General features: G+C 41.9%; 2 protein-coding genes across 16 annotated transcripts; one reads left to right on the top strand and one right to left on the bottom strand.

The window, feature by feature from the left end:
- Positions 1-2,279: 2,279 nt before the first annotated feature.
- On the top strand, positions 2,280-21,865 carry lrp12 (low density lipoprotein receptor-related protein 12). Its single transcript, XM_061742076.1, has 11 exons — positions 2,280-2,943; positions 5,706-5,762; positions 5,856-5,991; positions 8,454-8,656; positions 8,953-9,200; positions 10,674-10,823; positions 10,932-11,153; positions 11,910-12,176; positions 15,325-15,527; positions 16,272-16,404; positions 18,552-21,865. The coding sequence occupies exons 1-11, from the start codon at positions 2,889-2,891 to the stop codon at positions 19,491-19,493; spliced, it is 2,616 nt and encodes an 871-aa protein (XP_061598060.1). The 5' UTR covers positions 2,280-2,888; the 3' UTR covers positions 19,494-21,865.
- Positions 21,866-35,748: 13,883 nt separating this feature from the next.
- Positions 35,749-112,457, bottom strand: LOC133461237 (regulating synaptic membrane exocytosis protein 2-like). 15 transcript variants are annotated; one of them, XM_061742058.1, is made up of 41 exons: positions 112,213-112,457; positions 111,703-111,871; positions 106,549-106,581; positions 106,294-106,395; positions 105,556-105,766; positions 103,803-103,978; positions 99,953-100,133; positions 98,588-98,822; positions 98,213-98,494; positions 91,705-91,769; positions 90,695-90,814; positions 90,497-90,596; positions 79,880-80,003; positions 79,712-79,758; positions 78,678-78,766; positions 78,565-78,600; positions 74,089-74,219; positions 73,766-73,937; positions 72,800-72,959; positions 72,611-72,634; positions 69,653-69,721; positions 65,953-66,088; positions 64,940-65,047; positions 63,354-63,404; positions 63,167-63,232; positions 63,027-63,086; positions 60,964-61,073; positions 54,736-54,765; positions 53,589-54,236; positions 53,378-53,419; positions 52,568-52,606; positions 50,913-50,939; positions 50,542-50,564; positions 50,354-50,451; positions 49,442-49,576; positions 46,891-47,075; positions 42,615-42,750; positions 42,135-42,247; positions 40,960-41,061; positions 39,455-39,594; positions 35,749-37,009 (listed from the first exon to the last, which is right to left on the bottom strand). In XM_061742058.1, exons 2-41 carry the CDS (start codon positions 111,855-111,857, stop codon positions 36,824-36,826), a joined length of 4,947 nt encoding a protein of 1,648 aa, XP_061598042.1. In that variant the 5' UTR covers positions 111,858-111,871; positions 112,213-112,457; the 3' UTR covers positions 35,749-36,823. The 15 variants fall into 15 exon arrangements, with proteins under 15 accessions (XP_061598042.1, XP_061598051.1, XP_061598044.1 ...); XM_061742067.1 differs by lacking the exon at positions 49,442-49,576; XM_061742060.1 differs by lacking the exon at positions 50,913-50,939.
- Between the last annotated feature and the right edge of the window lie 6,816 nt (positions 112,458-119,273).

Here is a 119,273-nt window from a genome sequence, read left to right as displayed (position 1 = left end):
ATTTCATTTTTTTATAGAGACAAAAAAACGTTTGAAATCATTTAAAAAACATTGGAAAGAGGGCTTCATTTTTCTCCACCTACAACTGTGTATGATATTTAGTCAGTAAAAGAATGACATTAACCAAGAGAGACACTGATTCGTCAATTGTATCTATGTAAACAATAATAATATTTGAGATTTCTAATATTGGGACGTAGTTCATTTTTAAAGATAGCCAATCTCTAATTTCACGCCAAAAGATTTGTGAGACAGGACACAGAAACATGATCAAGTGATTCTTCCGATTCATTACAAAAAGCACAGGGGTCAACTCCAGATTTAAATCTTTGTCTCAAAATTTCAGCGGTTGGATACATTTTAATGATCAATTTAAAATGAGTTTCCTTGACTTTGGGGGGAATGAGCCATTTGATAAAATTGGAGTGGGCTTTTTCTAGTGATAAACTTAAAGACTGTGAAGTGTCAGAATATAACGCTCTGTGATAGTCATTATATTCATAATATTCAGTATATTCATATTCATCATTGATAGTCATGAAATGGTCTCGACTTAAAGACAGCACTTACAGTATAAACTTATTACATTTCTTATCCAATAACCCAAAATCTTCAATAACTAACACAGGAAGTGCTGTCTCAGTATCTCCCTACATTAGAGAACTGTTTAAAAATGTATTTATTTTTTAATTTACATTAGAAAACAAACAAGACAAACAGTTAAACAAAACAGTACACAGAACAGAATAGAAATGACAGAACAGAACAACCAAGGTCAGGTGTGTGCGTGTATGAGTGTGCTTATGTATGTGCACGTGTGTGCTGTGTATGGGTGTGATGGTTTTCTACAGTGATGTTTTTTTAAGGAGAGGATATAAATAAGTAAATAAATAAGTATCTAAAGCTAAATAAATAAATAAATAGGGTTTACAAGGGGAAGTCATTAATGCAGGAGGAAATGAGAGTCAAAGGGACATTACATTAGATTAGATTATCCTTTATTTCTCCCTCAATAGGGAAATTCACTTTGTGCAGCAGCAGTACTTAACACACACATGCAGGGAAGGGTAAAAAAGTAAAAAATATATAATTACGAAATATAAACAATATATACATTCAAAGGAAAAATAAAATGTCTACATGACAATTTAAACCATATTTGTTCAAAAAGGATGCAAAATCAAATACATTCCCAGTATCAAGTGAACTGATGTGAGTTTTGGAGGGAGGTAGGACTGGAAATTCAGAAAATACTGGATATCTCCATCGTACCAGAACCCCAACTCTTCCTGCTGGGACTCTATCAGGATGGTCACACGTAGGCTACAGGCGAAGGGAGCGTTGGTTTATTGATATTAGTTTACTATTAGCCAAGAGGGTTATTGCTATGTCTTGGAAGAGTCCACACAAACCAAGCATCAAGAATTAGTTCCAGGAGATGTCACTGTGCTTAAAAGGATAACATACATCATCAAGGACAAACAGGACATCTTTGAGGAAGTTTGAGGTTGTTTTATTGACTACATGGAAAATGAGAACCTAAATCATCTAATGGAAGAGCCTGGAGGAGAGTAGTGCCTCTGTCTGCTGTGCTGTGTATGATGTTTTTTCTTTCTTTATTTATTTTAATCCCACCCATGATAAAATAAACTGGAAATCTCACTCAGAACATGTACAAAACAAACTATCAAGAAGCATCTCAGTAATCAATAAGGCAAAACATATTCTGGACCACAAATCACTCCACATTCTCTATTGTTCACTGGTTTTACCATATTTAAATGACTGTGTGGAGGTTTGGGCAATACTTATAAATGTACACTACAATCATTATCAATGTCAGCATGAGACGGTTCAAACAGCCGTACAAAAATATGGTTTTACAGGAAACAGGGAGGATGAAGAGCTTTAACAATCACCAGCTGTTTCCACACATCATTTAGTCACTTGTTCACTCACAATATTTATTTTCTTTGTTGTAAATGTGTACATATGTAATATAAATATGTAATATGATACTGAAATCATGGTAACATGGTAACATTGTTTTGTTTTATTTATCTATTATTTTTTGTTGTTTTGACTATTTTGACTTATGTGTTATTTTATGTTTTCCCAGCTTTCATTCATTCATTCATTAATGTCACTGTTCTCGTGTAGCATTGATTTGTATTCGTTGTGTTATGTTAAAAAAAGAAAAACAATAAAAAATTAACTGATGTATCAACAGTGTTTTAGATGTGATTGATGACGTCAGTCCGCTGTGGGCGGAGCTCTGACGTCCCTCTCTCCTCTGTTGTTGGTCGGAGCTAAAGCTAACGGCTAGCGGCTAGCAGCGTGAAGATGCGGCACCGACACCGACACGCAGAACCGGGCCCGGGGTTCTCTGCTCTGCCCTTCTGCTCCTAGTGACTCCTACTGGACCGGTTCTTAGCCCTGCCCCGGCCCCCTGGTCCCCGGTGGTCGTGTGTGGAGGACGGGCAGCTGAGTTTAGCTCCGTTAGCATGTGGAGTTCCCAGCTGGTGATTTCTCCTCCGAGCCGACACCAGCACCAGCACCGGGATCAGTTCCCCGGGGTTCAGCACACTAACACCCAGCTGTCCAGGCGGTCCTGCTGGTGAAGCTCGTTACTGAGCGGGGGTTTCTGCTCTGGTAGCGGTTAGCGGAGCTAGCGGGGCTAGCGGGGCTCAGGGCTTTGTTCAGCAGGACTGGTCGGGACGGGAACGGGGGGAACTAATCTACCCGATGCTTTTAGTGACAGTCCCAGCAGAACCTCGGACCCGTCTGTTTCAGCACCAGCGGATATGAGTGTGTCGGTCCAGTGACCTTGGATTCCTTGGATCATCATCGATCAGATTCATCAATAATCAGCCCTGGTGTGGGTCACTATGGCCCTGAGTTCGGGCTGCAGGCGGAGCGCTGTCTGCCTGCTCGTCCTGGCAGGTGAGTCGCTGCTGCAGCTGGAAAACACCTGGACAGATGTTCTAGTTCCCCCTGAAATACAGGACTGACTCAGAAAATTTGAATATTGTCGTAAAGTTCTTTATTTTCTCTAATGCAATTTAAAAAAAAAACAAAAATGTCATACATTCTGGATTCATTACAAATCAACTGAAATATTGCAAGCCTTTTATTATTTTAATATTGCTGATTATGGCTTACAGTTTAAGATTACGATTCCCAGAATATTCAATTTTTTTGAGATAGGATATTTGAGTTTTCTTAAGCTGTAAGCCATGATCAGCAATATTAAAATAATAAAAGGCTTGCAATATTTCAGTTGATTTGTAATGAATCCAGAATGTATGACATTTTTGTTTTTGTAATTGCATTACAGAAAATCACAATATTCTAATTTTCTGAGACAGTCCTGTATATTCAAATTGATTAAATGAAGTGATGCTCAAGCCTGTGTAATCCTCAGATGGGTTTTATTTATTTGGCTTTATGGATTTTAGCACAAACATGTTGTTGAAATAACTGTTTGTTTTTTTTATTCAATTTTATTTATATAACCCAATTTTGGTTAAATTTGGTTAAATTACAGACACTCACAATCATGTAACAGCTAAATGTAAAGCATTACCAGAAAACTTACAATACATGTTTACTCTCAGTTCAAATAATGAAGATAGTTGTAGAAAATTTCATTTTAAACATCTATTTGCCCGAACAACTTTAAAGCAGATGAGTGTTTCTGCTGTTGGAATTAAGTTATGGAATTCATTACATTATGATTTAAAGGGCTGTATAAACATTTCTGTTTAAAAAGAAATTTAAAGAGAAAAAAATAGCATGTATGGATGAAATAGTTAAGATTTATAATATATGCGTATGGAGACAGACAATATATCTTAGATTTTTTTGTTTTTCTTTCTTTGTGATGTTAACTAAGTAATTGTGCAGACCATCTGTTATTATTGTTCAGTTTAGTTTTGAGGGAGGGGCAGGTAGAATAAGAGTTTCTTCTTCCTGCTCCTTTCTGGTTATGGAATATGCTTTTGATTGTGTTGTCATTTTACTTGTTTGTTTTTTGTTTTTTTTTGTTTGCATATTTCCATGATCGGAATAAATAAAAAATGAAATGAAATATAGCGTCTATTACAACAGAAGTTGTCTCTAGGATCTTTCCAGAGACTCAGAACATAAACCCCGAGGAATTATTACATAAACAATGGCAGGTAAAAACTCCCCTAGTGGGAGAAAAACAGTGGTAAGGTAAAATTCCCAGTTAGGAGAGAAGAAACCTGGACCAGGACCTGGATCATAAGGGAAACCTCCTGCCAAAGGCCAGACTGGGCAGAGCAGGAAAAGAGAGAACAGACAGAGAGAATGAAGAACAGAGAAAGGAGAGATACAGACACAATGGCAGACTGGTTCACAACTATATAAACAGATGTAGACAGCAGACACAGAGGTGTTCAATTAATAAAAGTAGCACCTCATTTGTATGATGCCTGATTTTAATGTAATTTATTTCTGGTTTTTATTCTGCTAAAAGTTAATGTGAGCGTTAAACAACAGAGGTTATTCAGTGTCAGTGCAAGTCTCCTGACATAATCCCATCACATCGGAGCCACAGAGCCAAAGGTCTGATGGCTTTTAAAAATAGATAATCACTGATCAGCCAACTGCCTGGTTGCACAGCCTGTATTTTCAGGCTTGAATTTAAAAATTGTGTCACTCAGAAAAGTTGCTATCCCCCAAAGATGATGCATTAATAAACAGCGTACTAAATATCAACCAGAATTACCATTTTATTTTTTTCGGCTCATTTATGATACTTTTTTATGTTTTATTTTTGCTTGTGTGGATCAAAATGTTTCATTGTTGACCAGTTTTCAGATACTAGCTTACTTAACATATTTTACTTGTATATTATTATATTGTTAGTATTAGTATTTGGTTATGTATGGTAACTGTTAAATTATATAAGCAATCAGGGATATTTGTAAATGTTGGGTTTAGATAAAACATTGTCAATACCTTGTCTTACTTGTTTTAATATGAATAAGTTCTACATATAATTTTAATTGATCTGAATAGAAATGCAACCTAAATCATCTGAAAAAATGTTTTTGATTAGTTCCCTTTTTTTATTTATGTAAATTATTTTTAAACTGTAATAAAACTAGAAATTATATAGTTGTGTCACACAATCTCAAGATAAAAAGGAGTGAATCTTGTTGTTTTTTCAGTTAGTAATGCACTTAATCATCAGTTTGTGCCTATCTAAAAAAAGTTTAATTGGAATTCATTGCATTGGGTTTAAAAATAACTGTGTGTTCAGTTTGGCATGGCTTTATTTGAAAAAGACAATCTCTTTATTTTATTTTGGCAGTTGATGCCACTGATTTCACATAATTTGACTTTCATCAGCTGCCAGGTAATGGTTGAAAAGTCTTTTGGTACTCGTGGGCAAACAGTTCTGAAGACCTGAGAGTTTGGGGTACTGGGGAACGTCCCTATGGAAAAATTAGAGACAGCACCTTAATGTTGGCTTTTGTTTTGCGTTGCTATCACATTGCAAGTTCAGCTTCTAGTTCAGTGCAAAGGGGATGGAGAGGGAATCGGTTTCCTGTGGATTACTGTGAATCAAATTTGAGCTGATCAGACTTGAGATAAATTAGATAACTGTTACATTTAGCTTTTTTGTTACGGCATTCTTGTTGTTTTTAATGGGTTCTGCCCTGTGTGTGTTCCAGGATGCATCGCTGCTTCTCAGAGGAATGACAACGTTTATGTGTCTGGGTTTTCTAACGGTGAGATCACAATCACACCCATGACATCACAGCTGCCACGACAAATGTCTGCAGTTCAATTCCAACAACCTGTCCCTCTCCCACCCCCCCTAGCCTGTGGTGATGTGGCGGAGCTCTTGCGGGCGTCCAGCGGCGTCATCACCAGTCCTGGCTGGCCTTTCCAGTACCCAACCAGACTAAACTGCAGCTGGAACATCCGAGCCAGACCTGGAGACTCCATCACAATCAGGTAAGACACACACTGTTTCCACTATTTTAACATTTTAATCATTTCAATTAGTTGGGTTTTGTGTGTTCACTAATCAAGAGGTAGACATTGTTGATACTTTACTTTTGAAAACAAGTTTAAGTTTTTTTTTAAAATGTATCCTCTTTCATTTATAAGGTTTTATTAATCAAGGGATACGTAAAAAAAAAGAAAAAAAAATGTTTCTCACCAGGTCTTAAAACTAGGTAAACCGATAAATAACAATTATCATTATTCTTAAAAAAATATTCTTTTTTTTTTTATAGTCAAAATCTTGAAGCATTGTGTCGAAAAAACCCTATAAATACCTGCAGTTATTTGAAGTGATCAGTTCTGTATAACATCCATCTCACGTTCTAGTGGTTGGGTTTTGGACCCGTGTTGCTTCAGGTCATTGTACCGTACTGTCTCAACATTTCAACGGTGTTGAGCTTACTGTTTTGGCCGGGCTATTGCGACACCTTGCTATTTATATTTTTCATTTTTCCTTAAAGCGATTTTACTTGCTATTTGCTTGTCTGCTTGGGATCATGGCCAAGCTTTAGTCGTCGGACAGATGGCCTCACATTTAATCCTAGAATATTTTGGCATACGGAAGAGCTCATGGTTGACTCAATGATGCTCAGGTTCTGTATCTGCAAAACAAGCTAAAATCATCATTCCTCCATGACAACACTGGGTGTGAGGGGGTTTTATTGATGAGCTGTGTGTGTTTTGTTTTTTTCCCCCTACTTTGACATTGTCCCAACATCTTCACTTTTGTCTAAAATACATTTTTCCCAAAGTCTTATGGTTTGTTCAGATTTAATTTGGCAAACTTGAGTCGTTCTATCGTTTTCTTTCTTGTCTAAGGGAGAGAAGAGGCCTTTCCCTGGTATCCCTTTCTAACAAGTCATTCTTAAGCAGTCTGTTTCTACTTGTTCTGTCCTGACATGCTGACTGAAACCTGCAGACTTGCATCATGCAGCTTCTGTTTTTTGTCTTTGTTTTTTTTTTTCTAAAAGCATTGCATGTGGATAGTCTAGGTCCTTGATTATTCTGCAGTTTTTGTGCAGCCAAGTAGTTCCATTTCAGCAAAACAATGGCAGACTAAGATGCTGTGACCACCAACAGCACGTTCTGTATTGTTGATATTGGATGCTTTATGTTCAGCCATAATTAAACCTCTGGTAGTTGTGGCCGTATAATTTATTTTCTCATCTGAATACAAGCAATGTCTTCAAAGATTTATTTTCAGTGTTGTCTCTTGCAAATGTTAGTTACATTTGTCAGCAGGGGCTGCTTTGTTGGTTGGGAACACAGTCCAAAGTAGTGTAAAATAAGCCTGACTGTAAACGCACTGCCGCTCTCACGGCTTCCACTTTATGTGCTTTGTTACGGCTTGTTTCTGACTTCCCTGCAGCGGTTGGAACTGATTGTCTTGGTAAATGGTTTACACTTGTATAACGTCCCTGTAGTTGTTTAAAAATGGTTCAGAGAGACATTCCTGACTTGTCTAAATCTTTGATACATGTCTGCACTGAGCTTCTTTGACTTTCCTGGGTGTTTTTAACCAAACCCTTTTTTTTATTTTGGCTCAGATTAGCTACCAGCTGCAATCAGTCAAGATTGCTTTAAGGAGGTTAAGAAATCTTCACGAGTTAAGACATGCTGGAACTTAGGAATACAGAGTTACTCATCTAAGTTAATGCATGTGTACTTTGACCTTATTTTTAATTTCAGAAAAATAAATAAACACAAGGACTACGTTTACATGCAGTCAAAATTGGTTATTGCTAATATTCCGGTTACTGAAACATTCAGAATATTCCGTTTACATGGTAATTAATCATTGGGGATATCTGGATCAAACCAGCGACGCACGGAGAACGTGATGACGCAATTCCCGTCATTTCTGCTTCTTCTTCCTGTATCCAAATTCAAAACAAATGCTGCTTCGCGCAACTTTTCGCTCATCTTCTTTTAATTCTGGCTATCCCGGTACTTTCTACCGTCTACAAATGCAGAAATGTTCAAATGATTAGTCTCCTCCTCATTCCAAAAGTGTGGCGTGGTCTTGCGTTTCTCCGTGTTTATAAGAACTTCCTGGACTCAAAAGACCAGGATTCCTTGTGAACAGAGCATGTGCAGAAAACAGATTCCTGTTCCGTTTGATGGGGATATTCCGTTTGGTGTTTACATGACCCAATATTCAGGTTTTAAAAGGAGTAACCCAGGGCTCATATTGGGGTTTTTAAAAACCCCAATATGAGTAAATTCTGGTTATTCAAAGGGGTTATTGGTGTTTACATGGCCGTGCAAATTCGGGTTATTGCCAATATTGGGGTTTTAAAAGGGTTATTGATGCATGGAAACACAGTGAATCATATTTTTCCCACAAGAAATGTTATAAAAATTCTAAGTTCAAGCCATGACCATAAGTGAATATTTTGTTCCTCTTGTAGTTTCCAGGACTTTGACCTCCAGGGTTCCCATCGCTGCACGTCAGACTGGATGTCCATCAGCAGCTACCGGAGCCTGGACGGGCTCCGGGTCTGTGGGTCGTCCCTGCCGCCGCCCTACGTCTCAGCCCAGGACCACGTCTGGATTCACTTCCACTCCGATGACAGTCTGACGGGGAAGGGCTTCCGCCTGTCCTACATCACTGGTATGATGGCGTGTTCAGTCTGTAAAGCTGTGCTGCGTAAGCCATTTGACACATTTCTCCGCGCAGCAGTAATTTAAAGCAGCATTTTCATTCTGACCTCCCTTTGATCAGCAGCTCTGGTGTCTCTTACGGTTGTTGCATAACACTTGTTTACTGAACAGACCACGGTGATGTAATTCAGGATTAGAGGTTGATGTAAATCTCCTGAACAGGGATGGAAAAAGAACACACCAGAGAGCACTCTGCAGTGTTAAGCTACTGCCATGTCACTGAAAATAAAAACCCTGTGATTTTAGGTAAACCCGAGGCCTCTAGCTGCGACGTGGACCAGTTCCACTGCTCTAATGGGAAGTGCATCCCAGACTGGTGGCGCTGTAACTCCATGGACGAGTGCGGGGACAATTCAGATGAGGAGCTGTGTGTGGACTCGCCATTTTCCTTCCAGCCCTGCAGCTTAAACCAGTTCCCCTGCCTGTCCCGCTACACCCGCATCTACACCTGCCTGCCACAGAGCCTGCGCTGCGACGGCAGCATTGACTGCCAGGTAACGGACAAGTTTACTTATTGGCCTGTCATAAAGACATTAAAATGCGTGGATTCAATCCTATTCGTTGTGTCCTATCTTGTCCCTTTTGGTTGTTCAAATTATGAATCACTTAATCCAGCAGAGTCACAGGGCTACAGTTCCCACAACTGCTCTTTCCAGTTTTGCTCATTTACTTCCAGAAGTCTTAGTACAGAGAATGTCTGACTTAGAGCAATAAAGTGGATCTTCAGTCAGTTTGTTCTAGGGGTGTAACGATACACTAATCTCACGATACGGTACTATCCACGATATTGAGGTCACGATAACGATACAATATTATAGCAGTATTTTTTTAACAACCTTGAATGAGGAACATATGACTGGAAAAAATTGTCTTTTATTTGAAAGATACAAAATACAAAACAATGCTGTGTGCCCTATTGTTTACAGTTTGTAATGCTTTATAACTGTTTTAAGTTTTAAAGAAAAAGCCAGGCCAACCATTTTCCACAAACTGAACTAAAAGTAAATGTCAGGTTTGCATTATGATCTTCAGTTTCATACAAGTACAAATATTTAGCCACAAACTGAATAGTTTCTCTCATGTATGATTTGACTTTTTTCTTTTCCACAAATTTAACAACTAAAATTAAATAAATAAAAGTAAATCAATACATACAATTTTACATCATAAAAAAGATTGATTCATGCTCACCTTATAAGTGTAAGAGGAGATTTATTTTTGTTAAGGTTATTTTGGTAATTCAGGGTTGATTTATTTTATAAATATATTCTTTATATTGTGATGTAAATCAGGGACTATAATGACACTAGTCAGTTTATCTGTAGTGATTAGTCTGTTTTAGATTGGGCGGAGTGATACGCCACAGTACGGCACTAGGTGCTGTGTTGATGTTCTAAAATCCTACGCTGTTGAGGGACATTAAAGTACACTGGAACTCAGCAGAAGTTTCCCCGTGTTTATCCTACTCACCACCCCAAAAAGGTTTAATTTAATAAGGTAAGGCTTAACTCTACACCAGCCTTACATCAGTAAAAGTTCAGAGCTCAAAATCCCCAAGAGTCCCGTGATCGGGACCAAAACGGTACTAGTTTCTTCTGAGCGGAGGAAGATTTGGTCCGCGGGTCGAGGCGCAATAGATTAATATTAATAACCCAATATCGCGATACAGTTTGTCACCTCCACGACACGTATTGTGACGTTTTTGTATCGCGAAATTTCGTGGCACAATATATTGTTACACCCCTAGTTTGTTCACAGGAACAGCCAACCCACTAGTGCTTACAATACTCATCTCTCCCACAGTTCAACCACAGGTCAACAAGGGACAGTTATTGTCCGTTACATCCAAATCCATTCGCCTGAAATTCACTTGTCTCACTTGGTCCTTCTTTCTGCTCAACAGTCGGGATTAAATTCACCTTGAATGTCAAATTCATCTCTGACACTGTTTTTTATTTTTATTCCAGGATCTTGGTGATGAGATCGACTGTGATGTTCCCACATGTGGAGAGTGGTTAAGGAACTTTTATGGTTCGTTCAGCTCTCCCAACTACCCTGATTTTTATCCTCCGGGGAGTAACTGTACCTGGCTGATAGACACTGGAGACCACCGTAAGGTAAATATGAGATGGCAGACGGTTGAAGAAAATCTCTTTTGAGCTTCTATGTGACCGTTAAAAAACAAAAAAAACCTTAATTGACCGCTCCTTCTCCCCTTCTTGCAGGTCATCTTGCGGTTCACCGACTTTAAACTGGACGGCACTGGTTATGGTGATTATGTGAAGGTGTACGACGGTCTGGAGGAGAACCCACGCCGTCTCCTCAGGGTGCTGACGGCCTTCGACTCCAGAGCACCAGTCGCAGTGGTTTCTTCATCCGGACAGCTGAGGATTCACTTCTACGCTGATAAGATCAACGCTGCCAGAGGCTTCAACGTCACCTATCAGGTGCATTGCTGTCGTCTGAATCTAGACGGGCTCTGTGAATCTGTTGTTATGGTTCTGTGTGAAGTTCCACTTTTAGTAGTTTTGACTCATCACTGTGAATAATGGTATTTAAGATTTGTTTAAGATCATTTTCTTTTTTTTTTACTTGGATGGGTGCTATTTCATACGACGGAGTATTAGGGCCAAACTAAGACCAAAAAAAATGGAAATTACGAGAATAAAGTTATAATATTACGAGAATAAAGTCGTAACATTTTGAGAATAAAGTCGTAATATTAAATGTATTATAAATATATTAATATAACTTTACAAGATGCTCAATATTCCTCATTTTAACACATGGAGAAGATGCTCTTCCTGTTAAGAGTTCTCATAAATTATATTCTCATAATGACTTTATTCTCGTAATATTAGTACTTTATTCTCATAATGTTACGACTTTATTCTCGTAATGTTACGACTTTATTCTCGTAATGTTACGACTTTATTCTCGTAATGTTACGACTTTATTCTCATAATGTTACGACTTTATTCTCGGAATGTTACGACTTTATTCTCACAACGTTATGACTTTATTCTCGTAATTTTATAACTTTATTCTCGTAATTTCCTTTTTTTTTATCTTAGTTTGTAATTTCGCATGTGCTAAGAGATTATATATCTTTAAGAGATCTTTAAGAGTCATACTTTTTCATTTCTTTTGCATCCGTGGGTTTTCTCTGACCTGTTTCCGTGGCTGTCTCTGTTATTGTGCAGGTGGACGGGTTCTGCCTGCCCTGGGAGGTTCCCTGTGGAGGGAACTGGGGCTGTTACACGGAGCAGCAGCGCTGTGACGGGTACTGGCACTGCCCCAACGGGCGGGATGAGCTGAACTGTTCATCTTGCCAGGAGGACGAGTTCCCCTGCTCCAGAAACGGAGCCTGTTATCCTCGATCAGACCGCTGCAACTACCAGAACCGCTGCCCCAACGGCTCGGACGAAAAGAACTGCTTCTTCTGCCAGCCTGGAAACTTTCACTGCAAGGTGTGACGGCGCGTATGCAAACACTAGATTGGGTTGGAAGTTATTAGTATGTTGCTTTTTTTTTCTTCTTACAATTCATTTGTTCCCCTCCTCCATTCAAAAGAGCTCTACTACACAGAGATGGTTCTTCCTCAGGGAATAGTAGCCACATTTAGACTGTCATGCAAAAAATTTGCAAATGAGTGCAATCCAGCACCACACGCATCTCTGCTTTTTCAGCTGGGTTTAAGCAGGACTTGATTAGGGCTCCCTTAGGACTAAAGACATGGACTTTTAGTCGAGAATTTACCCATAAGCCGGACAGACCGAAGTCAAAAAGTGATTAGGTGCTTCACAACATTTACTGCCTTTAGTAAACACGATGCGCAGCACGTACTAGTCGTCTAAGGGAACTATGGCCTCACTAAGTACCTGAGCAGATAATGATGTCCAAACCAAGATCAATAGCACAGGACTCTCTCAAAAAATTAGAATATTGTGATTTTCTGTAATGCAATTACAAAAACAAAAATGTCATACATTCTGGATTCATTACAAATCAACTGAAATATTGCAAGCCTTTCATTATTTTAATATTGCTGATCATGGTTTACAGCTTAACAAAACTCAAATATCCTATCTCAAAACATTTGAATATTCTGGGAATCTTAATCTTAAACTGTAAACCATAATCAGCAATATTAAAATAATAAAAGGCTTGTAATATTTCAGTTGATTTGTAATGAATCCAGAATGTATGACATTTTTGTTTTTTTAATTGCATTACAGAAAATAAAGAACTTTATCACAATATTCTAAATTTCTGAGACAGTCCTGTATCTGCTTTAATAATGCATAGGCATTATTGGGCAGATTTGGTTTGAGATGTAACATACGACTGATTCCCAGCACATCATCATTCATCCACCCAGTTCTCATTCAGTCTATGAAGTTTTGCCGTTAAACAATAGATTTTTCTTTTTTCTAGCTGAACAGTAAATTGATTCACCAGCAGTAGCGACGCTGGCGCGGGTTTCCGGGTTATAAAAACCCAATGTCAACAACATTTCAAAGTAGAGGGCCCCCCCCTCTGCCCTAAGGGGCGGCCGCCTCGCGTGGCATCGGACGCGCTCTCTCCACACTGAACGCGTTATCGGCCCCACGTTCTACCACGTTCTTTTGATTGACAGCGGAGACTCGCCTTTTAAAATGCTGATTTATGGTTCCGCGTTACACCAACGCAGACCTTACGACATAGGGTACGCGGCGCACTGACCGAATGGGGCGCGTCACCGCGTACCCTACGCCGTAGGCTACGCCGTCAATTTTACGCGGAACCATAAATCTGCCTTTATTCACCCGCCCGAGACTCTCCTTTTATTCGCCCCACCAACCGCCCGTGCGCTCCCTTTGCAGCTCCCTGTCCATCTCCCTCCAGCAGCTGCCACTTTATTGAGGTTTTTGTAGTGAAATGAGGAGGAATCATAGAGATAACTTCTCATTTCAACTAACTGGATCAGCCGTTCCTCATCATGACTGTTTCCTACAGCGCTTTCAACCGACATTTAACGCAGGCGGCAGGAAGAAAATAGAAGCAGGTCTAACGTCCGACCAAAGTGGGAAAAAAAACTAACAAAATAACGGCGTGTGGTGACGCAATCAAACAGGAACAGCTGGAGTGAGCGGCGTGTTCGTGGTGTTAAAGCAGCAAACATGTCAGCATGTCAGATCATTACTGGGATGTGGGGAAAAAGCAGAGGACACGAGAAATGATCAAATAGGTACCAGATCTTGTTGGATCCGGCACAAATTAAGCCCTAATAAGATTAAGATAAGATTCTTATTATATCTTATTATTTTATCAGAACCTTCCAGCTCCTTGGCGATCTCCCTCCAGCAGCTGCCACTTTATTGAGGTTCTTGTATTGAAATGAATGTTTCCTACAGCGCTTTCAACTTTTTTTTCAACTTTCAACCGGCTTTCAAAGCGAGCGAGAGGAAGAAAATAGAAGGGCATGCGACAAAAGTCCAGCTCAAAACGGCGAGCCGCATCACGCCGCGTCGCTCGCAACCAGTGTATTTGTTTGTTTTGTTTGTATTTGTTTATGTAGTTGTTTGAATAATGTTTTAGAAGAAATTGCATAGGAACAGACCAGTTTCATGACAGTACAGATTCACTGGTACAAAGTCAATTAAAAAGCTTTACTCTATGCATTACACTTGGTTACATTTTGTTTACATTGAGGAGGGAAAGGCTTTTGCAGAAAATAGCAGCTTGAAAAGCTCTGTGATGTATTGTAAGCTTGTCAAGCTGCTAGCTATAGTTATTAATTATTGTGAACTTGTAGATAAGCTATTTTCTTCTTGAAATGAGGAGGATAATAATTATAATTGTTGTCATGACACTTTCTTTGGCTTTATCGTTTCTCATTCAGTTTTTACTCCTTATATTATCTAAAATTGAATAGGGGAATACACAGAGCTTTGCCCTGTTGCACTATTCACCACCCTGCAGTTATTATTATCCTGTGCTATGCATTCATCTGCTGATCTGGAATGGTCTTTTTTGTTATAATCATTGAAGCTGCTTGTGGCTGTCAATCTGTTTCTAAACGACTTAAAGTCATGCAAAGTTAACCGATCCGACCCGTAAGATCCCAAAAATTTTGCGCGTGCGCGCGCAAAGCACGCACACGCAGTTTAGGCCTCCGCTACGCGGGGGCCCCTTTGGGCTCAGAACCCATAAGGGATTACACCTGGCGACGCCCCTGTTCACCAGATTGTATTTTGGAGCTTTAGCTTAGTTGCTTGATGGTCATGAAATATTTCCCCTGAATGATGCAGCTGCTTGTGTTGTGTTTGTATAAATTCATTACTATTTTAAAATCTCTGATGTGACCAGTTCCTGGTTGGACACCAGTAAATGGTTGATCCGTTTCTTTGACCTCAAATCAATTTTATATCTCAGATTGGACTATATATCAACAGGAATTTAGTATCTACATCTGGAAAGTCTCTGCAACTCGTAACTTATAAATTAAGATGTTGAAACAAATCAGCTCCCCAATATGGAACAATGTAATAGTTACACATAAGCTTGTGTTTCTTCACTCAAAACCACCAATATCCCTGAAAGAAAAGCTGAATTCTTTGCTTTTTATCTCTGCAGAATAACCGCTGCGTGTTTGAGTCCTGGGTTTGTGACGCGCAGGACGACTGCGGAGACGGCAGCGACGAGGAAAGCTGCCCCGTCATCGTTCCCACCAGAGTAATTACAGCTGCAGTCATCGGCAGCCTGATCTGTGGGCTCCTATTGGTCATCGCCCTCGGCTGCACCTGCAAACTCTACTCACTGCGCATGTTTGAACGCAGGTAACAACATCTGGGAGCATTCGTTACATGTTCCAGACGGTGCTTCTGATTGGTTAGACCCTCTCAGTGACTACGTTTACATACAGTCAAAATTGGGGTTATTGCTAATATTCAGGTTACTGAAACATTCAGAATATTCCGTTTATATGGTAATTAATCATTTGGGATATCTGGATCAAACCAGTGACGCACGGAGAACGTCATGACGCAATTAACATCATTTCTGCTTATTCTTCCTGTATCCAAATTCAAAACAAATGCTGCTTCGTGCAACTTTTCTCTCTCCTTCTTGTAAATCTTCTATCCCGGTACTTTCTACCGTCTACAAATGCAGAAATGTTCATATCCTTCATTCCATTTATGAAGTGATTAGTCTCCTCCTGGTCTTGTGTTTCTCCGTGTTTAGAAGAACTTCCTGGACTCAAAAGACCAGGATTCCTTGTGAACAGAGCATGTGCAGAAAACAAATTCCTGTTCCGTTTGATGGGGATATTCCGTTTGGTGTTTACATGACCCAATATTCAGGTTTTAAAAGGAGTAACCCAGGGCTCATATTGGGGTTTTAAAAAACCCCAATATGAGCAAATTGTGGTTATTCAAAGGGGTTATTGGTGTTTACATGGCCGTGCAAATTCGGGTTATTGCCAATATTGGGGTTTTAAAAGGGTTATTGATGCATGGAAACGCAGTCATTGTGATTCCAGTTGTGGTACGTTGAGATTCAAATGTTATTCCTGCTTGCAGGTCGTTTGAGACCCAGCTGTCCCGAGTGGAGGCAGAGCTGCTCAGGAGGGAGGCCCCTCCTTCTTACGGCCAGCTGATTGCTCAGGGACTGATCCCACCAGTGGAGGATTTCCCAGTTTGCTCCGGGAACCAGGTACAAATTCAGCCGTCTGTCCATAGATGGATAATAATGGTCTATGAGAAGTGGATTTGACTTGACGCTGCCAGATCACGTTGTTTAAAACCTACAAAGGCACTTGGACAGCCCATTCCTTGTAAAGGCAACCTTTAACCCCAAAAAGTCCGATACATTCCTCTTCCTCCCATGCTCCACGTCTCCACCAGGTTTAATGACATTCTGACATATTGTGTTTGGATTGCATTTTTGATAGACATAGCTAAAAAAATCTCTCTTAAAACTTAAGACGAGCAGAGGAATGAGCAGTAGTGTCACCATGACATCCATCTATAGGACTGTCTCAGAAAATTAGAATATTGTGATAAAGTTCTTTATTTTCTGAAATGCAATTTAAAAAAACAAAAATGTCATACATTCTGGATTCATTACAAATCAACTGAAATATTGCAAGCCTTTTATTATTTTAATATTGCTGATTATGGCTTACTTAAGATTAAGATTCCCAGAATATTCTAATTTTTTGAGATAGGATATTTGAGTTTTCTTAAGCTGTAAACCATGATCAGCAATATTAAAATAATAAAAGGCTTGCAATATTTCAGTTGATTTGTAATGAATCCAGAATGTATGACATTTTTGTTTTTGTAATTGCATTACAGAAAATCACAATATTCTAATTTTCTGAGACAGTCCTGTATAGTATTTCACCTTCTCTGAAGAATCAGCAACTCCTCTTCAAAATTACAATGATGGAGTTGTCATAGCGACCAGAGGCCTCAGTAGAATTTAAAATGAATACCGTCTTACATCAGTGGAATAAGCTGAAGCTGCTGTCATTTTAGGAAAATCTAATTTTATCAGACGTGTATGAAGGTCTAAATGTTTATTTATTTGTGTGAACACTTTCTCTGAGAACAAAAGATTGCTTTTTGCACTGCTTCCCTCTCCAATGTGTAGAGCCGTTCTCTAATCTATGCAAAATCTCTTAAACCAGTGACGGAGCAGATAAAGGCTTCTTTTAGTCTGATCAAACTCTACCGATCTTCTGGGACAGTGAATCACTGAGTCAACAGAGTCTAGTTTATGAAAATAAATGGATGTGGCAGTGAGTGAAAACAGACGTGTGAGGATCTGTGTTAGGGCTGGGCGATAAGGACCAAAAGTCATATCTCCATATTTTCTAGCTGAATGGCGATACTCGATATATATCCATATTTTTTCTGTGCCATAATTGGGGTTTCCCCCAAAGCATTATAGCATAGCATCTCTGTTAGCTTCATTTTTTCTGAGGCAAAACCTTAAAAAAACAGTCAGTTTTAATACAAAGCCTGGTGCCAAATGTCACACAGACATTTATTATCAGAGGTCTGCACAATATCAAAATGTATAAAACAAATGAAATAAAAATAAACTGCCTGCATATATAGAATAAAAATGCTTCTTGAATAAAATAAAACAAATATCCCTTTCCTGCATAACAATTAAATTAAAATACACTGTACAATTAATACAATGTAGACAGTAACAGGCAGACTTTTCCACTGAGGTTGACAGTTGTGCAAATAACAAAACATTTGTGAAAATCTCAAATAAAACATTCAAGTCAATTTGTCACAAAATAAGCTATATCATAATTTTTTATTTTTTTTTAAATTCAATTCAATTCAATTTTATTTATATAGCGTCTAATACAACAGATGTTATCTCTAGACGCTTTCCAGAGATCCAGAACATAAACATAAACATAAACCCCCGAGCAGTTATTACATAAACAATGGCAGGTAAAAACTCCCCTAGTGGGAGAAAAGCCTTAAGCCAAACAGTGGCAAGAAAAACTCCCCTTTAGGAGGGAAGAAACCTGGACCAGGACCTGGATCATAAGGGGGGTAGAAACCTGGACCAGGACCTGGATCATAAGGGGGGTAGAAACCTGGACCAGGACCTGGATCATAAGGGGGGACCCTCCTGCCGAGGGCCAGACTGGGGGAGTCAGGGACTCCCCCAGTCCCCCAGTTTCAAATCGATATAAACGATATTGTCTCGTACCATATCTCGTTTGAAAATATATCCATATATATTAAAATCTGGATATATCGCCCAGCCCTAATCTGTGTGACGCAACCTGGTTCTGATGGGTTTTATTTGACTGTTTCTCTTCTCAGGCATCAGTCCTGGAAAACCTCCGTCTGGCCGTGCGGTCTCAGCTCGGCTTCACCTCCCTCAGACTCCCTTCCTCTGGTCGCCATGGCAACCTGTGGCGCAGACTCTTCACCTTCTCTCGCTCCCGCCGGTCCGGCTCGTTGGCTCTGGTCTCCGCCGATCTGGACGACAGCGCCGGCACCGGCAGCACCGGCAGCTCTGGCTCGGACCTGATGTCTCCGGATTCTGACGACACGGACACGGAGAGCGAGCGGGGGCGGGAGCGCGGTGTGGGGGCCGTGGGGGGGCCCGTGGCCCCTCTGCCCCAGAAAGCCCCGCCCCCCTCGGCCGTAGAGGCCGTGGTTTCTCTGGCAGCGTCTGCACCCACCGCCACCCCGACGCCGACCCGAGACCACGGCCGTGACGACGGGAGAGAAGCTCCGCCCCCCCCCAGCCCCGTCACCGTGGTAACCTCCAACCCAGACCCGGAGTGTCACAGAGACTCCTCAGAGCTCCCGCCACCGTCCACCTCCACCCTGCAACGCCTGGCCCAGAACCTCCACCGCCTGGCCCGGAACCTGACCAGAACCAGTCAGAGCCAGCAGAACCAGACCTGGACCAATCACAGCCCACTCCGCCAGCTGGAGACGGGACGAGGCGGCGACGAGAGCGCGGAGCGCCGAGGCAGCCGGGAGGACGAGGAGGACGTGGAGCTGCTGATCCCCGTCTCTGACTCTGACTCCACCTCTTCCCTGGTCAGCGACGTGCGGCAGCCCCTGCTGGAGCCACGCCCCTCCAGCTCCGGACACGCCCCCCGCCACCACCGTGGACACGGCGGCCGGGGGGGGCGGGACGGCACCTGTGAACACTGTGGGATGGTCCACACGGCCCAGATCCCCGATGCCTGCCTGGAGGCCACAGGGAAGACGGAGAGCAGCGACGACGAGCTGCTCCTGCTCTGCTAGCAGACTCCCCGGCCAGCCAGCAGGCTAACGCTCACGCTAACGGTTAGACTCTTCTGAGACGCTGAACTACGAGCCGCCACGACAACCGTCCACACCAACTCACGTCTGACCGGCTGGTTCAACCGTTTCCTCGTACACTAACAGTGATAACTTTCTGACTGACACACTAACAGTCCTCATACTACGGTGGCCGAGACCCGCCATTGTTGAAAATAAAAGTAACGCTGCAAACAGAAACAAACGCCGCTGCAAATAAAATAAACGCTTAGCAAATAAAATAAACGCTGCAAACAAAAAGAAACGCAGCTGCAAATAAAATAAACGCTGCAAATATAAAGAAACCCCGCTGCACATAAAATAAAAAAACAACGCAAATAAAAAAGCCACAACGGAAGTGAATTACCAGGGACTATTTTTGCCGATGCACCGGTGTTGCACGTTAAAAATTACACGTAGCAACGTTGAACAATAACCTTTTCACTTATTTTCTCAATCGTTGTTCTTCTTATTCCTCGCTCTTCTTATTTCTTCCTTTTCACTTACGTCCTCTTCGTCTTCTTCTTCTCCTCTCATGTAAAAAACACCGGTGCATCAGCAAAAATAGTCCCCGGTAATTAGATAAGATAAGATAAGATAAGATAATCCTTTAATAGTCCCACAGAGGGGAAATTTGCAGTGTACAGCAGCAAAGGGGATAGTGCAAAAAACAAGAGGCATCAATAGAAATAGTAATAACACAATAATAATAACACTATAAACAGTAAACTGGTATATACAATAATAATAATAAGAAGAAAAATAAATAATAAATACTAGTATATAAAAAAATAACAGAGGGATATTTATATAATTGCACGTTGCAGTGAATGAAAGATATTGCACATTATTTCCCTTTATGTACATTTATTGTCAGGTTGTATGTGGTCTACTGTTCACTTCCGTTGTGGCTTTTTTATATTTTGCATCGTTACTTATTTGCAGCGGCGTTTCTTTTATTTGCAGCGGCGTTTCTTTTTATTTGCAGTGTTTCTTTAATTTTCACCAATGGCGGGCACCGTATCATACGGTTCCCTAACACGCTTCACTAGTAACAGACACACTAACGGTACAAATGAGAGCCTGGTTCTCTTATCTCAAATCAACGCTTAAAACACATCCCATTGATCTATATTTACAGTCTAACACCTGTTAGCGATTGTTAGCCTGCTGGCTGGATTAAAGGTTAGCTATCAATGATGTCGGAGCTAAACAAACCAATCAGAGACTTGGGGGGTTATGATGTCACTGATTGGATTCTTATTGGTACGACCATTTAAAACAAAAAAAAGTAGTTTTTTCTCCCCCTGGTACGTCCGTCAGCTCCCTGCTCCCTGTGTCCTGCTCCACGGTACGACTGGAAGAGACTGGAGTCCCCGGGGAGCAGATGGTTTAAGAGAATATAAAGTTTTTATAAGTAACCTTTCTGATTGGTTGATGTGCGAGGACTCGTGGTCAGGTGCAACTCTTCATTTTCAAGCTGCTGGTGGAGGATGAGGGTCGTGTAACCAGGAGGAATCTGTCCCTGACGGCGCTGCACTGACCGCAGCCGGGAGATCGGTGTCATTAGTTATGATTATTATACAATTTAATGTTACACCCTACTGCCTGGGATCATAGTTAATTTCCGGTTCTAAAGTGGTTCAAGCAGAGGTTTGTATTTATATCTACAGTAAAATGTGTCCAGTTAACAGAGAAAGTGGTCAAACTGTTGATCAGAGAAAAATTCTTTTCATTTTTTGTCACCTAATTTTCTGTTAACAGAGTCGCACTTTTCATCACACCTCAGCAACGAAATATGAAGCACAAATACCACAAATATCTGTTTCTATTACTAAGTTTCAGACAGTTGTTCCTTTCATTCCATCAGCTGATGCTCGGTTACAGCCTGAGGTCACATGGCCCCCGTCACGGTGTCGTGACGGCGTCTTTCATGCTGCATGTCGGTGTCTCTGCCTGTCGAGCTGAACCAGAACCAAGACCAGATCTGTTGGACGACATTTACAGAATTCTGATGGAGAGACGGCAGCTTCAGATACAACTGGTTTATACACATTGTCCTTCTTATTTTGTGACTCATCCTCTCCTTTCCCAGACTAAAGCCATTCAGATGTCTTTATTTCTGATCTTTGTTACTGTTTTTGGTACTCAACTGACCCCGTGTGAGTGTGACCGTGTATATTTATTATTATTGAGTATGGGTATTGTGTTATTTTTGATGTTGTGTAGCTGTTTTTCTGACCTGCATGATTCAACTCGTTTGGTGTTTTTATTTGAGTCTGTACAAATAAAACCTGGTAAACTGCACTCAGAATTAAAGATTCACATTAAGTAAAGTGACATGACTTCAGATTTTCTTGTTTTCGTCTTTGCTTTTATTATGAACGAGCACCGGTCATGAAGTAATGAAGCTCTGTTGCTCTGTGATGGGGAGACTTCTGAAAGTGAGGCTCAGACGGTTTGGCACTGAGAGACTGTTGGCTGAATGTCCCTAAATCCATTTTTTTTTTTTTTTAAACCTGGCCAAAACAGTCTTTTAGTATGTTGCCATTTTAAGTGTATCAAAATAAAATCTAAATGTTTCTTGTTAGGGTCAGGAGAGGCTTATTGCAAATGAACACGTCTTTACCTGGCTGTCTGTCCATCAGAGGACAGACTTTAACCCTTGTGCTGTCTTCGGGTCAAGGAAGGAGGAAGAGAAGAAGGGAGGAAAGAAGGAAGGAAGGAAGAATGAAAAGAAGGAAGGGAGAAAATAAGGAAGGGATGATGGGAGAAAAGAAGGATGGAAGGAAGGGAGGATGGGAGAAAAGAAGGATGGAATGAAGGGAGAAAATAAGGATGGGAGAAAGGAAGGAAGGAAGGGGAGAGCAGGAGGAAAGAAGGATAGGAGAATTAGGTCATTTTGACCCAAAGACGGTACAAGGGTTAAAGTTCTGATCTGGTCTAGCTCTGAAAGGTCCAGGACCAAAAACACATCAGTGACCTTTTCATTTTTTATCAGTTCCCAGAGTCAGAACCAGACATGGAGAAGCTGCAGCTTCTATGCTCCACATGTCTGGAACAAACTCCTCGAGAGCCTCAGATGAGCTGAAACACTCACCAGTTTTCAGGTGCATTTGAATAAAGCTCTATATCTGCACTGGTACTTTTTTGTTTAAATCTTAAATCATTTTTATTTATGTTTTAATGTATTTGTTATTCATTTGTGCTATAGAAATAAACTTGCCTTGTCCATTAAAGGGAAGTAAACAAATTCTCACCTATAGTCAAGTTTCAATTGTAAATTGATCCAGATTTTTCCAGCTTTCCTTCTTCTTAATTGAACACCAGATGATGGGCAGGAAGAGGGAAGATGAGGCCCATCTTGTGAGGTGATGTGGCCGACTGGCCTTGGCTTTGGTCAGCCTATTCAAGCTGTCAGTGGTCGGAAAAAAGGGGGGCCGGCACAAGAAACTACAGGAACGATGGACAAAATGATAGCTATGAGATATTTATAATAAATAAAAATGGTAATAGAGAAGAGAGGCAGGGAAAAGGAGAGGAGAAGAAGGGTGAGAGGCACCGGCAAGTGGATCATGTCGGTGCCCCCCTGCAGCATAAGCCTATAGCAACATATCTACCGCGAAGCTATATTTGAGACTAACTATTATAGTTTTGTTCTATAGCTGCAACTATGACTACTGACTCTAACACACTAGAGTTTACACTACCTAGAGATTTACCAACACCAGCTAGAGGTTTACTAAACACTAACTATAGGCTTTACTAAACAGAAAAGTTTTAAGTTTAGTTTTAAAGGTGGAGGTGGTGTCAATTCAATTCAATTCAATTTTATTTATATAGCGTCTAATACAACAGAGTTGTCTCTAGACGCTTTCCAGAGACCCATACCCAGAACATGACCCCCAAGCAGTTATTACATAAACAATGGCAGGTAAAAACTCCCCTAGTGGGAGAAAAACCTTAAGCCAAACAGTGGCAAGGAAAAACTCCCCTTTAGGAGGGAAGAAACCTTGAGCAGGACCAGGCTCATAAGGGGGGACCCTCCTGCCGAGGGCCAGACTGGTGGGTCAGGGACGGCAACAGCAGCAGCCTCCTTAACCCAGATTGGAAGTTGGTTCCAAAGTAATGGTGCCTGATAGCAGAACGCCCGCCCTCCAAATCTACATTTAGATACTCTAGGAACTACGAGTAAACCTGCACCCTGGGAGCGGAGACCTCTGCCAGGAACATAAGGCACTATCAGATCTTGTAAATACTGTGGAGCTAAGCCGTTTTGGGCTTTATATGCAAGTAATACAATTTTAAAGATCAGCTGGAGCCTATTCAGCCACTTACTTGGACATCCTGCTAACAACACATTACAGTAATCAATTCAATTCAATTGTATTTATATAGCGTCTAATACAACATCCAGTCTAGAAGATACAAACGCATGAACTAGTTTTTCTGCATCACTCTGCGAGAGGATTTTCCTAATTTTTGCAATATTACGGAGATGGAAAAACGCTATTTTACAAACCTGATTAACATATGGTTTAAACGACAAATCCTGATCGAAAACAACACCAAGGCTTCTCACAGTTGCACTGGAAGCCATCGCAATACCATCTAGTCCCTTCCCAAGATGCTCTGGACTAAGAATGATAAACAGAGTGGGTAAAGAGAGGGGGAAAGAGGGGGTTTGCATGGTATCATTGAGAAAAAATAATTAACTTTGGGTAAAACCATCATTTTAATGGTGGCTATTCTACCCATGAGTGAAATGGGGAGAGAGCTCCATCTGGATAGATCATCTTCTATTTTCTTTATAAGCTGAACATTATTTTATTTTATTAACTCTGACAGCCTAGGGGAGATGTTTATGCCTAAATATCTGATGTTCTCTGATTGTAATTCAAATCAAATCAAATCAAACTTTATTTGTAAAGCACTTTTCATACAAAAAATGTAACACAAAGTGCTTTTCATAAAACATAAACATAAAATGTATTAATATAATAATATAATAATATTTTCATTTTGTCTAATAGCTGCTGCTAAAGGTTCAATAAATATTGCAAATAATGAGGGAGAGAGAGGGCAACCCTGTCTAGTGCCTCTTTGCAAGGTAAAACTAAAAAGTTGCCAATAAAAACTTACAATTTACCTTATCAAATGCTTTTTCCGCGTCTAAGGATATAATAGTAGTTTCCTGTTTATTGATACTCGAATAGTCTATAATATTTAATAGTCTGCGAATATTAGTAGAGGAATGTCTACCTTTAATGAAGCCTGTTTGATCCGGATGTATAATAGAAGGGGTGACTCTTTTCAGACGTTCAGTAAGGGCCTTGCTAATTATTTTAAGGTCTACATTTATCAATGAAATTGGGCGGTAGCTCGATGGGAGCAAGGGATCTTTGTCCGGTTTTAATAAAAGACTAATATTAGCAGAGTTCATATTTAAGGGTAAGCTTTTATTCTCCCTAATATTTAGAATCATTTTATAAAATGTTGGTGCTAATATGCTCCAGAATTCCTTATAAAATTCAGCTGGGAAACCATCTGGGCCCGGAGCTTTATTATTGGGCATATGTTGGAGAGCTTCATGGAGTTCTCCTATTGAGAGCTGTGAGTCTAAATTCGTAACCTGTTCCTGATGTAACTTCGGCAGATTCATTTCTCCAAGAAACTCATTAATGGATTGATCAGATGGTTTAATTTGTGACGGGTATAATTTATAGTAAAAGTCTCTTTTTTTTTTTTTTTTTTTTTTTTTTTTTTTTTTTTTTTTTTAACCTTGTCTGCACACATATTATTGATTGATACCATGACGGTAGAAACCAAAAGTGTATATATGTGCATTATTACTATATGTAATATATACATATATATACGCACACATATGCGTACACATACATAAATATACACATACAAACCCAGTGTTTTTTTTTTTTTTTTTTTTCATTTTTTTTTTTGCGGGGGGGAGGGGGTGGGGGGGGGTGGTGACGACATCCACTGCCAATCCAGGAAGCAGGAACACACGGAGACACACGTCAAGCACTGGAAATCTGCAACAAAAAAACCACAAACAAAGCACGAAACCGGCACGGAGCCAACCAAAACAATAACAGCAATCGACCTAAATCTTGAGATCTGATCGCAGTCTGAGCTAAGCTATCGCTACCGCTACCTAAACCCAAAAACTAGAGAGCCAGCATGCAGGTGAACAAGCCAGTGTGTATGTCTATGTGTGTGTGTGTGTATGTATATGATCATGCATGTGTGTGTGTGTGTGTGTGTGTGTGTGTGTGTGTGTGTGTGTGTGTGTGTGTATGCATGTGACTAAATGACTATATGTGTGTGTGTGTGTGTGTGTGTGTGTGTGTGTGTGTGTGTGTGTGTGTGTGTGTGTGTGTGTGTGTGTAATAAACCAAACAAAGCTCCACCTGAAGTGTATCTATAGTGGGGGAGGGGGGGGAGCAACCCCGCCACCCGTGAGACCAGAGGCCGACAAGGAAGAGCCCGGAACCCAGGCCACCGGCAACCCCACAGAGGGGAGAAGTAGGAGGGAGGCAACCCACCGCCTGCGAGGCCCCCCCCCCCACCCGGCGGCGGCCGAGGGGGCCCGCGGGCGGGGCCCCCACGGCGCGGAAAGAAGCAGCCAGGGATCCCGCGGCGGCGGACCGCGACCCAGGCAATCCCCGGCCACCCGGTCCGGGCCGGACACGCGGCCAGGAGGCCCTCACCCTTCAGGCTAACGACCCCCACCCGGCAGGGGGCCAGCCTGCCCGGAGAGACAGAGCCGCCCCGGCCGCCGACGTGGGCAGGCGCACCCGTCCCCCACGAAAGTGGCCCTCCAAGACCAGAGGGGCGCCCCGCCGTAGAGGCAGCGGGGGGGACCGGAGACGGGCCCGGAGAGAGGGAACCCCCCAACAAGGCGACACCCGCGCAGGCCCGACAACGGAGGGCCCCAGACCCAGGCATCCCATTCATTCATCCATTCACCTATCCGATACCTATACTAATAATAATATAATATACTATACATAATAATAATAATAATACTAATAATAATACTAATAATAATAATAATAATAACCATCTTTGTATAATATAATATTGATAAATTATTAAGTTTTTGATGTCCTGCCAATGGAGGCTCAAATCCTCCATGGCAGGACCCTTCCATACCGCATTCTCACCGACACAGACATACAATCACGCACCGTTTCCCCCTCCCCGGGGGGATCCAGCACCGCCAGAAGGCACCCCAGGCTGCACGGCGGGCCCCGCCAGGCCCGGGTAACCCGACCCACCCGTCCCAGGCCCAGGCCGGTGAGGGAACGCGGGTGATGTGGGACCCCCTCCCGCCCCTTGTGTTGAGTGCATGTGATTAATGCCATAAAAACAGGGAGGAGGGAGGGCCAAGTATCGATTGACACAGACCCCCCCCCCCTCCCGAACTACGTGTCCTTGTCAAATGTATTTATTAAGTGTTGAATGTGCAGTGTCTATTTTGCTGTTAAAACCGTGAGGCGGGGAGTGCCAGGCCCCGCGGGACAATGCCCCCCACGACCCGGACCCCCCGCCTTTCGCCTATGTGCGTATGAATCGTGTAGGGGGGGCAAGAGGGGGAGCGGAGGCCGAAGCCAGGAAGCAGGACCAGCAAAGCCGGCCCTGATAAGACACCCGCGTCCCCCCACCGGCCGTCCAGTAGACGGGGGCCGGCCCCCCGAGCCGGGCAAGGGCCCCACCGTACCTCCAAGGGCGCCCCCGGCGCCGCCGGAGCCCCCAGACGGAGGGGGAAATGTTCCAACATCCTCCCATTCATACTGACAACATAAGACATAGATACCTGGGAATGGTGCCACCCCGCCGTCGCGCCCGCCCGTGCACCCCCCGGTCAGGGGAGGCCCGCTCCCCGGACCCGGCCCCAACCCCCCCCGAGGCCACCCCGGCGGACACCCCAAGGGTCCCGGAGTCCCCACATCCGCAGGGGCACTTGGCCCCCGCCCAGCGACGGAGGACCAAGGCAGCAATGCCCCCCCAGCGCAGACAGCCACCCCCCACCCAGGCAGGGCCGGGCCCTCCGGGTGGGACCCCCACGTCCACGGCCCCGCCCCCCCCGGGAGGCCCGGAGACGCCCCAGCCACAGCCCCCCGCCCGAGCCCTCCCCAGCCACCCCCCCCCACCCCATAGTAAAAGTCTCTAAAGACTGAATTTATTAAACAGGGATCATGTGTAACTTCCCCTGACTGGTCCTTAATAGATGTTATGGTTGTTTTTTCTTTGTTTATTTTTAATTGATTGGCTAAGTATTTTCCCGATCTGTTAGCATGTGCAAAGTTTTTCAGGCAAAGCCTTTGTACTAGAAACTGTTTTTGCGTCAATTATTTTATTTAATTCTATTTTAGTTTTCCTTATTCTGTTATGGATACGTTCGTCTGCAGAGGTCTGGAAGGCCTCCTCTAGCGTCTTTATTTCACATTCTAATTCTTTTGTTTTTAAGTTGTCTTTTCTTTTCTTATTTGAGGAAAAGGAAATTATTTTGCCTCGCATTACTGCTTTTCCTGCTACCCATAGAACGCTCGCTGATATTTCCGGCTGGTCGTTATTTTGTAAAACTATATCCCATTCTTTCTTAAAAAAATTAGTAAAGTCGGGGTCTTTGAGCAATGATGTATTAAATCTCCAAATTTTGGAGGATGATACGCTCCCCCTCTTCCCCAGAGTGAAAGAAACAGGTGCGTGATCGCTAATAATGATTGGGTGAATTTGTGATTCTGAGATATCTCTCATCAGAGAGCTACTGACTAAAAAATAATGTAACCTAGAGTATGAGTGATGAACAGCTGAGAAAAAAGTGTAGTTCCTAAGGGTTGGGTGTAAAGAGCGCCATGTATCGCAAAGACCCAGATCATTCATGTATTGCTTAACAATACTTGCTGACTGCCAACTCCTGTGTCCGCCTGCATTACTGAGCCTGTCCACTCCAGGGTCCAGAACCATGTTGAGGTCTCCTCCGATGATGACTGTGTTGTCTAGGTGAGCAGAAAGTGAGGTGAAAAAAGAGTGAAAAAACGAGGAGTCATCAACATTTGGACCATATACATTAGAAATACATAAATTCAAGCTTTGAATTTGCAAGACTAAAATTAAATATCTACCCTCTGAGTCAATGTGTGTGTCCTTTACAGTGAAATGTATTCTTTTATGAATAAGAATGGCTACCCCTCTTTGTCTGGAGTTGTAACAAGCTGAGAAAACATGCGGAAATTGTGCCGTGGCCAATGCATCTGCTGAAGCTTTAACTAAGTGTGTTTCTTGCAGTAGGACAATGTCTGCCTGCAGAGTTTGTATCTGGTTAAGAAGTTTTAATCTCTTTAAACTGTTCCCGGCTCCGTTTACATTCCAGGTGACAAACTTTAATTTATCCATAATCCAATCATTGAAAGTAACATTATATGTAATTGGTAATGTTGCATGAGAAGTTGTTGTATGTGTGTGTGCCATGTTATTCTAAATGTGTGATATGTGTGTTTGTACCAGTTTACCAAACCGAAACAGAAAGTGCAGCAGGGTGGGACATAGAGGGAAAAAAGAAAAAAAAAGGGGAAAGGGAGTGAGGTGGGGGGGGGGGGGAGATAATTCTAAACATAATAGAAAAGAAATAGAGAAAAGAAAAAAAAAGAGAGAGAAAGGCAATCACCAGTGTGAGCCTATAACTTACCGAGACTAGCAGAGCAAAAATTATTAATAGGCAAGGCAAGGCAAGGCAAATTTATTTATATAGCACAATTCAACACAAGGTAATTCAAAGTGCTTTACATTGACATTAAAAGCGGCAAGGCATAATTAGACAGTAAATAATTCGACATAATTAGACAGTAAATAACAAATATGATTGAATAAGATGATAAGAAAAGAAGTAAAATAATAAAAAGCACAAGCTGTTAAAAATAAGGGCAGTAGAATACAGCAGGTAAGTTTAATTTAGGGGTACGCTTGAGTAAACAGTAATGTTTTTAACCCTGATTTAAAGGAGCTGACAGTTGGAGCAGACCTCAGGTCTACAGGAAGTTTGTTCCACCGGTGAGGAGCAGAATAACTGAACGCTGCCTCACCTTGCTTGGTTCTGGTTCTTGGGATACATTAATATATACATTAATATGTACCGAGAATGTTTTATGTAACTATATCTAATCTAATCACCAAGTGTTTATGTAACTATATCTAACCTAATCACCAGTTAGTGAGAAAGAAAGAGAGGAGAAGAAAGTTTTGTACTCATCCTTTTTAGAAGAGCCAGGGGGTGATGTTGGGGTCGCGGTACAATTGTCCGTTCACGAACAGCTTGTCCACGGTGATGACAGCACGAGCTCCCTCCGTCATTAGCCTCCTCCGGACCGGGAAGAGGACTCGGCGACGGTCCAGGATCTCCCGGGGGAACTGGTCGTTCACGGAAAACGGCAATCCGCGTAGCTGTGGCCCCCGTCTTCTCACCTCGGATAAATTATTTGGATAAACTGAGCCCAGGTTGGGGATCCGAATTCTGATACAGCCTGTGTGTCCTCTTCTAATATAATACATCCATGGTCGTCTTATCCTTCGCCGTTTGTTTACTTTCGTCACTTCCATTTCTCTTCTCGTGCACTGATTCGCTACCTGAACAGCCAATCACAGAGTGAGCTGTTTGACCGACGGCCGACGCCGATTCAACATGTGAATCGGCTGAAAAGGTCAGACGGTCGCCCGACCTGTGGCGACGTGCAGGACACACCGGGTAAACTAGCCCGACCGACGCGGCCCGACGCTCACCGACGGCCCGACGGCCGATTTTTGGCTTGGTGTGTCAGCACCTTTAGGGAGCGTCCAGCCACCCTGCGGAGGAAACTCATCTCTAAGGGAGCGTCCAGCCGCCCTGCGGAGGAAACTCATCTCTAAGGGAGCGTCCAGCCACCCTGCGGAGGAAACTCATCTCGGCCGCTTGTATCCGCGATCTTGTCCTTTCGGTCACTACCCAAAGTTCATGACTGTGAGGTTAATCAACCTTTTTGAATTAGTTTTGTCCTTATGAAAACCATTAGAATCAGAATCAAGTCAGCTTGGAGAGCTGACTGTGTTTTTTTTTTTTACAATTGCTTATCACATGTTAACAGTCACAACAGCCACTCCCTAATCTACTCAGGGTTTTGGGCTGTTCCACAACTGTCTCATGGTCAGTTGGATCATCTGTTCAAAACCCCCAACAGAAAAGATGTCTGTTGGCTCTGCATACCATAGATTAGTTGCTGTTCAACTGAAATGTCCTGTTTATCTGTTTGTTTCCTCCCATTGTCCATCCACTGTCTACCATTGGTTGTCTTAAAATGGTCATGTTCCTGTCAGTTTTACCAATAAAAGCTGATGCAAAGAAGGAGCCAGCAAGCATTTGTCGAGAGCATCCGAGAGGGCCATGTTGCTCTGCAAGCTCCGACTTTGCTTCCCTTCTGCAGAAGGCCTGAAAAATCATTTCTAACAGTCTCTGTGTCTTTCCCAAGTTATTAATTTATGTATGTTACTTAGGGACCCAACATTTGGTGCCGAAACCCGGGATCTTGATCGGTGACCTTGGAATGGCGTAGGTTCAACAGGCCATCTAAGCTGTTGACAGCCGTTCCGACTTCAGGGACGGGGTCCAGATTTGGGCCTGCGCTGTTCCGGGAGTCCGGGTGACGAGATCCCCGAGCCGGGAAGACGCCGAGACTGGTGAGAGACCTCTTCTTACTTAATACTTAGGGTATTGGTATTTTTGTGTAAAATACGAGTGAAATTCTGTGTATACTAACCGGGGGTTAGCGAAAAAAGTGTTTGGCAGCGGGTCGAGGACCCAATTTTTGAAGTCGGAGACTTTTAAAAATACTAGCCTGGGGCAGTGCGTAAGGCCGACGCTCACTCGGTCGGGGACTGGCTTTAAGGTCAGGGATTTTAAAGTACAGGATAGCGAGAAGAGGTTTCTTAGGAATGTTTTTTAATGGGTTGTGTTTCATGTTTGTCTACTGTTTGTCTTGTCTGATGTTTATGACAGGAAACTGTCTGTTCAATGTTGGGGGGTTTCCAAAATTGTGAGGCAAAATTTTAATTGCTCACTAAAAGATCAGGCTAAAACCAAACTGTACAAAAGGAAACTTGTGTCCTGAAAGAAACTTAAGAAAGGAAAATAACTGGCTAAAAATAGTAGAGGCGTGGTTAAGCTGAAACTTATGCCTAAATAATCTCTAAAAGATGCTTAGCTGGTATAGGGAGACGTCCCTCAAACTTTAGATGAAGAAAAATGGAGACAAAATCTTGCGAAATAATACACAGAACTTAAAAAGAAGTAAATGGACTAATTTAAGACTAGAAGAAAAAAGAAGAACGTTGCGAACGTGTAAAAATGGGTGAGAGAGGTGGTTTGATGAGAGACTGGGAGGGGAGAAGGCTGCAGCAGGCCAAAGGTCATGGTCTGTGTGTGTGTGTGTGTGTGTGTGTGTGTGTGTGTGTGTGTGTGTGTGTGTGTGTGTGTGTGTGTGTGTGTGTGTGTGTGTGTGTGTGTGTGTGTAAGCATGCTCCAGCATTGGGTGCAGCGTTTTACGAGTGGCTGCAGGCTGTGCACGCTGCAGGGAGAACTTTTTTGTTTGCTGGAAAAGGGGGGGTTTTCAGTGGTGAAGTGAAGTGAGGTGAAGCTCTCCTCTTGGAAAAAACATAGAAATGGAGAAATATAGTTTTTCCTATCATTCTAAGCCCTGAATGAAGGCATATAATCATATAATTTTAAAATTGGGTTAATTCACCATTCAAATTGCAGATTACTTTTGTAATGCTGTATTTGACCTGGATATGTCAATCCTTTTTCCATATTTTCTTTGTTGTAAAATCACTACTGATGATTGACAGCGTCATCAGGTTGGGTTTCATATACAACCCACATATAGATGATCTGAAGTTTGTGTTTAATGTTAGTGGGTTTTTGTCTATGTGTAGATAAGGCATCGGAATTTATCCCACAATTTTCTTAAGACTTCTATAAATACATTCTGATTACTTTGAATGAGAAAGGGGAGTTAAACAGGAAGATGAAAAAGAAGGCTAAAATAAAAAATAAATAAATAGGTGAAATGGGGAAAGCTGCTAATGGTCTTGCAGATCCATTTTGGGATACAGACCAGTTTGCAGTTGGCTGGGTAGATTAGGAGTTAAAATTAAATAATCAAATTGTTGTGTCTTCATAGAAGAGCATGCACTTGCATTTCAGCATGCAAACAGAAGATTAAGAATCTCCTGGAAACTATATGATTAATCTGGAGACAATTTTCGTTCAATTTTCTGGCATTCCTTTTGAACGTGCTACAATAGAGCTCAACAGCAAGTTGAGAAGGCATTATTTGATGGAATGCTCCTTTCAGTCCGATGTTTTGTGACTGTGAATTATTGTTTATATATATATAAGTTCACTAGGAGACTGTTGTTTTACGTTGCAGGAGAGTTGCTGCATGGACAGTTCTGTGTGGGAGGCAACCGAGCATGAACGGCCAGGACCGTTATGTGACAATCCGTTTTTTTTACTGGACTGTTATGTTGTTAACTTGTGTGGTGTTACTTTCATGAAACCATAAACCACTTGGGTTGAAATAAAAAAAATTTGAAATAAGAAATTCTGTAGTCTAATCTAAGGTGGGAGACAGGTTTTTGCCCCATCTAATCTGGTGATGGGAGGGGAGATCTGGGGGATCTGAGGGACATAGAGACCCCCTATCCCTAGAGGGTCAAACCTCCAACCTGCTAGGATGCAAAGGTCAAGAAGTGGGAGGACCACTTACTTATCTGGGGTCAGGACTCTGACAGCCCTGACCCTTCCAGGGAAAGGTCAACAAGGGACGGGATCTGATGACAACGAGACCCCTACCCTGTTGAGATGCAAAACAATGCTCTGCAAAGAGAGACAGACATTTGGCTAAATGAAGGTGCTACTGTAACTTCAGAAGGCCTCTGTGTGGTGCGAAGCAAACCAGTGCTTCCAAGGAATCTGTTCCCCCTGGTGGCTAAGTTGAGCCATAGGGAGTTTCCATGGCTCAAACAGGAGGGAGTAAGGGTATGGTACATCACGAGGATTAAATACTAAATACCCTTTAACATTTTTTTGTAGGAGCAAGCCTAGTGAAAGGAACTAATGGCACTGTTAAAGCTAAGGCTCAGCTCAGCTAAAGCTAAGCCGAAGAGATCCACTCTCGATGAGGATGAGCAAATTGTTTGCTGGGAAAATGTTCAAAGTTCTTGTGAGCTGCTGTTTCTTCCTCTCCCTCTCCTAAGCAGGAACTGCTGAAATGGGTGACCAGATCCTGAGTCAAGTGGTGAAAGGTCATCACCCGTCAGGACGGATCCTTTTGCTGTCCAGATCAGGACACCGACAGCACCGGCAGCAGGGAAACGTTGCCGAACGATCTACTGTGTTCACCAGTTGCAGTGAAAGCTAGCGGGGAAATGTTCCAGGCCTTGAGTAGGCGGGAAGTTGGACGGTATCGAAACCTTTGTCCGCTGAAGAACTCACCTGATGCCTATCTCACCAGCCACAGGCCTGAAGATGACTAGCCCAAACTGACTGGCTACAACGAGCTGCAGAGAAGCCTGAGAGATGGAATTAACTTTTTCACTACTGAGTCATGCTGACATATTGACTGAATTTATGAATCCGTTCATCACTGTTCTTGTACTGTTCTGTGTTTTCACTGCCTGTATCATTCTGTGTCTAAGTACAAAGGTCCATTGCAGATTTCCTTAGCCCAGTATTCTGAGGTCTATTTACCGACAACTCCAACGAACTCTAATTGATGAGAAGGGAATTTTTACGATGACACTGGTGTGTTTCATTTTGCTTACTGTGAAGTTTCATAAGAACAAACAGGAAGGAAATGTGAGGTTAATCAACCTTTTTGAATTAGTTTTGTCCTTATGAAAACCATTAGAATCAGAATCAAGTCAGCTTGGACAGCTGACTGTGTTTTTTTTTTACAATTGCTTATCACATGTTAACAGTCACAACAGCCACTCCCTAATCTACTCAGGGTTTTGGGCTGTTCCACAACTGTCTCATGGTCAGTTGGATCATCTGTATAAAAAAAAAAACCCAACATAAAGATGTCTGATACTTGAACTCCTCCACCTGAGGCAGGACTTCTCCCCACCCGGAGAAGGCATGCCACCCTTTCCCGTTGGAGAACCATGGCCTCGGTTTTGGAGGTGCTGATTCTCATCCCTGCCGCGTCGCACTCGGCCTCAAACCGCCCCAGCACATGCTGAAGGTCCCGGTCCGATGAAGCCAACAGGACAACATCATCCGCAAAAAGCAGAGACGAAATCCTGAGGTTCCCAAACCGGATCCCCTCCGGCCCCTGGCTGCGCCTAGAAATCCTGTCCATAAAAATTATGAACAGGACCGGTGACAAAGGGCAGCCCTGCCGGAGTCCAACATGCACCTGGAACAAGTCTGACTTACTGCCGGCAATGCGAACCAGACTCCTGCTCCGATCATACAGAGACCGGACAGCCCTTAGTAGAGGGCCCCGGACTCCATACTCACCGAGCCCCCACAGAATGACACGAGGGACACGGTCAAATGCCTTCTCCAGATCCACAAAGCACATGTAGACTGGTTGGGCAAATTCCCATGAACAAGAAGTAAAGATTGTGTTGGCAAAACCCTTTTTAAGTGATTATCCAAGAAAGACATTGCTTCTTTGAGCAAGATAATGCTCTTAATAATTTTCAAACATGATGCCATCATTGCAAATTATTTTTGTGCCAAATTGTCCTGCTTGCAGTCTAAATCCATCACCCACTGACAGCATTTTCTTATAATGAAAAAAGGCAAAACCAAACTGCTGAGCAATTGAAATAAAAAATGATATCACTTCAAATCAACTTTCGATATAAAGTGTTATTTTCAATCAAATATATGATTTAAATTATTTGCTAATCATCACAATTTATATGTACGGTATATAGATTCCCATAGCTTTCCAACTTTCATTTTTTTTATAAGATTGTATCAAACAAACCAGCAGGGTGAAGCTTTATCGATTGTTATCGATAAAGCTTCACCTCAGTAATAACTCCAAAACCTTGCATGTCTAGTACCGTCGTCATCATGGCAGAAACAAACTTTTGTCAGTAACACCGTTCAAACCAGAGGTGGTAAAATAGAAAAACTGAGAATCTTTGAGAATCTTTTATTTTCCAGTTTTCAGGCGACATTCTCATGTTCTTGTGTTCTCATGTCCTCATGTTCTTTTTACAGCTGATGTTTCAGATCTTAAAATTCGATTCTTCTCATCGTTCCATGCAAACACATAAAGAAACAGACCTCCGTCTTCCTGCGTCTTCTTGGAACCTGACAGGTTGAAGGTGCGGTCGAACGGCGTTTTTGCTTCAGAAGGTTCCAAACTTGTTTTCAGCTTGAATGAAATGACAAATGTACTTAAAAGCCAAGGAAAATAACCTTCAGTGGTTCCTTTAGCAACTGATTTAGCATAAGAAACACTGGACCATCCTTTATGAAAGGAAATGAGATAATTCTGTCCCACTCGTCCTTGCAACCACAACATTCAAAAACAGTTTTTGATTATGTTAACAGCTGTAGAAACTGTGATTCATAAAAATGAATATGAGAACAGGAGGATGAGTGTGAGCAGCATAGGCGAGCAGCTTGTGACAACGCCTTTCACATTTTTTCTTTATTTAGTTTAACTACCAACCTCATAAGTAAGGTAAGTAATGTTCTATTTTACATCTTATACGCCTTTTCCTAAGTCTTTCAGAACGTCTGCTACCTTCATGAAGCTTTCCAATGAGGTCAAAGAGACTTAGGAAGAGACTATAGGAGGTAAGTTTCTGTTGTTTTGTTTAGTTTTTTTCACAATTCGACAGGACCCACAGTCTCCGTCCTGGACGCGCCGTTAACAGTCATTTAACTCCTGGGGAGCGGCTGTGATTGGCTGGGAGCTTTAGGTCAACCGGCCTCTCCCTTCTTTTCAAAGCATCCTTTGCTGCGTGGTCCCGTCCTCACTGGTCAAAGGATGGAGCCACCGTCCTCCTGGTGACATCATCATGGCACTGGTACGTCATCAACGTGACATCATCATGCAGCATGCAGCAGCACAGGAGGATCACTGGATCATTTTCTTCTTCTTCTTCTTCTTCTTCTTTTTTTTTTAAGCCACCCAGCAACGTAACGTCCCCTCCTGCTCGCTCCTGGCCCGTAACCGAGACACTGTAGTCAGTCACATGTTCTGATGCTACGATTTCCCCTCCGTCTCCTTGTTGGTGAGCGGGGCCAAGGCAGGGTCCACCAGCGAGGTGGCAGGAAACAGTTTAAACCAGCCAATCACCATGTTGGACAGGTCCAGGTCGTCCAGTAGGATCTGAGCGGCGCCCATGAAGGATTTATGGTCCATCCGTCCGTAGTCGCCCCAGACGATGATCTGTTGGGAGAAACAGGACACAAATCTGTAAGGATGACTTTCAAGCTCAGCTGATCAACTGTTCAGTACCACTCAAAACATGATTCATGTTTTAACCTGTTTCTCCAAGAAAAACATCAGTTTGGCCGATTCTGATGCACTTCCTTAACCCTGGTACTGTCTTTGGATAGAAATTACCTCATTCTCCTGTCCTTCTTACCTGCTCTCTCCTTCCTTCCTTCCTTCCTTCCTTCCTTCCTTCCTTCCTTCCTTCCTTCCTTCCTTCCTTCCTTCCTTCCTTCCTTCCTTCCTTCCTTCCTTCCTTCCTTCCTTCCTTCCTTCCTTCCTTCCTTCCTTCCTTCCTTCCTTCCTTCCTTCCTTCCTTCCTTCCTTCCTTCCTTCCTTCCTTCCTTCCTTCCTTCCTTCCTTCCTTCCTTCCTTCCTTCCTTCCTTCCTTCCTTCCTTCCTTCCTTCCTTCCTTCCTTCCTTCCTTCCTTCCTTCCTTCCTTCCTTCCTTCCTTCCTTCCTTCCTTCCTTCCTTCCTTCCTTCCTTCCTTCCTTCCTTCCTTCCTTCCTTCCTTCTTTTCTCCCCTTCCTTCCTTCTTTCCTCCCTTCTTTCATTCCTTCCTACTTTTCTCCATTCCTTCCTCCTTTTTCCCTTCCTTCCTTCCTTCTTTCCTCCCTTCTTTCATTCCTTGCTTCTTTTCTCCCTTTCTTCCTTCTTTCCTCCCTTCTTCCCTTCCTCCTTCCTTGACCCGAACACAGCACAAGGGTTAACTTGATCAGCACTGACAGATAGCAGAGGCTGCAGGTGTGTACTGTATCCTGTACTGATACTGTACTGATACTGTACTGTGTACTGTACTGATACTGTACTGATACTGTACTGTATCCTGTACTGATACTGTACTGATACTGTACTGTGTACTGTACTGATACTGTACTGATACTGTACTGTATCCTGTACTGTGTACTGTACTGATACTGTACTGATACTGTACTGTGTACTGTACTGTGTACTGATACTGTACTGTATCCTGTACTATGTACTGTACTGATACTGTACTGATACTGTACTGTGTACTGATACTGTACTGTATCCTGTACTGTGTACTGTACTGATACTGTACTGATACTGTACTGTATCCTGTACTGTGTACTGTACTGATACTGTACTGATACTGTACTGTGTACTGTACTGATACTGTACTGTATCCTGTACTGTGTACTGTACTGATACTGTACTGATACTGTACTGTGTACTGTACTGTGTACTGTACTGATACTGTACTGTATCCTGTACTGTGTACTGTACTGATACTGTACTGATACTGTACTGTGTACTGTACTGATACTGTACTGTGTACTGTACTGATACTGTACTGTATCCTGTACTGTATCCTGTACTGTGTACTGTACTGTATCCTGTACTGTGTACTGTACTGTGTACTGTACTGATACTGTACTGATACTGTACTGATACTGTACTGTGTACTGTACTGATACTGTACATCACCTGGTCCTGTGTTAGCTGCTGTTTTCAGAGCTGGGCTACACATTCATACCTTTTTTATTTGGAAATGTAAGACTTTTGTTAACCTTCCACCGGGCATTCATACTCTTGTGAATTCAACTTATCAAAAACTTATATGCAGACCCCGTTTCAGTTTGTTAACCCAAATGTTGTGGTTTAATATTGATGAACAAAAATGCTAACATTTGTAACAATGATAAGATCATGATTTGTAGCTGTCCCTGAGGCTGTATTAGGATAAACTCCCATATAACAATGAAGCATGTGCAAATGCTCAGTTGGGCATGGATTGTGTGAAATATCTTTTGTTTTTTTGTATAGAAATTACATTAATTTTGATTATAAGGAAAAAGAGTTTAGGGGGTAGGATTTAATATGTTTTTACTTCTTCCTACTCCTTTTCGAGCATGTTAATTATGATGGATGCATGTTTTTATTTATATTTTATCTTTGTTTTCTTATTTACATTTATTTATTATTATTGTTTGGTTTTGTTTTCACTACTGTTTCATTTTCAAACTAAAATTTCAATTCAATTCAAATGCGTTTATGGTGGTGGATGGAAATATTGTCTGACACACAGCGGAAATGCTAAAACAGCCAAAACGTTTGGAACAAAACATAGACAAGTATGTTTAAGCTGTCGTTCTTTTTTGTTTTTACCTTAAAAGGTTGTCTTTTTTTTTGTATTTCCTATTCTAAACTCAAAATGATAGACACTTTTGGTGCTGATACTGAGAGTGATTTGGATAAGAACTGGACACGGATCAGCAGCGGCGATGGAGAGATGGAGTTCTAGTTTGCTGTTTATGATCCGATTGGTTCCATGTCCACTTCTTATATATGTTTGGACTTTTATTATCCAACGTGTGACATCGTATGTTTGTCAGCTCTGTGTGTGTGTGTGTGTTTGAGCAAATACACGTCTGTACCTGCAGGACTTTTCCTTCGGGATTTTCTTCAAACTGCAGCTGTTGTTGATAAAGAGGGTCCAGGGTTTTTCTTGCTAGACGGGTTCTTCTCTTGAGCACACACTTCCCGTTATCCATGAGATACACCTTCACATATGGAGCTGCAACAAACCCGCACGCACACCTTAGATACAGCGATTATAACTGTCGTCAATAACTGGATTCTTTTAACACATGCTGAATTTATACATACAGGACTGTCTCAAAAAATTACAATATTGTGATTTTCTGTAATGCAATTACAAAAACAAAAATGTCATACATTCTGGATTCATTACAAATCAACTGAAATATTGCAAGCCTTTTATTATTTTAATATTGCTGATCATGGCTTACAGCTTAAGAAAACTCAAATATCCTATCTCAAAAAAATAGAATATTCTGGGAATCTTAATCTTAAACTGTAAGCCATAATCAGCAATATTAAAATAATAAAAGGCTTGCAATATTTCAGTTGATTTGTAATGAATCCAGAATGTATGACATTTTTGTTTTTTTAATTGCATTACAGAAAATAAAGAACTTTATCACAATATTCTAATTTTCTGAGACAGTCCTGTATATGACATATGACATCATGGTCCGTATCAATGATGTTGTTACTTACAGTCCACACTGAGAACACCTATAAAACACTGATTGCTGTCATTTAAATTTACATTAAAATGTAATTTGCTTAATAAATTAATTTAATTTGACAATTGTTATTTTTGAAGTTGCATATCATCCTCATCCTCATCATCATCATCATCCTCATCCTCATCCTCATCATCATCATCCTCATCATCTGTAGTACTTTTTATTCACGTCAAGTTTACTTCTGCAGCATATTTAAAAGTTAAGAGATGCAGATGAAAAAGGCTATGGTAGTTTTAATCACTGAGCTAATCTGTTGAAACAAAATTAAAAACAGAGTCAAAAATGACACTGATATTTCCCGTAAATTGCTTATAGTACACAGATAATGGGCCAGTCACAGTGTCATGACCATTTAAAATGTCAGGCTGATCAAAAACAATAACTTGTGACTTATTCTAGTTCAAATTGAGGAAGTTTATCTCCAGCCATGAGTGTACTTCCTTAAGACAGTAAGACTCATTACTCCGTCTGTATGCGCAGATACGTTTGCAAAACATCAGCAAAACAGTGAAAAGCAATGTCATCTTTTTAAAAAAATAGAGCCCAAAGGATCAACATCTGTTTGTATCTCACATTTAGTATATCAGACCAAAGCTGTATTTCCTTTGACAGATTTTGATCAGCAAAGTGGAACCCTTGCAAGATTTGTTATTTACAACATTTAATATGGTTATTTATAGTATTCTTAGTGATTTCTGAAGTGTTTTGTGTGTATTCACTTGCATGTCACACAGTGTCTAAGCTTTTTGGAAACAGTGTTTCAAGAGTGTTTCAGCAGTATTTCATAGTACAATGATAATAGTTTAGCGCAGTAATGCTTTTTTCACCTGGAGTATTCTTGTTGCCCTGTTTACCCACAAGCCCCCGGGCTCGGATCACCTCCACGTCCAGACGTTCCTTCCTGTACACCATCCCAATCTGGATGTCACCTGATCAATGGAGAGCCAATCAGAGCAGCTCATGTGACGTGAAATCAAAGGTAAACGTCAGATGTTTTAATGTGTTTTTAACTAACAGGGTCACTTTGGTTCTTTTTGCTAAATTTTTTCTTCCCACTACATCATCACCTCCTACTTTTCTAAGATAGAGTCAAATTCAGTTTCCAATCAGAACCAGAGTTGAGAATTAATGAAACCAAATTACCCAGAAAATCTATTAATGCAGATACTATTTAGTCAGTGCACGCAGTACTCGAGTTGTAAAAAGAAAACCAGGGGGGATGGTGGATTTTATCATATGTGGACTGATAATTTGTGTTGATTACAAATAATATAATATATTACAAATAATAGCAGTGACTAAAACACCTGCAGAAATACTGCAGGAATGACATAGCAGCAGTTAAATGCAGCCTTCTGTAAGCTTTAAATATCCACTGGGCTTACATCAAATACATCAAAACACAAAAACTCTAAATCTTAACAAGAATATTTGTCTTATTTATAGTTAAAATGTCTAATTTTAGTAAAAAAAATTAAAAAAGAAAAGTAAAAAATCTCATTACACTTAAAACAAGACTCATCACTGGAAAAAACAACAATTTTCACCTGTTTCAAGTAGATTTTCACTTGAAATAAGTAGAAAAATCTGCCAGTGGAACAAGATTTTTTTGCTTGTAATAAGAAGATAAATCTTGTCCCACTGGCAGATTTTTCTACTTATTTCAAGTGAAAATTTACTTGAAACAGGTGAAAATTGTCAAATAAGTTATTTTTCTGGTGATGACTCTAAATGTTGAAATAGCAGTAAAACCACATTCATTGATGAAATGACATAAGGGATTGAAAGGGGGGATGGCAGTTTTACAGGGGGGGGATGATTTGGATCCCCCCTCATCCCCCCTCAACTCCAGTACTGAGTGCACGTGCTGTAGCATTATATTAATAGTCAGTTTTATATATATGCAAGTACATTTAAGGATGATGGAAAAATGGTAGCATTATTGTATACTATTTAAAATGTATTGAGAAACGCAGATGAATGCTTTTATAGACAATGGTACCCATGGGGGGCGTGGCCAGAGTCTGCCGTCCAGCCAGCTGGGCGGGGCCTAATCCCTCCAGGAAACCAGTGAACTGTTTGTCTGAGGCCAATTTCACTCCAGGAAATATGAGGCTGGGGAGAAATAGAGAGGGAACACTTAAAAAAAGACAACATTGCAAAGAAAATATCAGCTGCAGCTTTCAAACTGAAGACCAAAAACCAGGATGTAAACAAGATAAGAGATGAGAAAAAAGCAGTAGAAGGAGTGATAAAAAACCGAGGGTGAAACTTAAAATAAAAGAGTGACCAAAAACAGAAAGTTACATATAAAAACGATGAGACAAATTAATAATGATTATTTTGATTAATGCTTGAGTTAAAAGAAAAATGGTGGATTAAATATGATTAAATGCAGATTGAGAGAAGTCTAAAGACAGCTAACAGAAATGATTCCCAGACTGAGAAGAGGAGTGCAGGTGTAAACAGAAATGATGCCTACGCTCCAGGTTTGGGGTCTTCAGCGTCCGGATCACGGCTCGGTTGTCGGGTGAAACGTGACTTAAACTCCACGGCCAATCCGGTTTCTACACTCCTTTGGACAGGAAGTCTTATTGCTTTCTTTTTCTTCTCCTCTTCTGTTTGGATGAAAAGAAAGGGGAATGAGAATACGTGAGAATGTAGTTTTAATTGATCCACAATTATTGTCCGCAGTGATTTCAAACTGCCTCCAGGGGGCGATAGAGAACTTCCAGACAGTCTGCAGGTAATCACTGGGCTGCTTTATAATTATATGCTTTATTACTCCTGAACTGAACCAGCATCTCTGGGGTTACATTCACTAATATTCAGTCACATGTGACTGAAACAACCATGTGTAGAAGATGTTTATGTTTTGCGGTGGTTTTAAATTTCATTTTGTTTTCATTCACTTAATAAGATGCTATTGAAAACCAGTCTTATTCATTCAAATATGAAAAACAGCTTTAAATAATAATAGAAGTCTGAAGTCAGAGGATAAGATATAAGATGATGTCATTACTGTGAAAAGTGATTACAGTTATTACATGAAAACAAAGATTATAATGCTTAATTATAAATCAATATTAACCCTGGTACTGTCTTTGGGTCAAAATGACTTCATTCTCCTGTTCCTTCTTTCCTCCTTCCTTCTCCCTTCCTCTTTTCTCCCTTCCTTCCTTCTTTCCTCCTGCTCTCTCCTTCCTTCTCCCTTCCTCTTTTCTCCCTTCCTTCTTTCTTTCCTCCCTCCCTTCCTTCTTTTCTCCCCTTGTACATTCTTTCCTTGTTTTTTCCTTTCCTTCCTTCATTCTTTTTTCCCTTCCTTCCTTCCTTCCTTCCTTCCTTCCTTCCTTCCTTCCTTCCTTCCTTCCTTCCTTCCTTCCTTCCTTCCTTCCTTCCTTCCTTCTCTTTTCCCTTCTCGCTTCCTTCTTTGCTCCCTTCCTTCCTTCTTTTTTCTCTTCCTTCCTTCCTTCCTTCCTTCCTTCCTTCTTTCCTTCCTTGTTTTTTCCTTTCCTTCCTTCATTCTTTTTTCCCTTCCTTCCTTCCTTCCTTCCTTCCTTCCTTCCTTCCTTCCTTCCTTCCTTCCTTCCTTCCTTCCTTCCTTCCTTCCCTTTTCCCTTCTTCCTTCCTTCTTTGCTCCCTTCCTTCCTTCCTCCTTTCTTTCCTTCCTTCTTTTCTCCCTTCCTTCATTCTTTCCTTCTTCCCATCTTTCCTTCCTTCCTTCTTTCCTCCATTCTTTCCTTCCTTCCTTCCTTCCTTCCTTCCTTCCTTCCTTCCTTCCTTCCTTCCTTCCTTCCTTCTCTTTTCCCTTCTTCCTTCCTTCTCTTTTCCCTTCTTCCTTCCTTCTTTGCTCCCTTCCTTCCTTCTTTTTTCTCTTCCTTCCTTCCTTCCTTCCTTCCTTCCTCCCTTCCTTGTTTTTTCCTTTCCTTCCTTCATTCTTTTTTTCCTTCCTTCCTTCCTTCCTTCCTTCCTTCCTTCCTTCCTTCCTTCCTTCCTTCCTTCCTTCCTTCCTTCCTTCCTTCTTTCCTTCCTTCCTCCCTTCTTTCCTTCCTTGTTTTTTCCTTCCCTTCCTTCATTCTTTTTTCCCTTCCTTCCTTCATTCTTTTTTCCCTTCCTTCCTTCCTTCCTTCCTTCCTTCCTTCCTTCCTTCCTTCCTTCCTTCCTTCCCTTTTCCCTTCTTCCTTCCTTCTTTGCTCCCTTCCTTCCTTCTTTTTTCTCTTCCTTCCTTCCTTCCTTCCTTCCTTCCTTCTTTCCATCCTTGTTTTTTCCTTTCCTTCCTTCATTCTTTTTTCCCTTCCTTCCTTCCTTCCTTCCTTCCTTCCTTCCTTCCTTCCTTCCTTCCTTCCTTCCCTTTTCCCTTCTTCCTTCCTTCTTTGCTCCCTTCCTTCCTTCCTCCTTTCTTTCCTTCCTTCTTTTCTCCCTTCCTTCATTCTTTCCTTCTTCCCATCTTTCCTTCCTTCCTTCTTTCCTCAATTCTTTCCTTCCTTCCTTCCTTCCTTCCTTCCTTCCTTCCTTCCTTCCTTCCTTCCTTCCTTCCTTCCTTCTCTTTTCCCTTCTTCCTTCCTTCTCTTTTCCCTTCTTCCTTCTTTGCTCCCTTCCTTCCTTCTTTTTTCTCTTCCTTCCTTCCTTCCTTCCTTCCTCCCTTCCTTGTTTTTTCCTTTCCTTCCTTCATTCTTTTTTCCCTTCCTTCCTTCCTTCCTTCCTTCCTTCCTTCCTTCCTTCCTTCCTTCCTTCCTTCCTTCCTTCCTTCTTTCCTTCCTTCCTTCCTCCCTTCTTTCCTTCCTTGTTTTTTCCTTTCCTTCCTTCCTTCATTCTTTTTTCCCTTCCTTCCTTCCTTCATTCTTTTTCCCTTCCTTCCTTCCTTCATTCTTTTTTCCCTTCCTTCCTTCCTTCATTCTTTTTTCCCTTCCTTCCTTCCTTCCTTCCTTCCTTCCTTCCTTCCTTCCTTCCTTCCTTCCTTCCTTCCTTCCTTCCTTGCTCCCTTCCTTCCTTCTTTTTTCTCTTCCTTCCTTCCTTCCTTCCTTCCTTCCCTTTTCCCTTCTTCCTTCCTTCCCTTTTCCCTTCTTCCTTCCTTCCCTTTTCCCTTCTTCCTTCCTTCCCTTTTCCCTTCCTTCCTTCCTTCTTTGCTCCCTTCCTTCCTTCCTTCCTTCCTTCCTTCCTTCCTTCCTTCCTTCCTTCCTTCCTTCCTTCCTTCCTTCCTTCCTTCCTTCCTTCCTTCCTTCCTTCCTTCCTTCCTTCCTTCCTTCCTTCCTTCCTTCCTTCCTTCCTCCCTTCTTTCCTTCCTTGTTTTTTCCTTTCCTTCCTTCCTTCATTCTTTTTTCCCTTCCTTCCTTCCTTCATTCTTTTTTCCCTTCCTTCCTTCCTTCATTCTTTTTTCCCTTCCTTCCTTCCTTCATTCTTTTTTCCCTTCCTTCCTTCCTTCCTTCCTTCCTTCCTTCCTTCCTTCCTTCCTTCCTTCCTTCATTCTCTTTTCCCTTCTTCCTTCCTTCTTTGCTCCCTTCCTTCCCTTTTCCCTTCTTCCTTCCTTCCCTTTTCCCTTCTTCCTTCCCTCCCTCCCTCCCTCCCTCCCTCCCTCCCTCCCTCCCTTCCTTCCTTCCTTCCTTCCTTCCTTCCTTCCTTCCTTCCTTCCTTCCTTCCTTCCTTCCTTCCTTCCTTCCTTCCTTCCTTCCTTCCTTCCTTCCTTCCTTCCTTCCTTCCTTCCTTCCTTCCTTGCTCCCTTCCTTCCTTCTTTTTTCTCTTCCTTCCTTCCTTCCTTCCTTCCTTCCCTTTTCCCTTCTTCCTTCCTTCCCTTTTCCCTTCTTCCTTCCTTCCCTTTTCCCTTCTTCCTTCCTTCCCTTTTCCCTTCCTTCCTTCCTTCTTTGCTCCCTTCCTTCCTTCCTTCCTTCCTTCCTTCCTTCCTTCCTTCCTTCCTTCCTTCCTTCCTTCCTTCCTTCCTTCCTTCCTTCCTTCCTTCCTTCCTTCCTTCCTTCCTTCCTTCCTTCCTTCCTTCCTTCCTTCTTTCCTTCCTTCCTCCCTTCTTTCCTTCCTTGTTTTTTCCTTTCCTTCCTTCCTTCATTCTTTTTTCCCTTCCTTCCTTCCTTCATTCTTTTTTCCCTTCCTTCCTTCCTTCATTCTTTTTTCCCTTCCTTCCTTCCTTCATTCTTTTTTCCCTTCCTTCCTTCCTTCCTTCCTTCCTTCCTTCCTTCCTTCCTTCCTTCCTTCCTTCATTCTCTTTTCCCTTCTTCCTTCCTTCTTTGCTCCCTTCCTTCCCTTTTCCCTTCTTCCTTCCTTCCCTTTTCCCTTCTTCCTTCCCTCCCTCCCTCCCTCCCTCCCTCCCTCCCTCCCTCCCTCCCTCCCTTCCTTCCTTCCTTCCTTCCTTCCTTCCTTCCTTCCTTCCTTCCTTCCTTCCTTCCTTCCTTCCTTCCTTCCTTCCTTCCTTCCTTCCTTCCTTCCTTCCTTCCTTCCTTCCTTCCTTCCTTCCTTCCTTCCTTCCTTCCTTCCTTCCTTCCTTCCTTCCTTCCTTCCTTCCTTCCTTCCTTCCTTCCTTCCTTCCTTCCTTCCTTCCTTCCTTCCTTCCTTCCTTCCTTCCTTCCTTCCTTCCTTCCTTCCTTCCTTCCTCCCTCCCTCCCTCCCTCCCTCCTCCCCTGACCCGTAGACAGCCCCAGGGTTACAGTAACAGAGGGTCAAAGGTGCTCCCTGTGGTACCTGGTGTTAACTAAGGGCTCAGGGTGGATGTTACAGGTTTGTTGGAGACATGTATGGGTGACAGCAGGACTGACCCTCTGGGTTGAGCTGAGAGGCACTCTGACTCTTCTTGCCCAGTCCAACCATTCCCATCATTCTGGCTCCAAAGCTTGAACGCCGCTTCTTGTCGTCGTCATCGTCGTCATTTCTCCCCAAGGAACAAATCTCTCCCCCGACACTGGAGGACTTTGTGATGGGCGCTCCGGGCGTTGGTGCTGGCCTGGTGGAGAGAAACCAACATCCAGTCGTCAGATCCAGAAGCAGAAGAGCAAACATATATCTATATATCTAACCTGAGCTGATCTGTCAATCACCAGAGGGATGAACATAGAAATGTATTTTTCCTAAAGTAGAGGTAGTGGAATCCCAGGGGGTCATTTCAACATGCCCAGGCATCGTTACATTACTACAGGACTGTCTCAGAAAATTAGAATATTGTGATAAAGTCCTTTATTTTCTGTAATGCAAAAATGTCATACATTCTGGATTCATTACAAATCAACTGAAATATTGCAAGCCTTTTATTATTTTAATATTGCTGATCATGGCTTACAGCTTAAGAAAACTCAAATATCCTATCTCAAAAAATTAGAATATTCTGGGAATCTTAATCTTAAACTGTAAACCATGATCAGCAATATTAAAATAATAAAAGGCTTGCAATATTTCAGTTGATTTGTAATGAATCCAGAATGTATGACATTTTTCTTTTTTTAATTGCATTACAGAAAATAAAGAACTTTATCACAATATTCTAATTTTCTGAGACAGTCCTGTAATAGTTTTGGCTGTCGACAACCTGATAACTCACACTAGGTTTTGTGACCAATTACAATAATGAAACTGGATTTACAGATTTCTGCAATCTATAATCCTACATGACAAGGAGGAGCGCAAGCAAGAACGAAACTACAAAAGGAATTCAACTATGTAAATGTTTTAGTCAATAGGTTTATCAATGTAATTCACACAATGTCCTGCAAATAAAGAGCGTTCTAGAGGAGTGTGAAGTCAGGAGATTATTGTTCTTGTCTAGCTTCTTTTTTCTCACGTGATGCAGGTTTTAGACAAAAAAATTATTTTTAAACATTTTTTAAGGACATAAGTGAATACACATGAATATACAGAGAGACATAGTTTGACAAACATGACTTGGCAAATACGATACGCAAAACACTCACATGCTTCTATATGCTGTAAAAACGTGAGGAAATATTCCATAGTTCAGGGATTTGAGTAAAGAAAAATAATTAATTCAGTTCCAGATCTTTAAAATTCAAGAATAATAACATTTAGCGTAACTAGTTACTTTTGAGACTACAAAAGTAATACCATTAGTTGATTTCTCTCTAATGAAGATGATTTTCAATGATGAAAGAAAAGACTTGTTTTCAGTGCATAAATCTTTTTCAGCTTCTCTGGGAACTGATTGGCAGGCTCTTGAAGGTTTAACCTGCATTTTTCTCAAACTTAAGTCCAGAATAAGTTAGCTTCCCAGTAAAACTTCCCATGGTGATGCACTTGGTCAGACATGCAGCATAAGTAAAACTTAAAACCCAGACTTGAGCCTGAAGTTGTCAAATCCTGCTTTAATGAACGTTCCTGACATTATTGTACATAGAAACACCTGACGGTGTTATGTTGAAACAATTGTCTCAGTCGGAGGGGCTAAAACAAATACTTCTTGAAACCAGGGCCTGAAGGGAAGAGGACCAAAACTTCTCCATCAACTGGGGGGTATAAGCAGTACTGGAGTTGAGGGGGATGAGGGGGGACGGCATCCCCCCCTGAAATAAAAACGGTCCAAATCATCCCCCCTGTAAAACTGCCATCCCTCCTTTCCATCCCTTATGTCATTTCATCAATGAATGTGGTTTTACTGCTATTTCAACATTTAGAGTCATCACCAGAAAAATAACACCAGAAAAATAACTTATTTGACAATTTTCACCTGTTTCAAGTAAATTTTCACTTGAAATAAGTAGGAAAATCTGCCAGTGAGACAAGATTTATCTTCTTATTACAAGCAAAAAAATCTTGATCCACTGGCAGATTTTTCTACTTATTTCAAGTGAAAATCTACTTGAAACAGGTGAAAATTGTTGTTTTTTCCAGTGATGAGATGTTTTTACTAAAATGAGACATTTTAACTAGAAATAAGACAAATATTCTTGTTAAGATTTAGAGTTTTTGCAGTGATCCATGTTACTTATCCTGTGAAGGACAGAGTCATATTGATAAGTTCAGAAAAGTGTTTTTTATTGTTGTGTTTTGATGTATTTGATGTAAGCACAGTGGATATTTAAAGCTTACAGAAGGCTGCATTTAACTGCTGCTATGTCATTCCTGCAGTATTTCTGCAGCTGTTTTGGTCACTGCTATTATTTGTAATATATTATATTATTTGTAATCAGCACAAATTATCTGTTATATGATAAAATCCCCCATCCCCCCTGATTGTTTTTTACAACTCGAGTACTGGGTATAAGCACATTACAACAGCACACCGAGGAGCTGGGCGGCATCTCTGCTCCCGCTAGAAAGACGGGCCTGATCCCAGTCGTGTTTCATTGATTGGTATCTTACTTTGAAGGCTCCTCTCCCTTTCCTTCCTCAACTGATTCGCTCTTTTGCAGTACGGCTTCACCCTTTGCAGCCCCCGCTGCTTCCTCTGTTCCTGCCTCCAAGTCCAGTGACGGACCATCCACAGACTCCACCGTACTGTCAGCCAAGCAGAGGAAAGACAAGCAACATGCAGACAGACACATGCAGAATGATGATTAAAGACCAAACAACACCACACCACCATGCTCACGTTGAGTGCAAACACCAAAGGCATGCTAGAATAAAGTAGACTGGAAACTGAATAGAAAAATCACAACATGTAAAACTGCACGAGCACATGACAAGATTAAGGGACAAAAGAAATTCAACCATACACAACCACTCTGGGCATTTGTGAACTAAGAAATATTTGGAACAGGCAAAATTACAAAACAGGCAGAATAACATGAAGCAAAGTCTGAAAGTAGATCTCTACAGGACTGTCTCAGAAAATTAGAATATTGTGATTTTCTGTAATGCAATTACAAAAAAAAAATGTCATACATTCTGGATTCATTTCAAATCAACTGAAATATTGCAAGCCTTTTATTATTTTAATATTGCTGATCATGGCTTACAGCTTAAGAAAACTCAAATATCCTATCTCAAAAAATTTGAATATTCTGGGAATCTTAATCTTAAACTGTAAACCATAATCAGCAATATTAAAATAATAAAAGGCTTGCAATATTTCAGTTGATTTGTAATGAATCCAGAATGTATGACATTTTAGTTTTTTTTTTTAAATTGCATTACAGAAAATAAAGAACTTTATCACAATATTCAAATTTTCTGAGACAGTCCTGTATTTTCTACTTCAGTCTGTTCTGTTCTCATTTTCCGACTACTGGTCAGTAACTCGGCGCTTATCTGTCAATTAGCTTGTGTTCTCACCTCATTTTGCGGATGGATCGGGTGTCAGAGGCGTTGGACATGGCTGAAACGTCGCTGACGTCACTGTCGGATGATTTAAAGGACAGGCTGTCCCTCAGCTACAGACAGGGACAGTTAAACAGGTAAGACGGTCTGTGACATCGACTACAACGCATGTAGAGTGTTGTAATGTGGCTGACTGTGTTTACCTTAGTGGGATCCTTCATCACACCTGCAAACACACAATAGGACTGTTAGTTCATTAACACTCAACTATGACAAACATTTCGCAGCATAGAGAATAGTTGAAGTTTGAAGTTTCCGTGAGTATTCATCCTAAAACTTGGACAACTCAACAGTGTTGCCGTTGAAATGACACATTCCCATAAACTGAATCACACATGTTTTGTTCTTTCTTTTTGAACGAGCACAATAAGCTTTAGCTTGACATCTGCTGATCCAGGAAGAAAAACTAAAAGATGTACAGTGGAGATAATCGGACATAAACTGAAACTGAACGATAAGATTAGATTCATAGCAACTCAGAGAAAATCCAAAAGGACAAAGAAACTGTCTGTACCTTCTTTGGCTGCTTGTAACACATCCCCTTCAAGTGACAATGATGGATGAGAAAACAAAAATAAAATAAAAAAACGTAGTTAATGGCACAGACAGACATTAACCAATGGATGGAATGTGAATGTGGATAATCTACAGCTAGAACATACTAGTGAATATAAATGTCCCAAAGCTAAACTCAGCACGCTTCACAGCCACACATACTTCTATGAATTAAGTCAGATAATAGAACTCCTTTGATCTTATTCTAAATTTATTTTGTCTTTCATTGTAATCAAGGTTAATAACAGCCTTAAAAAAAAAAAAAACTGAGAAAATGTATTATTGAACACTTCCTCTATAAATGATCTAAACCATAATATGCTATTGATGTAGCTCTCGTTCCACGTCTAAGCTAGCTCCTTCTCTCATAAAAAGTTTGCATATGATTTCATTTTTTCATCTTTAATAATAAACAATGAATGTGTTCCAACTATAGGAGGCCTCAGCCTCCCCGGGAAAGTCTACTCCAGGGTACTGGAGAGGAGATTACGGCTGATAGTTGAACCTCGGATTCAGGAGGAACAATGCGGTTTTCGTCCCGGTCGTGGAACACTGGACCAGCTCTACACCCTCCGCAGGGTGCTCGAGGGTTCATGGGAATTTGCCCAACCAGTCTACATGTGCTTTGTGGATCTGGAGAAGGCATTTGACCGTGTCCCTCGTGCCATTCTGTGGGGGCTCAGTGAGTATGGGGTCCGGGGCCCTCTACTAAGGGCTGTCCGGTCTCTGTATGATCAGAGCAGGAGTCTGGTTCGCATTGCCGGCAGTAGGTCAGACTTGTTCCCGGTGCATGTTGGACTCCGGCAGGGCTGCCCTTTGTCACCGGTCCTGTTCATAATTTTTATGGACAGGATTTCTAGGCGTGAACGGGGGCCGGAGGGGATCCGGTTTGGGAACCTCAGGATTTCATCTCTGCTTTTTGCAGAGCTTCACGTTGAGAGGAGTCAGCTGAGGTGGCTTGGGCATCTGTACCGGATCCTCCTGGACGCCTCCCTAGGGAGGTGTTCCAGGCATGTCCCTCCTCCCTAGGGAGGTGTTCCAGGCATGTCCCTCCTCCCTAGGGAGGTGTTCCAGGCATGTCCCACCGGGAGGAGACCCCGGAGAAGACCCAGGACACGCTGGAGAGACTATGTCTCTCGGCTGGCCTGGGAACGCCTCGGACTCCCCCCGGAGGAGCTGGAGGAAGAGCTGGAGGAAGTGTCTGGGTTGAAGGAAGTCTGGGCATCCCTGCTGAGGCTGCTGCCCCCGCGACCCGGGAACGGATAAAGCGGCGGACGATGGATGGATGGATGTATTTTTTTTTATATTACAAGTGAAATGGTTTTCTATTCTTTATACCAGTTAAGAAGCAACAAACAAAAGTTCTAATAAATACAGTCAATATTTGCGACTATTTTTAGACACTGCTGATACACTATGGGACCAAATGGATTAAATGATGGATTGAACCGTGGGTGGATCTCTGAAGGAAAGGTTGGAAAACTATTTAAACTGGCAGAATCTAAGTAAAAGAAACAAATTCATGTTCTTTTATCATCGCATCATCTCACCACAAACTCAAGTCACACAATCAAGACACTATCTGTCTGCACACGGGGCTGACTAACATCCTACCGTTCGCTGTTTTCTTCTGCTGGTCCTCCCATTTGACCTCTGCACCGTTCAGACGGGAGAGGGGGATTGGTCAGACTACAGTGATACTCTGTTCAGGTGATCCTTCTACCTAACCAGTTAAACCAACAGCACACCTACACAACATCACCCCAGTTTACAAGCTGAGAGGATCATATGGGCAGAAATATGTGCCACTCGAAACTGAATTTGAATAATTTATATTTGAATTTGAATTTCTCAACTTGAATAATTGCATTAAAAAACTGAATCTGAATCACATAATTTGAATTTGTATTGTTTAATTTGAATCATTGCATTGAAAAACTGAATCTACATTCAGTTCTTTCTACAAATTTTCTACAAAACGGCAAGATATAAATCTACACTTTTTACACAGAATGGAGAAAACACAATAGGTTTCGAAATATCTAGCTCCAATTGGTGGTTTATATCGTTGAAAGAAAATAGAGGTTATAGTAGGCTACGTGAAAAGGAGTTCTTTGTATCTGCACTCGATTGCTCTTCCTCCGGAAGACCCGGATGTCTGGCACAGTGAAATTGAAAATGAATTGCAAGAACTGAATTTGAATTGTGAGAACTGAATGGAGATTCAGTTTTTCAATGCAATGATTCAAATTAAACAATACAAATTCAAATTATGTGATTCAGATTCAGTTTTTTAATGCAATTATTCAAGTTGAGCAATTCAAATTCAAATATAAATAATTCAAATTCAGTTTCTAGTGGCACATATTTCTGCCCATAGGATCACCTGAACACATCTGCAGCTCAGCCTAAGACTGGACTTGCCTTTTCTGGTCCCACCAGGTGTCGCTGAGCGTCTCTCTGGATCTGATACATGCAAGTATGATGGGATGTTGCCAGCGTAATGTGACAAACACGAACACATGAATAGATGATGAATGGCAAATACACAAGCAAACACACACCTAACCACAGAATGACTAGATACTAGTTGTGTATTGTCTGAACAGATATGTCACACCTGTGAAGTACACACCTGGAGTGAGTGGGGGCGGGGCTGGAGAAGGGGCAGGGGTGGGTGTTGGGGTAGGTGTGGGAGGGGGTACCGGGGTTAAGGCGGGTTCAGGAGTGACTGGAGCTGGGGCAGGAGGGGGAGCCTGGATAGGTGCAGGTGCGGGTGCAGGTGAAGGTGCAGGTGCAGGTGCGGGTGCGGGTGCAGGTGCAGGTGCAGGTGCGGGTGCAGGTGCAGGTGCAGGTGCAGGTGCGGGTGCAGGTGCAGGTGCAGGTGCAGGTGCAGGTGCAGGTGCAGGTGCAGGTGCAGGTGCAGGTGCAGGTGCGGGTGCAGGTGCAGGTGCAGGTGCATTTGTGGGTGTGGGTGCAGGCATGGGTGCATGTGGGGGTGCCAGCATAGGTGCAGGTGCAGCCATGGGTGCATGTGGTGCTGGCATGGGTGCAGGTGCAGTCGCAGGTGCAGGTGGAGGCACAGGTGCTCGCAGAAGCGCAGGTGCAGGTGCAGGGGATGGCTGAGTTACAACAGATGGAGGAGGACATGGCCCCTGGATTCGTATAAAAGGAGGGGGTTGGTGACTGACTGGAGGAGGGGCCTGTTTGTAGTTAGGGGGGGGGACTTGACTGTAAGGGATTGCAGTTGTCGGTGGTGCTCCTGTCGTTGGCATGGCCATAACTGAACGACGGTAGAAAATGCAAAAAAAGGAGGGAAATGAAAAGATGATGAGACACATGAATGAAAACAGAGCATGAAAGGATGAAGGGCTACAGGACGAGCTAAAGAGACTAACCTATCGCTCAACTAGTTTTATTACTTCCTACTTGTGCCACGATTCAGACAAGTTGGAGAATCACCCTTAATTACTGAAAAGTTCATGTTTTCTTCTACACAGATAAAATAGCAAATTGCTTCCAGGTGAAAGCATGTCTTTGAGAAGGGAAGGGCTTGTTTGATGCACTGGTGCAGATACTGTAGCTTATGACTGAAGCTTTCAGTTTTCTGGGGCATCAAAAAAGCTTGAAAGCAGCTTGTCTGAAGTTTCACTTTCAAATTCAAACAAAGTGGATCCCCCACAAAATGACACGTAGGCAGTGTTTCCTTAAACTCATCCCAATCAGCATCTACTAACTCAGCTCTAAGTAGGTAAACAAGATTCAGAAGATTTAACCAGTACCTTTCTGAACAGGGTCAGAGGGCTCTCCATCTGAAAAATACAAGTCAGCGTTAGGCTGCTACGGCCTCCACTGACACAGGACATTTGATTTTCCAACCACTTCCTTCATGAAACAGAGACACAGATATACAATAAAACCTGAAGTCCACCATAGCAACCATTACATTCCAGATGCGTCTTATCTTCCTTTGAAAGCGAGCACACATGTTTCATACATGTTCTTACTTTTCAAGTAAAGACCCATTTTAGAATTTGTGGTCATCCAGTCTATGACATTTAAAAATATTTAGAACAAATCTTGATCAAAGAGTCACCTCAGAAATATAATTAAAGATCATTTCAGAGTTGAGGAAACACTAAATCCACCACAGATGCTTCCAGGCAGCATGTGCACAGCTGCCAATAAGAATTGAGTAAAAGTGTTGTATTGCATCCTTATACGTAATTTCACAGTAATGAGTCACATTGTTAATTATTAGCTTTGTGTTTTGTGAACCAAGAACTTTACCGTCAATTAACTATTTCAGTTTTCAGCAGACTGGTGTCTGGTAGACACTGATGTTGGATCACGTCACCTCTGTACAACCTACTCATTTACTAATTTTTCGTTTAAACCATATGTTAATCAGGTTTGTAAAATAGCATTTTTCCAACTCCGTAATATTGCAAAGTGTTGCGTGTGGAGGAAAATCCTCTCGCAGAGTGATGCAGAAAAACTAGTTCATGCGTTTGTATCTTCTAGACTGGATTACTGTAATGTGCTGTTAGCAGGATGTCCAAGTAATTTGCTGAATAGGCTCCAGCTGATCCAAAATGCAGCAGCACGAGTGCTGACAGGAATCAGCAGGAGATACCACGTCTCTCCAGTGTTAGCGTCGCTCCATTGGCTACCCGTAAAATTCAGAATCCAATTAAAAATTTTATTACTTGCGTATAAAGCCCAAAACGGCTTAGCTCTGCATTATTTGCACGACCTGATAGTGCCTTATGTTCCTGGCAGAGCTCTCCGTTCTCAGGGTGCAGGTTTACTCGTAGTTCCTAGAGTATCTAAATGTAGATTTGGAGGGCGGGCGTTCTGCTATCAGGCACCATTACTATGGAACCAACTTCCAATCTGGGTTAAGGAGGCTGACACCACCTCCACCTTTAAAACTAAACTTAAAACCTATCTTTTTAGTAAAGCCTATAGTTACTGTTTAGTAAACCTCTAGCTGGTGTTGGTAAATCTCTAGGTAGTGTAAACTCTAGTGTGTTAGAGTCAGTAGTCACAGTTGCAGCTATAGAACAAGACTATAATAGTTAGTCTCAAATATAGCTTGGTGGTAGATATGGGTGTAAAGTCCTACTCCGCCTCCACGTCGGTGCACCCTGGGAAACGCCAAGTAGGGGACTGCCTGTGAGAGCGATGTATGGTGGGGGTCTCAAACCCCCGAGCCGCCACGGTTGCCAAGAAGGTCTCACAGGAACCCTGAAACGGTAGGCCAACGGAGTTAAGGTGAAGACATCGGCAGCAGGAATGTCGGAAAGGGACCCTCAGCGGAAGAATCCTTATGGACCAACGGTGAGGTTTCCAAGCTGGTTGGCAGAAGAACCAACTCACATGGTCAACGGCAAGCAGCAACCAGACCAATTAGAGGTCACTGCGGTGTGGAAGGACCTGACCACCCACCACATTACCTGGTCAAGAGCACATATGACAGAGCACATCACAGATCAAGATATGATGGACAGAAGTGCGCCCCGCAGGTTTCTGGGTACATCTCAAGTTACTGGTGGAGAGGCCGGACCCAATCTGAATACAGCTGCTGAAGATGAAGGTGCTGCACCAAACCCTACCTTAGGAAGTGCAACACCTGATGGTCACAGAGTGGAAAGGAATGGAATCCACCTTCGAACGAGTGCATCATTTGCGACATGCAACATCAAAGGAGCAAATGATGCGAAACTTAAAGTCATCACCAAAGAAATTACCAGGTTGAGCATCAAGATCATGGGAATAGCAGAGCACTGGATGCTAGGACAGGGGAGATTCACCTTGGAAGAAGGATACACCATGCTATATGCAGGAAAAGAAAGTGGGCCCAGAAGGAGAGGAGTAGGATTCATCGTGAACAAAGAAACAGCCAAATCCATCATAGGCTACAACCCCATCAGCCCCAGAGTCATCACCATCCGGCTGAAAGCACAGCCGATCAACCTTACCATCTTTCAAGTCTACGCACCAACATCAGACGCATCAGACGAGGACCTGGAAGCTTTCTACAACACAGTACAGGAGGCGCTGGACAAAACACCCCCAAGAGATCTACTTATTCTGATGGGAGACTGGAACGCGAAAGTGGGAAAGACGGAACAGAAAGGTCCACACATAGGCACCCATGGGCTGGGAGAACAGAATCAACGAGGAGAGAAACTGGTAGAGTTCTGCATCAGCAATGACCTCACCATCGGCAACACAATGTTCCCACACCACCCACGAAGACTGTATACATGGAGGAGCCCAGACAAAAGGACAAGAAACCAAATTGATTATATCATGATAAAACGACGATGGAGATCATCCCTCTTAAATGTTAAAACTAGGCCAGACGCGGACTGTGGCAGCGACCATCAATTGCTGCTAGTAAAAGCAAAGATCAAACTGAAAAGCATGAGCAAAAGGGTGAAGGCAACAAGATATGACGTTCAGAACATCCCAGAGGCCTTCACGGTTGAGATCAAGAACAGATTCACCCCACTGCTACTATATGCGGAGGAGGAATGCACACCAGAAGAGCTCTGGTCAAAGACAACAACCATCATGTCAGACACAGCAAAGAAGCACATCCCCAAGAGGAAGAGTTTGAAGAAACCATGGCTGAAAAACGAAACCATGGACATAGCAGAGGGAAGACGCGAAGCGAAGAGCAGAGGAGACATGCAGGAATGGGCCAGGCTCAACAAAGAGTTCAGGAAAGGAGCAAACGCAGACAAGAGAGAATACCTCGAAGGGAAATGTCAACATCTAGAGCAGCGCAAAGATAACCCCAAGGAAGTAAGCAAAGTAATAAAAGAAATCACTGGTAAATGGACACCGCAAACAGAAGTTATCAACGACAAAGACGGGAACGCTTTGACCGAATCAGACGCCATCATGAAGAGATGGGCAGAGTATTGTAACCAACTCTACCATGAACCACAACACCACCAATGGGAAAACCCCAATGAGCATGGGGAAGAGCCAGAACCAACAAGAGACGAGGTACAGTCAGCTCTGAAGGCAATGCCCAACAACAAAGCACCAGGGACAGATGAAACACCAGCCGAGTTATGGAAAGTGTCAGGAGAAGAAGGCGTCACATTATTATGGAAGATAAGTGTGAAGATATGGAGGACAAAAGAATGGCCGAAAGATTGGTGCAGAGGAATATTCATGCCTATCTTCAAGAAAGGGAATGTGAAGGAATGCGCTAATTACCGAACAATCAACCTTATTGTGCATGCCAGCAAAATACTCCTGAAAATCATCATTGCACGAATACAACTCAAGTATGCATATGAAATCTCTGAAGAACAATCAGGCTTCGTGAAAGGAAAGGGTACAAGAGAACAAGTAATCAACATCCGGATCATCATGGAGAAATGCAAGGAATACAACATCCCCCTATACATGTGTTTCATTGACTATGCAAAAGCATTTGACTGCGTCAGTCACCAACTACTCTGGCAAGATATGTACAAAATGGGCTTTCCAGTACACACGATCAAACTCCTGGAAAACCTATACTCCAACCAGGAGGCCGCAGTCAAGACCAACAGCGGAACATCAGAGTGGTTCTCGATTGAGAGAGGAGTGAGACAAGGCTGTATTGTATCACCAGCTCTATTTAACATCTATTCGGAAAACATCATGAGGAAAGCCACGGAAAACACACCGGACCGGAATAAAGATTGGAGGAAGACTGATTAACAACCTGAGATACGCAGACGACACAACACTGCTATGCGAAAGCAAAAAAGACCTCATGGAACTACTGACCCACGTGCAACATCTGAGCGAAGAAAAAGGGCTACCCCTGAACACGAAGAAGACCAAGATCATGGTGCTGGACAAGAACCGGACAGATTTCAGCAATTTCCCGCTCAATGGAGAAGAACTGGAAGAGGTGAAGAGCTTCGTCTATTTAGGATTCACCATCACAACGGAAGCTAACTGCATGGCAGAAATCAGTAGAAGACTGTGCATGGCCCGGAGCACAGTGGAGAAGCTTACACCAATATGGAAGAGCCAAGAAGTCAGCAAAAGCCTAAAACTGCGCATAGTCAGGGCTACAGCTTTCGCAGTTGCCACTCATGGCAGTGAATCTTGGTCTTTCTCTAAGAAAGCAACACAGAAAATCGAAGCCTTTGAAATGTGGACATACCGACGCCTGCTGCGTGTGTCATGGAGGGAGCACAAGACCAACGACTGGGTTTTCTAGAACAACTAAGAACAAACCCAATGCTGATGAAGCAGATAAGGAGGAGAAAGATGAAGCACTTCGGCCACACCATCAGATATGACAGCCTGGAGAAAACCATCATACAGGGCATCACGGCAGGGAAGAGACCCAGAGGGAGACCGGCAAGAACCTGGGAAGTTGACCTTACCAAATGGACGGGAGAGAGCCTAGGGGCAGTTACAAGAATGGGCGAAAATCGGGATCTGTGGAATGCTACCGTCGATGTCACAGCAGCTCAACCAAGAGCCACCTGACCCAGAGAGAGAGAGAGAGAGAGAGAGATATGCTGCTATAGGCCTATGCTGCAGGGGGGCACCGACATGATCCGCTGGGCGGTGCCTCTCACCCTTCCTCTCCTCTCCTCTTCCCTTCCTCTCTTCTCCATTTCCATTTTTATTTATTATAAGTATCTCATAGCCATCATTTTTGTCCATCGCTCCTGTAGTTTCTTGTGATGGCCCCCCTTTTTTCTCTTTTGTACATGGTGCAGCATCCTCTGCCGGTGGCGAAGAGCATCTCTGAATGCACAACACCGGAACCTGCAGCGTGGGAGTGAGAGGGCCAGGGTAACGGCCCGGTCAGGGTAACGGCCCGGGCAGGTGGGGGAGAAATTTGTCCGTCAAGACTCCTCTCCCTGGCCCTGACCCTTCTCAACCTTTCCCCGACCCTGAACCTAACCTGGGACTTGCTGATTGGGCTGGAGCTTCGGGAGCTGCGTGCTGGCCTGCGGTCCCCACCCCCGGTCATCCCGCTGCTGCTTCCACCTGCCTGCAGTCCTCACCCCCGGTCATCCCGCTGCTGCTTCCACCTGCCTGCGGTCCCCACCCCCGGTCATCCCGCTGCTGCTTCCACCTGCCTGCGGTCCCCACCCCCGGTCATCCTGCTGCTGCTTCCACCTGCCTGCGGTCCCAACCCCCGGTCATCCTGCTGCTGCTTCCACCTGCCTGCTGTGCTGTTGACGTCCCCGTTTTTCTTGCCACTGTTTGGCTTAAGGCTTTTCTCCCACTAGGGGAGTTTTTACCTGCCATTGTTTATGTAATCATTGCTCGGGGGTTTATGTTCTGGGTCTCTGGAAAGCGTCTGGAGATAACTTTTGTTGTATTAGATGCTATATAAATAAAATTGAATTGAATTGAATTTAAGTAATTTAAAATCCCTTCTGGAAGTGATTTTTGTTAAATAATTCTATTTAAGTGGGTAAGATATTTAGTCTGAAGCCAAACTATGTAGCCTTATGTCTTGTACTGTATGTAATGACCAGTAGGACTGTGTGGCTGCATTTCTCTGTAGAAGTGCAGCTTTTTGCTTACATTGGGTGGAGGAAGTGTGGGCACCCTTCATGGGAGTGTGCCGACTATATAAACAACATTTAGTTCAAACTCCAGTCACATGTGGAGGTGTTTGTGTTTTATAATATAACTGCTGTCAAACAATAAGTAAATTACGTTTTATATCCAATTTACTGGCTTTTATTCCCTTTCACCCATCAATGGTAAATGAGAAAGGAAGTTTCTGATCTACTGCTAAGAAAAAAAAGGATTATTCATGAGTTGATATCTCTTGCAAGGTTTTCACAAAAAAAAGAAAACGAAAAACATAGTAACACATAGTTTACGCATTATTTTGATGATAAAATTCTAATTTTTGCCCCCCCTAATCTGATGCACTAAATCCAGCATTGTCATGCAGTGAAGGGAAGTAATATTGACAATTTGTGTGTGAAAAACCGATTTATGTGTGTACACACCTCGGTCTGGACCTCCCTTTGGCGGCACGATAGGAAGTTGTCGTCCTCTGCGGCTGCAGACCGGCGTCCCCGTCGGGCTCGTGAGGCCAGATCCACCTCGGGCGTTCGCCCTGTTGAGCGAAAAAAACAAAAGGAACGGCACAGTAATTAAAACACTAACCTGGCTCAAAGAAAAGTGAGATCGAAAGCAAAAGTAAAGGGTCAAAGTGGTCAAGAGTCCTTAAAAATTCAAATGTAAGGCTTCCGTCTTTGTAGATTTGTGCTTCAGTTTCAAACAATCAATCAACTCGCTGAAGACACAAATGAGCTGTTTTCAACCACTGTATTCATTGTTTCCATGGTTGCAAAGACTGATTTGATCAAATGTGATTTTGGCATTTTAGCACTGTTCGCAGTTACAGAAAAAAGCCATTACCCAAGTTCTTGAAACATCTACCCCCACATCTATTCTAGCTATAATTCTATGTCTTTACAAGGAGTTCTCTGTACTCACACTACTAAAGTGTTGTCAAAAGGTCTTGAAGGCATGTGTAAGTGTAAAATACCAACATACATCCAAACTTCTTAATTAGATTATCTCAGTTCAACACAGATGCCACTTTATCTTACTTCAAATAGGTTTTATGTCTAAAGCATTCAAGGAACCTGTCCAAGAACATCCATGCATGAATCTCAGAAAGAAAATGAAAAAAGGAAGTCATGCAACATAACTAGCAAACAAAATAACAACCAACAAAAAACCCCAACATGACGAGAAAAAGAAGAAGGAAAGCATGGTTAGATATGGAAAACATGCAAAAATAACAAAGACTGTGATGAGAATAAAGGGGAGTGGTTTAAAAAGAGCGGCGTGGTCAGTAGTGAATCAGACGTCATGCTTCCCAACGACACTCAGCAGGCACGGCGGAGGAGATGCTTTCTGATCCGGCAGGTCACCTGATCAGGGCAGGGGAGGGCGGAGCAGAGCGACCGGACCTCAGGTTTGAGGGCTCGGATCGGTCCGTGGAGTGTGAGCGCGTGTAGACGGGTCGGTCAGCCATCGCTCGCTGGTCGGCCGAGCGAGAGCGACTGTAGTAATCCCTCCGGTCCATCCCCCGGCTGAACCTGAATATCACCATGTAAAATGTCAACAATTGTCACCATGACGACCACTGGACCTGTGGAATGAGCAAGCCATTCGTATAATCCTGCAACCAGGTGGCGATGAGCTGCAAAGTTCTGCAAAGTAGAAGTACAAGGCACTACCGGTGAGAGTCTGAACACCAAAGACGAGGAAAACCTGCAGGAATTTGGCACTACATTTTTTCAGTAGGCCTTGATGAGAGAACAAATACACCAAAAGAGTTAGGACAAAGAAAACAAGAATGTTTAACGATTCGTTCTTATACCAGAAGAAACATCTTTGGACTCCAGAGACGGAATAACAGCAGAGACTTCAAAATATGGACAGAAGGATCAGCAAGGAGCTAAAAATGAAGATCACTACTATGGGCTCAAATTAAAGCCATAAATATTTTGTATCTGTGAAAAGATGTTCACATGTGTAATAAGGTTTTGCAGCTGAATAAAACAATTTGTGCTTGTGAAAATAAACTTTGTACTTGTAGAAATATTTTGTGCATGTGTACAACATTTTTGTAGCTGTGGAATTAATTTGTCTGTGTGCAACATTGGATATACAAAGCTACAAACTTTTTTTACAACTACGAATTATGGCACTGTTTTGACGTGCCAATAATAAGAGCCAATCAGCGATCTTTGGCACGGGTTTCAAAGCATTTCAGGAGAGCCAATCAGCACATTGCATCACCTACTGACTAGCCAATCGGTTCGCAGTGCAGTGCAGATTATTTTCACAAGCACAAATTGTTTTATACAGCTGCAAAACCTTATTACACATGTGAACATCTTTTCACACATACAAAATATTTATGGCTTTAATTTGAGCCCATACACTACGTGGATTCTACAACTGTCTTCTGTTTCTACAACTGTTCTCTACATCTACAGTCTGTCTGAGTATCCAACTATCTGAAAGTCAAACTGTCCACTTGTCAGTTTACCTCAGCAGTTCCTCATCATAAGCATCAGGCTCATAGGGGAAGTCGGGGATGAAGTCCTGACTGAAGAGCAGAAACACATCAGAACTCCAGAACCTTTCATTGTACTTCCACACTAAAGTACCAGAACTCCCTGCTCTCACCTGTAGTCCTCACAATTCCCATTCATCACATGGTTGGTCCAGGTGGGGAGTGGACCATTACCATATCTTATACACAGGAAAACATGTTAACATGAGAATATTTCTACACATAAGCATACCCTTATTGCCACTGCTGGTACTACAACAGCTACTAATGACATATTCTTGACTACTACAGTCACAATACCTGTCATAGGAATCAAGAGAGTTGGCAACAGACATTCTCCTTAGTGGTCGCCTGATTATACACAGAGATATGAAGTCAGACAAAGGACATCACTGTGAACCATCAATCACTCAATGACAATCATTCTAACATACTCTTAGAATTACAACCAATACTAAAGCTCAACACCAGTACCACGTCTAGTTGTACAACCATCAAACCGTTACCAGGAGAGGAACTCTCCAGTCCTACATTAGCAGCAGGATACGGGTATCAACAGTACTGAAGTACTAATGCTGGTATTTCTATCAGCTAAAACCATGACAACATCTAGGCCAGACCCAGGTCCCAGCTCAGACCGGAGTTTCAAGCTATTGCCTTGTATTTTTGTTTGTTTCTTTCTTAAATAAATTGGTCCAGCATCAAATGTGAATCCAGTAAATGAGGGAAGTTTCCCCTCAAGCACACACGTCTACGTAATGAAATAAGAGAAGGGAATGTATCTGCGTGTGAAATCACTAGTGGTAAAGGACTTGCTGCTAAATGGTTTAACAAGTCCTAACCCCCTCGCCGCATTTCTCAACTTGCACATCCATGGTTAACTTCCTTAACTCCTTTCTTCACATCCTACTAGATCTCACTAGAGGTACGAGCACAGGAGGACAACAGGCATGAAGAGAGTTGAAGCAGTTAACATACGTCCTTCCGTCAGAGCTGTCATCTTAAACCAGTTTTACCTAAATGTGACATCCGCGCAGCTGAATCCTCTACATTTGGTCTTTAGCAGATTCTAAATATTTTTTGTATCATTATGAATACATCAGGTCATTTCATATACAGAACTGTCTCAGAAAATTTTAATATTGTGATAAAGTCCTTTATTTTCTGTAATGCAAAAATGTCATACATTCTGGATTCATTACAAATCAACTGAAATATTGCAAGCCTTTTATTATTTTAATATTGCTGATCATGGCTTACAGTTTAAGAAAACTCAAATATCCTATCTCAAAAAATTAGAATATTCTGGGAATCTTAATCTTAAACTGTAAACCATAATCATCAATATTAAAATAATAAAAGGCTTGCAATATTTCAGTTGATTTGTAATGAATCCAGAATGTATGACATTTTTGTTTTTTTAATTGCATTACAGAAAATAAAGAACTTTATCACAATATTCTAATTTTCTGAGACAGTCCTGTATATTATGTTTATTTGTTTTATTTTTTCTATTTAATCATATGAGTGGTATACAGAGGTTTTAGAATTTCAAATATGATGTATCCGGCATTACAGGGTTAAAGCCTTTACTTAAACATTTATTTCTAATTTAATTTACGATCAGAGCTTGACACGTTGTAAGTGTTTTAGATGAACATATTGGCTTAAGGAGATACTGGTGAAACTTGCTGAAAGCCCCCTCTCTCCTTCTTTGTGTCTTCCTGCAGCATTTTTGTAATTTAGGCATCCTTCAAAACATTTTGCAGAACGCAGCTCCCTATTTTACAGGTAGAAGGACAGATGGGATAAATGAGATGAGATTCTGGTCTGTTTCTGTCCAGGGGACCCAGGTCCGGTGTGTTTCCATGCGTTTCCACGGTTACCTGTCCAGGCTGCTGTACTGGGTGGCGTCAGAGAGCGCTCGGCTCAGTTTGGAGCCTCGCAGCAGACGCACGGCGTCCTCCCGGTACAACGGGTACGGAGGGTTAGTGCTAGCAACCCAGACGTCACAAGAATTTATGAATAACAGAAGAACAGAAAAGGATTTTCAAAACTGCACAGTATACTTACTGATTTCCCCTAAATATAATACACAGTATACAAACAACTGTACAAGCTGGAATATGCTAAAGGTCCTGAGATGGTGTGGTACTTCTGGAAAATATTCTAATATTCAACTGAATAATCTAGCTGAAATACTATCCCATACTATCACACTGGTCACATGACCGGCTCCTGGAAATATTACAACATACATCGCTTTTATCACAGCATGCTAGATAGTAATGATGACAGCTGTACTAGTACCGGTATGTAGTATGCAATGTATACTGTATACTGCGTTACATATGCAGTATGATATATGAAGTTTTGAAAACGGATAAAGTTCCTATAAAAGGAAGGTACGGCCTTTCAAGAGGATAATCTGATGGTCGGATTTCAGACGATAATGTGTTTCACGCTAAGAACTAAAACCCCACAATGTCCTTTTTATAACAAGAAAACACCTCTGTTCTCATCTAACTTTACATCATCTAACTTCACCAGATCACATCTCCTCTGGGTCTTCTTTTACTTATACTTTCACATTTTACTTCATATGATCTCAACCCATCTATTATCATATATTTTACAATTTATCATTATTGACTCATCTTCTTTTGTCACTTCTCATCTAATGTAGTCTCTAATCCTTTTTCACCTCCTGTCACATCGTCTTTAAACCATGCTGAACCAATTTACTGATGTTTTTGTCATCTATCTGTCCTCAGGTTGATCTATTATTGATCATTGTTTCCATTAAGCAGCTCTGTTCATCTCCAGTCATCTGCTCTGATCCCAGTTTATCCCCGTCTAGCTGGTCTCCCGCTGATCTCCAGCACCCCCTGTTGCTCACCTTTGAGGAGGCGGTTGGCTCGGCGACCGTGACCTCATCCGGATCATGTCGGATCGTGAGCAGTGATTGGAGGAGATCACCTGCTCTGGCACTGAGAGGGTGGAGCTGTGGAAGTCCCGGCCATTCTGTCTGTAATCTGCACAGAGAAGGCACGACTGGAGTTAATAATAATAATAATAATAATAATACATTTCATTTATAATGCACTTTACATTCAGTGAATCTCAAAGTGCTACAGCATTCAAGGTAAGAAAATCAACACAAAGCAGCAGTATTATCACTAAAACATTAAAAAAGTCATAAAAAGTAATACAAATCAATGGCAAATCATAGATTATAGCTTGCGTATGCTTGACTGAAAAGGTGGGTCTTAAGTCTGCTCTTGAAAGAGTCAATGTACTGTGGTTGTCTCAGGTGGGCGGGGAGGGCCTTCCACAGTTTAGGGCAACGCAGCGCTACACACTACGCAATGGGAGGACACTCACACAACCTGTGAGTCACGCAAGAAGGCCCCAGATGTCGTCCAATATGCAGGATAAAGTGACATCATCACACTTTCCCATTTCAAAAAGTGGCCACAAAAAGAAACTGGTATGTCCAGTGTGGGCGACTGTATCAACCCTTGTACTGTCTTTGGGTCAAAATGACCTAATTCTCCTTCCTTCTTTCCTCCTGCTCTCTCCTTCCTTCTTCCTTCTTCTAAATAAAATGTATTATTAAATGTATTATTCCCTTCCTCTTTTCTCCCTTCCTTCCTTCTTTCCTTGTTTCCTTCCTTCCTTCCTTCCTTCCTTCCTTCCTTCCTTCCTTCCTTCCTTCCTTCCTTCCTTCCTTCCTTCCTTCCTTCCTTCCTTCCTTCCTTCCTTCCTTCCTTCCTTCCTTCCTTCCTTCCTTCCTTCCTTCCTTCCTTCCTTCCTTCCTTCCTTCCTTCTTTCCTCCTGCTCTCTCCTTCCTTGTCCCCTTCCTCTTTTCTCCCTTCATTCCTTCTTTTCTTCCTTCTTTTTTCCCTTCCTTCCTTCTTTCCTCCTGCTCTCTCCTTCCTGCTTTCCTTTCTCTTTTCTCCCTTCCTTCCTTCTTTCCTTCTTTTCTCCCTTCCCTCTCCCTTCCTTCTTTTCTTCCTTCCTTCCTTCTTTCTTTCCTTCTTTTCATTCTTCCTTCCTTCCTTCTTTCCTCCCTTCTTCTCTTCCTCCTTCCTTGACCCGAAGACAGCACAAGGGTTAACATGACAATAGTAACGTTTAATGTAAGGAGGAGGATCCGTAAGGACACACCAATTTCTATTTGTCAGGTAATCCCAACAAATGATTTTTATTTCCAGTTCTGAGTATTGAACAGAATTTCTATTAGACCCCAAAATATTCACAATGGGATTTTACATATATCTCTAATGAAATGAATTCAGGGGCCTTTTATTTTATTTCAGCTCCTCAGGCTGAATTAACATAAATCACCACCTGATTGTAGTGGAGCCGTTTGAGTGTCCCAGTTTCTGGAGCTGTGACGTCTGATTCAAAGACCCTTACAACAAATGTAACATGGCACATGACACCTCGTCTGGATTATAAATACTAGTGCGGAGGTCACTTCTGGAAGCAAAGCTCCCACTGCCATGTCCATGCAGCTGCGAGAGAAATCAGCACCTCCACGTTTGCGGCTACAGTCCTCAAATGGAAACGGCCGTTTTGCCAAATCCCTTTTGAGAATGTTGAAAAAGTATCTTGGGGTTTTGTTCACGAGTAGGGGGTAGAGTGGAGCAGAAGACTGGCATGGGAATGGGTAGTGAAAAAAAAGCGGTGAGGCAAAAGCCAACGCTAACAATCAATTTGCATCCCGACCGTCTCTCACTGTCATGAGCTGTGGGTGGCGAGCAAAAAAGATGAGGCTGCAGATACAAGAGGTCACGATGAGCTTCCTCTGAAGCTCGGCTGGACTCAGCCTTCAGGAGAGAGCAGGGGGCGGCAACCCAAAATATTTTAGAGCCATATTGGACCAAAAACACAAAAAACGTATATGTCTGGAGCCGCAAAAAATGAAAAGTCTTGTATAAGCCTTAGAATGAAGACAACACATGCTGCATGTATCCTAACCCAGTCTCACATAAAAACGTACCCTGGGTTGTGTATCTATATGGGTTATAACTGGGGGAAGATTTTTTTTTCATTATGCACTTCGAGAAAAAAGTCGAAATGTCGAGAAAAAAGTCGAAATTTCAAGAAAAAAGTGAAAATGTTGAGAAAAAAGTCGAAATGTCGACAAAAAAGTCAGAACTTCGAGAAAAAAGTCAAAATGTCGAGATTATAAAAGGAAAAAGGAAGAAAAAAAAAGAGAAAAAAGAAGAAAAAAAAGAGAAGAGAAAAAAAGGGAAAAAAAAGAAAAAAAAGAAAAAAAGGAAAAAAAAAATCAAACATTTTTAAAAAAGCTCCAGGAGCCACTAGGGCGGCGCTAAAGAGCCACATGCGGCTCTAGAGCCGCGGGTTGCCGACCCCTGGGATAGAGTAAGAAGTTCCGACATTCAGGGAGAGTTAAGAGGGGAGTCACCCCCGCCTGGCCTTAAAACCCTCCCAGCCCCCCAGTCTCGCGCTCAGAAGGTGTGCCGATTTTTTCCAGTGGCCAGCCGCGGTACTGCAACAAAAATCCCATGCGGCCCCGAAAGCTTTTTTCCCATAGACCGCAATAGTAAAAGAGAAGCCTCTAAAACTGTTCACAGGAACCTCCAGCTGTAATCACCGGCTATTACTAATCTTTGTATTCTATATTTTTAAGTCATGGACTTTATATCCGTCAAAAATGTTTTATAACGGCCAGAAAAGTCAAATAAAAGTCTCTTTCTGGGCGTGACGTCACGGCTGACGTCACAGCCGTGTCCGTGCATTCCACGGATGTATTATATTAATATATATTATGTAATTATATTATATTAATTAATAATATATGTAATACTATACATGTAATAATATACATTAATTCATATATTATATTAATACATATTATATTAATATTCGCGTCATTGCCCCGGGGCATGATGGGAGGCCCCAGAGCATCATGGGAGGTGACTCAACTGCGCATGCTCTATGGGCCCCCTGTACACGGAAGTAAACCAGGAAGTCCGAGATTTTTTCGGCGGATGCGCTGGCTGAGCAGAATGCATTGAAATGAATGGGCGGCCATTTTGGGCACTGTATCCAGTTAATATTATAGATCCATGAACCCTCCACGCAGATGGGTAACAACATCTAGTACGGATGCTTTCTAGATTCCTTCTACGTTGACATGTTTGTGACCAGATGGAAGACTTTCAGCACTCGCTGGAGCGACTCGATTTTAAATAAATCTTTCACACCATTTTTATTTCAGAAAACTTTTGTCACTCCAATATCCTCTTTTTTTAATAAACTCAAGTTACTGGCCTTTTGTTTATTACCCTAATTAGTTTTGAGATGTTACACCATGTTTTCTGGTTTTAGTATTATGCAAATGTTCTTTTTTGATGCCTCTGATGCAACTATTTAAAAACATATTTCACAGGACAGAAGCACAGCTTAAAAACACAGACTGGCATCCAATATGCTAATTGTGATTAAATGTACAGTTTTAATGATTTACACATGCCTGACTTTTGTTTTAAAACAATGTTTTGGTTATAATGAATCAGAAGATGTTCTGATCTGAACATGGTGTGCGAGACGGGCCCAGAGTTTACCTGATATCACCCCGATGCCGTCTTCACAGTCGTAATCTGAGAACTCACTGTCACTGATCCTCTGAGACCCTACAGAGAAGAGAGGGACAGAGAGATGTGTGTAGAGACAGAGAAGGTGGATGTTTAAGCCTGTAAGCAGCTCATCTGTAATCCCACAGGAAGGTCAACAAATCTGAAACTGTTAGACTGACCAGCGGGATGACAAAAGTGTTCACGCACCACAATTTGGGGAGACTTTCATTTCATCTCAGTTAAATGTTCCTGGAAGCTTTCAGGGAGCCACTGATACACCGTTTACACTTTTAAAACAACGCACACCGAACCCCTATCAAACCCACTGAGATCCTCTACATGATGCCTGAGATTCAGATCTGGTGGATAAAAATAAATAAATCTACAAAGTTATGAAAATCATTTTTAAAACTTTACACTATAACCACATGAATCCTCTTAGGTCCTTTTGATAAAGTGCCACTGTTGACCTTCTGGTTATTTACAAAGACCCAGCAGAAGCTGCTCAGCGAGTAGCCGGGTCCACCAGACCAACCGGCCCTCACAAACTCATTCATCAGGGGAACCCATCACACTGCTGCACACGCACACAGGGACGGGTGCACGAGGAATTCACACCAGCACCAAGAACATAGCAGCTTAGATATCACCAGGACTGTACCAGCCTTGTTAAAGATCTTTTTAAGGACGGTAGCACCCTATAATGTAATCATTTCCTGAAAATGTAATAACGCCTGAAATTTGTAATAACATTTTCACTTAACTCAATCGAAAATGTAATAAAACCCAATAATGTCATAACTTCACCAATAATGTAATAAAATATCCTGACTGATATTGTAATAACATTTTTACCTTATTACGTTATTGGGAATTTATTACATTTGTAGGTGGGTCTTTTTTTTTTCCAAAACTGATAATGTAATATTTGACAAATAATGTAATATATATGTTCATTTTCAGTCCGGAGTTCTACATTTTGTGTTTTAAGTATCTAAGAATTTTATATACGCTGGATTTGAAACACCAGAATGACTATTGGGTTAAATTGCAGACTTTTTAGACAGTTTAAGATTAAGATTCCCAGAATATTCAAATTTTTTGAGATAGGATATTTGAGTTTTCTTAAGCTGTAAACCATGATCAGCAATAAAAGGCTGGCAATATTTCAGTTGATTTGTAATGAATCCAGAATGTATGGCATTTTTGTTTTTGTAATTGCATTACAGAAAATCACAATATTCTAATTTTCTGAGACAGTCCTCTAAATAAAACACATTAGTATTTTAAACTTGATGGACGACCCGTGACCCGTGACTGTCCTGCAGATGCAAAGACTGTCCTTTTGCACAGCTTTAGTATCTGTTTGTTTGTTTTTTTTGTATCTTTGAAACCACATTAGCTTAAGGGTACGCCTTTAAGAGATTGTTACAGGATAAATCAGCACATAAGCCCTGTCCTAGTAGTGTTGCGGTTGGTGCGGTGCATTCTGTACCGGTGGAAATGGGATGAGATGAGAGATGATGAGATATACTTTATTGTCCCCGAGGGGAAATTTGTTTTGGGCAAAGTTTTGTTTTGGATCAGGTCAAAGGGAGCAGAACCAGACCTGATTCACAGGAGAATATATTATATTACAACTAGCCGGGTTAGGATCAAGTACTGATGAGCCGTTCACGTCTAAACAGCAGTAGATGGAGGTCGGAGGGCTCCAAGTTTGGAGAAAGACGTTTTTTTAACGTAAAACCCAGCCCTTTCTCAAGTCCTTTCTCAAAACTGGGATAACAGAAAGAGCTTTGTTTTGTTTTTTTTTGTGTAAAAAATTGCAGGTAAGACACCAGCTACTCATAAGTACTTTACGTAACCACACTTTCAAAAAATTCAAAATTATAAGAATTAAACATGAGATTAATGAGCTATTTCCATTTTATTCAAGTCAAGTCCATCTACACGAACAATTCTGGTGATCTGACCAGAAATTCTGGTAAAATAGTCATATAAAAGCTACATTTAGAGCATAAAGTGCTGCTTCTGGACAAGCCATTTAAGTGCTAACTCAGCCTCCCAGAGGATTTAATTTGACAGTTACAGGCAGTACTGGAGTTGAGGGGGATGAGGGGGGATGAGGGGGGATGAGGGGGATGAGGGGGGATGGCATCCCCCCTGAAATAAAAACAGTCCAAATCATCCCCCCTGTAAAACTGCCATCCCCCCTTTCCATCCCTTATGTCATTTCATCAATGAATGTGGTTTTACTGCTATTTCAACATTTAGAGTCATCACCAGAAAAATAACTTATTTGACAATTTTCACCTGTTTCAAGTAAACTTTCACTTGAAATAAGTAGAAAAATCTGCCAGTGGGACAAGATTTATCTTCTCATTACAAGCAAAAAAATCTTGTTCCACTGACAGATTTTTCTACTTATTTCAAGTGAAAATCTACTTGAAACAGGTGAAAATTGTTGTTTTTTCCAGTGATGAGTCTTGTTTTAAGTGTAATGAGATTTTTTTTACTAGAAATGAGACATTTTAACTAGAAATAAGACAAATATTGTTGTTAAGATTGTGAGTTTTTGCAGTGATCCATTTTACTTATCCTGTGAAGGACAGAGTCATATTGATAAGTTCAGAAAAGTGTTTTTTATTGTTGTGTTTTGATGTATTTGATGTAAGCCCAGTGGATATTTAAAGCTTACAGAAGGCTGCATTTAACTGCTGCTATGTCATTCCTGCAGTATTTCTGCAGGTGTTTTGGTCACTGCTATTATTTGTAATATATTATATTATTTGTAATCAGCACAAATTATCTGTCCCCATATGATAAAATCCACCATCCCCCCTGATTTTTTTTTACAACTCCAGTACTGGTTACAGGACACGTCCCACTCCCCCTCCCACACACACACACACACACACACACACACACACACACACGCGTCATTACCTGAGTTATAGTAAGGACCTTTGTCTGGCAAAGCGTGGAGTGAGTGAATTAAAGTAAACAGAAACAGAAGAATGCAACAACAACATGGTTAACTGAGGACACATTTCACAAACTAAAAATCTACAGACAACAATGAAACAGAATGGTTTTGTTAAGAGACAGATACTGGGTATCCCGGTGCAGACTCACTCTGGAGCCTGCGGCTGCTCTGAGCGTGCTCCGCCTGCAGCGCTCTCCTCTGCAGGTACGGGGAGGCGTTGGGCAGCGGCACGGAGGAAACGTCATGGAGCTGCAGCTTGTACCAGTGAGGCTGGTCGTCCAGCAGCGCCGACTCCAGCTCTATCAGGACCTGACAGGAGGGGAATTCACACAAAAAAAGATATATGACCAGAGGTGGTAGTAACCAGTTACATTTACTCCGTTACATTTACTTGAGTAAGTTTTGGGAAATTTTGTACTGAGTCGTTTTGACGCAGAACCATATTTCAGCCTTTACTCCGCTACATTAGGCTACGTTGAGCTGTTACTTTTCTTTTATCCCTTTTATCCACGTACGCGTCAATCTCATGACATCACTGGGTGATTCTTTGGGAAGAATGTTTGTTTTTGCATGTTTTGTCACATTTACACAGACTAAACACACACAGAGTTTCTATGAGTTCATGTTTGTTCTAGTTCTGCTGGTTAAAAAAGAAAAGTACAAAGGCTTGAAATTTTGTGCTACTTGTGCTTAATTTATTTTTTTATTTTGTTATTTTATTTATTTTATTATTTATTAAAGTACTTGAATTAACTTTAAGATTATTTTAATTTAAGCAATTTTTTATTAATTTTAATCTATTTTATTGATTTAATTTGCCTGAAGATGATTATTTTGTACTTTTGTCTGTTTGAATGGTTGTGTTAAAAAAATAAATAAGGAGTTACTCATCAGTTACTCAGTACTCGAGTAGTTTTTTCACCAAGTACTTTTTTTTACATGAACTTAATTAATTATTTGGATGACTACTTTTTACTTCTACTTGAGTCATATTATTCTGAAGTAACAGTACTTTTACTTGAGTACAATTTTTGGCTGCTCTACCAGCTCTGTATATGACACATTTACATAGTTTGTAAGGTTGTATGTTTTTTGGGAGTTCTCCGTGTCCTCACTTCTCCCAGGAACTGGCTCTCCTCCTCCCGGACTCGGGCCTGGTCCCACACCGTCAGCTCCAGCATCCGCTCCCTGAACTCCCGCCGGTGCACCGGAGAGTACATGAAGGTCTGGTTCCACCGCGGCTCCAGAGACTTCTTCACCGTCTTTGTCCTGCGTTTACTCTTATCACTGCAAACATGGGAACCAACAGTTCAGCCGCTCACAAAGCCGGGCCGGCAGGACCAGACACGCCGCTTCTCCACAATAAATCACATATTCGAAAAAACAGATTCATAAAATTCTTTCTGGATTCTGATTCACTTTTCTTTCTTTTCTTTACCTTCTGTCTGGCAGGAAATAGATCTTAACGTAGGGGTTCCTGGGCCGGCCGTCGTCCCGAACAGGAAGTTCTTTGGCTCCGAGAACAGTGACAATCAGCTGATGACCAACTTTATCGTACCACAGCTTTATCTAAGTAAAAAACACCCCAGAACCCAATCATTACAACATCAAAAAATACTGCAGAAACAAAAACAAGGAGAGAGCAAGTGTAATCCAATTAAAGAGCAAAGGATCTCTGGAGCACAAAAGAACCAGAGCTGGGACCTGTACAACCTTGATTAAAGCAGCACAATGCATGCATGCATGCAGCATGTAACTTTCAGTTTTTGTTGAGTTTGGCGGCTCCTTTGGACAAAAGCGGTAGTGCTTTACCAGAAAGAACTACATTTCCCATGAGCACCAGCGCGTACTGCCGGAAAACTCCTGTCCCCGTCACTGCATTTGTTTTGATAGTGAATGAAATAAGACGGGACGGACTTTCAAAACTACTTTTCTGTTTTCAGCGGTCGTTTGCAGGATGGATAGTGAAGAGGTAATGTATCTATTTTTGGCTAAACAATATAATATGACGATGTTGAAAATCACTAAGTTCAACTTGGTTTTATTAGTGAAGTCTCCCCCGCCCCCCGTCCTGTTTCAGCCAGATAATGATCCCCAAACTACAAACGTTTTTTAGAGGGACTTCGTCATAAATTAGTAGTCCAACATACTTACTGACAAAATAAAAAAAATACTTTATAACCTGTGAATAACTGAATGCCCATTCCTCATATTTAATACCTTTTTGCACAGGCGTTTGAGTAAACTCATGGTGGGCTTGGTGATTGCACTTTTGTTAAAATGGAATTATGGTTGTTATTATTGTTTTTTTCTTGTCATACTTGTTATCTATTTCTGTTATTGTAAACTTGTAATTTTGTTTGTTTGTTTGTTTATGTATTTTGAGCACATTGAGTCCATGCTCATAATGTGAAATTTGCTTTATAAATAGATTTGACTTATATTTTGCAGATCAGCCCTGCACAATTTTACAGTTCTCAGTAAAAATACTAGAACCCAAGACGAATCCCCTGTATGTGAAAACATTGTAATGTTGATTCTTATTGAACATAGAACTCTACATTTACATTTGTATCATAACAATTCTGTCTCTCTTGTCGGACATCCCTCCTCGTCTTTCAGCTCACTCCAGCGAGTGAACGCCGGGACAATGTTTATTCTTGTCCGGGCATTTAGCTTGTTACTCTCCCACTTTCTTTTTTCGCCTCCTCCGATAAAACTTTTATTTTCTTGGGTTTTTCCGCTGCTTGGGCCATGACACCAGCTTCTGCTGAGCTCTGATCTCCACGCCCCGCCCAGCTTTGGTCTGGACTACGAATGGGGAAGGAGGGGGAAGTGACGTATGCCGTAAAGCAGTCAAAGCCGTAAACATGTGTAGTTTTTTAGTGTGGCAGGGTTCCTACCATGCTCCTCAAAGTTACATAGTGCCAGTGAAGGAGATACAGACCCCTCAGACCATGACAGAGGTTCATTAAACCTGTTGGAAGTTGATGTTCCATCATAATGATGATGATGAAATATTAGATTAAGGTGGAAAAGTTACATAGTGCTGCTTTAAACCATAAAGAAATCTATTTAACGAAACACATGATGACGTAGAACTAAGTCAGTGGCCCAAACAGCAGAAGAACCAAAAGGAACAGATGTAAAATTACAGCGGAAACATCTATAACATGAATTTTGGAGAACCCAAGCACTGAAACAGAAGCAAAGAAATATTTACGTTAAGACAAAGAAAAGAGCAAATGCAGGAAGAGCTGTTAGAGAGCCCTACAGAAAAAGAGAGAACTGACTCGGCTTAGGTCAGACCTTTTAGAAAATGTACACAGTCCTGCACAAACGCTGACTCAGCATAGTGGTAGACAGCAGACTAACAGGACCAGACAGAAACAGAACCTTCTTTAGTTCTTTAGTGCTAAAGAAGCTAACGGGACATATTTCTCTCAGAAATATTTGAAACTGATGCAGATTTTAAAGGTAAAACAGATACATCCTGTGGAAAGGAAAGCAGACCCAGACTAGGGATGGGCGGTACGGACTAAAAAAATGTATCATGATAATTTCTGGCATTTATCCCGATAACGATAAAAATGACGATAAAAAACATACCAATTCAACTCCACCTTTGTAACTATAAATCTATCACCACATTCAGTCTTTGGAGCCAAATCACTGTTCTAAAAGATACTAAATACTACTAAACTACACCAATTAAGGGAATTTATCCATCCATCCATCCTTCCTTCCTTCCTTCCTTCCTTCCTTCCTTCCTTCCTTCCTTCCTTCCTTCCTTCCTTCCTTCCTTCCTTCCTTCCTTCCTTCCTTCCTTCCTTCCTTCCTTCCTTCCTTCCTTCCTTCCTTCCTTCCTTCCTTCCTTCCTTCCTTCCTTCCTTCCTTCCTTCCTTCCTTCCTTCCTTCCTTCCTTCCTTCCTTCCTTCCTTCCTTCCTTCCTTCCTTCCTTCCTTCCTTCCTTCCTCCCTCCCTCCCTCCCTCCCTCCCTCCCTCCCTCCCTTCCTTCCTTCCTTCCTTCCTTCCTTCCTTCCTTCCTTCCTTCCTTCCTTCCTTCCTTCCTTCCTTCCTTCCCGTACGTTGTGCGTGGATTTAACACAGAACCATAAATCAGTTTTACACAAAAACGTCACCAACGAGAATTTATCATTTTTACCGTGAGATGACAAATTCTTACCGTGGAGAATTTTTTTGACGGTTTATCGTGAACGGTAAAATATCTCCCATTCCTAACCCAGACCCTGACAGAACACAAGAACCACCATGTGGAACACTGCAAAACTACAGAGGAACCAGGAACACACCATTTGGGAAAAGGATTAAAAAAATTCAAGCCAAAAGAATTCTATTCAACACAAGAAAACCCAGCAGGACTGGGATCTAAAGCCGGGCAGACACGTGCGATTATCGGCTCGTTTTGAACCGATTTTCCAGTCGTGCGACTTTTTTTTGATCGGGCCCGATTTTGACCCAATCGTTGCTCGTGCCCTGTGCAGTATACGTGGGGTAACAACGAGAGATTAAGACCTCACGACGAGCTCCCGATCACAAATCGTGAGGTCGCAAGAAAATCAAGCATGTTTGAAATCCTGGTCGCTCCTCGTGAAGGAATCACAGTTGAAGCAGCTACGACCCGACTGGACTCATCCTTTCACAGAGAGCATGCGCAATCTCTGATGTCACGTCAAAAACTATTATTTGCAGTTTAAGTGTTGCAAATTCACATTACAAATCATGTTTTAATAGCAAAAAAAGACTGCATTTCCACGTACGGTGCGTGTTGCCGCGTACCCTACGCCGTAGGCTCTGCGTTGGTGTAACGCGGAACCATAAATCAGCCTTTAGTGTGTCTCTGTCTGCTGAACTCTTTTTTCTCTTTTCATTTTGCTCGGACGCCGGGTTCCTCCACCGAGACACAACTTTTGCGGTATGCGTTCTTTGTTGTGTCAAAAAATGATGCGCAGTGTCCACCCAATCAGAAACAGTACAGATATTTTGGGATTTTTTTAATATATATATATATAATTATAAAAAAAAATAAAGGACCCCATAACCTTTGATCAGGTGGGCAGGACGCACGTTTGGGTTGGAACAGCCTACCCGTGCCCCAAAACCAGCCTCGAGTTCCAGTACACAGAGGTCCGACGGGAGGATAATGATCGTATAGTCAGTGTGAGCAGACAGAGCATCAGAGCATCGGCTCGTACAGTGTGAGAACATGAATCGTGGGCTCTGAACTTTTGAACTCCACGATCTAGTCATACAGTGTGAGATGGGGCAGTCTCATACGATTTAAAATATCGCACAGTGTATGCCCGGCTTAAGCCAAGACTGCCCTAGAACTGAACTACAGCACTAATGCAGCTGGAACGTCTCTCTCTACTCTGGTCTAGCGTTTACCTGAACTACACACTAATACGGTGGAACATCTCTCTACTCTGGTCTAGGGTTTACCTGAACTACACACTAATACGGGTGGAACATCTCTCTCTACTCTGGTCTAGTGTTTACCTGAACTACACACTAATACAGGTGGAACATCTCTCTCTACTCTGGTCTAGTGTTTACCTGAACTACACACTAATACAGGTGGAACATCTCTCTCTACTCTGGTCTAGGGTTTACCTGAACTACGGCACTAATACGGGGGGACATCTCTCTACTCTGGTCTAGCGTTTACCTGAACTACACACTAATACGGGTGGAACATCTCTCTCTACTCTGGTCTAGTGTTTACCTGAACTACACACTAATACAGGTGGAACATCTCTCTCTACTCTGGTCTAGCGTTTACCTGAACTACGGCACTAATACAGGTGGGACATCTCTCTACTCTGGTCTAGCGGTTACCTGAACTACACACTAATACGGGTGGAACATCTCTCTACTCTGGTCTAGCGGTTACCTGGATTCTGGGAACCAGAGGACGCCTGTTCATAGTCTGAAAGCACACACATGACGGTTAACTCACAGCCAGCTGACTGTCAGCCACGTGCAGGGGATTGTGGGTAAACTTACGGAAACCTGTCCGGACAGAACGCTGGGACTCATGGGCGAGGTGACGGAGATGGACGGACCGACTTTCTGAGAGTCGAAGGAGCTGGAACCTGAACAGAAGATGGAGACACAGACTCAGGAGAAGAGCATCGTCTGGATTCTGCTGACCGTTCGGACATTACAGGCTCATTTAAGACCTGCAACGTTAACCAGTACTCCAGTTGTAAAATAAAATCAGGGGGGATGGTGGATTTGATCATATGGGGACAGATCATTTGTGCTGATTACAAATAATATAATATATTACAAATAATAGCAGTGGCCAAAACACCTGCAGAAATACTGCAGGAATGACATAGCAGCAGTTAAATGCAGCCTTCTGTAAGCTTTAAATATCCACTGGGCTTACATCAAATACATCAAAACACAACAATAAAAAACACTTTTCTGAACTTATCAATATGACTCTGTCCTTCACAGGATAAGTAAAACGGATCACTGCAAAAACTCACAATCTTAACAAGAATATTTGTCTTATTTCTAGTTAAAATGTCTCATTTTAGTAAAAAAATCTCATTACACTTAAAACAAGACTCATAACTGGAAAAAAACAACAATTTTCACCTGTTTCAAGTAGATTTTCACTTGAAATAAGTAGAAAAATCTGCAAGCGGAACAAGATTTTTTTGCTTGTAATAAGAAGATAAATCTTGTCCCACTGGCAGATTTTTCTACTTATTTCAAGAGAAAACTTACTTGAAACAGGTGAAAATTGTCAAATAAGTTATTTTTCTGGTGTTATCTTTCAGGTGATGACTCTAAATGTTGAAATAGCAGTAAAACCACATTCATTGATGAAATGATATAAGGGATGGAAAGGGGGGATGGCAGTTTTACAGTGGGGATGATTTGGACTGTTTTTATTTCAGGGGGGATGATTTGCACCGTTTTTATTTCCTCATCCCCCCTCAACTCGAGTACTGATGTTAACTCTAATGATGTGAGCATCCACACGACTGCACCAGACGGAGCGAGGGGAGCTGAGAAACACTCACTGGAGTCCAGGTGAACGTGAGAGCCGTCTGCTGCTCTGGAGACGTCTCTGCAGAACAGAAAACATCACGCTCTACCATCACAGCACTCTGGCTTCAAGGATGAATACTGAACACTTGTAAAGCTGTACGATTGCTCTGAAATCAAATCCATGTGAATCTCTGACCCACCCGATGGGGCGACACACCACCAGCTCCACCTGCGGCTCTGGTTTAGACTCCATGATGATGTTGTAGACCTCATTAAACGTGGCCCCCTGGAGAACCCTGCCGTTCCACTCCAGGACCTGATCGCCTGACGCAGAGAGAAGGAGGGGGAGAAAAACATTTTAGAATGCGTGTAAACACTGCAATTTGTTAGGATGCTAAAACATGTTATTCAGCATTGAGACGTATGGACGTGTGACGGTCTCTGCAGACTGCTCAGCGTCAATCAATCAATTACTGTATTTGTCCCCAAGGGGGCGATTCGTTTCGCGACAGGAGAAGCACACAATGTTAAATATACATAAAATATACATAATAAATTACAACAGGTTACACATCATAGTATAGACCAAGGGTCTGCAACCCAAAATGTTTTAGAGCCATATTGGACCAAAAACACAAAAAACAAATATGTCTGGAGCCACAAAAAATGAAAAGTCTTTTATCAGCCTTAGAATGAAGGCAACACATGCTGCATGTTTTTTATATTAGTTAGAACTAGGGGAAGATTTTTTTTTCATTACACACTTCGAGAAAAAAGTCGAAATGTCGAGAAAAAAGTTGAAATAAAAGTTGAAAAAAAAGAAAAGAAAAAAAAGAACAAAAAAGAAGAAAAAAGAGAAAAAAGGGAGAAAAAAGGTGAAACATTTTTGAAAAAGCTCCAGGAGCCATTAGGGTGGCGCTAAAGAGGCACATGCGGCTCTAGAGCCGCGGGTTGCAGACCCCCGGTATGGTATAGACCTAAGCTTAAGAGGGAAGGATTTTTCACCCACTTCCTTTTCCTTCCGGCATTCAAAAGAACAATAGCGGAGGAACAAAGGAGTGTTTGTATCTGTTAGTCTGAGCAGTAACTGATGGTAGAAACTGAAACTGTTTATTCAGGGACGTGAGAATCAGACAACATGGAGGTCTTGATCAGCTGTTTGTTATAAAGTTCTTGTAAAGTTTGTTGAGCCGACCCAATGATTTTACTGCTTAGACTGACAACCTTATTGAGCAAGTTTCTGTCTTTGACTTTCAAAGATTGAAACTAACAAATGAAAGAAAAAGTGATAACAGATTGGATGAAAGAACGATAAAACATAGTCATCAGGGAAGAATCCACCTTGAATTTAGAACGTTTTCGAAGACAAAAGAGGCGCTGCTGTTCTGGCTTTTCTTATATATCGAGTCTGATTTTTTTCCAAATGACAGTTTGTTGTCAATTCAATTCAATTCAATTCAATTTTATTTATATAGCGTCTAATACAACAGAGTTGTCTCTAGACGCTTTACAGAGACCCATACCCAGAACATAAACCCCCGAGCAATTATTACATAAACAATGGCAGGTAAAAACTCCCCTAGTGGGAGAAAAACCTTAAGCCAAACAGTGGCAAGGAAAAACTCCCCTTTAGGAGGGAAGAAACCTTGAGCAGGACCAGGCTCATTAGGGGGGACCCTCCTGCCGAGGGCCAGACTGGTGGGTCAGGGACGGCAACAGCACAGCAGGCAGGTGGAAGCAGCAACGGGATGACCGGGGGTGGGGACCGCAGGCCAGCACGCAGCTCCCGAAGCTCCGGCCCAATCAGCAAGTCCCAGGTTGGGGTGCAGGGTTGGGGAAAGACTTGTGCTCCGTAATGCAAGCTACAAGCCACCCACGACCACCTGCAGGACAAAAGAGAGAAAAGGGAGGAGAAGGGGGGGCCAGCAACGGGATGACCAGGGGTGGGGACCGCAGGCCAGCACGCAGCTCCCGAAGCTCCGGCCCAATCAGCAAGTCCCAGGTTGGGGTGCAGGGTCGGGGAAAGACTTGTGCTCCGTAATGCAAGCTACAAGCCACCCACGACCACCTGCAGGTTCCGGTGTCCGGCAAAGGATGCTGCAACATGGACAAAAGAGAGAAAAGGGAGGAGAAGGGGGGGCCAGCACAAGAAACTACAGGAGCGACTCTGACACACTAAAGTTTACACTACCTAGAGATTTACCAACACCAGCTAGAGGTTTACTAAACACTAACTATAGGCTTTACTAAACAGAAATGTTTTAAGTTTAGTTTTAAAGGTGGAGGTGGTGTCAGCCCCCTTAACCCAGATTGGAAGTTGGTTCCATAGTAGTGGTGCCTGATAGCAGAACGCCCGCCCTCCAAATCTACATTTGGATACTCTAGGAACTACGAGTAAACCTGCACTCTGAGAACGGAGAGCTCTGACAGGAACATAAGGCACTATCAGGTCTTGCAAATAATGCGGAGCTAAGCCGTTTTGGGCTTTATACGCAAGTAATAAAATTTTAAATTGGATTCTGAATTTTACGGGTAACCAATGGAGCGACGCTAACACTGGAGAGACGTGGTCTCTCCTGCTGATTCCTGTCAGCACTCGTGCTGCTGCATTCTGGATCAGCTGGAGCCTATTCAGCAAATTACTTGGACATCCTGCTAACAACACATTACAGTAATCTAGTCTAGAAGATACAAACGCATGAACTAGTTTTTCTGCATCACTCTGCGAGAGGATTTTCCTAATCTTTGCAATATTACGGAGATGGAAAAAGGCTATTTTACAAACCTGATTGACATATGGTTTAAACGACAAATCCTGATCGAAAATAACACCAAGGTTTCTCACAGTTGCACTGGAAGCCATCGCAACACCATCTAATCCCTTCCTAAGATGCTCTGGACCAAGAATGATAACCTCTGTTTTATCTGAATTTAGAAGCAAGAAATTTCTGGACATCCAGTCCTTGATGTCCCTAAGACATGCCTGAAGTTTAACTAACGGTTCTGTCTCATCCGGCTTCATAGACAAGTAGAGCTGCGTATCATCAGCATAACAATGAAAGTGTATGCCGTGATTCTGGATTATACTTCCCAATGGCTGCATGTATAAACTGAACAAGATTGGCCCTAGCACTGAACCCTGCGGAACACCATAACAGACCCTTGACTGTTCTGAAGAAACCTCATGTACATGAACAAACTGGAACCTGTCAGATAGATATGATTTAAACCAACATAGAGCTGTCCCTTTAATCCCAACAACATGCTCTAACCTGTGCAGTAAAATGCCATGATCTATAGTGTCAAAAGCAGCACTGAGGTCCAGTAGAACCAGTATGGAAACTAATCCCTTATCTGAGGCCATAAGGAGGTCATTCGTGACTCGAACCAGTGCTGTCTCTGTGCTATGATGCATTCTGAACCCTGACTGAAAGACTTCAAACAGATCATTTCTATACAAATAGTCACATAACTGGCTTGAAACTGCCTTTTCCAGAATTTTAGATACAAATGGAAGGTTGGAAATTGGTCTATAATTAGCTAAGGTGTCTGGGTCAAGAGAAGGTTTTTTAAGTAAAGGTTTAATTACTGCGACTTTGAAAACCTGTGGTACATATCCTAAACTTAGGGATAGGTTAATTTGGTCCAGTATTGTCGTACCAATAAGAGAAAAAATATGTTTGAATAGTCGAGTCGGGATGGGGTCTAACATACATGTGGTTGACTTAGCTCTATTAACGAGTGAAGTCAGCTCAGGGAGGTCTATAGGATCAAAATAGTCTAGAGACAAGTCAGAGCCTAGGGAAGTCGCTAAAGCTGAAGAAACACCTACAACCGGCTGGTTGATTTCTTCTCTAATTCTCGTGATTTTACTGTTGAAGAAGCTCATAAAGTCCTCACTACTGAGAGCTGCAGGAATACACGGCTCCACAGAGCTGTGACTCTTTGTCAGCCTTGTCAGAGTGCAGGTTTACTCGTAGTTCCTAGAGTATCTAAATGTAGATTTGGAGGGCGGGCGTTCTGCTATCAGGCACCACTACTATGGAACCAACTTCCAATCTGGGTTAAGGAGGCTGACACCACCTCCACCTTTAAAACTAAACTTAAAACATTTCTGTTTAGTAAAGCCTATAGTTAGTGTTTAGTAAACCTCTAGCTGGTGTTGGTAAATCTCTAGGTAGTGTAAACTTTAGTGTGTCAGAGTCGCTCCTGTAGTTTCTTGTGCTGGCCCCCCCTTCTCCTCCCTTTTCTCTCTTTTGTCCATGTTGCAGCATCCTTTGCCGGACACCGGAACCTGCAGGTGGTCGTGGGTGGCTTGTAGCTTGCATTACGGAGCACAAGTCTTTCCCTGACCCTGCACCCCAAACTGGGACTTGCTGATTGGGCCGGAGCTTCGGGAGCTGCATGCTGGCCTGCGGTCCCCACCCCTGGTCATCCCGTTGCTGGCCCCCCCTTCTCCTCCCTTTTCTCTCTTTTGTCCTGCAGGTGGTCGTGGGTGGCTTGTAGCTTGCATTACGGAGCACAAGTCTTTCCCTGACCCTGCACCCCAACCTGGGACTTGCTGATTGGGCCGGAGCTTCGGGAGCTGCGTGCTGGCCTGCGGTCCCCACCCCTGGTCATCTCGTTGCTGGCCCCCCCTTCTCCTCCCTTTTCTCTCTTTTGTCCTGCAGGTGGTCGTGGGTGGCTTGTAGCTTGCATTACGGAGCACAAGTCTTTCCCCGACCCTGCACCCCAACCTGGGACTTGCTGATTGGGCCGGAGCTTCGGGAGCTGCGTGCCGGCCTGCGGTCCCCACCCCTGGTCATCCCGTTGCTGCTTCCACCTGCCTGCTGTGCTGTTGCCGTCCCTGACCCACCAGTATGGCCCTCGGCAGGAGGGTCCCCCCTTATGAGCCTGGTCCTGCTCAAGGTTTCTTCCCTCCTAAAGGGGAGTTTTTCCTTGCCACTGTTTGGCTTAAGGTTTTTCTCCCACTAGGGGAGTTTTTACCTGCCATTGTTTATGTAATAACTGCTCGGGGGTCATGTTCTGGGTATGGGTCTCTGTAAAGCGTCTAGAGACAACTCTGTTGTATTAGACGCTATATAAATAAAATTGAATTGAATTGAATTGAATTGAATTGGCTACAGTGCTGAACAGAAAACGTGGGTTACTTTTATTATCCTCTATCAACGTTGAATAATAAGCTGTTCTGGCTTTGCGAATGGCTTTTTTATATACTATTAGAATATCTTTCCATTCACGATAAGAGTCTACAGACCTACAAGAGTACCACTTCCTTTCCATTTTACGCACGTTTTGTTTCAACATGCGGATATCTGAATTATACCAGGGAGTTAAGCTCCTGTGGCTAGAAACCCTCCTTTTCAAAGGAGCAACTTCATCTAAAGCTGAATGCAACAAATCAGCAGTGTTACTAGCAAGGAAATCAACATCTGCAGAGGTAGAACCCAGGTCACTGGCCTCGACTACATCACTATTTCGCACTGTTGTAAGATAAGCAATGGCCTCCCTAAATTTAACAATAACTTCATCAGACAAACATCTGCTAAAATAATACCTCCTATTTTGCACTTCAACATCAACAAAATTAAATTCAAACGTTATTAAGTAATGGTCGGATAAAAGGGAGTTTACAGGTGACACCAACAGACCATCAGTTTCAACACCGTAGGTGAGAACGAGATCGAGAGTATGATTAAAACAGTGCGTCGGTTTATTCACTTTTTGTGAGATACCCATTGATTCTAGAAGAGAATCGAAGGCTAATTTAAGATTATCGCTTTCAACATCCATATGAATATTAAAATCACCCACTATGATGAATTTATCTGTGCTGATCAATAATCCAGAAAGGAAATCTGAAAATTCAGACAAAAACTCTAGATACGCACCAGCAGGGGGCCGGTACACTACCACTAACACAACTGGCTTTTCTGATTTCCAGCTCGGAAATTTCAGACCAAGCATGAGGCTTTCAAATGTATTATAATTGCACTTAGGTTCAATTTTTGTTTGGAGACTGGAGTTATAAATTGCTGCGACTCCTCCGCCTCGGCCCGTGCTTCTAGGAATGTGATGATTAAAGTAGCCGGGCGGAGTTGATTCATTCAAACTAACATACTCTTCCTCCTGTAACCATGTTTCTGTTAAGCAGAAAATATCACTCCTGCTCTCTGTAATTATATCATTTACTAACAGAGACTTAGAGCTTAATGATCGTATATTTAGTAATCCGCATCTAATTTTTCGGTCTGTAGTTGGTACCAAATGTACATTGGTTTTAATTTTTACAAGGTTATTTTGGTTAACGCCTCCAAAACGCCGCAACTGGTGAACTTTTGGAGGGCGGGGAACTGCAACCACTTCTATTTTGCTAGGCACCTGGCCAGAGTCGCCAATATCATGTAATCCTACAGTTTTAGAGTCGCTAATTACATAATGCAATCTTACAGTTTGATTGGCGGGCGTTGGTCCTCGAGAAGCAGCAGAGAAGTGTGTTAAACTACAGCTCTGCATCCTGGCCTGGACCCTGCATTGTCAGGGGGAGTGTCTAATAACATTGGCCAGATTTCTAGACATAAGAGCTGCACCATCCCGGGTGGGATGAATGCCGTCCCTTCTAATCAGACCGGGCTTTCCCCAGAATGTCTCCCAGTTGTCAATAAAGTCCACGTCGTTTTCTGAACACCACTGAGACAACCAGCGGCGGAGCGAGAGCATGCGACTAAACATGTCATCGCTGGTCAGATTGGGGAGGGGGCCAGAAAAACCTACGGAGTCCGACATACTTTTGGCGTAGTTACACACCGAGACAATATTCATTTTAGTTACTTCCGACTGGCGAAGACGGGAGTCATTAGCTCCGACATTGATGATAACTTTACCATATTTACGATTACCCTTTGCCAGTAGCTTCAAATTTGCTTCTATGTCGCCCGCTCTGGCCCCCGGGATACACCTAACTATGGTCTCTGGAGTCGGCCTCACATGTCTCACAATAGAGTCTCCAATTACCAGGGTCGGTTTCTCAACAGATGTGTCGCTGAGTGGGGAAAAACGGTTAGACACATGAAGCGGGTGGTGGTGTTCCGTGAGCCCTTTAAGACTACCCTTCCTCCAAACCGTCACCCAGCTGCCCTGCCTGGCCGGCTGCCGGGGAGCTGCAGGGGAGCGGCTACGCTCAGCTGCTACGGGCCGGTCCGCAGAGGATTCTATCGGACTATGGTCTAGTTGGCCGAACCGGACCTCTAACTGACTGAGCCTCGCCTCCAGCCCTGCAAATAAGCTACACTTTAAGCACTTGTCAATAATAGTGCCTAAATAAGACGAAGACGAAGGAACTCAGAAATATAATAATACCACTGTTGTGTTGCATGTTACAACAAAACATGCCATACAGCACGGAAATCTGCTCAAATGTAAAGGATCTTGGTAACAGAACCGTCTGCTGCTAGAGAGCAGAGGTGGTAATAACGAGTTACATTTACTCAGTTACATTTACTTGAGTAAGTTTTGGGAAATGTTGTACTTTTAGGAGTAGTTTTGAATCACTATACTTTTTACTTTTACTTGAGTAGATTTGTGAAGAAGAAACTGTTCCTCTTACTCCGCTACATTAGGCTACGTTGAGCTGTTACTTTTCTTTTATCCCTTTTATCCACGTACGTGTCAATCTCATGACATCACTGAGTGTTTATTTGGGAAAAATGTTTGTTTTTGCATGTTTTGTCACATTTACACAGACTCAAACACACACAGAGTTTCTATGAGTTCATGTTTGTTCTAGTTCTGCCTGGTTAAAAAAGAAAAGTACAAAGGCTTGACATTTTGTGCTACTTGTGCTTAATTTATTTTTTTTATTCTGTTATTTTATTTATTTTATTATTTATTAAAGTACTTGAATTTACTTTAAGCTTATTTTAATTTAAGCTATTTTTTATTAATTTTAATTAATTTTATTATTTTATTGATTTAATTTGCCTGAAGATGATTATTTTGTACTTTTGTCTGTTTGAATAGTTGTGTTAAAAAAATAAATCAGACGTTACTCAACAGTTACTCAGTACTTGAGTAGTTTTTTCACCAAGTACTTTTTTACTTTTACTCAAGTAATTATTTGGATGACTACTTTTTACTTCTACTTGAGTCATATTATTCTGAAGTAACAGTACTTTTACTTGAGTACAATTTTTGGCGCCTGTACCAGCTCTGGTTGTGAGTGACATGCAGACGTCTGACAGCCGTCTGCCTGTAAAAGCGCAGCAGGGTGATGGGGTGGTCTGACCCCTGCTCTCCCTGCTCTCCCTGCTCTCCCTGCTCTCCCTGCTCTCCCTGCCCTCCCTGTCACCAGCCTGTCCACTGTCATCACAGATTGCCACTCAGTGGCTCATCCCTGCAGACATCACTGTTAGTGGAGCCACATGAGCTGAACCAGCTATTAAAGCAGCTATTAGCTCCTGGATCAGTCTACTTTACTCTCTCTTAACTTAAATGTAGCCATCTACTTTCTTTTCTATTAAATTCTTTAACTGACCATGTTTATAATCTTCCGCCAAATCATTCTAACTGCGCCCATATGTCTTTAGTTGTTTAGTTATACAACGGTATACTGACATTTACATGCAGTTGGAATGCGCCTGCGCATCTATAGGTGCATTTTTGCAGTTCTTCTTTTTCTATTTTTAGCTGCCGTTGAGAGAGAAGCGGGACACACTCTGGAGAAGTCACCATTGCAAGACAAATAAAATCATGCACATTCACACTCACTGCTGCAGACAGTGTAGAATCAGCATTCAGCCCTACATGCACGTGTTTGCACGTGTTTGCACGTGTTTGCACGTGTTTGCACTGTTGGAACCCACACAGGAATGGAGAGAAGATTTGAACTGTGAACTTGTTGGCTCTAAGGTGAACGTGCTAACCATCATACCACTGTCTATATCTATCTATCTATTAGAATTAGAATATTGTGATAAAGTTCTTTATTTTCTGTAATGCAATTAAAAAAACAAAAATGTCATACATTCTGGATTCATTACAAATCAACTGAAATATTGCAAGCCTTTTATTATTTTAATATTGCTGATTATGGTTTACAGCTTAAGATTAAGATTCCCAGAATATTCTAATTTTTTGAGATAGAATATTTGAGTTTTCTTAAACTGTAAACCATGATCAGCAATATTAAAATAATAAAAGGCTTGAAATATTTCAGTTGATTTGTAATGAATCCAGAATGTATGACATTTTTGTTTTTGCAATTGCATTACAGAAAATCACAATATTCTAATTTTTTTCCTGTATGTGTGAATGTCTTGAAGAGAAAGTAAAATCCTAAAAGCTGAGTGTAGTTGTGCATATTGTCATCGATTTGACCAGTTTCAGTGGACGGTTTAATGTGTTTCTGGTTCGGAGCTAAAATTATCCCCAGGTGATAAACAAACTATGCTCACACAAAATTTAAAAGCATTATTTTTAATACAGCTACGTGGTTTTATTGAATATCATCTTGCAAAAACACTCTTCAAGTGAATTAGTATCTAAATTAGCAGCTCGTGCAGAAAGGTTCCACCTGATTGGTCAAATATATTACTGACATGTAGAGTGGGAATAAATGGCACTTGGAAATGTTGATACAGGGATGACAATAAATGTCCAACATATTGTGCAGCCCCACAATCACAGAATTCATTATTGAACGACCAATAATTTAAAAAAATACACTCATTTAAGTATCTTGTGAGTATCCAAGTCACTTCAATGTCCTAATGTTTATCTTAGAAAGAGAAAGTAGCGGTAAGTTCTGCTGGCAGCTAGAACCCCAAAAAGAGCAGCCGGTTCCGAGTTTAGGTTATCTAATCTCTGTTCACTCATTCATCACCATGATAAAGACAGATTCTCTCAGTGATTATGCTCTTAGCCACAGATACTTAGATGCCAGTATTTAATGACTCTTTGAGGAGAGAATAATGTCTGGTATTTGAGAGAACATAGTTATAACACTACAGTTAGAGTCAGAGGTGTCAAGTAACAAAGTACAAATACTTTGTTACCTTACTTAAGTAGAAATTTTGGTTATCTATACTTCACTGGAGTCATTATTTTTCAGACGACTTTTTACTTTTACTCCTTACATTTTCAGACAACTAACTGTACTTTTTACTCCTTACATTTTAAAAACAGCCTCGTTACTCTATTTCATTTCTGCCTTTAAATAAAAACTATCCAGTTAAATTGCTCCATCCGGATAGAGTGAATTTGGTTGTGGTTGTTTCAGATGTTCTTGTCCAGTTTTGTTCTTACATCCGTTCCCTCAGATTCCTGCAACTAAACTTGGATGTACATTCCAATAAAGGTTAGGATAAATGATAACATGCCTCTGAAGTTTGACTTTTTGCACCATTACAATACTTATAGGCAACTAGTCATCATATCTGCTGCTCTCTGAAACACATATTAATGCTCAATAGTACACATTTATGCTTCTTTAATATATTTACATTATACTAATATGCATTCATTTTCAATGGCTTTTGTCCTTAATGGCTTTTTCCCCCTTACATTACTTTTACTTTTATACTTTAAGTAGTTTTGAAACCAGTACTTTTATACTTTTACTTGAGTAAAAAAGTTGAGTTGATACTTCAACTTCTGCAGGAGTATTTTTATCCTCTGGTATCTATACTTCTACCTGAGTAATGGATGTGAATACTGAAGACACCTCTGGTTAGAGGACAACATCATAGCAAATGTGAGGACACATAAAAAGTCCACATATGGCTTAAAGCATAAAGAACTGTATTTGCCCCAGGGCTTACCTGGTCTCAAGTGTCCGACAGTATCGGCCAGACTTCCTCTCTTCACCTTGGTGATAAATGCACACAGGCGACCCGACTCCGTCATCTTCCCACCGACAACCTGGAAACACGTTAACCATGAGCAAGGCATCTAACGGCACCCGGGAGAAAAAGGAGATGAAGATGAGAAGACACAAAACACAACAAGAAAAGGTTGACCTTGAGTCCCAGCAGCGCTCCTGTATCTGCAGGAACCGTCCCGTCCTTCATCCTCTTGTTCAGCACGATCCGACCAATCAGACGCTCTCCATCCTTGGACGGTTGCCACGTGACCGGGTGCTGATGAGTTGCAACGATAAACACCCGAAAATGTGATTTTTAGTAAGAGTGACACACCTTTAGCAGTACTCGAGTTGTAAAATAAAATCATGGTGGATTTGATCATATGGGGACAGATAATTTGTGCTGATTACAAATAATATAATATATTACAAATAATAGCACTGATCAAAACACCTGCAGAAATACTGCAGGAATGACATAGCAGCAGTTAAATGCAGCCTTCTGTAAGCTTTAAATATCCACTCAAATACATCAAAACACAACAATAAAAAACACTTTTCTGAACTTATCAATATGACTCTGTCCTTCACAGGATAAGTAAAATGGATCACTGCAAAAACTCACAATCTTAACAACAATATTTGTCTTATTTCTAGTTAAAATGTCTAATTTTAGTAAAAAAAATCTCATTACACTTAAAACAAGACTCATCACTGGAAAAAAACAACAATTTTCACCTGTTTCAAGTAGATTTTCACTTGAAATAAGTAGAAAAATCTGCATGTGGAACAAGATTTTTTTGCTTGTAATAAGAAGATAAATCTTGTCCCACTGGCAGATTTTTCTACTTATTTCAAGTAAAAATTTACTTGAAACAGGTGAAAATTGTCAAATAAGTTATTTTTCAGGTGTTATTTTTCTGGTGATGACTCTAAATGTTGAAATAGCAGTAAAACCACATTCATTGATGAAATGACATAAGGGATGGAAAGGGGGGATGGCAGTTTTACAGGGGGGGGGGGGGGGGGATTTGGACCCTTTTTATGTTCAGGTGTGATGCCATCCCCCTCATCCCCCCTCATCCCCCCTCAACTCCAGTACTGATGATGACACTCATTACAGGGGAGGAGGGTGGACGGATGAAGGGATGAAGGGCGGAGACCTACCATGGACATGGGCAGAGGCTCGCCATGCCAGGAACCATGATCCCACCACTGGCTCTCCATGTCTCCTAGCAACCAGGAAGAAACAATAAATGATATACTTTCATTCTAATACAATCTTGCATGGTTAGATCAGAGATTAGCTGCCGTATGATCAGAGTTTTCAAAAATGAACATAGCGATGAGTCAGGTTGAATCCATAAGAGCCAAGACGACTCTCCAAAGTCATGATTCGTTGATCCCCAAAGTACCTCGAGTGAACTTTCTGATACATAAAATGAGATAAATCATTAAATAAATGGTGATTACCATATTTTCTGGACTATAAGCCACTACTTTTTTCATAAGTTTTCAACCGTGCAGCTTATATAAAGGTGCAGCTATTCTGTGGATTTTTCTTCCACCACTCGGGGCGCTCCAACGGGAATTAGAATCAAATCTAAGACAAAATAAATGCAAAGAAGAATACGCTACTTCTTCTTTAGCAGATAGAAGTAGGAAGCAGATTTCAAACAGATAAATAGATCAATAAATACCGGTTATTTTCTCTTGGTTCTGTCCCGTTTTAATCAGCAAAGTTGCTGCCGTGTTAAAAGACACTGTTAGGAAAGATCTATTTAGGTACAAACATGTACATCATTTACAGTTCTAAATTCTTTTGTTCATGTAGTAAATATCTAATCTAACAACAGAAATATCTGCGGCTTGCTTATCTTTTTTTTAATAGAGCAGGTGCGGCTTATAGTCCAGAAAATACGGTATATTTATAAAAATTATTTTTTATTTTTTATTTTAGGCTGATGAGAAACGATAATGTCCCCCTCCTGTTATTAATCCTGCAGAACTCTCTGATGGGATCAGCTTCACCCAGCATTCCTGCACATCACCTGAAGTTACCTGCATCTACAGGTGGGGGCGGGTTCTCACTATGCTGAGTAAGCTGCTTTAAACTCCGCTGTACTCACAGGTCTGTGCGGTCGCCATTAAAAAGGAAGAGGCTTGAACAGAGGAAGAAGGAATGAAGAGGAGGAGGTGAACCTGCAGCTCCTCTCTCCTCCTCCTCTCTGGTTCTAGGATTGCACTTTGCCCCGAGCGCTGCCTGCAGGCTGCAGAGCAGGTCATGCCTGTCTGTAACAAGATTAGCTGAATCCAAACATGGAGTCCATCTTTCTGCCAGTGATTTCACTGTTAGCGTCTTAGCATGGTGGCATTAATAGAGCCGGCCTGCTGTCTGATACCAGCAGCTTGGAAGTGTATTCCTGATCTGGTTACAAGGGGAGTGAATCTGGATGCTGATGAGCTGGAGACAACATTGCAGCATCAATCCCGTCCACTTTTCCTACCACATTTCCACCAGATCAGAGACAAAAAAAAAAGAAAAAATCCAGCAGTCCACCAAGAAATCCAGCTGTTTACCAGGAAATCACCAGATCTGTGTATGGGCAGGACGTCCAGCCCCGGTGACGAGCAGCCATCTGTGTGAGTGAACACATATACTCCTGGCTGGAAGGCCACCACTGCTCCTGCTCTGGGTTTCTATCCCTGGGTCTTTGCAGTGACTCCTGATAATCCACTCCTTTCTTTTAATCCAATTGAACAGGAACAGAGACAGTGACTGGGTGGCCCAGCGGGACCAGAACAGCCGGGCCAAGGTGGACCGTCCTAATCGGGATTGGAGTATCACATCCAATCTCAAAAATCATCCGGACTTTGAGGACCAATCAGGTCTGCAGAAGGTTTCTGTGGTTCCTCTATCCGTCCAGGAGTCTTCACGACAGCAGCGTCAGGGATTGTGAGCTGGTTGTGCCACCTCTGAACCTGACGGGAGGAACCAAGAACCCTCCCGGCCAATCAGAGCTCATAATCTCTGAGCAGGTGACTCTAGTCCGACCACACAGACGTAGCAGATTAGCTCACGAGCATGATGTCTGATTTCTCAAGAGACAACCTGAAGCAAGTGCAACACTGTTAAGGGTCGCAAGACCTTAATGCACAACAACCTTCCTGGAGCAGAACAACTGAGCAAAGGTGTCTCCGTCTGAAACATGAGCAGAATAAAAACAGAACCAACAACAAAGCAGCAGAGCAAGAGCAGAATTCTCCAAAAAGGTCATGAAAAAAGATGTGCACAATAAAGCTCCCGATGGAGAATGGTTTAGAGAATTAGGAGAGAGCTTAAAAACAGTTCACACACTTAATTTTTAAAAGCACCTCTTGTCCTAACACCTCCAAGAAATGAACTTGCCTAACCCACAACTACTTTACCTGTCTTCCAACTTGTATTTTGGACTTGAGGTGCTCTAAGCATGCATGTTGCATTCTTAGCAGGTTAATAGTCCTAATGAGCTAAATAGATTTACCACTTTATGGCAGAGTTTCATCCTGCGTTGTCCCCAGAGTGTTGTTTCCACTGGTAAGGAGCTTTGAACATCAGTGCCTGCTTAATGACTTACTGCAAATGTAAATTAAATGGATGGAACTTCAAGTTAAACTCATTAAAGTGAAGGACAACCCCAAAGAAGAGAAGCTGAGCAGCTCCTAATAACTCAACGACGGCAGAGAGCAGTTGGGACTTATTAGGAGTGCAGATGTATTTCAGGCAGAATATTTATGTAACTTTAAAACCTAAACAGGGTCAGCCCCAAGCAGAACCGCAAGATCACCAACAAAGGAACAAATGCCACCACTGGAACCATCGAAAACCAACTGAAAAAGGGCCAATATCGCACAGGAATTTGGATGAACATTTACGGGGGAGGAGAACCATAGGAGGACCTACCGGAATATTGAAAGTTACCCAACAGGTAAGAGAACAACATCATTCACAGCACTGGTGGAATTTAATGGAACACAAGCAAAAACACACAAGTGAAGGACTGATCCATCAGAGAAGAGAGACTAGAACCCCCGTCTCCAAAACTAAAAGCCTATTGGGCTTGGAGTAAAACATGCAGAGAGAGCAAACATTAGTGCATAGATTAAGATCCACCAGCATAGCGCCCTGGCCTCAGGGGCGACCCCTGCTGGCCGGCAGGGGAAGTGCAGGGAAGGCTGCTGGGGGTGAACCCAGATTCAGCTGTAAGAAGATTATCACACTGAGCTAATTTAAGCCAGAGACTGGGAGAACACATTCAGTATCTGCCGTTCAACTCTCTCCTTCCTGTCTCTTCTCTTAACTTAAACCCTGAAACATCCTGATATCAAACTGAAGGTCACATGTTCAGGGAACAAATCCCAACTAAACCCAGACACTTTCCTCTAGAGGGCAGCAGGACTTTAAACATGTCAAATAACGCCAACATGTGTTGGTATCAACTCACAGAAAGATGCTTTTATTTATACCACTGTGTTATGTCTTGAGGTTTTTTCTGTTATGTTTCATTCAACAATTTAAATGTGATGCTTTTATGAATAATGAGTCTGTTAGATTTAAGTGGTAAAAAGGTGATACTGCAGGTTTTTGTTGAAATAAGAGCTAAAATTGATTCCACAAAAACATTTTGGATGACCATCCTCACTCAGCATCAGGTTTAATTAACACTCTGATGTGTAGACAAGCAAACTGATGATACATTTCAGGTAAATAGAGAAACTCTATGGCAGATATACAGGACTGTCTCAGAGAATTAGAATATTGTGAAAAGGTCCTTTATTTTCTGTAATGCAAAAATGTCATACATTCTGGATTCATTACAAATCAACTGAAATATTACAAGCCTTTTATTATTTTAATATTGCTGATCATGGCTTACAGCTTAAGAAAACTCAAATATCCTATCTCAAAAAATTTGAATATTCTGGGAATCTTAATCTTAAACTGTAAACCATAATCAGCAATATTAAAATAATAAAAGGCTTGCAATATTTCAGTTGATTTGTAATGAATCCAGAATGTATGACATTTTAGTTTTTTTAATTGCATTACAGAAAATAAAGAACTTTATCACAATATTCTAATTTTCTGAGACAGTCCTGTATATATATACACACATACATACATACATATTCTGATCCCTTTTAACCACATAACTGGCATGTCTGTACATGCTGACACCTGAATGAGGGATTTATGTTGGTATGGAAACAGACTGAATATAAAAATAGACCAAAAATAAGAACAGACTGGAACCAAGAAGCCTGATAACTACAAAGTAAGCAACAACTGACTTTAGACTGTGAGTATTTCTGTTTCACCTGTCTGTTTGGGTCCATTTCATCTTCACACTGACTCCAGGCTCGTACCTGTCTCACCCATCTAACGTAAGTTCAAATGATGTTTCTGTTTAAACTTTCTGCTCTGAGATGCATTTTTTGACTCTTTGCTCTGGTTCACATGTTGGAGCCATTTCACCTTCTGCAAGTAGCATCCTTTAAACCCCTTTGATTTGACCTCGCTATTTTTTTTTCTGTTCAATCCTTTTCACTCAACTTCCAAGTGGACTTTGATAATCCCTCTGCTGTGACTTGAAGGTTGTTTCTAAAGTTGTGTCTGAATATAGCTAAAAGCGACATTCTTTACATCCCACAGAAAAAATATGGGGCTATTAACAGAAACAACGGTGTTGGAGGTGTGGATATGTTCTTGTTACAATGTGAATGCTGTGAACTGAGAAGTTCTCATCCTGAACTCTTTTGGTCAAGTTTATACGTTGAGGTTTAGCTGGAGGAGCTCTGACTACATTTGAAAACCCGCTAAGGACGTACAAACTACGCCTGGACATAACTCTTCTTTGTAGAAAAGGTAGTAGTGTGTAAATGAATCAGATCTCCTCCAGGTTTTCATTTTCTTCACTATAGCCACATTCTTGTGAAAAACATCACTTGTTCAAGAAAGAGGAAGGATACAGATGAGGAGAGATTGTGCGTGACCTGCTAAGTGAGTCATGTACTGTTTGTTGTGACTCCTCTCTGTTTAGGATGAATAGATAAGCAGACTGACGGATGTTGTGACTGGACTGACCAGGGCTGCTGGTGCGTTAGCAGCAAATATCTATCCACACTCCTGACATCACAGATCAGATTGGTGTGAAAAAGTCTTAACCCTTACGCTGTGTTCGGGTCAAAATCACCTCATTCTCCTTCCTTCCTTCCTTCCTTCCTTCCTTCCTTCTTTCCTTGTTTTCTCCCTTCCTTCTTTCCTTCCTTCCTTCCTTCCTTCCTTCTTTCCTTCCTTTGTTCCTTCTTTTCTCCCTTCCTTCCTCCCTTGTTTTCTCCCTTCCTACCTTCTTTCCTTCCTTCCTTCTTTCCTTGTTTTCTCCCTTCCTACCTTCCTTCCTTCCTTCCTTCTTTCCTTCCTCCTTCCTCTTTTCTCCCTTCCTTCTCCCTTCCTTCCTTCCTTCCTTCCTTCCTTCCTTCCTCCCTTCCTTGTTTTCTCCCTTCCTTCTCCCTCCCTTCCTTCCTTCCTTCCTTCCTTCCTTGTTTTCTCCCTTCCTTCCTTTGTTCCTTCTTTTCTCCCTTCCTTCCTCCCTTGTTTTCTCCCTTCCTACCTTCTTTCCTTCCTTCCTTCTTTCCTTGTTTTCTCCCTTCCTACCTTCCTTCCTTCCTTCCTTCTTTCCTTCCTCCTTCCTCTTTTCTCCCTTCCTTCTCCCTTCCTTCCTTCCTTCCTTCCTTCCTCCCTTCCTTGTTTTCTCCCTTCCTTCTCCCTTCCTTCCTTCCTTCCTTCCTTCCTTCCTTGTTTTCTCCCTTCCTTCCTTTGTTCCTTCTTTTCTCCCTTCCTTCCTTTGTTCCTTCTTTTCTCCCTTCCTTCCTTCTTTCCTTGTTTTCTCCCTTCCTTCCTCCCTTCCTTCCTTCCTTCCTTCCTTCCTTCCTTCCTCCTTTCTCCCTTTCTTCTCCCTTCCTTCCTTCCTTCCTTCCTCCCTTCCTTGTTTTCTCCCTTCCTTCCTTCCTTCCTTCCTTCCTTCTTTTCTCCCTTCCTTCCTTCCTTCCTTCCTTGTTTGTTTTCTCCCTTCCTTCCTTCCTTTGTTCCTTCTTTTCTCCCTTCCTTCTTTCCTTGTTTTCTCCCTTCCTTCCTTCCTTCCTTGTTTTCTCCCTTCCTTCCTTCCATCCTTCCTTCCTTCCTTGTTTTCTTCCTTCCTTCCTTCCTTCCTTGTTTTCTCCCTTCCTTCCTTCCATCCTTCCTTCCTTCCTTGTTTTCTTCCTTCCTTCCTTCCTTCCTTCCTTCCTTCCTTCCTTGTTTTCTCCCTTCCTTCCTTCCATCCTTCCTTCCTTCCTTCCTTCCTTCCTTCCTTCCTTCCTTCCTTCCTTCCTTCCTTCCTTCCTTCCTTCCTTGTTTTCTCCCTTCCTTCCTTGTTTTCTCCCTTCCTTCCTTCCTTCCTTCCTTCCTTCCTTCCTTCCTTCCTTCCTTCCTTCCTTCCTTCCTTCCTTCCTTCCTTCCTTCCTTCCTTCCTTCCTTCCTTCCTTCCTTCCTTCCTTCTTTCCTCCCTTCTTCCCTTCCTCCTCCCTTGACCCCAGACAGCAGCAGGGTTAACAGCAGTCCGTATGTCCATCCCTCGGTCAGGCAGCATGTACTCACGGTCGGGCTCATCACAGCTGGTGTAGTCCGGCGTGGTGGCCAGCTCCTCCTCTGAGCTGCTGAAGCTGCCGATCACGTGCATCTTCCCCATCATCCGCCCCCTGGGCACCATGCTGTCATTGGTGGGTTTCCTCTTGAGGGCGGAGCTGGGGTCCAGGTGTTGGTGTGGCAGCGGGCTGCGGCGGGGAGACGTCGGGCTGCTGTGATTGGCTGACCTGTCCACGGAGAACGACCTCTGACCTCCCGATCCCACCAGGCCCTGAGGACGGTTCTGCCGGAGAGCTGAGGGAGAGGGGGGTCATTCAGGGAGAGGGGGGTCATTCAGGGAGCTACGGCAACACAGAGCAAGGCAGGAGTTGTGGGTTGTTCTCACACCTCCGTGTCTTGAGGTCAGATGCTCGGGCTCTGCGGTTGCCAGGGAAACGTCGCTGTGGCGGCGCTGGTGGCGGACCCGGCCCACTTGAGCCAGCATCCTCATCGTCTCCTCGCTCGGCTGCGGCTTCACTGGGTACCGAGCCAGGTTGGGGTCGCTACGGTAACGGGCCTGAAACTCCTCCTCACGGCGCCGGCGGAGCTCACGGTCGACCAGAACCTGGTCCAGGGGGTGGTCCTGAAAACAGACCACAGATCAGATTAACCTGTACTGTCTGGTCCAGGGGGAGGTCCTGAAAACAGACCACAGATCAGATTAACCTGTACTGTCTGGTCCAGGGGGAGGTCCTGAAAACAGACCACAGATCAGATTAACCTGTACTGTCTGGTCCAGGGGGAGGTCCTGAAAACAGACCACAGATCAGATTAACCTGTACTGTCTGGTCCAGGGGGAGGTCCTGAAAACAGACCACAGATCAGATTAACCTGTACTGTCTGGTCCAGGGGGAGGTCCTGAAAACAGACCAGAGATCAGATTAACCTGTACTGTCTCTGGGTCAAAATCACCTCATTCTCCTTCCTTCCTTCTTCCCTTCCTTCTCCCTCCCCTCCCTCCCCTCCCTCCTTCCTTCCTTCTGTCCTTCCTTTCTTCCTTCCTTCACTCTCTCCTTCCTTCCTTCCTTCCTTCCTCCTGCTCTCTCCTTCCTTCTTCCCTTCCTCTTTTCTCCTTTCCTTCCTTCCTTCTTTTTTCCCTTCCTTCCTTCTTTCCTCCTGCTCTCTCCTTCCTTCCTTCTCCCTACCTTCCTTTATTTCTTCCTTCCTTCCTTCCTTCCTTTCTTCTTTTTTCCCTTCCTTCCTTCTTTCCTCCTGCTCTCTCATTCCTTCCTTCCTTCTCTCTCCCTTCCTTCCTTCCTTCCTTTCTTTCCTTCCTTTCTTCCTTCCTTCCTTCTTTCTTTCCTCCTGCTCTTTCCTTCCTTCCTTCTCCCTCCCTCCCTCCCTTCCTTTCTTTCTTCCTTACTTTCTTCTTTTTTCCCTTCCTTCCTTCTTCCCTTCCTCTTTTCTCCTTTCCTTCCTTCCTTCCTTCCTTCCTTCCTTCCTTCCTTCCTTCCTTCTTTTTCCCTTCCTCTTTTCTTCCTTCCTTCCTTCCTTCCTTCCTTCTTTCTTTTTCCCTTCCTTCTTTTCTCCCTTCCTTCCTTCTTTCTTTCCTTCTTTTCTTCTCTTCCTCCTTCCTTGAGCTGAAGACAGCACAAGGGTTAATCTGCCAGGTCAGTGTAGAAATGTTTGATAATACATGATCAAACGTATGAACAGAATCAGGTTTAAATGATGTTACTCCGTCCTCTGACTCCACCTGTTCCACCAGCCCACCTGTGAGTGCCAGCGCCCTCGTCCGTCTCTGATTGGTCGCCTCCGGGTCCGCAGCTCCTCCTCCCCGTTGCCATGGCAGCTGTGCAGGGAGCGGGTGTGGCGGTCCAGACCGTGGTCCGAGGGCGAGCGGGCCATGTGGCCCCCAGGTCCATCATAGTAGGGCCCGGAGGGGCTCCGCCTCCTGCAGACAGGGAGGAGCCAGTCAGGGGACAGAGAGGAAGCTCCTCTCTAGACCGGGGGTCTCAACCCGCGGCTCTGGAGCGCCGCCCTAGTGGCTCCTGGAGCTTTTTAGAAAATGTTTGATAATGGAAATCAATGGGGGAGGTAAATATATTTTTTGTGTTAATGTGGTTTCTGTAGGAGGACAAACATGACACAAACATTCTGAATGTTTTCCAATGCTGTAAAAATGTGTAGAATAAATATTACATTTCAACATTTCTGTCAACAAAGATTTCAACATTAATCTCGACATTTCGACTTCTTTCACGAAATTTCCACTTTTTTCTCAACATTTCGATTTTTTTCTCGACTTTTTTCTCGAGATTGTACTTCAACATTAATCTTGACATTTCGACTATTTTCTCAACATTTCGACTTTTTTCTCGACATTTCGAAAATCTTCCCCCAGTTATAACTAATAAAAAAACATGCAGCATGTGTTGTCTTCATTCTAAGGCTTATACAAGACTTTTCATTTTTTGCGGCTCCAGACATATTTCTTTTTTGTGTTTTTGGTCCAATATGGCTCTAAAACATTTTGGGTTGCCTACTTCTGCTCTAGACTTTCTAGCAAACACAAAGGTCATGACGGTTCACACAAAGTTAAGACCTTGTTGAACTATATGTTAAAGCTGCTCCTCTTCATAATCAAAATATAAGCAATAATTACCGTTGATCCATATTTTTATGCTCATCTGTTCATTTTTAGGTAAAAATCCCCAAAGCTTCTGACAACTGATGCTCAAGTAAAATGGCTTTTGTAGGGTTTACAAGTTTTCTTGATAACCCTTCACAGGCATTTCCACGGGTCCAGAAGGAACCGAACCAACCGTAACGGGGCGGGAGCGGGAGCAGCTTTATGCAGTGACTCATACAGAAGCGTTCAAGATCCTCAAAACAATCAAGGTTGCTGCACAACTGGGTATCAACAAGTTTCCACTTTCAAACCAACAGCACTCTTTCCTAATCCACTGTGTTAAAAGCTGGATGTCTCGTGCTGAAATAATCAGTTGCTGCTCTGCCGGAGTCGTGTGCCCAGGTATGCAGGTTCCTCTGTGTCCCCTGAAAGGTCAAGTCCAGAGGAACCACACGAACTGTAAATATGAAAAGGACAAAAATGAACCTGAATGGTCAGGTGACCCTGTGTTAGAGTTAGTGTTGTTTTTCCTCTCTTTTATGTATTTCTAAAACACTTAAATCAACATTTGTAAAACTCTTCAACATTTTTAAAACTATTTAATTTGTTGGTCTGTGATTGGATGAACCTTTGAGGGTAAATCTATTTACCCTGAACGCAGCGAAACCTAACGAGAACCCACTGGTCCTGCAAAAAAAAAACCTGTTTAACAGTCATTTGACCAAATAATAGCTTTTACAAATGGAAAATATTTCTGCCCTCGTGAAAAAGTATTGAAGCAGCTCAGGAGAGGGATGATATATATATCTGCTTCCTCCTATTCAGGTTCGCAGGATCTACTGGATCTCACACAATGCATTTCTATCAACTTCTGATGTCTTGCAAAAAGCCACATGCAGAAGGTCAGTTATAAAGAGCACACTATCCCACACTAAAGATCCCAATACTTCATTTTCATTAACTATTCAAACAATCCTACATCTCACAGGAAAATAAAAGAACAAAACTTGTGATCCAGATCTTTTTCTTTTCATCAAACGTATTTGGTCTCCTAGTATATAAATCCATACGTTAAGTGTTTCAAATGTTATTCACGTCCAGCAGCTAAAACACCTTAATGCTGCTCACCCAATGGTGTTTCCTGATAAATAATGAAATTGTTAAATCATTTGTACATGAATTCAAAAGTCAAATGAAAATAGGCACTTTTCTTTTTAAAACTCAACTACAACTTGCTCAAACGCTTCTATAACATTTACCTGATCGGTCTTGAGTCGTAGTCCTTCTTTACATACAGGACTTTTACTTGTAATGCATCTTTTTGACCTGACACTAAGTGCACGTTTAGTGTTAATGGAAAGCATCCATGTGCTTCTCCTTCAAAGAAACCTGACGGTGGAGCTTGCTTACCGGCTTACTTCACTGCTAGGCAGCTCAGTCAATGTTTTTGATTACAACTACATATAATAATCTCAAAAACAACTCATCTTTCAAATAATGCAGCATGCAGGAGAGCGGTGAACAGCAGAGATTCATACTTACATGCAGCTAATGTACCTGGCCAGTGTGCGATGGCACACGTCATGTAGACGTAGCCCAGCACAGTGACACACGCACTTCAGATAACAGGTAAACCATGGAGACCAGCGAGACCAGCGAGACCAGCGAGCATCCACGCCACATAACAGGAACAGTTTCAACTCTGTCTTTGTTTCCTTTGCTTTTGTTTCCAGATGAAACTAAAAAAGCCTCTTACTGTTTTTCTGTCAGCTGTCGCAGGATTGCAGCTTCATGGCGATTCACTACCCGACACATTGACACACATTAACACACACTCAGCAGGTTTATAACTGACAGCTGGAGCCCCACAGAGGCCCCGCCCACACTGCTCTAAGCCACGCCCCCTCCATCATCCACCGGCTATCTGACTCCGCCCACATGGGAAATTACATCACTGCTGTCCACCTCTGCTAGCCTGTGTATGTTAGCATGCTGTATTAGGAGCAGCAATAATCCCCTGTGAGCTGTAGGATTATTAATCTGTTAATCTGATCATGGCGTGTGTCTGTGTGTGTGTGTGTGTGTGTGTGTGTGTGTGTTTGTGTGTGTCTGTGTGTGTGTGTCTGTGTGTGTTTGGGGAGGGGGGTGCGTGCGGAGGGGGAGATGTGTGGTATACATATGTATGAGGTGGGTGTGCAATCTGTTTGTGTTTGTGTGTGAGTGTGCGCGCGTGTGTGGGATCAAATTAGGACTGAGTCAGAGCTCAAAGGAGCGAGATGAAGTTTATCTTAAGAATGAGTCACCGGTAACAACCTGCAGACAAAACTGAGGGTTAAAAAACACCACAAATTATTTTTCTTGAAAAATATTTCTCCCAAAAAGGAAGAAAAACAAACACGTCTACAATAATAAATATTGATGACTGAGTGAATGACTTACAGCCTCATTTCCAACAACAATATTTTGACAAATCCAGTTTCATTTGTCTTTTTCTGAAAGTCACATCATTCATATGACCTTTAAATATGATTTTTTTTTAAACTTGACTTCATGTCGACACATGACAGCACATTATACAATCTGCTTTTTCATTTAGAAAGTGGGATGATATATTATTTAATTTATTATTCATTATTTAATTTATTATTCATTTTTGTTCTAGTATTAATAGACATATGTTAAATGATTTTGAATGATGTCATTTATTGACCATATGACGGAGGGAAGGGGAGAGGGGTGTGCTGTTGTTTTTATTTTTATTTACTTATTTTTATTTTTTTTTCCTTTTTTTTATTTATTTTTTTTTTTCTTATTTTTTTTCTCTTATTATTTATTTATTTTGGTTTAATTAATGTTATGAAAAGTTAAAAAAAAGGGGGGAAATATTGATAATTATATTGTTATTGTAAATCTTATTTTTTCTTTTTTTAATGCCCTCAATAAAGATATCTATACAAAAAAAGAAAGTGGGATGATAGAATGAGAACTTACTGGTCTGTAGCTCCGTTACTCAGGGGCCCCCCGGCCCCCGGGTGCCCCTGCGTGGGTGGGTGGGGACCCCCGTGAGGGCTGTGCTCCACTGACAGCAGCGAGGTGTTGGAGTGAAACTCCCCCGACCGAGTGAGGATCTCCTGCTGTTTCCTGCACACGTTGCATACCCACATCACCTAGAAACGGAGGCCATCATATGAAAACAGGCTTCATTTTGCTCTTCATCTCCTGTTTCTTCAGCAGCAGAAAAACATCACTGGAAACGTCACGACTAGATGAGTTCTGTTGATTTCTCTGTGGGTTCAGATGAGTATTTATGAGAACGTGGTCTCAAAGCAACGCATGCTGACTGTGCTTGAAGTCGCACTCAAATGCACTTATTGTAGCTCAACGAGGCTTTGAGGTGTTTTTACAAAACATGTGGCTCCATCTGGTGACCAAATGGAACAACAACTACAACAATGAGCAAACAGCACCGTGTTTTTCTATACACCTATTAATGATTTAGTTACATTTCAATTTGATTTGAAGTACCGTATTTTCCGCACTATAAGGTGCACCTAAAAGCCTTTTATTTTTTTCAAAAACCGGCAGTGCGCCTTATATATGATCATTACGGTAATTTCTGTTACTGTAGTCAGGGGGATTGTGGGTAATGTAGTCGGGGGGACTGTGGGTAATGTAGTCAGGGGGATTGTGGGTAATGTAGTTGGTGTCGCCGAAGTAACGGCGCTAAAAACGTCAGGAATCGTCACAGACGTTCAAGACAACAGCAGCGACGCTGACTCACGTAATGGAGACTTTGACGAGACGGAGCAAAGCTGGTTTTTATTTTGTTAATAAAGTTTTACATACAGTACGTTTCTTTTTCTTTTTTTTTTTTTTGCATTTGCTGTAGGATTTTGTAGCATTTCCTGTAGCAGCTCCATCAGGTGGATACGTAACTCAACCCCAGCCACTATAGTACAGTATTTTAACATATATTTAGTGCGCCTTATAATGCGGTGCGCCTTATATATGGAAACTAGGGATGGGCGGTATGGACTAAAAAAAATATCACGATAATTTCTGGCATTTATCCCGATAACGATTAAAATGACGATAGAAAAAATACCAATTAAACTCCACCTTTTTAACTATAAATCTATCAGCACATTCAGTCTTTGGAGCCAAATCACTGCTCTAAAAGATACTAAATGTTACTAAACTACACCAATTAAGGGAATTTATCTTTCTTTCTTTCTTTCTTTCTTTCTTTCTTTCTTTCTTTCTTTCTTTCTTTCTTTCTTTCTTTCTTTCTTTCTTTCTTTCTTTCTTTCTTTCTTTCTTTCTTTCTTTCTTTCTTTCTTTCTTTCACGTACGTTGTGCGTGGATTTAACACAGAACCATAAATCAACTTTACACAAAAACGTCATCAACAGGAATTTATTGTTTTTACCGTGAGATACAAATTCTTACCGTGGGGAATATTTTTGATGGTATATCGTGAACGGTAAAATATCGCCCATTCCTAATGGAAACCGTTTTAAAATACGTAATTCATTGAAGGTGCGCCTTATAATGTGGTGCGCCTTATAGTGCGGAAAATACGGTAATATTTGAATTATTTTAAGGAATACCAGCTAGTATCCCTGCTATTGGGTAAAAATCACCCAAAGTAACTTTGGATTCTTGTCTTAGTCATCTCTGGCAAAGTCTGCGTACCACTTTTATTTATCAGGACTGTTCAGTGCAGATACTAAGACACACTGACCTTGTTGGCTCTCAGGGAAACGCGCCCCCCACAGCGGGCACAGAAGCGGCTCTGGCAGTAGCAGCAGGCTCGTCCGCAGCCGTCTGCAAACTTGGTCTTGTGGCAGATGCCACAGGTGGGAGACTCGGCCCGGGCCGTCTGGGCCGCCGGAGGCTCCTCCCCCAGCTTCTTCACCTGGTCCTTGTACATCTCAAACTGCTGGTGTAACTTCCTGTGGAGAAGGTTAGGACGGGGTCAGACGTTGGTGTCTGGGTCACTTTACTAATATTTCATCCCGCTCTACGGAGGCCTGAACGCTTTCCAGCCAGTTTTGCATTCTGGTCAGTCTAGCCGTCAGACTCAGTAAAGAGGCAGAGAGAGGGAGTGGATGAGGCCGGAAGATGCCTGACTTCACGCATCTTGCATATTCAATGAGGTTTTCCAGGACAGAATGGATGTAGGAGAAAAAAGAGACCACTCCACATTTTCTGGGCTTTGTTTTATCCCAAATTGGGAAATCATTGCAAAAGGAATAAATGAACCCCATTACCTTCACTTGATTGAAAAAAAACAACTTCCTCTGCATGTTGGATGGCATACATTTTAAAATTAGTGCAACAGTCCGTAACACAGCTTTTCAAACAAGGCAGAACTAAAAGACAACATCAGTTTTCTATCTGAGTGGAGGTGCACGTATGAACGAGACCTCTGTTCACTTCATCTTCTAGTTTTTTTTTGTTTTTTTGTTTTTTTACTCACGTCGGCGACTCGTTGTCAGTCGGACTTTTAACCTGCAGAACTTCGGACACATTGGCAGCAACGTTATTGACCAACTGACTGAACCCTGAGAACGGATTCCACCTGTCCAGGTAACACAGACAGTCAGCTGACAGGAGCGGCTCACCGGGGGGGGGGGCGGGGGGGCGGGGGCGGTGTGGGGAACAGGAACTAGTTAAATGAGTGAAAGAGGGCGCGGCCAGGACGGGAGATGTTGATCTGACTTCAGGTACTTACGAAGCTGAGGGAGCTTTCACTTCCTCCTGATCCCTGCAGACACAAACAACATGAGGATGACGATGACCATGATGATGATATAAAGTAAAAGATATGTCACAACAGAGACAAACAAAAACTGAAGCAATAAATACGAAAATAAAACAAAAATAATGGAGAAGCACCAAGGACTGAGCTGCCTATAGAAGAGAGTTTTTGTTATCACCACTAGGGGGCGTTTGGTCGTCTGCAGTTTATCCGGGAGGAAAACTACAAATCTAAAGAGAGGAAGAGCAGATGCTCACAAAGTGATCACAGCAGCTTGCTGTTGTCAAGACGAGAGCAGGAAGATGGACGGAGTGGTGATAGAGGAACTCGTATCAGTCTGTGTGTGGATCTTCTAGAAAATCACTGAGACATTTATTTAGTTCCACATGTCATGAAGAGAGATTCTGGAGATCAGTGTGGGAGTTTCATTGGTCAATACTCAAGATACTTTTATAAATATTTATAAGAGGCTTCAAGATATGGGATCGAGATCACTTGTCAGTGGAGAGGTTCTAGATCCAGGTGAGGACCGCCTAGAAAAATGAGTGTAAATGTTGTGAAAAGGTTCCTGAGGTCAGTAAAGACCTGCTCAAGATCAGTGTGGGCCACAAACATAACATGTTGTACTTTTAGGAGTAGTTTTGAATCACTATACTTTTTACTTTTACTTGAGTAGATTTGTGAAGAAGAAACTGTTCCTCTTACTCCGCTACATTAGGCTACGTTGAGCTGTTACTTTTCTTTTATCCCTTTTATCCGCGTACACGTCAATCTCATGACATCACTGGGTGATTCTTTGGGAAAAATGTTAGTTTTTGCATGTTTTGTCACATTTACACAGACTCAAACACACACAGAGTTTCTATGAGTTCATGTTTGTTCTAGTTCTGCCTGGTTAAAAAAGAAAAGTACAAAGGCTGGAAATTTTGTGCTACTTGTGCTTAATTAATTTTTTTGTTCTGTTATTATTTTATTTATTTTATTATTTATTAAAGTACTTGAATTTACTTTAAGATTATTTTAATTTAAGCTGTTTTTTATTTTTTATTAATCTTAATTTATTTTATTATTTTATTGATTTAATTTGCCTGAAGATGATTATTTTGTATTTTTTTCTGTTTGAATGGTTGTGTTAAAAAAATAAATCAGACGTTACTCAACAGTTACTCAGTACTTGAGTAGTTTTTCCACTTTTACTCAAGTAAATATTTGGATGACTACCTTTTACTTCTAGTTGAGTCATATTATTCTGAAGTAACTGTACTTTTACTTGAGTACAATTTTTGGCTACTCTACCAGCTCTGACAGTGAGTATATTTTTCATGATTGTGAGGATCTCCTGATGCTCAGCCAGGAGCTTGCACAGATCAGTGAGGAAGTTATAAAGGTTAATATGCGACTGTAAGGGGTGTTTACGGTCAGTGAGGAGACAGTGGGAGGTAAAGCCCTTGTCAAGAGCTCTTAGGGAACAATAAGTAGGTTGGAGACGATGTGAGGAAGTTGGAGCAGCTAAGGAGCTCCCGCAGAACAATCAAAACATCCTAATACTAACTGAAGCAGTCTATGGGATCAAGAAGGATGTTGTAATTGTTGGTACGTGAAAAAGATCAAGAAGACAGTGAGGAGCTTATTACACCATCACAGACTCTTCTGCTCCTGCATCTTTCTCTCTTCCAGGATGCTTGTTTCCAGCTTAAAGTCAGAGTAATGCTGAAACAATACAGGACTGTCTCAGAAAATTTGAATATTGTGATTTTCTGTAATGTAATTAAAAACACAAAAATGTCATACATTCTGGATTCATTACAAATCAACTGAAATATTGCAAGCCTTTTATTATTTTAATATTGCTGATCATGGTTTACAGCTTAAGAAAACTCAAATATCCTATCTCAAAAAATTAGAATATTCTGGGAATCTTAATCTTAATCTGCAAGCCATAATCAGCAATATTAAAATAATAAAAGGCTTGCAATATTTCAGTTGATTTGTAATGAATCCAGAATGTATGACTTTTTTTTTTTTTTTTAAATTGCATTACAAAAAATAAAGAACTTTATCACAATATTCTAATTTTCTGAGACTGTATACACCATGAGTCTGTTACACCACAAAAAAATATTTAAATCACTCATTTAAACACTGATAAATTAAGCAATACTCAAGTAAATAATATTGGGGGTTTTTTTTCGTCACTGTGATTTTGCACAAATCCGTCCACTGACCACGGTGATTCCTCTAACTCCAGTCCCCTGAACAGAAACACAGCCCTCTGACCTCAGCAGTGAACGAATGAATTAATGTGTGTCGCACCTTCACTATTTACACCGACAGTCCAGTCAAAACCACATTACAAGACTGTTGACTCGGCCCGTCAATCCATCCAACAAAAATCTGATTTCCTCTACATTGGCATGTAGCACTATCCAATGTCTGCTCACCAATTATTCTACTTTTCTCTTTGTTATTGTCATTTAATTATTTCTTATCAGTTTAAGTGGGAAACACAAAGTTTTAGAAATACAGAGAAAGTGCATTTATGTGATATGAGCAAAACTAGCTCCTGTAGGTGATGAAGCTTTCTATAGTGCTGTGTTTTCTCAGATACGCAGCATCACGGTAGGCCTATTTATAACACGACAGCGATACTGTCAACTTAGTTATACTCGTGTTAATGACCTACTTTGATGCATCAAAGAGTTCAGATTTTAAATCTAAAATCCTGAATATAAAAATGACGAAAAACTGTTTAGAGGTCTAACACAACAATTCAGTAGAACATAGTACTCAGTTTTAACATACTCTCAGTCTCAGAAAATTAGAATATTGTGATTTTCTGTAATGCAATTACAAAAACAAAAATATCATACATTCTGGATTCATTACAAATCAACTGAAATATTGCAAGCCTTTTATTATTTTAATATTGCTGATCATGGCTTACAGCTTAAGAAAACTCAAATATCCTATCTCAAAAAATTAGAATATTCTGGGAATCGTAATCTTAAACTGTAAGCCAAAATAAAAGGCTTGCAATATTTCAGTTGATTTGTAATAAATCCAGAATGTATGACATTTTTGTTTTTTTAAATGCATTACAGAAAATAAAGAACTTTATCACAATATTCTAATTTTCTGAGACAGTCCTGTATTTTAAGCAACTTCAGTCCAGCACTTTTAATTGTTTCCACGTAAACCTGTAAAGTTGCTTTACTCTGACTTTAACCTGGAAAGGTCTCAGTATCCCCCAACCAAAAAAATATCTCACGAATTCATAAAGCTGTATGTTAAATAGCTAATCATATATCAAGAAATCAAAAGGATTAAAAAAAAAAGAGCTGCGACACGCAGTCATGCTTTGAGTGATGTGAGCACTGAATGATCAGTCACACTCTAAAATAAAATACTGCAAGTCATTATTTGAAACTGTCTTATCTCCTACATGACATCAGCAGCTCTTGCAGAATATTAAAAAATAAAACAAACATAGACAGAAGAAAGAAATAAAGCAACAATCAGACAGGAAATGCATCAAATTAAAAGAACACACAGAAATGATGTGGTCAAATGCTTGTGAGCAAGGCATCGGTCATGCACGTGTGGCCACGCACCCCAACCTGAAGTCACAGCAAGGGTTTGTCTTGAAATGAGTCTTCAACAACTGGAGTTGTTGGTTTGAATCCCAGGGGAACAGACATAGATATTATTCATTGATTACATCAGTTTGTTTTCACAGTGAATCTATAATCTCGCTGATCACTCCATTAAGAGGGAAATGTTTGTCTCATTCTCTCGGAATGAGAAGTCTGCTGATGGCACCACAGACAATACATCAATTTTGTTTTTGTTGAAATCTTTATAGAAGAAGAGTTTGATTTTTTTATGAATCCCTGAGAAAAAAAAAAGATTTCTTCAGAGACATCTGTCAGCCACGGCAGCTCGTCAAAACTCCCCAACAACAACTTCAAGCAGAGCTGAAACCCTCATATGAGTAGTATGACATACGGGTTTCTCTCATAGACACCGGTGATGTGTCTAATATTCAATTCCAGCTGCTGAAAACAGTTCAATTGTTTCAATTTTTTAAATTGGAGTATTTCAGCTTTGTGATTGTCTTTGGTGAAGAAAGATGTGATACTGAGACACTTGCTTCTCAGTGTGATGGTTGTCTGACCCCAGAACTCTGTGTTATTTCTGACTTCTCCACCTGTTGATTTATCAGTTCAGTGATCAATTCAGGCCATGGCTTTGTAAATAAAAATAAAACTAACACATTTCAATCATAATTTGAGGTTTTCAGTCTTCTAACCTCATGATACCTGGAGTAACTGTAATCTACAACTCCTGTTCCATCAACACCGCCACTAATGGGATAACTGGATTTAGTCTGGAGTCCTATTAAAACCAACAGAAACAGAAGGACTGCTTGGAACAAGGGTTTAGTTGCAAAAACCAGCAAAATATTTGCCTCCAACAACCAGGATTCCAACCAAAAGATTTCTTCTGATTTAAAAAAAAGATTTGATTGAAAAGCAGCTGAACTTTTTTTCTCCAGTTATTTCTGATGCTGTTTGTCCCTCTCTACAAATAAAGTTTACTTACTTACTTACTTACTTCACTCAATTATCAACCCACGATCAGAGTCCAGACTCAGGAGGATGCAAACGTCTCCTGTCTTCACATGGACCTTCACACAGACCCATTATTTCTGTACTGTGACTATATATATTTTTTGAAATCCATTGTTGTGAGAAGATTTCATATCCACTGCTGTTTGCACATTTTCACCAACGGTCAGAACATCATCTTATTTATTCATTTGTTTTATCCTTAGCAGTCTCCTGTAGAATATTTGTGCATTTCTTTTTAAAACAATTAAGTTTTTCCGTTTAATTTGTAAGCTGACTCTTAACTTGATGGTGACGCTGAGGTCAGAGGTCGCCTTTGACATCTTGGTTTCATTTTAAAACAATTGATTTGATTATTGAACATCTAAACTTTCAATGTCTTCACTTGGTTTGACTTGACACCACCAGCTGATCATCAAACAGGATAACACTAATAAACCCCATTAACGACATATTGATGATCGATTATTGCCCCCCCATGCTGAAGTAATGCACTTACTTCAGCATGCTCTGCTCCTTCTCGTCCTCCTTCTTCTGCCTCTCCATCACTGAGAGGATGATGCTGCGCTCCTCCTCGGTCAGGTGGCTCAGGTCCGGCAGCTCTGCTCCGGCCCCGGCGGGCGCTGCGGTCCCAAGTCCGGCCGATCTCGACATCCTGGCGGGAGCCGCTGCAAGACAAGGACGGTCCAGATCCAGGTCAGCACCGGCTCTCAGAGCTGTCAGCACCGGGGGTGGATCAGGTGGATGCTGATGATGGTGATGATGGGGATGATGATGGGGATGATGATGGGGATGGTGATGGGGAGGGTGATGGGGATGGTGATGGGGAGGATGATGATGGAGGCCACGAAGCAGCGATCATGTCATCCCGGTCAGCTCCAGGTGTCGGTGAAGCCTCCAGGGACGGGCGGAGACCCCCATCACATCCTCCACCTGCCCGGCTCTGCATCCATCCATGCATCCATGCATCCATCCCCTCTCCATCCACCCATCCCCGCCGTGCTCTTGCCTGTTTATTCTGCGGTCATGTCGCCTCCTCCGGTGCTCAGCGGCGGCGGCTCCGCGCGGCTCTGCGTCCCGGCGGCGGCTCTCATCCTCGGCGGCTCCGCGGCGGTGTCCAGCCCGTCTGCTGCTCAGCCCCTAACCCTGTCCCGCTGCGGGGGTTTTTATTTCCCGGTACTCTCAGTGGTAATGGACGGCGGGAGCAAGGGAAGAAACGGGGGAGAAAATAAATAAATCCTCCATAGAAAGGGGGCGGGGCCACGGCGTGACGACTTACGTCAACAAAGATCAGCAGGTCGGCGACGGGGGGCGTGGTCACGCTACCAGGGGGCGTGGTCATGCTACCGGGGGGCGTGGTCATGCTGCCGGGGGGCGGGGCCACGCTGCCGGAGGAGCTAAACATAGAAGTACAATCAAACACGCTCCACAATCAATCAATCCATCAACCAATCGGTTTATAAATAACTCAATCACATTGCTACACTTTTTGCAGATGATACAACTTTATATTATGCATCAAATAATATGACAGAGTTAAGGAACACACTTCAATCAGAACTACAACTAATACTTCAATGGATATGCGAGAATAAATTGGATTTCAATGTGGCAAAGACTAAAAGCATCATGTTTGGGGCCAAAAACACGATGCTAATAATAACAATCAGTTGGTCTTATCATTCAGAGGTTCAGGTATTGAACAGGTTCAAGAGACTAAATTGCTCGGTGTCACACTTGATGAGCGGCTGTCTTGGGAGAAACACATTGAGAATGTGGTCAAGAAAATGGGTAAAGGTGTATCATGTATCAGAAGATGTTCTGGTTTTCTTACTCCTGCCGCTAGAGTGCTGGTGATCCAAGCACTAGTGTTATCTTACCTTGATTACTGCTCACCAATTTGGTCGGGTGCAGCCAAAAAAAGACCTCTCTAAGCTTCAAATTGCTCAGAATAAAGCTGTCCATCAGGTGTGAGACAGAGTACTGAAAGTGTGCATGCCAGTCTCTCTTGGCTCAGAGAGGTTGGCTTGTAACTTAATGGTTTTTTTTTCAGAAACATCTTCTACACACCAAACAACCAAACCGTCCGTATTCACAACTACATGTAAGAGATCAGCATAGTTACAATACTAGGCTACTAGAGGTTCTCTAGTGCAGTGTTTCCCAACCCTGGTCCTCGAGCCCCCCCTATCCTGCATGTTTTAGATGTTTCCCTTCATCATCACACCTGATTCTAATTAATGGTCCTAATTAGCTTGTCATCAAGGTCTTGACACTTCTGTTGATGACACAGCCACTTGTATCACGGTGTGCTGAAGCAGGAAACATCTAAAACATGCAGGATAGGGGTGCCTCAGGACCAGGGTTGGGAAACACTGCTCTAGTGAAACCAAAACCCAGACAGATTCAGTCCAGGGGTCTAGAATATATCGGGCTCTTTCAGTGTGGAACAAGTTGCCAATTACGATTATTGAAGCACCGACTAAGGCAAGTTTTAAAAAACGTTTTAAAAAACACATTCATTTGAATACAGATGTTATCTAAATCTGAGGGAATGAGATGGGATATAGTTGAATGTATTGTGATGGTTAGTTTTAAGGTACTTTGGTTTGTTTTAATTTGAAGCCTATACCGTTTGTTTTTATGTTTTTGTTTTTATGTCTTGCATTGTTTTGTATTCTTGCTTTACTTGTTTTTATTGTTTTTATGTTTTGTCAGACATGATATCTATTGTGTCTCATGTGATGTTTTGTTAATGTCTTATTGTGTTTACGTTTTGTTGATTTATTGTGTATTGTGTCTTGTTCTGTTGTGTGTGGACCCCAGGAAGAGTAGTGTCAGCTAATGGGGATCCAAGTAAATAAATAAATAAATAAAATAAACATTCTTATACTTTTGGGTCACATAGTGGATGTTGTGTAGAGAGCACAGTGGAAGTATTTATCAGGCAGCACGGTGGCTTAGTGGTTAGCACTGTTGCCTCACAGCAAGAAGGTTCCTGGTTTCACTCCCAGGCCCAGCAGGGTTTTTCTGTGTGGAGTTTGCATGTTCTCCCCGTGCTTGTGTGGGTTTCCTCCGGGTACTCCGGTTTCCTCCCACAGTCCAAAAACATGCATGCTAGGTTAATTGGTGATTCTAAATTGCCCGTAGGTGTGAGTGTGTCTGGTTGTTTGTGGGGACTGCGGGTGGAAACTAGCATTCCTGCTAAACCCGGTGTATTTACACTGCCTAATGTAGTGTACATGAATATGCATTGTCCCGTCTAAATAAACTTTGAAATCTTATTTAGAAAAAGTAGGTTTCTTCCCCCAAGCTGTTGCTCTGATGAACTGATGAGTCTCAGAGTAATCAATCATTAACTGTGCAATAATAATAGGAAAGACAAGGCAAGTTTATTTGTATAGCACAATTCAACACAAGGTAATTCAAATTGCTTTACATGAACATTAAAAGCGGCAAGACACAATTAAACAGTAAATAACAAATAAAATGATAAAAAGAGGTGAAATAATAAAAAGCACAATTTGTTAAAAAATAAGGGCAGTAGAGTCCAGCAGGTAAGTTTAATTTAAGAGTACGCTTCAGTAAACAGTAATGTTTTTAGTCCTGATTTAAAGGAGATGACAGTTGGAGCAGACCTCAGGTCTACAAACTTCCTGTAGACCTGAGGTCTGCTCCAACTGTCATCTCCTTTAAATCAGGGTTAAAAACATGACTGTAATAATAATAATAATAATAATCATAATCATAATAATAACCACAATCACATGCTGTAACAATGCACCTTTCAATAACCATGTCTACCTCATACTGCTGCACCTTTCACTTTTTTTTATTGTATATTTGTTAATAAGAGCTGTCAGTTGTCTATTTACTGTACAGTGAGCAAAAATAACAGTCAAATTCCCTGTCTTGTTTGACCTGACTTGGCCAATAAACCTGATTCTGATTCTGATTCTGATAATATTATGTAAACATCAGCTTATGCAATTACTTTAAAAAAAATAAAAATAAAAACATTCAACAAGAGCTCAAATATTTGTAAATAAAACCTGCTGAAAATAATATAATGTAGCGGCTAAAAATAACATATTCTTGATTTGCTTAATTATAATGGTAAGTTTAAGTTATGGATAAGTTGAAATGATACTTGTGTTACGTCATCACGTTGGGGCTTATAGGTGTGGCTTTAATTTTTTGGTTTGATTGTGTGGTGGCGGGTGGAAGACATATTTTTTGTTGACCGTCACCGTTTTTTGCTTTGCTTCAGCCACGCAAATATTCATTGTTTGTTGTATTATGAGTGATATTTTTGTTGACGCGTCAGCAAGCGGCCTCAGCTGCCTTTTTTGTTCCTACAATAATATAATATAATATAATATACGTATTGATAATTGTACGTTCTAAAACATGAATATATCAATACACTTTATAGTACCGGTATAATACCTGTGACCAAATGTGAAATTATTTGAAAAACAGCGCCCTCTGCTGGACTTTTTTTTTTTTTTTTTTTATTAACATACGATAGACAGCATCAGTGTGTGTGTGTGTGTGTGTGTGTGTGTGTGTGTGTGTGTGTGTGTGTGTGTGTGTGTGTGTGTGTGTGTGTGTGTGTGTGTGTGTGTGTGTGTGTGTGTGTGTGTGTGTGTGTGTGTGTGTGTGTGTGTGTGTGTGTGTGTGTGTGTGCGCGTGCCGTGTTTGAGTGTAAATAAGGTGATGAAAATAGGTACATAAATTGAGAATATTGATTCGAGAGTGAACAAATAAATAATTGTGCCCCCTACCGCCAGCCTGCTGGACCTTTGAACTGAACCATAAACCCAGACCTAACTCCACTGTACGTAATGATTTGCAAGAATTGCAGGACTAAATTAACCAAATAACTTTAGTAGATAAAACATCCTAAAATACCTGCAGAAACCTTTATAGCCTCTTCAGTAATTGTTATAGTTTCTCTGGTGCTGAGAAAAACCTCCAAACAGACCATTTGAAGACAAACTTTTCCTTTTGTATATATGCCACTGATAGCTGGAAATAAGAAGACAATGTTCACATAAAATATTTCAATATAATGGCCTATACACAATTGGTTAAACTCTCTGAACTGGTGCTGTTTGGGAGTATATTTCAGCTCAGGTATTTGGAGTCAGCTCCTGGCCTTGTGGTATGTCATGGTAAAAGTAGTTCTTAAACAGTTATCAAGGTTTAACATCCTAATAGAATTAGGAGCTCCAGTTTTATGTGGAGACCTGCATATCAGTTATATTTTTGAACTGCATTTATTTATAGTTGTTGCGTCAGAAAAAGCGTAAAGACCTGAACTCTGAGCTCTTTTATAATTCAATTCAATTCAATTTTATTTGTATAGCACCTAATACAACAAAAGTTGTCTCTAGGCACTATTGGTTCTGTCTTACAGGCATAGATACACCAAAAAGCAAGCCAAATTAATTCATATAAAACTTTCAATTAAACTCCAACCTGAGTGCTATGAACATAAGACATCTTTCACATAGAAGTATTTAAAAAAAGACAAAATATAAAGTATTAGATATGTTTTACTGATGTTTTGCTCATAAAACGTGTAGACTTCCTCTAGACTTCCTCCAGGATTAAAACTAAGTAATACATCTAATGCATTTATCAAGAATATTACAATAAAGTTGATATATTCTTTAATATTTCTGGTAGTAAACTTTATCTCCACACCCAAATATCCCAATAATACAATAATATATTATATCTTAAAGAAATACCTGTTCATGGTGCTGTCCATTCATCTGGTCCACTTATAAAAAGTACATTTTCTAGATATGATAAATATTAATTTATGGTAATGATCATCAAAAGTCTACAACAGTACATGAAATCAGCCTTGCAACCGGCCTATTTAGCCTATCAACAAAGTATTCTGTGGATAAAACATCCTAAATATATTATTTCCTTTTTTTTATCTATTTATCTGTTTGTCTTAGTTTAGTGATCTTTAGTTTGTGCAGGACATAACACAACATGTCACATTTCAAGAAGATTATTATTCAATAAAACTACATTTAATAAAAACCATATACCGTATTTTCGCGACCATATGGCGCACTGTGTGGAAAGGCGCACCCTCAGTTTTGTGTGTCATTTTTGGTTTTAAAACACACATATGGCGCACCGACCCAAAAGGCGCCGTCTACGGAGACGGAGCTGCACACACGCACGCTGCAGAACACACACGCGCTAAAAATACAGCGGAAGCAAAACTTAGTTTGATATTTTATTTCACTTTTCACATCAATCAAACCCTTCAAAGGTTCATATTCTGTTTCTGTATTAAAGAATTTAAAAAAACCACCGGGTTGCTGCACATAAACCTGTCTCAGCCACTGATCATCTCCTCATCCATCCAGCCCTTTTCATTTCACTCTGGCTGGAAAAGTCTCTTTAGGGAACGCTTTTCTTTTAAAAATCCCGACCGCGGCGGTCCCGGGTCCCGCTCCCCGTCTGCTCCCTCGCGCTGGACCGGGTCCGCTCCCCGTCTGCTCCCTCGCGCTGGACCGGGTCCCGGGTCCCGGTTCCCGGTCCCGGTCCGGCCCCCCCCGCGCTGGTCCCGCGGCGGTCCCGGGTCCCGGGACCGCCGCGCTGGACCCGCTCACACACACGCGCTGTCGGGGAGCCGGTACCGGGTTGTATGCGACAGGAGCTCCGTTAATTCAGCTGCGCCAGTCCGAATTTCCAGACCTCTCTCAGCTTCTTGATCATCATCCTTTCATCCAGCCCCCTCTTTTCATTCACCCTTATAATGACTCCGGCTGGAAACGTCTTATGCAAAGTTTTTATTTTAAAAATCCCCATACAGTTTCTGTCCATCAGCTGCGCCAGGCAAGCGCCACATAAACCAGTAAAGCCGGAAATATACTCTACGCACGTAACCTGCGTAGCCTGCGTAGCCTGCTTTGTGTCTGTTCATGCTCCACTGCGTACGTCGCGTACCACCCGAGTAGAGCCTGTCATACCGATGGTGACCGATAGGGGGCAGTAAGCAGAGCAACAGTTGGAAAAGCTACTTATATTAAGTAGCAGAAGTAGTAGCAGCAGCAGCGGTAGCAGATTAGAAAAACGAACACTTTTACAGGACAATATTGGATGATGTAGGAGATTATAACATCGTGTGAATGTGTATGAGTGTGTATGAATGTTTGTGGTGGTCGGAGGGGCCGTTTGGCGCGATATGGCAGCCACGCTCCCGTCAGTCTGCAGGGCAGCTGCGGCTACAGACGGAGCTACCACCGGGGAGAATGTGTGTGAATGAATAATGATCTCTGTAAAGCTCTGGGTGCCTAGAAGGAAGCTAAAGAAAACCATAACATTATTATTATTATTATTACTCTTTTTTTAATGTGTATTACTTATTTATATTACTGTTTTACCCCCTTCCCTGTGTGTGTGTGTGTGTGTGTACTTCTGCTACGTGAGTTTCCCCGTTGAGGGAGTAATAAAGGACTATTTTATCTTATCTTATTATTATTGCTTATTATCAAAAGTGGATAGTCTTTCCAGACTAATTTATCCAGCATTCTCCTCACCCATCTCAACAAGAATGACGAAACAATAAATCCAGTTAATTTTAGGTTCATATGGAGAAGTAGATGTCAATATATAAGAAAGATTAACATGGTCAAAAAATGTATTGTTCCTAATATGATTCCAAGTCATTCAATAGTATTTTTATTGAAAAACAGAGTATTTAAAATAAAATAAGTCCCGTCAATTGACTCCTGGCTCCCGGCTCCGCTTCCTCCCGGCTCCGGGAGGCACCGAGGCTCGGCGCGTACCTCCGCCGGGGCTCGGTCGCCGGGGCTCGGTCGCCGGGGCTCGGCGGCCGGGGCTCGGCGGCCGGGGCTCGCCATCCGCGGTACTCCCGGGGACTCTAGTCCCGCAGCACCAGTGAGTATTTTGACCGGAGAGATTATAAAATACCGGACTTCGGCATATTTTACCGGACAACGGAAACCCTGGGGGGAAGTTAAATATTGCATAAATATATGCACGGGGAACTTTCTCCAGGGGAGAGCAGCA

This window comes from Cololabis saira, chromosome 15, assembly GCF_033807715.1.
Source record: "Cololabis saira isolate AMF1-May2022 chromosome 15, fColSai1.1, whole genome shotgun sequence".
In the NCBI taxonomy this organism is placed as follows: Eukaryota; Metazoa; Chordata; class Actinopteri; order Beloniformes; family Belonidae; genus Cololabis; species Cololabis saira.
Note: the sequence above shows the minus strand (reverse complement) of the source record. Positions and strands in the feature narration are given on the sequence as shown.

Excerpts from the sequence above, each read along its gene's own strand:
- lrp12 (XM_061742076.1), top strand. The coding sequence starts at position 2,889 with ATGGCCCTGAGTTCGGGCTGCAGGCGGAGCGCTGTCTGCCTGCTCGTC. Across the intron at positions 5,992-8,453 it reads GGAGACTCCATCACAATCAG|TTTCCAGGACTTTGACCTCC; the intron begins GTAAGACACACA and ends TTCCTCTTGTAG. Across the intron at positions 9,201-10,673 it reads ACGGCAGCATTGACTGCCAG|GATCTTGGTGATGAGATCGA; the intron begins GTAACGGACAAG and ends TTTTTATTCCAG.
- LOC133461237 (XM_061742058.1), bottom strand. The coding sequence starts at position 111,857 with ATGTCGAGATCGGCCGGACTTGGGACCGCAGCGCCCGCCGGGGCCGGA. Across the intron at positions 106,396-106,548 it reads GTGAAAGCTCCCTCAGCTTC|GTGGAATCCGTTCTCAGGGT; the intron begins GTAAGTACCTGA and ends TTACCTGGACAG. Across the intron at positions 79,759-79,879 it reads GTGGTGTGTCGCCCCATCGG|AGACGTCTCCAGAGCAGCAG; the intron begins GTGGGTCAGAGA and ends TCTGTTCTGCAG.